General features: G+C 36.2%; 9 protein-coding genes and 2 long non-coding RNA genes across 18 annotated transcripts in view; 7 read left to right on the top strand and 4 right to left on the bottom strand.

Annotated features, from left to right (window-relative positions):
* Nucleotides 1–23,622: 23,622 nt before the first annotated feature.
* LOC115993794 lies at nt 23,623–27,671 on the bottom strand. Its single transcript, XR_004093082.1, has 3 exons — nt 27,558–27,671; nt 26,194–26,250; nt 23,623–24,254 (listed from the first exon to the last, which is right to left on the bottom strand). It is a non-coding gene; the product is annotated as an uncharacterized LOC115993794 (long non-coding RNA).
* Nucleotides 27,672–32,004: 4,333 nt separating this feature from the next.
* On the top strand, nt 32,005–35,249 carry LOC115995347 (ras-related protein Rab7-like). Its single transcript, XM_031119871.1, has 7 exons — nt 32,005–32,252; nt 32,414–32,440; nt 32,878–32,977; nt 33,092–33,238; nt 34,310–34,390; nt 34,470–34,621; nt 34,921–35,249. Exons 1-7 carry the CDS (start codon nt 32,194–32,196, stop codon nt 34,982–34,984), a joined length of 630 nt encoding a protein of 209 aa, XP_030975731.1. The 5' UTR covers nt 32,005–32,193; the 3' UTR covers nt 34,985–35,249.
* A 1,660-nt stretch (nt 35,250–36,909) lies between these two features.
* On the top strand, nt 36,910–37,581 carry LOC115950128. Its single transcript, XM_031067371.1, has one exon. The coding sequence runs from the start codon at nt 36,910–36,912 to the stop codon at nt 37,579–37,581; it is 672 nt and encodes a 223-aa protein (XP_030923231.1).
* A 3,227-nt stretch (nt 37,582–40,808) lies between these two features.
* Nucleotides 40,809–41,324, top strand: LOC115950127 (uncharacterized mitochondrial protein AtMg00310-like). The gene has a single exon (XM_031067370.1). It carries the CDS (start codon nt 40,809–40,811, stop codon nt 41,322–41,324), a length of 516 nt encoding a protein of 171 aa, XP_030923230.1.
* Nucleotides 41,325–44,131: 2,807 nt separating this feature from the next.
* On the top strand, nt 44,132–51,065 carry LOC115950971 (iron-sulfur assembly protein IscA, chloroplastic). Its single transcript, XM_031068258.1, has 3 exons — nt 44,132–44,363; nt 45,759–45,977; nt 50,801–51,065. The coding sequence occupies exons 1-3, from the start codon at nt 44,204–44,206 to the stop codon at nt 50,941–50,943; spliced, it is 522 nt and encodes a 173-aa protein (XP_030924118.1). The 5' UTR covers nt 44,132–44,203; the 3' UTR covers nt 50,944–51,065.
* An 868-nt stretch (nt 51,066–51,933) lies between these two features.
* Nucleotides 51,934–54,108, bottom strand: LOC115950852. Of its 3 annotated transcripts, none has more exons than XR_004083138.1 (4): nt 53,732–54,108; nt 53,152–53,208; nt 52,736–53,018; nt 51,934–52,370 (listed from the first exon to the last, which is right to left on the bottom strand). XR_004083138.1 is itself a non-coding variant. In XM_031068115.1 (4 exons), exons 1-4 carry the CDS (start codon nt 53,937–53,939, stop codon nt 52,358–52,360), a joined length of 375 nt encoding a protein of 124 aa, XP_030923975.1. In that variant the 5' UTR covers nt 53,940–54,104; the 3' UTR covers nt 51,934–52,357. The 3 variants fall into 3 exon arrangements, 2 of the variants coding, with proteins under 2 accessions (XP_030923975.1, XP_030923974.1); XM_031068115.1 differs by having other exon boundaries at nt 51,934–52,365; nt 52,736–52,837; nt 53,732–54,104; XM_031068114.1 differs by having other exon boundaries at nt 52,736–52,837; nt 53,732–54,095.
* A 10,622-nt stretch (nt 54,109–64,730) lies between these two features.
* On the top strand, nt 64,731–72,186 carry LOC115994989 (probable ATP synthase 24 kDa subunit, mitochondrial). Of its 2 annotated transcripts, none has more exons than XM_031119372.1 (7): nt 64,731–64,914; nt 66,091–66,184; nt 66,680–66,824; nt 68,337–68,447; nt 68,613–68,759; nt 70,910–71,032; nt 71,942–72,186. In XM_031119372.1, the coding sequence occupies exons 1-7, from the start codon at nt 64,876–64,878 to the stop codon at nt 72,003–72,005; spliced, it is 723 nt and encodes a 240-aa protein (XP_030975232.1). In that variant the 5' UTR covers nt 64,731–64,875; the 3' UTR covers nt 72,006–72,186. The 2 variants fall into 2 exon arrangements, with proteins under 2 accessions (XP_030975232.1, XP_030975231.1); XM_031119371.1 differs by having other exon boundaries at nt 64,736–64,914; nt 66,085–66,184.
* Nucleotides 72,187–77,602: 5,416 nt separating this feature from the next.
* On the bottom strand, nt 77,603–86,025 carry LOC115950556. 5 transcript variants are annotated; one of them, XR_004083071.1, is made up of 7 exons: nt 85,565–86,025; nt 84,120–84,259; nt 83,837–84,027; nt 83,482–83,637; nt 78,548–79,125; nt 78,320–78,469; nt 77,603–77,906 (listed from the first exon to the last, which is right to left on the bottom strand). It is a non-coding gene; the product is annotated as an uncharacterized LOC115950556 (long non-coding RNA). The 5 variants fall into 5 exon arrangements; XR_004083068.1 differs by having other exon boundaries at nt 78,320–79,125; XR_004083069.1 differs by having other exon boundaries at nt 78,320–79,067.
* Nucleotides 86,026–99,412: 13,387 nt separating this feature from the next.
* Nucleotides 99,413–100,390, top strand: LOC115950125. The gene has a single exon (XM_031067369.1). The coding sequence runs from the start codon at nt 99,413–99,415 to the stop codon at nt 100,388–100,390; it is 978 nt and encodes a 325-aa protein (XP_030923229.1).
* A 10,094-nt stretch (nt 100,391–110,484) lies between these two features.
* On the top strand, nt 110,485–125,962 carry LOC115994970 (nucleolar protein 10). Its single transcript, XM_031119331.1, has 16 exons — nt 110,485–110,829; nt 111,583–111,681; nt 111,824–111,915; nt 112,353–112,453; nt 115,823–115,913; nt 116,884–116,942; nt 117,075–117,195; nt 117,614–117,682; nt 118,603–118,655; nt 118,761–118,869; nt 120,758–120,928; nt 121,018–121,176; nt 123,369–123,461; nt 124,283–124,462; nt 124,905–125,119; nt 125,284–125,962. Exons 1-16 carry the CDS (start codon nt 110,697–110,699, stop codon nt 125,663–125,665), a joined length of 2,127 nt encoding a protein of 708 aa, XP_030975191.1. The 5' UTR covers nt 110,485–110,696; the 3' UTR covers nt 125,666–125,962.
* Nucleotides 125,963–129,873: 3,911 nt separating this feature from the next.
* The window catches only part of LOC115994712 (RNA cytidine acetyltransferase 1), a 17,098-nt gene continuing 16,509 nt past the window's right edge, over nt 129,874–130,462 (bottom strand). The window contains exon 26 of the mRNA XM_031118944.1: nt 129,874–130,418. Coding sequence (XP_030974804.1) covers nt 130,164–130,418 — 255 coding nt within the window. The 3' untranslated portion in view covers nt 129,874–130,163. The remainder of the gene's footprint in view (nt 130,419–130,462) is intronic.

Here is a 130,462-nt window from a genome sequence, read left to right as displayed (position 1 = left end):
CTCTATTACTAGAGCTATAATAGCAGTTCATTTGCCAAGATAAACATTTTTAACTTAAAATCTTTTTCTTTTCTATACTTTTTTTTGTTTGTTTGTCAGACTTGAAAATGACTCATATATAAAATACTGAGGGACAACAGGGCCCATGATATAGTAAGTGATAATAGCATAATATTCAGGGGGCAAAAAAAAAGTGACAATAAGACAATAATGATAAAAACCACATTAGCTACACACTTTCCAGCTCTCTCTCATTCCCTTTCTTTCTTTTCCATGTTTTTTGTCACACATTTTGTCTAGGCTTCACCAATGGTTATGGCCCATTCAGTGCACGAGCGAAAAGCTATAATTGACAGGATGTGTTGAAAAGGTAAGCTAATACTTCATATCCCAGTCCAGTCATTAAAATTAATTCATAGTATTATAATTTATAACATGAATCTATAGGATTTACAGTGTTAAAGGCAATTTGCAAAGCCAGCAAGATTCTTTTATGTCTTTAGGCTAGCTAGCAATAAAGACAATATTGCTTAAAACAATTTCATTCCCAAAAGCAATTAATGATAATTGGTGAGCGTGAAGAATGTGATCCAATTAACTAGTGCAGTATCTTAACAAATATTAGGTCTAGCTAGTAATCAATGGGAAATGACATATCTAATGCCCCCGCATAGGGTGGCCAGGATTTGAGTCCTAGAAAGAAGTGGCATGTACATATTGGGGTGCACCAAATCCTATGGATTGGGTTGGTGGTTACAAATCTGATGACAAAAGAAATAAAGTACTTATTATAACAAAGAAAAAGTAATAAAAAGAAAGCTGTTCCCATTTCTTTAGCTAACTCTTGTAAAAAGCTAGAGTCGGCAACAATTTTAGTAACATAATATGTGTGTTTGAGTGTGTGTATATATATACACACACATACATACACATAAAATTTGCTTGTATTACCAATCACATAAAGTTAATTTATATATGTATTATTAGTTATTAAAAATGATACTAATCATATTCATTATCATGATAATTTGTAAATTTTTTGTAATAAAATTTGAAGTAGCTTTAATGTTTTTCTTTAACAACTACTGATATGAGCTATTGTTGTTATCGATGCATGATAAAAAAATGTTGGAACATATAAAAGAGATATTGCTCCAATTACAAGCATTATAAAAATTTTAAAAAAAAAAAAAAATCATGAAGATGTTACATACCATTTCCCATCTGTCTTCTTTGATATTTTGGAGCGAGAATAGATTTGAAGAAGATTATTTTTCTCTGACTGTTTGTTGCTGATTCTAAAACCAAAAACAAAAAGACAAAACAATGTTTTTGTTCCTGTTCCTGTTCCAATAAAAAATTGTTTATTCAACTAAAACAAAAAAGATGTCCTCATGAGTCACGTGACAAGTAGACCGTTGTGTATTTATCATGGGTTGACGCCCTGTTGCCAAATTAATATACTTTTCCTTGATGATAAGGTTGATTAGTTTTGAGCTTTAATTTGCCACACAATTGAAATTGAAACGAAAGCCTTGGTTCCAGTCAAAAGGGGGCTGGAGGCAAAGGTCAATTAAATTAGGGTACAGTATGGATGACCATATGATGACAAATGAGGGAATTACTAGGAACTCCTATTGAGGCTGAGGGCTGAGGCGCACCCATTATTGTCTATCAAGTCATCAACCTTTTGATTAGGAGAAAATTGATGCGGGAAAGTGCAAGGAAATGCAATTGAGGACCGCGACCTTATCAATAACTTTCTCCTCTTATGTCTAGATTCAACCCCTTATCTGTTTTCATATTAGATTAATGTTAGAAAACTGGAAGGAAACTTCACTTGACAGCAATGATGCTTGACACTTGCATGTTCATTTCAACCCCCTCATTAAAGTCAAGAATTAAATATTTTACTTTTTCTTTTTTGCTAATAATAAATTTTCCGCATTTAGCCTTTTTAGATCATTGTGTTTAGTAACATTTCAAAGAAGAAGGTTCCACGTTCCCTCTTATAGTGTCTGGGACTCTGGGTACATGATTCAGAGTCCCGCACACAACTACGGAGTTCACACATACACTATGAAAGAAACAATGTATATATTCAATTCTTGAAATATCATTCCCCTTAAGATTACGAGAGGTAAACCTTAATAGTCTGTTTAAATTAAGGAGGATGGAAAGAGAGTAAAGTAGAGTTAGTTGGAAATTACAGCAATTCTTGAGATATCCTTCCCCTTAAGGTTACAAGAGGTAAACTTTAATGGCCTATTTAAATTGAAGAGGAATAAGGGGGAATAGAAATAAATAGAGTAAAGTTAGCTGAAAATTAGTTGTAATTTACAGCTAAGTGTGCATTTGCGTTAAGATAAAAAATAAAAATTATTTCACTATTCAATTTATTTATACTACTATTCATGGGCTCCACTGCATTTTTTGGCACTATTCATAGGTCTCACTGTACTATTTCAACTAACTTTTACCTTTATCTACAGTATTTTTAACAATAATTTTTCAATTTCAACAAAATAAGCAATATTTAAACGTACCCTAACTCTACTTTATTCTCCTCCCTCTTGCTCAATCCAAAAAAGCCTAAAGGAGACCGCCATCTCACCAATAGTGGCTAGAGAAACCAGTCACCATACACCTAATTTGTCCAAAAATATGGACAACTTAATTAGATTCCGCTATAGGTGAAATGGGAAATGTCAAGGAATGGGACATCAGTCTTTGGCTCTTTTCTCCCCAAGAGAACAAAATGACAAAATGCTTAGTCAGGAATGTCCTGTCCTAGGTTCACAAAGTAGAAAAATAAAATACACAACTAATTATTTTTTAATAGATTTTAACTCAGTTATTTATAAAATATCAAAATGGAACTCTACATTTTTTTAATTATTTCTGTGGGGCCCAAATGATTCATGGGCCAGGCCCATCTACCCGGGGAGAGTCCAAATGCCCAAGCCGAGGAAGGCTATGGCCCAAGCTAGACAAGATAGCCTAGGGATACCGCCGAGGGCAGTTCAGTCCTCGGCAGACCCAAAGTCCCCCCAGAAAGAAGGGTAAAAACGATATAGAACTGAAACTCGGAAGAAAGATCTAAAATATCCAGGGAAAGCTGCTTTTACTGCCATTTAATGCTCTGAACGTAACAGAGCCGCATTCTTTGGCTTTTACAATCACCCCCAACGACTTTGAGTATGAGATGATGGGACAAATATCAGCCTTGGAAATGTTGACCCTATACGTGGATGAAGGACAGTGAACATAGGCGAGTATAAAAGGAAAAATCAGTAACCTAAAGGAGGGGTTGGGAAAAATGGCCAAAAACCAGAGCCTCCCAGCCCACCTCCAGGAGAAAGACTCCAGGGGTGAAGGAAAACTTAAACTTGTACGAACACCACGAAAAACCCACCGCCTGTCGATCAAGGCCTAGCCTTCCAAACCCACGCTCTACAAATGATATTGTTAGGGCCTTTTCACGTGCGAACCCGACACTGTTACGGTCCGCCACGAATCGTGTCCTTACAATTGGCGCCGTCTGTGGGAAGGCTTGTGTGTTGGCATAGGCGATAGGTCGAAATAGTTCCTTTTTTTATTCCTAACAATTGGTTATAGAGTTTCAGCGTAAAGTTCCGTTAGAGGCTATGCTTCTTGATTAGGGGCTACGTTTGTCAACGTTAATCGCGCGAATAATTCTAGGGGCTTGGCCGAGGAGCTAACTCCCGTAAAACCAAGTTCCAGTGCCAAAGAAAACTAGGTTTTGGACAGAACCAGGGCATTGCATGGTCCACGGACTCAAGCCTATGGGGAAACCAACTACTTGGATGAGGAAAACTAGGTTTTGGACAGAACCAAGGCATTGCATGTTCCACGGACTCAAGCCTATAGGGAAACCAACTACTTGGATGTGGAAAACTAGGTTTTGGACAGAATCAGGGCATTGCATGGTCCACGGACTCAAGCCTATGGGGAAACCAACTACTTGGATGTAGAAAACTAGGTTTTGAACAGAACCGGGGCATTGCATGGTCCACGGACTCAAGCCTATGGGGAAACCAACTACTTGGATGAGGAAAACTAGGTTTTGGACAGAACCAAAGCATTGCATAGTCCTCGGACTCAAGCCTATGGGGAAACCAACTGCCTGGATGAGGAAAACTAGGTTTTAGACAGAACCAAGGCATTGCATGGTCCACGGACTCAAGCCTATGGGGAAACCAACTACTTGGATGTGGAAAACTAGGTTTTGGACAGAACCAGGGCATTGCATGGTCCACGGACTCAAGCTTATGGGGAAACCAACTACTTGGATGAGGAAAACTAGGTTTTGGACAGAACCAAGGCATTGCATAGTCCTCGGACTCAAGCCTATGGGTAAACCAACTACTTGGATGAGGAAAACTAGGTTTTGGACAGAACCAGGGCATTGCATGGTCCTCGGACTCAAGCCTATGGGGAAACCAACTACTTGGATGAGAGGAACTAGGTTTTGGACAGAACCAAGGCATTGCATAGTCCTCGGACTCAAGCCTATGGGGAAACCAACTACTTGGATGAGGAACCAACTATTTAAAAAAAAACTATGACACATAAACCTCAAAATCCATCAGAAGAAAACTCCTTGTTAACAGATGGGTTAATACCTTGATTGTACGGATTCCTCGGTCTACCCTCGGATCCCCAGTATCAAAGGGGTTGATGCGGTACGGTGCAATATATTACCCAAAAGCACAACCAAAGTCCCTCGCTACTCGGCTACCCTCTCGGACGAATTATTTAGAGTTTATCGTTCTCGGACACCGCTCTAGCATGCATCGCGCAGCACTCGGCGATTATCCCGGTTAGTTCCAAGAGTTTAATTTATTGAGGATTAACTTTGTTATGCTTGATAATATTTGTGAGTTTAAACTAGTAGGAATCTGTGTTAAGGCATTTTTCTGCCTGGAATATCATTAAGGGCAAGCTTACATTTAATATTCATGCATACAGTAGTTGTTACGGAGAAGAAAGATATGTATAGAGAAATAGACACATATTTTATTAAGACAAAAGAACAGTACAGTGTACAATGAAAAGCTGAAACAAAGCTTACATTAAAGCTAACTACGTAAGTAACGAAAAATACAAGAGAGTGAAGATAAAGCCGAGGAGGTAGCACAGAGGAGAAGTTGGCTACTGCCTCGAGACCTTATTCCTCCTCAATGCTTTTGCACGCCCATAACTCAGGCAGCAAAAGAACCCGACTTAAGCCTCACACCGCTGAGGGAAAGGTGCAGGGAGCCGGAAGTTGAGGAGCCTTCACCAAAAATTTGCCTGCAACAAGGCAGAGGCGCTGGGGGCGGAGAACCTTTCTTCTGACACACCAAAATTCTGGCATGAACAGAACCTGCTTCGGATTTTGACTAAAAAAGGGAGAAACACCATTTCCCCTCTGTCAAACTGGAATATTCTCTTGAATTCGTGCTTCCTTTGCCCGTACCTCACTATCTGGAGTCTCAGGAGGACACGGCGCCTTTGTGGCGGAGAGAGTTCCTTTGCCCCAATCCTCGCCTCAAACATGATGTACTAGGAGAGGAGACTGAAGGGTTTGTGCGAAAGTAAAGCAACTTTCTCTCCTATTTATTTAAAAGATAAGGTGGTGGCATTTAATTCACGCAGCGTCCCAAGGAACGCTACAGACAAAACGTCTCTGGCTCGATTTCCAATGCCGTCTGCAAACCTGAGATTAAAGGAGTCTCGCGAAGGCGCACCTCGAACACTGGGACGCCAAAAAGTACCGCGTGACCAAAGACTACAGAAATGCCTCTTAATTTGTGGGCTTAGTAAAATCGTGGCCCAGACCCGTTCTGCATGGGGGTCCACGAACTACGGCCCACGCCGAGGAATAACCGTTGCCGAGGACAACCTCCTGCTCGGCAACTTGTGAGATACTTGAGGAAAGGGATAAATTGAACCAAGGTCTTGTATGGTCCACAGACCCAAGCCAATGGGGGAACCAACTACTTGTAAAAAAAAAAAAAATTAAATTAATTAAGTTTCGAAAGATTGGCTACTTGATAAAAATGCCAGGTTACTTTAGCCACGGCTTAAACACCGTAAAAGGCTAAGGCCAACAAAAGTGTAAGGAAGGGGGTGGAATGCCCCAGTATTCAGTAGCCTAAGAGGGCTATTCATTTGGCGGGTGATATGTCCTCGGATGGTTATTTCTCACACGGCATCAAGCCTTCGGTTCTCTCCTCGGCTAGTTCCGGGTAAGTACTATTTCTTACGGGTCGGCCTTATTGTGCCAAGCACTTCTATTAAAGTTATGGCGACATCTTTTTATTATCAAGTATTTTGGTCTTAGTCGTCATTGATTTAGATGCTATATTATTGTGCCGAGCAGCGCTTGCAAATTTATAAAAACATAGAGACATAACATGCGAAATGAGATAAACAACAATTTTTATTAGTATGAAAAATTATTACAACGTACAAAAAGGGGCTTAAGCAAGCCTATACAAAAGGTGAGTTGCCGAAGCAACACTAACATCCGCAGTACAGATAAGTAAACGGTCGGGCGCCTTTTAAACTCGTCTTCAAAAGTCTCTCCAATCTCTGCCTCAATGTTGCTCATATTAAGAGAAGAACCTTCTTTGGAAAAAGATGAAGGAGAAGGAAATAGTAAGGAAGAAATCAATGAAGAAGATGGAGGAGATGAATGAAGAAGATGGAGGACATAAGTAAAGAAGGAGGAAAAGAAGAGAGAAGAGATGAAAAGAAAGAAAAATGAGTAAAAGAGGGAGAAGTGAAAGCACCAGGATGAATCTGGTGCTGGGAAGACTAAGAAAGGGAGACGGAGGATAGCACCAGTGAACGAAGAGAGGAAGAAGCAGAGACACTTAGTCCCTGCCTCGATCCTGACTCTCAACACACTGGAGCCATACTAGGTATGCTCATAGGAGAGCGGTTGGTACCGATGATGGGTGTTCTCGACTCAGTCACGCATAAAGTTTGACGTGATGAGTCCCTGCTTCGGATTTTGACTGAAAGAAGGGTGAGGTTAATTTTGAGTCTTTACCATCCCTGTCCCGATCGAGCCATAATGAGCTTTATTGGAACGTGGCGTTTATGGGAGGGGTATGGCTCCTGCATCACTCGTTGTTATGGTAAAGTATATCACGATTTAGTATATAAACCAGTGGGTAAAATGAACCCTAGGGGAGGCCAAGTATTTCAAATCTCAGAAGGATGAAAATGTATTCTTTACAAAAACAATAACCTCCTCCCGTCTTTCTTATACAGAGGGCGAAGCGGGGGGCATTTAATAGGTACAGATCTCCAAAGGAATCTGCAAACACGAACATGCCGGTTCCACTTCTCTACCTCATCAAAACAAACCGTCGAATTAAAGTAGTTCCGTAAATAGAGGTCATTAAAAGCGCGTTTTAAATACCCAAACGATAAGAACGCATCAAGAGTAAAGTCAAAAGACTGTCTTGTAGACCGGTGCATTTCTTGGGCAGATGAAGAGCCGCCAGCATTATTAATAGGCCGAATTGATTGGGCCGTAGGAAGAAGTTCGGCATCACCAAAACCCCCCTTTCCAACCAAGAGGTTGGACAGCCAGGTTTTGAGGGGCTATTGTGGGGCCCAAATGATTCATGGGCCAGACCCATCTACCCGAGGAGAGTCTAAAGGCCCAAGCTGAGGAAGGCTATGGCCCAAGCTAGACAAGATAGCCTAGGGATACCGCCGAGGGCAGTTCAGTCCTCGGCAGACCCAAAGTCCCCCCAGAAAGAAGGGTAAAAACGGTATAGAACTGAAACTCGGAAGAAATATCTAAAATATCCAGGGAAAACTGCTTTTACTGCCATTTAATGCTCTGAACCTGACAGAGCCGCATTCTTTGGCTTTTACAATCACCCCCAACGACTTTGAGTATGAGATGATGGGACAAATATCAGCCTTGGAAATGTTGACCCTATACGTGGATGAAGGACAGTGAACATAGGCGAGTATAAAAGGAAAAATCAGTAACCTAAAGGAGGAGTTGGGAAAAATGGCCAAAAACCAGAGCCTCCCAGCCCACCTCCAGGAGAAAGACTCCAGGGGTGAAGGAAAACTTAAACTTGTACGAACACCACGAAAAACCCACCGCCTGTCGATCAAGGCCTAGCCTTCCAAACCCATGCTTTACAAATGATATTGTTAGGGTCTTTTCACGTGCGAACCTGACACTGTTACGGTCCGCCACGAATCGTGTCCTTACAATTTCTTAATGTTTCATTTTGCTAAATTTAAATATGATAATATTTATGATTGAAAATGAGCGTTCTATAGTATTTGCAATAGAAATCGGAATATTAAGTATATATATAACAACTTTATAACACAAACTAGTAGGTTATTGAGCTTTTAGTCCTTGCTAGTCATTATTCATTGGCATAATTCACAAAATTTTAACAAAGCTTTGAAATCTAGATGTTGAACCATTTATATTCATAATGGTGAAGTTCCATTTTCAATTGTAGTTTTTCATAATTTATGAATTCTTGCATAAAAAACTTACTTACCCAAAAAAAAAAAAAAATATCATAAATTTAAAAAAAAATTCATGTGCTTCTTAAATTTCCTCTAATTAATAGAGTTGTCTTTTAATTACAGTCTCCTGGCAGTTCCATCCCTGATTAGAGTAAATTTCTGATTTCATTATGAAATATTCTCAAAAACACATTCAACACACTGTACCACACATGAATTATATGAACAACACAACTATCTTATCTTCTTCTTTTTATTTTTATTTTTTATAAAAATCTCAAGCGTTTTCACAACATTAAAATAGCTCTCACCTACCCTCTCTCTCTCTCTCTCTCTCTCTCTCTCATTGTAATTTTCTTTGCTTTCTTACCTTGTGTAAAAGTCTCAAGTAAGACCTTTAGTGACTGTTTGGAACATAGGGTTAATCTTTAATGAAGGTGAGGTTAAAGAATTAAGTTTTGCTACAACTTAAGTCTAGCGGCTTGTACTTATCATCATCTTTTTGTTGAATTTATCGCCTAGTTTTAGGATTTCAATCTTCCCTCCTTATTAATCTGTCCATTAAAAAAAAAAAAAAGCGCACATTGCTATTTCACAACTAACATCTTTGACCTCTCAGACTCGGTGTGTATTCTTGTTTTCCTTTCCCACCTTGTCTATATATACATATAGACTCTGATTAAAAGACATATGCCTCTTTTTTCCATAGATATCCTCCACCTTGATCCATTCCGCTTGCGCTGTTTTTTTTAGACATGTCAGACTAACATCCGACATGTCCAGCATCCAATTTTCCGCAATTTAAATCAAGTACATCATACTCTTTATTTATTTATTTATTTATATATATACATATAATTTGAAGAGTGACGTTAGAGATATTATATATTTTATTAAATTTTTTAAAATAATATGCAATTGCGTGTGTCACAAATCATAAATTAAAAAAAAAAAAAGCACTTCTAAACAAAAAAAAAAATGAATCATTAAAAATATTTAAACATTTATTAGTATTAATTAGTTTGTTGAAATTCATCAATCACATTTATTTCTACACTTTGTAATCATTTCATTTTATAGTAATCATTTACTAATTTTAGCATTTTCCATATTTGAAAACCAAAAGAAAATAAATTTCTAAAATGATACCAAAAATATAAAAATAAAAACCCATAAGGTATGACCAAGGCTAGTCCTAAGCCCTTTTCTATGATCCACAACTCGGGATAATATATATATATATATATATATATATAGAGAGAGAGAGAGAGAGAGAGAGAGAGAGAGAGAGAGAGAGAGAGAGAGTTACACCTGGTATAACTTAACAAGAATTACACCTTTTTTATACTGTAGATTTCTATTAGATCTAACAGTGATAGATCTCTACTTCTTATACCATTAATATAGAGTCATTAATGCTAGATTTTAGAGGATATCTTAGTATTAATGACTGTTTGTCATTTTTTTTTCTTCGGATAAACACACCTGTGAACCTGGATACTTTCATCAATATCTGGGATTCTAAGAAATAAAACACTATCTTAGGAGAAATTATAGGGTCCTCTGGTGGACCACGTCATCTGGTGGACCACGTCATCTGTCTACCATTCCACTTAAAGACTCCCACTTGTTTAAAATTGCTGAGTCAATAATCAATTTCTTTTTTAAAAAAAAATTCCAACTCAGCAATTTTAAACAGATGTGAGTCTTTTCGTGAAATTGTGGATCACGTCACTTGTCCACCATGTGAACCTTATAATTTCTCCTATCTTAGGATCAGATTTATCATTCTCTCCAAAATTAGGGATCAGTGTTTATCCTCAATTTATATTAAACACAAACCACGAATACTGAAATTAAAGGATCAGATTTTACTTTTGTCCCTATTAGTGCAAAACAACATAAATATATATATATATATATATATTTATATATATATATATATATATATATATAAATAAGTTCAAGATTCAACGCTGATGGCTATGCCCACAAATAATAAATAATAGTGTTTCCATCAATGTGACCCTCAATGGACGATAATCTAGAATGGCATGGATTCCTCTTTGAACTACCTACCAATAGCATCTGTGTTTTATTCATGTATGTGATTAAAGTGGGGAGAGATCCAAGGAACCCTTACCCACCCAAGTGAGAATTTAGCCACCTGGAAGAGATGGGGTGCGAGATGCACAGCACAATAATTATTTATTATGCAACTGAGAGAAACATTTTTTTTTTTTACATATATTGAAAATAGATTCTCAATTTATTCAAAAGTAAAATTTTTTGTGGGGGATCCAATTATTCTGGAACAGACTTCTAACTTCAAGTAGGCACTTTTGGTGAACTTGGTCAAAGCTAAGATCATACATGCGCAGCCTAGCTAGTGCTATTTTACAGATTGACTAAAGCATCTGAGAAGATGAAAAATGTCATTTGGTGACTACTGACAATTAATCAACTCATAGGTTGTGCGAAGTTCTGTCAGGTTATCTAAACATTTTTAGGTTGTACGTGTTATATATATTTCTACAACTTTAGGAAAAAATCAATTAATTTCACCAATTAGGAATCAAATTGTTACAAAGGCCAAACCCCAAAAACCCATGGATGTTATGGAAAGAAAACACGGAATGGACATGTATCGTCTTGGCCATAGAAAGAAAATGAATACAAGACATTATTTAATCAATTAAACTAAATAAAATTACTAATTTAGTATCGAATTATTGGGAAAAATTCAATTTAGTTCTTAAATTATTATTTGTGTTAATTTAGTGGCTCAATTTCCATATCAAGTCAATTTGATCCTTATTCAGTCAAATGACCGGGAAATGGATGAAAATTAGGACTAAATTGGCTTGATTTTAAAAATTGAAACTAAAATTGATAGATCAAATTGATATTTGCTTATTAATAATTCAATGATCAAATTAATAATTTCATCAAATTAATAATTTCAATTTTATTAATCTATATCTATATATATATTAATAAGAAAAGCTTAGAGAAAGTTTAATTAGAATTTGAAATTCAATTTTGCGTCATATGTCTAAATTTATGTGAATATCACACCATAATTATCTACTTAAGTTTGTGTCATGTGTCCACTTAAATTTTTTAATTTTTGTGCCAAGTGAGTTAATGAGTGCAAAATAATAAGAATCTGATATTAATTAATTAACTATAAAATTAAATAAATAAAAAAAAACCAATTACACATACTCAATAAAAAATTACCACACAATAAAATCACTACATGTTCTATCTTATTAAAAATTAGAAAAAAAAATCATATGTAGTATAAAATTTAGGTGAGAATTTTAATTAACAAAATAATTTGACTAATTATTTATATTTTATGATAAAAATTGTGTTTAATTTTAAATGTATTTATACGTATGCATTAACGCATGTGTTACATACTATTTTTAATAATTTGATTAATTATTTAAATTTTTATAATAAAAAAGTGTTTAATTTTAAATGTAACCGTGCGTTTGCATGGGGTTACATGCTAGTCTACATATATATAGCTAAAACTAAGAGAAAATCCAATTAAATTTCAAATTGGAATTCAATTAGATTTTAATTTTGCGTCATGTGTCTTATCTAATCTAAGCTTTTAAAGTTTTGTGCCAAATAAGTTAATTCAATGTAAAAATTGGATTTCAATTAGAGTTTAATTTTGTGTTACGTGTCCCATCTAATCTTAATTTTTTAAATTTTTGTGCCAAGTAAGTTAATACAGTGTAGAAAATTATGAGTCCAATATAAATAAACCTAGGTAATATATAGATATATATATATATATATATATATATGTATGTATGTATGTATGTATGTATGTATTTAAAACCAAAGCTTATAGAAAATTTGATTAGAAACAAAATTAGACTTTGCCTTTGTTAGCTTTTCATACAAATTAAATTGTTTAGATTTTTTTTTTTGAACTAATGAGTATATTTTTTATACTGTTTTTGTTTCTATTTAGATATTTTGTATACGAAGATTTTGAACATAACAAACTGTAATTGAGCTAAATGATCCCATACACCTATCCTCATTGAATTAGGAGATACTATTAAACCAATTTATTCTTTTTATTTTATGTTGTATTTAATAGAATTTCACGGATAGTGATAATGAATTGATATTGTATATGTGTCGTCCAATAGTGATTTTCAAAGTTATATACATAACTGTAAGGACACGATTCGTAACGAACCGTAACAGCGTTGGGTTTGCACGTAAAAAGACCCAAACAATATCATTTGTAGAGCGTGGGTTTGAAATGCTAGGCCTTGGTCACCAGGCGGTGGGTTTTTCGTGGAGTTCATACATGGTTCAGTTTTCTTCACCCCTGGAGTCTTTCTCTTGGAGGTGGACTGGGAGGCTCTGGTTTTTGGCCATTTTTCCCAGCAACTTCTTTAGATTACTTATTTTTCCTTTTATACTAGCCTGCGTTCACTGTCCTTTGTCCACGTATAGAGTCAACCTTTCTAAGATTGATACTTGTCCCATCAGCCCATACCCAAAGTCGTTGGAGGTGGTTGTAAAAGCCGAAGAATATGGCTCTGTCAGGTGCAGAGTATTGAATGGCAGTAAGGGCAGCTTTCCCTAGATATTTTAGATTTTCTTTCAAGTTTAGTCCTATACCGTTTTTGCCCCTCTTTCCGGTAGAACTTTGGGTCTGCCGAGATCTGAACTGTCATCGACTGTATCCCAAGGCTATCTTGTGCTTTATATTATCGGGCTTGGGCCATAGCCCTCCTCGACTTGGGCCTTTGGATTCCCCATGGGTAAATGGGTCTGGCCCATAAATTATTTGGGCCCCACAATAACAATAATGTAATGAGAAATTTGGCATAACCAATATCATTAAAATTGTAAGGAAAAATCATTTTAGTAACACCAAATGTCATGGTCAAACTAATCCCATATATTTAATAACCCAAACTAACATCAATAGAACCATTACAATTCATCATTTCTGTGCGTAAGCGTAGGTTACATACTAGTATATATTAATAGACAAAGTTTAAAGAAAATCAAATTAGAATTTCAAATTATAGTCCAATTTTATGCCAAGTGAATTATTGAGTATAAAAATCGAAAGATTTAAATCCAATTAAATTCTATAATTTAAACCGTATAATTGTGATTGTTTTTAATTGTACCCGTGTATTTGTATGGGATTCCAATTAAATTATAAATTGGATTTCAATTGGAATCTAATTTTATGTCACGTGACCATCTAATTTTTTTAATTTTTGTGGCAAATGAATTATTTGATACAAAAATTGAAAAGTTTAAATTCAATTAAATTCTAAATAATATATATATATATATATATTGTGGGGGCCAGATAATTAGAAAATATTGATAAAGCAGTATTAATGGGGCCTAAGGCCCTATCCGAGGACGTTAGACCATCCAAGGAGGCCCAAATAAGGCTATGAGGAGAATAAAATGAAGAGAGGAGTAGAGACAATGTGAGAGGGGTCCAACAAGCGTCCAAGGACAAAAGTCTTCTCGACAACATATGTCCAAGGTAAATCTGAGTGTCATATCATCACAGACTTACTTCGGAGTTACATCACAACTAAAGATGGGACATTGGACCAGGGATAAGAAAAGAAAGGTAAACAAATATCTTCAAAAGCTGCTACCTCCGCATTAAATGCCTCTCAACCAACTCTCTGACCGCATTAATGTGGAAGTGATGCCTGAACAGTGATCAAGCAACCTTACAGCTACTAGTTGATAGTTCTGAGAAGTGCTGGATGGGACAGGAAGGAATCCCCCAAATCAAACCTACACATGTGTGGTAAGGATGACACTAAGATTGTAATATATAACGTGGAAAAATGTACTGAAAGGGAGAGAGATTGGAACTCTGGTAGATTTTTATTTTCAAAAAACCATATGATACGAATTACTTAAGCTATTCCAAGGATAGGTTTTTCCAGTCTTACTTGTGTCAAACCGTTTTGAAACGTTAAATCTAATCGTGTTTCTTCTAGGATAGATCTAGTTCTCTAATCCACGCTCTACAAATTTATTGTTTGGGCCGTTAGTGTTTGAGCCCAATCCGGTTTTGGGACCAATCCAATTTTAGTCCTTACATAAATATATATATATATATATATATATATATATATATATATTTATATATATAATGAGAAACCATGTATAATTTGAACTATATAATTATGATTTTTTTAATTATACCCGTGCATTTGTAATTAATCATAAAAATTTTATTAATTTTAACTGTCGTTGTGCTGGCAAATGTTCACCAACTTGACATTTGGGTTAAAATGAGCAAGAGAAATGCATAGTCATAAGTATTTGAATTTTGAATGTGGAGCCAACACAACAAGCTTGTTAGTTATGATTAATGTTTATGAAATATGATACATAGTGTGAAACTTTGAATATCGTCAAATCAAGATCCTATAAATATAAATTTAGATATCATCTTAAACTTTACTCCGAATCTAGACAAAATTTTAAAATGTGTTTCACACTTTCACATGCAAAATTTTACTCTTTTTTTTTTTCAATTTTTTTTTTTTTTCTTGAGAGTGCCTTTACCGCAAGGGACACTTTATTTCAAATTAGTTCTCCCTATAACAGCATTCACATTGAGTTCAACAGATCATTTATCGTCAAACTTTAGTGAGTGTTGAGAATAAAAGAAATAATATAAATTGTAGAAAGAATAAACAGTATAAAGTATAAATTATATAGTTTATGTGTGTACTGTGCATCGGAGTACATAATGAGAATGCTCAAATTTATAGGTCTAAAAAAAATTTAAAAAGAAAAAATAATTAGGGCTAAGTAGTTGACTCAGGGGAGACAAAGAGATCCCTGATTGAGACTCAAATCAAGGACAATATTATTGTCCTTGATTTTAGTTCATCAAGGGTATGATGATAATACATATTACCAAATTTACTGCAAAAGAAAAAAAAAATATATATATATATATATATATATATATAAATATATATAGTCATAGGTATTAACATAATCCCTCGAACTTGAGGTGGCATGGAAGAGGTCACATGTATAATTCAATTGGAATCTAATTTTACGCCATATGACATCCATCTAATTTTTTTAATTTTTGTGCAAGTGAATTATTTGATACAAAAACTGAAAAGTCTAAATCTAATTAAATTTTAAATAATATAAATAATGAGAAATCATGTATAATTTGAACTGTATAATTGTGATTTTTTTAACTATACCCGTGCATTAGTAATTAATAATTTAAATTTTATTAATTTTAATAGTCGTTGTGCTGGCAAATGTTCACCAACTTGACATTTGGGTTAAAATGAGCAAGACAAATGCATAGTCATAAGCATTTGAATTTTGAATGTGGAGCCCAACGCATCAAGCTTGTTAGTTAAGATTAATGTTTATAAAATACGATATATAGTGTGAGACTATGAATATCGTCAAATCAAGATCCTGTAAATATAAATTTAGATATCATCTTAAACTTTACTCCAGATCTAGACAAAATTTTAAAATGTGTTTCACACTTTCACATGCAAAATTTTACTCTCTTTTTTTTCCAATTTTATTTTCTCTTGAGAATGCCTCTACCGCAAGGGACACTTTATTTCAAATTAGTTCTCCCTATAACAGCATTCACATTGAGCTCAACAACTCGTTTATAGTCAAACTTTAGTGAGTGTTGAGAATAAAAGAAACAATATAAATTGTAGAAAGAATAAACAGTATAAAGTATAAATTATATAGTTTATGTAGGTACTGTGCATCTGAGTACATAATGAGAATGCTTAAATTTATAGGGCTAAAAAAATTTTAAAAAGAAAAAAATAATTAGGGCTAAGTAGTTGGCTCAGGGGGAGACAAAAAGATCCCTGATTGAGACTCAAATCAAGGACAATACTTCTGCCCTTGATTTTAGTTCATCAAGGGTATGATACTAATACATATTACCAAATTTACTGCAAAAGAAAAAAAAAAAAAAAAATATATATATATATATATATATAGTCATAGGTATTAACATAATCCCTCGAACTTGAGGTGGCATGGAAGAGGTTACATGGAGTTTGGAAACAAAATCTTGGAGACAATTTGGCAATTGAGACCTAATGAACACACCAGCAAGTTGGTCTTCAGAGGAAACAAAGTGGAGGTGAAAACTGTCTTGCTAGAAATGATGGCGAATGAAGTGACAGTCGATTTTCATATGTTTGGTGCACTCGTAAAAAACATCATTGAAGGTAATATAAATGGTTCTATGATTGTTAAATTGAGAAGCACCCGTGTCAATCAAGACTCAAGAACCACTAAATCTAGAGAAGCTCAAATGTGTATTACAACAGACTTGGAATGCAAGATATCCAACTTAAAAAATCACTCCAAATCCCCTCAAACCACCCCCCAGGGACGGAATTAGGATTCGAAATCGAGGAGGACAAATATAATTTTCTTGAGGGGGATAAATATAATTTTTCTTGAGCTTATATTCTAAAATCTTAAATATATACCTACTATTTAATATTTTAAAAAAATTTGGAGGGCACAACCCCCTCAACTTGTACATGGTATTGTCCCAGCGGGCCCCTCCCCCACCCCCCCTCCCCCCCCCCCCCCCTTTAAAAACATAATGTTATTATTATTATTTTTAAATTAATGTTATTCTTAATTAGCCTTCCATTATCTAATTTATTCATTTTTGTGTTCAAACCATATCCATTCCTTTTAGAAAAGAGAGATTTTGTTAAGATTTAAGATTTTAAATGTTAGATGGTGCACAATTGTCACTTGGATTAGATCCTTTAAAACAAAGCCATTATGCCATATATAAAGTTGACGTGTCTCTTGTGGCTCTGAATCAATTTGCTTGAAATGTTTGACCCTTGGCTTTTGCTGCTAGTCTGGAAGACGTGGATATTGACTTGAAATTCTGTGTTCAGAAGGTGTAATCGTGTTTGTTGAGGACTTTCTAACACCAAAAAAAAACAAAAAAAAGTTTGTTAGTGCATTGATTTTTGTTGAAATATCTCGAACTTATAGACCTTCCTTGTTTTGTAATGCAGCTTTATGAGCATGCATTTCTACGTTAGAACTTTGCGGGCGAGAAGAGGGACAGTGAAAATTCTTCTCTCCTGATCATAGATCTTTCAAAAACATCATTTTTTTAAAAAAAGTTAATATAAATTATACCCTCTAATTTTGACATTTTTTCAACTATTTCCTCCAAATTTTTATTATTATTTTTTTTTAAATCGTTGACTTTAATATGTTTTCAATTTAAGTATTCTATTTAGTTTCGTCAAATCTTACCATTAATTTTAGTACTTATTTTACTTTCTAGCTATACGACTTCATTTAGTGGAATTAACAGTATGGATTGGATAGAGTTGGACGGAAAGAGTGCACTTAAGACAAATAGGAGTAAAAAGGAATGAAATTAAAAGGGAGAAAAATTTAAAGGACTTAATTAAAAATTGGTCAAATTGAAGTTAGAGGTGTAATATTTAATTTAACAAAAAAATGTCAACCATCAAATTAAGTTTTTTTTTTTTTTTTTTTGAGAAAGATCAAGTTAAGTAGAGAAAAAGAAATCTTTAGTCATATGAAAAATTTGTGCCTGTTAAGTTCAATTTGACTCGGTTTATATAGTAATTACATTACATGTTTGTTTTTTAGTAATGACATTACGTGACTGAGAGAGAGATAGAGAGAGAGAGTTCCACATAACTAATTATTAAGGTGAAGAAACTACGCTATAAAAGTGAGTTACTCAAGAATGATTGAACTATCTCAGTCTCACAGATTCCTCCTGCCTTTGACAATGTTTTTGTTTTAGATTCTTGTAGTCTCCCTTTGTGGTTCTTACTTATATTAGTAAATGTTATAATTGTCTCTTTAGTAAATGTTATTTGCTTTCTTTACTTGGAAACTTTGGTTAGCCCGATATGCTAGAATATTCAATAATACATCTTTATCTCAATCTCATATGGTTTATAAATCTATTCATTTAACAATTGAATTCTATTATCTTGCTTGTCCAGATAAATCTTTAAAAGTTGTTGTCCCTCATATTATTAAATGGCTTCCCCCTCTTGAACATTTTAAAATTAAATACAAATGGAAGTTCTTTAGATAATCCAAGAAAGGCATGTCCAAATGGTATTTTGCATAGTAGTTTAAGTTTGTGAATTTTTGGTTTCTCTTTGAACTTCGGCATAGCAACTAATAAAATGACTGAGATATGAGCGGTACGACAGGGTCTTATGTTAGCATGAGATATAAAGTTTAAATTTATCTCTCTTGAAACTGATTATACTACTGTCATCATTTGGCTAATTTTTAATGGTGTATTATCACCTAATGTTGTCTCTTTAATTTATGATTGCAGAAACCTTATGGCACGAGTATAAACCGCCCGTCTACCTCATATATACCGTGAAACTAATGGATGTGCAGATGCGATAGTAAAAAGGGGTTGCCAACAATAGAGTATTTTGGAAGTTTATGACACATGCCCAAATTTTTTTTATCCAGCTTTTGTTTGGAATATGAAGTAACTTGAAACTAGTAGACGGTGTCTTTTAGGGTGTTTTTGTTTGGAGGTGAAATAAGGTGGATGGAAAACTTTGGAAAGAAAATGGGAAGGAAAACTTGTTGCAGTGTGTTTGGTTGGGTGGGGAGGAAGGAAGGAAAATAAATGGTGGAACCCGGGTGTTTTTTTCTTGGACCTATCAAAAAGTTTTCTCTCTAAAATGGAGAGAAAACTAAAGGGGAAAATGGGGTTGTTTAATGGACAAAAATGCTCATGTCCAGTTACTTTTTGTGTGTGTGTGTGCGCGCGCATGCGTATGCTGGGCACGTTGCCTCTTTCTTCCTTTTTTTTTTTTCCTTTTTTTTTTCTTTTCTTTCTTGGACGTCCCTTTCTTTTTTCATTCTTTTCTTTTTTTAATTGTGTATTATCACCCAATGTTGTCTCTTTAATTTATGATTGTAGGAACCTTATGGCACGAGTATAAACCGTCTGTTTACTTCATATATACTGTGAAACTAATGGATGTGCGGATGCGATAGCAAAAAGGGGTTGCCAAAAACAAAGTATTTTGGAAGTTTATGACACATGCCCAAATTTTTTTTTATCCAGCTTTTGTTTGGAATATGAAGCAACTTGAAACTAGTAGACTGTGTCCTTTAAGGTGTTTTTGTTTGGAGGTGAAATAAGGTGGATGGAAAACTTATTGGAGTGTGTTTGGTTGGGTGCGGAGGAAGAAAAATAAATTGTAGAACCCAAGTGTTTTTTTCCTGGACCCATCAAAAAGTTTTCTCTCCAAAATGGAGAGAAAACTGAAGAGGAAAATGGGGTTGTTTAATGGACAAAAATGTCCATGTCCCAATTACTTTGTGTGTGTGTGTGCTCAGCACGTTACCTTTTTTTTTTTTTTTTTTTTTTTTTTTTTTTTTTTTTTTTTTTTTTCTGGGTTGTGGGTAAGATAGTTTTTTTTTTTAAAAAAAAAAAAAAAAAACTAGATATGATTTTTATTTTTTAATAAATTGGGTGATATTTTTTTTTTTTTTTGGTTGTTTGTCACTTCTTTGTTTTAATTGGCTATCATTTTTTAACAATGATGTATGAGTAAATTTATACAAACTCATTTTTTCCATCCCTCCACTTTTCTACTCCCAACCAAATAAAAATGAGAGAAATTAAAATATTTTTTATCCTCCCACTTTTCCATCCTCTCACCATTTTCTATCCTCTCACTTTTCCACTTCTCCAACTAAACGGACCCGTAGAGACTTATAAGCCTGTTATTGTATACTCTTTAATATCTAAATAATAGTCCCCTTTTATAATTTTTTTTTTTTTAATTTTTTCTTTAGGAATACCCATAAATTAGAGGAAAATGGGAGAAGAATAGAATCATAGGAAATAAAAATCTCGTAACATAATATAATATATATATTTTTTTTTCTGAAAAAGGAATTTGTATTCTTATCAAATATCAAATATCAAAAACTGTTGTCGATCCAAATAATGGTCTATGTTACAATTTACCACGTAGACACATCAACCCAAATATTCTTATATGGTAGCATTAGCGTTACTAAACTATAGTATTACGGCAAATAGTAACCGTAATAGATTAGATCCCTAATGAGGAATACAATAAGTTTGGACACATGAAAAAACTACAATAAGTAGAAGTATGCAATACTTCAATTTGTAAGGATTTGTATATGATTTAGATTGTGAAAGTGTTTATACGAGCCTGCGCAAAATCCCATGTAGAGGTAAGAATATAAAAAAGAGTAATGGTAGGAGTAAAACTTTTGACACAATTTTGCCACAACTTGTTCATATAATGAGTTGTGAGTAGTAGAGTTGTAAACTCATATGGATTCACTACTTTTATTTCACTGCTCATAACTTACCATGTAAGCAAGTTGTGACAAAAATTATATCAAAAGTTGTGCTGGGCTCTCGGTCTCAAAGTGCTTGTACTGGGTTCGACTGGGTGTGCTACCTAATTCGAGTCCTGCTACCTGCACTTTGAAAAGAATTTCCTGGGCCAGCGCTTTACCCTTTCGTGGGCCCACTCAGCGCAAACAGTGATTAGTCTCTGGTTGAAAGCCTTGAGGAAATACTGTGGGAAACCAAAAAAAAAAACTTACAATGGGAGATCTAATTAATGAAAAACAACATGCAGGGACAAATTTGATTTATGAATGTCTTGCTATCAATAATATTGGAAACATATATAAATGGGGGAAATTATACCGTATATTGTTTCACATCAGAATAAGTAACTCACAGATGAGACTCATTCGTATATATAAAAAGGGTTCGGTTAATGGGTGTTCTCAGAACATTTGTCAATAGATTATTTTAAGAAAATTTTAATATAACTTTTATGAAAAATATAAAAAATTGTTTAAAAAGTTATTTATTTTTTGCATTTTTCATAAAAAATTTATAAAAATAGTTCCTAAACACATCTGTGACTATTGCTCATATTAAAAAAAAAAGGAGTAATACAGTATAGATTTATAATACAGTAGATTCATATGTGAACTTTTTTTTTTTCTCTCTCAAAAAGAAATAATCTCGGTTCTCAATCTCACCACGTTGGGAGAAATTTTCCTTTAGGAACGTACGTATGACCAGTTGAACACCATTCTATAATTCTACTTCCTCCAGGTGAGTCAGAGTAGATTCATAATGCTGTAGATTCATAAGTGAACTTTTTTTTTTTTTTTTTTTTCTCTCTCAAAAAGAAATAATCTCGATTCTCAATCTCACCACGTTGGGAGAAATTTTCCTTTAGGAATGTACGTATGACCAGTTGAACACCATTCCACAATTCTACTTCCACCACGTGGAGACTGAGTGAGAGTCTCACTCACGTGGTGGAAGTAGAATTAGTCTCACTCACGTGGTGGAAGTAGAATTGTGAGACCCAACTTATACGCGGTATCTATAATTCTACGATTTTCGGCGTTCACATTAGTGGCCTCGTGTGTTGAAAATTTTCAACTTGAAATTCACATTAGTCTTAGAAAGGGAAGTCACAGTTTCACACTCACACATCGATACAAAACAGTTTCTGTCATAACCAAAAAAAAAAAACAGTTTCTGTCATCCAACATTAGAGAATATTTTTCAATCTTTCTGGTGTTGTATTATATTTATACATGAATTCCTCCTAGTCCTCGTCAATGCAAATAACCTATTGTACATTTAATGATTATGTGTGGCTTCTTAAAAATTAACAGCGGATTAAAAGTAAATAAAAAACTTTTTTTTTTTAGTTGGGAGGAGCAAATGACTATCCTCTTATTGGATTAACTTTCGTTCACCATATATATATATACTCCTCTCATTTCATACCCACCAAATAATTACATTGGTTCAACTCTCTCATTATTTATCAATTTTATTCAGTTGGCTTTGAAAAAGAAAAACAAAATCTTAGGTAAACTAAATCATGCATCCAAGCAGTGTTGCACCATCATCATCATGGCCTTGGTCCGCATGGATGGAATTCTGTTTGGGCCATAGCCCATTGGCCCGTTTTCTTGATTCTAACACAATAAGCAGAATGTCCTGGCCGTACATAAATATTGAACCTATTCTTTCGTCTTTTTCATAAGACAAAGTATTCCAAACATTTTAACCCATTGAAAAAACCGTCCATGCCATCCAATTGTCAACTTCAATGCAATTCATCGTTAAACTATCGTATACCTCTCCCATATTTCCATCTATGCCGACTAGACTGGGCTACAAGGATCAGTAGTCCCATTAGACATCCCATTAATTTTCTGGTGAACCATCCTAAGAGCATTTACATCAGTTCGGCTAAAATTATCTATCTATTTTACATACTTACTTTTCAACATCATCCACATCAGTCTATCTATTCTACAATCTATTTTATTTAAACTAGCTGTTAACCTGTGCAATGCACGGGAAAACTATTGAAAATAAGATTTTAAAAAGAAAATTTTATTAATTTTAGTTTATATCGAATATTTTTTATGGTAGTTTAAAATATTATTTCAAATCTTCATTTCATTTTATTTTTGTTGGAATAGCTTATATAATTAAATGAAATGCTTATAAATAAGAGATGACATTAATAATGTACTATATATAGTTAGTGATTATTCAAGATATCATTCAAATATGACAATTTTTTTTTTGTTTTTAAAAAAAGAACAATATTAATGCATTGAAACACAAAATACTATATTGTCCAATAGATATTACAACTTTTTTTTTTTTTTTTTGAAAATATAGATATTACAACTTTAAAACTAAAACATGAGTAATGATTTTTAATGGACTGGGGTAATAGCACAACTTTTAATAGATAAAAAAATGATTTAAAATTTTTTGGAGTAACACTATAGTAAAAATGCCGAAAGGAAGCAAGAAATTCCATTGAAAAATTCTACAAATACATTTGGTTTTTTTTTTTTTTCATTGAGCAAGTACATTACTGTTTAGTAGAGTCTTAATACATGGGGACGCTCCTCCATCCAATACATCATTGTCTAGCAAACCTAGCCAGTTCTTTGCTTCAAATGCTATCTTCTTTGTTGGTCTGTTTGTTCAAGGAAAGCCACAAGGGAAAAAAAATATTCCTAATAGAAGAACCAACTACCAAGTAGTGTACCCATCAAAAAATAAAATAAAAACTACCAGGTAGTCTAACATCATTAAGGATGTGGCCAATGCTCAAATTGGTAGGTCCAATTGACTTTACTTCATCTATTGGACTTTTAAATTCACATTCTACCTCTACTCCATGAAGCCCCAAATCCACAAAGGCCATGTACACCCTTCAATAGGCTATCTAGACTGATTATTTCTCTAAGCTTCCATATATTCCACAGCAAGTTTACAGGTTGTTTGCACCAAATCCACTACTAACTTCAGAGTTTCATCTACATGCCTTTGGTTTCGATTTGACATAATAGCCAACCTCCACCGCAACTAATACAATCAACTGGATTGGTTAAAACAATATATCAAATACTGGAAATATAAAAATACAAAACTTGGTATTATGTATATGATATCGTTGAAAGATTTAAATATCATTGCAGGCTTCCTGAATTCCACCCATCACAAAAGCCACTGCTTACATCAAATTGGACTTTGAAATCTTGATTTCCTTCATCCCTGAAACCTGGAAAATCAAATTTCTAGACTAATTGAAAATTTGTAAATATTTCCAACTATCATCTAACAATGAAATTATTATATCTTTTCAAGAACAAAAAGGAAAACAAAGACCAAACGTTCTATGTAGCAAATTTGAAACCTATCACCAAGAAAAAGAATTAAACCTATTGGAAATTCATTAATTGGTACCAATGCAAGTAATTAGTACGCTAAAAGGCTCATATTAATAACAAAAATAAATAAATAAATAAATAACCCATCTGAAATATAAGATCAAAGTTAAATCAAGGTGATTAAATACCGAAGCTTCCTCCCTCTAAGGCGAAACATTCAACCATAGCAACCCAAAACACCAAAAGTAGATCACCCATATGAACAATTGAAGTGGAGAGAAAGAGCAATATATAGAAAATAATAACAAAGTAAGTAGGTCTTCGATTGAAAGCAAATACTCAAAAACTAAACACAATAATTTTACGAAACATACTGTCCCTTTTCTATGACTTAATTTTGTCATGATATTTCCCTCCTTAAAATAGACAATATTCAATGTTGTCCACCATTCAAATTTGTGTAGTTTGACTAATTTAAATTTCAAAGTGCTATATCCAACCAAGAACCATAAATAAAAATTAGAGGGAGGAAGGCCAGTTTAAGTGCAGAAAAAAATAAAGTCCTCCCAAAAAATTCAAACTCATATCAATAGCAAGCATAACCTCCCAAAATTCTGGGCTCTTTTTTTTTAGCAAAAAAAATATCCATTTTCAATGCACTTCTCAAATGATTGGCTCAATCTAAAATACAAATATAATGTACAATAATAAGCTTATAAATTGAGGACAGCTCCCACTGTTCAATTCGAAGATTCAACTTAAATCAATCAATTGGTAGGACAACCCAAGAAAAATCAAAGAATTAACACTACTTGTTTTATGACTTTGAGGTAAGAAAATATATTGATGAGTAGATAATGTTGACGATGAGAGAATAAAACTTTATAGGAAAAAAATAATATGAATAAATTACTTGTGTATGCTTTGAAGCTACTACCATCTCTATCAAAATTTTGAGGAGAAAAATAGAATGAAATATATTAATAAAAATAATATATAAATTTTATTATTGATGCAACGATTTCTCTAATGTTAAAGTGAAAAAATAATATTCACTCTCACAACAACTCAAAACGTTTACTTAATATATTATATCATCCATACCATCCAGCCACCACTTCCATTCCGAGTGACATTTTGTGGTTGCCTATGTTTCCTGCCCAACACAAAATTCTGCTCCCCACCATTAAAGAAAACTTCACAACTTCGCAGATAATTCTTGTCACATTTAGAGATCTCAAACCAACCATTTTCATTGTAGAAACCAAAATACACACTCAGTAGTTCCACCACTATAAACTATACAACAAACTGAGCTATAGCAAATCTTGGTAACACAAAATCTCATAAAGGATTTAAAAGTATATTCCAAGAGGAAAAAAACAACAAATTTTTAATACAAATAGTTAGAGTCTACCTTTTAATTTGGAGTATGTAAATGTTTTCTCAAAGAATATAATCATATGAAACTTGAAAGCAAGTTCAAAGAATAGGTGCAGTACATAAAAGCCAGTCATTCATTTAAGTTGGAGAAAAAAAATCCATTCTGGTTCAATTGAAAAAGCATTAAAAAAAAAAATGACAGTCATGTTTTTACATCACACAAAAAATGATATTGAGAAATAAGGCCAACAAATACATCTCACCCTAATTAAATCAACAACACAGCATCACATTCCCTACTTATCTTCCTCCTTACCACTCTCCATGTATTATGACTTCTAGAACAACAATAAAAAATCACTTACAAATTTTATCAAACAGCTTGTGTACGTGTAAGAAAAACAACACTTAATGAAAAGAGAGAATTTTAAAAAGAAAAGAGAGTACCATGTTGCAGCAACACCAGCATCAATATAACCAAGGCCTATGCAAGCTTCTTTGTGCCTAAAAATTGAAAACATAACTCCAAATTAAAAGGTATTATGACACCTCATAAACAGGCAAGTTTGGTTATGAAGTCAAAAGATTAAAAATTTGTAATATGCCTTTTGATTTTGCATAATGAGAAAGGTATTCGTTAAAGCTTGCTATTTGTTAAGTCTCTCTCAACCCTCTCTCTGAATCTCTGCCTCAAATTTATAATATCTAATACCATGCCCATCTTGCATAATCATATATAAATGAGTTATATAACTCTCAAACAACTATACTAACCAACCCCGACCTTCAAAAAAAATTCCCACAGAATCCAAAATAGTGGCAACCCCAACATAACATTCCGTAGGCTATCATATAAGACAACCCAGAGATTATAATAATTTATAAAAAGGGAAAACCAATGTAAATGAAGACGACAATAACACTATATATCAAACCATAGCCTTTTGTAAATTCTTGTAGCTGAATTCTTTTAAACAGAAAACAAAAGACATATTACAAATGAATCTGAGAACAAACACCTGAGCATTCCAAACTTGTTCAAGAAATACCACAAATGAATTGGCAAAGAAGAATCAGAGAACAAACACCTGAGCATTCTATCAAACACATGTTCAGCAATCTCAAACAACTATACTAACCAACCCCAACCTTCAAAAAAAATTCCTACGGAATCCAAAATAGTGGCAGCCCCAACATAACATAACATTCCATAGGCTATCATATAATAAGACCTAGAGGTTATAATAATTTATAAAAAGGGAAAACCAATGTAAATGAAGACAATAGTAACACTATATATCAAACCAAAACAAACCCAAAATTGAAATCAAATAAAAGAATCCCAGGAAACAAAAATCCAATAAAACTTGCATAACCAAAAAAAGGGAAAAAGAAAATCCAAACAAATGTAAAATGAAGATGAGAAAAACACTATATATCAACTAAAACAAACCCAGAATTAAAACCAAATAGAAGAATCCCAAGAAACCAAAAATCCAATAAAAATTGCATACAAAAAAAGGGAAAAAGAAAATCTAATTACAAAAATTTCATGATTCTTCTTTGCCATAGATTTGACAACAAAGGAAGAAGAAGAAAATGTGGAAATCTGCAAAGAAAAAAAAAAAAAACTGAAATCCAGAGCAACCCACAACCATAAACCAACAAAATTCCATGAAAACAAAAACAAAAAAAACTTAAATCCAGAGTACCCACAACCACAAACTAACAAAATTCCATGAACAACTGAAGCGGATAGAGAGAGAGCAATATATAGAAATTAAGGAGAGTAAAAAACATGTTTTAATTACCTCAAGATAAAACATGATGGACTGGATTGAGCGATGATGGAGAGGCAAAGAGAAATCGATGCAGTGGCTGTGATCCATGGTGGCGGCGGCAGCGGTAGGATCTGAGTTTTGGGGTGCTTGTATACTTGTATTAGGGTTCTAAATTGATAATCTATATATATAATAAAACATTAAAAAGAATTTTTTTTTTTAAAGGTGACGTAAAAGCTGATGGAGGAGTTGTATTATTGTATACTGATGGGGAGTTAAATTAATAAATTCTAATATAATAAAACATTAAAAAGAATTTAAAAAAAGAAAAAGAAAATGTGACGTGGAAAATTGTGGAACTAGCAAAGGCTTCAGTTTTATATATATATATATATATAGATAATCAATTTTTTCACTTTTTTTTTTTAAAAAATTTCTCTCAACTACCTTTTTACCTTTTTGTATATAGATACACTCTCTCTCTCTCTCTCTCTCTCTCTCTCTACCTATTTCTGAACACTACTTTTTTGTTGCTCTCTCTCTATACCCATTTCTGAACACAAACCTCTGTTGACAATCCTTTACTCAGATCTCCTTCCCCTCTCGGTCTAATCTCCACCCTTTCTCAGTCAAATCTCCTCTACCTATGTTCGACCCTTTAGCTGCCTCAGGCATCATCTCTGCCACAAGCACCAACCCACAATGATAGATGCACATGCAAAGAATCATTCCAGTCAACCCACAAGCACTGATCTTCGCTGCCAACATCAAAACCCATTCCCGTTAACCCATAAGCACCGATCTCCGCCGCCAACACCGATCCACAAGCATCTAGACCCATTTCTGTCGACCCACGAACTTTGATCTAACACCACCAGCACCAATCCACCGATCCACAAGCAACCAACACCAGCACCGATCTGTCTCTTTGTTGGTTTGTCCATGTGGGTGTGTTTGTGTATCTCTGTATGGATGTGTTTGTGTGTAGGTGTGTTTGTGTGTATCTAAGGAAAAAGAAGATAGGGAGAGGAGAAGCCTGAGACTGAGTTCGTTGTGCATGGAGAAGAGAGAGAAAAAAAGGTGTAAAATGTGAAATTAATAAAATAATAGGATACACAACTATAGTAACCGTGCATATATGCACGGTTACTATAGCACATGTGTAAATATACACAGTTTTAGAAAGATTGATGTGGAAGATTTTTAAGGCAAAATGTGTAAAATTTGTTGTTTTTTGTATTTTGCAAAGTTTTACATCCATTGATGTGAATGGCAATGCTCTAAGTTGACCAATTACTAGGTTCATTAAGTTTATCTTAAAACCCATGTGGTAGTACTGTATAGGCCATATGGAGTTGATATTGGAGCTCGGTGTCGACCATGGAATATAATTCAATAAAGCCAACACAAATTCTTTTATGGAAAATTTACAAATTGACATATTAACTTTTAAAATACATAATACAAAATTAATTAAGAAATTTATTTATATTATATTATTGATTGTGGTGGGCCTTTTTGCAATTGCAGGCTGAACTGCCTCTTGCCACATTATGGCCCAATGGTTCTTGGTAGGAGAGTCAAAACTAGCTTGACTGCAACACAGCCTAAGCCAGCTTTTGTACAAGCTAGAGCTCATTTACTAAGACCTTAGACACATACCCATGGTAGAGGAAACTGTTACAAAAAAGTAATGGCAGGTAGGTGTAACATGACAATAATAAGGAGAATATGCTTACTGTTAGCTAGAAAACGGAAAATACTAAATCATGATTTTAATAAAGGAAGAAATAATGCAGCAATATTAAGATGATAACAATGAGGAAATGGAGATCACACTAATGCTTGATCAATAAAATAAAAGGGAGAATGGTCAGTTTGCCATGCTTAATTTCTTTACGGAGCTAAGTTCAGGAAGGGAACCACTCTTCAATATGGGAAATCTCACAAGAAAATCCTGCCACGGAAATTATCCACTTTGAGAGAATGGGCCTAAATGGCTTATCCTTAAATTCCTAAATTCTCACTAGAGAATAGGCTTTTAGAGGGAGAGAAAGGGAATAGCCTATTGGTGCATGCCCACTATCACGCTCTTGCTCACTTTCTCTATTTTTCTTTCTAAGTTTTCTGTTCTATCTGTCACTCCCTTTTCTTGCTTCCTTTTCTCTCTATTCTCTCTTGTTCCCCTCCCCTGTTGTTGTTCTTATTGTGCGCGGCTGAGTTCCCTCTTATACTGCCTGTCGTGACGGGTTTTTACTATTTTACCCCGTAACAACTTTTGTCCTAGCATGGGTGTCCTTTCCAGACCACCCACTAGTCTATCAGCTACCCAGCCATCACCACTTACCTGTGCTGACCATGCCACATCCAATTCCCAGACAAAAGAATCTCATTTTGTTTGCTTGCTCACCGTGGCATTCCCATCCGAATAAGAGTGGGAATTCTCTCTCACTATCTCTCATGGTATGCACCTAGTGAGTCCAACTCATATTTCCCTCTTTTGGGTGGTATGTCATCCCAGTAGGACATTTCTCCAAAAGAGTTTGAGCGGAAACCCCAGAATAGTCTTTTCCCTTCTCCCCATCGCCAAACCATACCCTCTCTTACCTCTGACCCACCTCTGACCCATGCTTTACCACTCTTGTATTGGCTGGATACAAGTTGGTGGTGCATGAGCTTTGTGCATGCTCCACTTCCATGTGTGTCCATGGCTTGTCTGTTGTTCATGCGTTTGCCATGACCTAAAGGCTCGTCTGCACATTTTGCTACTCGTTCTTAACCTCTTGTGGCGTGAATGAGTCTCTGAGCTTTCATTCTTTAAGTCTTACTTTTTTAATGGGTTGGGTCTTGCTTAATCGTGGGCCTTTCCTTCTCCAATCCATTCCTTACCCTCTTTTGCGGGTTGGTTAATACTTCTACCATGCCATCCTGATGTTCCTACCATGCTATTATTTAACTTGTGCTTGCTGGGCCTCTTTTGGGTCTGCTGTATGCTTTCCCTTTGTTCAATTCCAATAACCCAGCACTATCATTGGGCTTGTACTCATGCTGTTTTGGGCATCCTTGTCCCATTTTATTGCTTTCGGGCTTTCTTGGCTTATTTCATTCTTTTGGGTATTCTCGGCCCGTTTCATTTCCTTGGGCATCTCCGGCCCATTCCAATTCTTTATTCCCATGGGCTTTTGCTAATTCTTTTGGGCTTCCCCGGCTCATATTACCATATCCTTCACTTTCGGGGTTTATGGGCTTTTCCACCAATCCTTTAGTTACTTAGTTCCTTCCTTTGGGCTCTTTGGCCCATTCTTGCTTACTTTTCATTTCTCATAATGTCCATGGGTTTACCACTTCTTTCTCCGGACTCCTTTGGACCCGCTTGCTTTCTTTGATGCCCTTTTGCTATCTTTTAGGCCTATGATCCATTATTTTTGCCATTCGGGCTTAATGGTTTTCTTCTCAATTTACTAACTCTTCTTCTTTATTTCCTTCCCCTATTGTTAGGCTTTTTCTTGCTATTGGGCCCTCTCGCCAAAGTGAGCATCAACATTGATGTAACATAATTTATATTTATTATAATTACCATTATTTTTTTAAAAAAAATTATTCACTAATTCAAATCAATATTCCATTCTGTCGTACTAATCGACTTAATAAATGAAACTCGTCATTCACAAAAGAAAAAAGAATATTACTCATAGAGAATACTCGTCAAGATATGGACGAAAAAGATTTAGTCAGTCCATGATAGGCAACATGGGGTGCAACAGACTTCTAAAAATAAAAACACATTGTCTGAGCTTATTTAACTAAAAATGTACATATTGATAAGTACGATGTCGCAACTCGCAACGTGTACTTATAGATGTATAAATAAATTATGTTGGCCTACAAATTTTTTATTGACTAGAATTTTCTATTATACTAAACAACAAAAAATATGAAAAATAATTTCTACAAAACGTGTTGAGCATTAGGGTCACCACATTAGGCATGTTAATAAAAGCTTAATAGTAAATAGTTATTTTGTGGTTTCCATTGTTAATTATTCATGTTCTCTCTTTTTTCTCTTCTTTCATACTTCTCATGTATTTTAATAATGATATGATTATTAGTCATTTAGTTGATTACAATATTAATATAATAAGTGAAAAAAAAATCAAAAAAGAAATCTTCCAACCAATAGATAAATTGAAAACCAATTAAAATCTGTCCAATCTGTCAAGAAGTGCCAAGCATATTCAGAGCAAAAAATGTGGAAAGCACGACTGCACGAGTGTCCCTTTGCATTATGCAATTAGCTAGTCAACATGTGTTATTACACAAAAGAAAAAAAAACAAGCTTCGCTGGCGGGTAACGTTGGTTTTGGTTGGCAAAAAGTTTCACATGTCTCTCTCTACCTGCATGATTGAAGCATAGAGAAAAAAGCAAATCCCAGAACAGTGAAGAAGAAGAAGGATCAAGAACCAACTCAAAAAAGTCAAAGTCGAAAAATGACTATCCCTTTTCTTTGATATCATCATTATACCTGTGATCTTAGTTTCTTTTTAAAAACTTTCCCAACCTTTTGAAGACACATTTGCTTTATATCAAAGTTTGAGAGAGAAAATAAGCAGTTCACAACATTATTGTTTTCTCTGTTGTTTAGTCTTGGAAAGAAGTTTCAGTCTAATGGATGTGTCTACGAAAAAAAGAACCTTGCTAAAAGTTATGGTCCTTGGCGATAGTGGGTATGGTTCAAAAATCTTATTTTATTTCTTTTTATTATTTTTTTCCTCATTTTGTTTAGATGATTTGAGTACTTTTTCTTCGTTATATACTTGACATTATATTTAAGTTTCTCATTCTCCTTTTCTCCAAAGTCATGAATTTCTTTGTTGGTTATGTTCAGGGTGGGGAAGACATCTTTGATGAATCAGTATCCTTTACATAATAATAAGTGTTTTGAGTAATAGTTTACTTTTAGTCAGATTCTTCTACTAAATATTCATGCTCTAATGATGCTCTTCAACAACTTCTTTTTCCTTCTTCTTTTGTTCCTTTATGCAAATAAGCTATATATCATATCATCTTTCTCAACCAACTGATGTCTATTGAGACTGGAAGAATTGCATTTATAGCGCAGTATTTTGACTACGTGATGCTAATGGCAATAATAAGAGAAATCGTGTAAACTTGTATTACCATTTGACACTATACACGTAAGCTTAAATTAAATTTACCATTTTCTAAAAAAAATTTAAGCTTATGAGACAATCGGTAATTTATCAACATGCACACATGCCTTACATTTGAGTTTAATGCAATATTCAGAAACCATTGTCAGGCTGTGTGATTCATTAACTGCTTAATCAGATATGTTTATATGAAGTTCAATCCACACTATAAAGCTACAATTGGTGCTGACTTTGTCACAAAAGAACTACAAATTGATGACAAACAGGTCACTTTGCAGGTAGATGATTAATGCTTTCAAGAAAATTAGTCTTTTCCTTGACTTCTTTCCACTTTAACCAATGGTTTCTAGCAAGTTTTTCTAGCAAAATTGATTGAAGTAATTGTTTGGCAGATTTGGGACACTGCAGGACAGGAAAGGTTCCAAAGTCTAGGGGCTGCATTCTACAGAGGAGCAGAATGTTGTGTTCTTGTATTTGATGTAAACGCACACAAGTCATTTGAAGCAATGAACACTTGGCGTGAAGAGTTTCTCAAACAGGTGCGATGATGCATATTAAGAATGCATATTATGTTAATTAGTGGGCAATCACTTAAAAAGCTTTCTTCTAATCCTGAATATGCGCATATTTCAACTTAATAATTTCTATCCAATGAAGGCTGTGGTGACAAAAGTAGGATATTACAGGGTTTAATATACGTTGAATTTTCTGCTATTTTTTATGGGTAAATTTGGGGTATGTGCAATTAATGTCCTCAATTTTCAAGTGCTCTTTTTTGATTCTTCAAATTTTAATTGTGTAACAATATGGTCCCGCTGTAAATTTTCCATCCAATTTGGCTAATGTTGCTAATGGTTAGCTAACATGGATACCCAAAATTTGGATGGAAAGTTACACTTTTGAAATTTGAAAGACTAAAATTGGGGGAGCAAAATTGCGCATGCCCCAAATTGAGGGACGAAAAATGAAATCTACACTTTTTTTGGGAGGTACCAAGAATCTTGTATCCATAGATTGTACACGTTGGTAGTTCAAGTTAATTATTCTACCATGACTTTAGTATGTGAGAAGAGTGGTGACATTAGATCCTGCCAAATACTCAAGCTGATCATTGGCCACCTGGAAGTTAAATAAATCAAAACTTGGAGTTTAAAAGGGGAAATCTCTTTAAATTTTCCGTATTACGGAGCCAAAATTCTATCTCAATGAAAATATTTCATGGCTAATCTCTGCAACTTTGAAAAACATCAAGAACCCCTCAACTTTGAAGTATGCTAGTTTGTGTAAATATGGTAATGGGAAAGTATTATATTCTGTACCCTATCGAAACATGACAATGACTTGTATTTGCAACTTATAGTTCATACGAAATTTCTCTCTTAACTGCCTAGATTATAGTTATAGATGTCATCTTTAACCCCCCAAAAAAAAAAAAAAGGATTGCTTCATTGACTTCTGATGCAATTTTCTGCTACATCATGTGTGAAGAATCTAGATAATATGCAACCCAATGATTACATGTTGGAGTTATTCTATGTCTTGAGATCCATCACTTTTTATTGCTAGCATAGTTGATTGAATGATATGCACTGATCCTCATTTAACTCCAGGCAGATCCGGATGCACCCAATAACTTTCCCTTTATATTACTGGGAAATAAGATTGACATGGACGGTGGAAACAGCCGAGTGGTATGGACATTGATGCATCTCTAACACTAGTTAAGTTCTTTTTTTCTTGAGATATAACCTAAGGCAACCAGTGGTGCAGGTTTCAGAAAAGCAAGCTAAGGAATGGTGTGCTTTCAGAGGAAATATCCCTTACTTTGAGACCTCAGCAAAAGAGGGCTACAATGTAGATGAAGCATTTCTGTGTGTTGCAAAAACTGCACTGGCTAATGATCAAGGATGTGATCTGGAAAAGTAAGTACTACCCCGGGGGCAATCTTTTATTTTTTAAGCATTCTTCATTTTTTTCTCTTTGGTGTTACATAATAAGATACTTAGCTCTTTGCCTCTTTCATCCGTACCGAAACTTCAAACCAGCCTTCCTTACATGGCTTTTAATTACACATTCAGTTTATAGGGTTCAGATTTCATTTTTGTAAAACTTCTTTTGTTGCTTTTCTATTTTTCTTTTGTTTCTTTTGGATAATGTACAAAATTCCATTACTTCTTCAAGCTATTTTTCTCATGAGCTGCTTATATTGTATATGTTGCAGTTACTTCCAGGGTATCTCAGAATCTCTATCAGGCATTGAACAGAAGGGATTTTGTGCATGCTAAAGTTGTTTGCCAAGGATTGGATATATCTAATTCAAGCTTCTGGGGTTGTTATTATTCTTTTATTATTTTTGTTACTAATGACTATTTGGGGGAGGAGGTGTTTGATCCTTTTCATGTATTCTAGCATTCGTCGTTTATAATTGTAAGGTGTTCATTTTGTTACTTCAGAAAGAAATCAAGTTCTTGTAACATGAACCCTTCTAAAATCCAGAACTCAGTATACGTACAAATATCCTTGTCTGCAAGGTGTGAATTAATTCATTACAGCTAGCTTGGATGAAATATTGTTAATTTTTCTCTTGTTTTCCTAAATTTTCTTTATTTTTTAGTTCACTTAAAGATAATGTATATGCATTACACTTGGTTGGCATAATTGAAACATAAGACCTGTTAAACTCACCATCATAACTTATTGTTAGATTAGTTAAAAACTTTTTTTTAAAAAACTTTTGAGAGAGTTTCAACCTATAGCATCCGCTCCTGATGAGTAATGATAACTCTTTATCATCAAATCAAGACACCAATTAGTTTTTGATTTAAGCGAGGATTGAATCTTAGATTTCTTATTTAACCATCAGAGATTTTACTAGTTGAGCTAATTGGAACTCACGATTAGTTAAAAACTTCAAATGACCAGAGGACTCTTCTTTTTCTTCTTGGGCATGAATTTGTCAACTGAAAAGTACAATGGCTTGAAACAGTGGCTTTGTTTCTATTAATTGGAAGGTTTTGACTGATCTCATGGCCAAAATGGCAAAATATCCCTTTCAACCAAACTTTCCAACAAAATGTCCCTATTCTGAAACTATTTAGGGATATGGTCCTGTTTTAAACTTGATTTTCTAAAAATCGAGTTTCAATGAAAAACTCGATTCACCCAAAATTGAGTTATAGGCAAAAAAACTTGCAAAAATTTACACAGAACTTGAGTTCCATGTAAGTTTTTGCAAGTGACTCGATTTTGGACAAATCAAGTTTTTCATTGAAACTCAATTTTTAAAAAATCGAATTTCAAAATAAGGGTATATTTCTAAATAGTTTCAACATATTGGCTGAAAGAGGGTAAAACCCAATTTTGGCCCTGATCTCACTGATCAAATGCACATTAGAAGCAGGCTGAAACAAAGATTGGAAGGATTAGTATATGTACTATCCAATCCTATCTTTCTAGTTATGTTGTGGAGAAATATTTGTTAAAATGTCAATTTTATTAATCTCAAAATATGTAATCCTGAATCTAGATTCTAGGTCCAATATTATTTTAGATAATAATACAATATACTTTTGCTTTTTTAATAATAAAAAAGTAGTTCTACTTTACTTAGGAGTTAGGATACCTCTTCCGAGCAAAAAATTACTAATTCAAATTTTCTCAATCACTCACTTAAAAAGAGTAACAAAAAAAATATATTAATTAGTCAGTTGTTAGGTTCGTGATAGTGAACAGTTAACACGTCAATTTATTATAAAAACACATTCTCTGCCTTGAAAAATCTTTCTATTCTCATAGTAATAGCAGCCTCAAATAAATAAAATGGTAGGGGGACCACTCGAGCTCAACCACCAAAGTCTACGTTGAACGTGATATCTTTCCAGCCTTTCTGGAACAAAGTGACAAACAAATCTTGAACTTTCAACGGCCAAGATCTTCTGAGCATTTTCTTGCATCTTCCGCCTCAAATTATCACATGCACACGTAACTTTTAATTATACCAATATTGCACTGCTGGGACATTTTTTTATAAACTGGGACATTTTTTTTTTCTCCTCTCCTTAGAAGTTTTCCTTCTCGCTTAGGGTGAGCCGCCTTTCTTCACCACGTCTTTTTCTCGTGGTTTTTCTCTTTCTTCCTCCCTTCTCTTTTTTCTACACCTCACTGCTCTTTGAAGGTACTAGACCAAAAGGTTGAAATCTCGAACACTGAGATGGACTCCAAAGTTATTGATCATTTGCAACGGATTAATTTAACTTCAGAGGAAGACGAAGTTATTGTAGTAAGGCCAGACAGAAGGGATAAAACCCTAGAAGAGTGCTCTCTCAGCCTTCTTGGAAAATTCTTAGCACCCCGTCCATTAAACCTAAGAGCCGCCAAGAACCTCCTTCAATCAGTATGGAAGATGGGATCGAACCTCAAGATAATCGAGGTTGGCGACAATTTGCTTCAATTTAAGTTTGCATTGGAGAGCCAGGTATTGTGGGTCGTGAATAACGAACCTTGGAGCTTTGATAATCGGATCCTGGTACTGAAGCGATGGGAATGGGGCATGACGGCACGTTCAGTCACTTTCACCGACTTGCCTATTTGGGTACAGATCTGGGGTCTGCCTTTTGATCTCATCAATGCAGAGGCAGGCTTGGAGATTGGAAACAGTCTAGGTCAAGTTGTTGAAGTCGATTGTAAGGCACTTACCACGGACCAAGCATGCTTTGTCCGAGTCCATGTGGTGACTCCTTTGGACAAACCAATTCATAGAGGCAGCCTGATAGTCAATCCTAAGGGAGATAAGACCTGGATCGCGTTTCGATATGAGCGGTTGTGTGGTTTGTGTTTCAAGTGTGGTAAAATCGGTCATGAGGCCAAGGAATGCAATATCTAGGTTTGCGAGAGGGAAGAATTACCCTATAGGGATTGGCTGAAAGTTGGGTTCTGACGAAGAGCTCCGAGAAGTGGTGGTTTGACAGAAACTCGGACGAGGAATGACCCAACGAACACACCTTTTGCTCCGACTAGGGAGACCGGTGAGGATAGGGTCCCACCAAATAGCCACGAAGTCACTAGGGTTCCAGTGGACACTAACCAAGACTTAGTGTTGACCAAGGATAATGCTTCTTTTGGTAAGAATGATATCTCGGTGGATTTTTTGGCCATCACGCGATTTTCGCAAGAAAATAGGACTAAGCGAGATTCACAAGATCCCATTCCTAATATATTGAAAGTTGACATTACACCAAAGGAAACTAGCTCTATACTGGGGCTCGCAAACATGGGAGGAGTTATTAGTAAGATGATAGCTACGCATTGTGGCCTATTTAGTGTGCCTATTTCTTACATGCAACCAACTATAGACCCCATAGGATTGGATGGGATGATGCATGACAAAGGAACAGTGCAACCACGTACACAAAAGGTATCCCATGCAAAAGACATTAAGAAGGGTACGTCAAAAAAGTTTCTAAGGCCCATGACAAATTTCATGCACACTAATGACTTGAACCATGATAAGGTTGGCGTAAAAAGGGGAAGGTTAGAAACTGAATCTAGCACGGAGGTTGTAAGCACCAAGGAACCCAGAAAACGTCCTTCGTCTGAGGGACATGATTCGGACAAAATTGCATCAACAGTGAAGGCTAGTGGCCAGCCCTACTGAGCACAATGATCATGATAAGCTGGAATTGCCGAGAGCTTGGGAACCAACGTGCAGTGAATGCCCTTACCTTTTTGGTAAAGGAGAAAGTGCCTAATGTTTTGTTTCTCATTGAGACAAAGCAATCTGTTGAGGAGATGAAACACATTCAGAATGACCTTCACTACCCCTCCATGTTTCGAGTGAGGGCCGAAGTGGTGGACTAGCAATGCTCTGGACAGCTGAAATGAACTTACATATTCAAACCTACTCCCCTAACCATATTGATGCTCTTATTTTTGATAACAGTAACTCACCCTCAAGGTTGACTGGCTTCTATAAGTGACCTGAAAAGCATAGGCGGCACAAGACATGGCAGCTTTTACGCCACCTTTCTTCTAGATTCTCAGTCCCATGGTTATGTGTGGGGGATTACAATGAAATCTTGGTGTCTAAAGAAAAACAAGGTCGTATCCCAAAGCCCCTGCATCTTATGCTGGACTTTCAGGAAGCTTTATCTGACTATTCTTTGATTGATTTTGGCTTTCAGGAAAACATATACACATGGAGTAATGGGCGGGAGAGTGACAACTTTGTTCAAGCACGCTTAGATCGGGCTTGTGCCATGTTGGAATGGAGAGAACAGTTCCCACGTGCTAAAGTCACGCATCTACACTCTTCTTACTCTGATCATGTCCCAATTATGGTTAGCACTCACAACCCAAATACGTCTACAAGAAGGAAGAAAATCCCACATAGGTTTAAGGAAAAATGGGTGACCTACCCAACATGTGAAGACACCATCTGTGAGGCATGGGTGGGGTCAGTATGTGAGGGAAGCCCAATGTTTCAACTTTTTGAAAAGATTAAGCAATGCAGACAAGCTTTGGTGTGGTGGACTTGTACTACTTTTGGGAATGCTAAGGTGAGACTCCAAGAAAAGCACAAGCTTCTGGAAGAACTGGCCAACCAGAATAAGGCAGAGAACAATGAGGGCATTCGGGGTGTACGGGCTGATATAAACTCATTACTATACCATGAGGAGGTGGCGTGGAGACAATGGTTACGGTCCATTTGGCTTCCTGTGGGTGATAAGAACACCAAATTCTTTCATCAACGGGCCAGCCAACGGAGACGAAAAAATCACATTGCTGGGACCTTTAATGCCAATGATGAGTGGTGTACCATGGATGACGGAATTGCAGATGCAGCGAAACAGTACTTTAAAGCCTTATTTACTTCAGCTCAACCAACTAACATGGAGGCTGTTTTAGACCCAGTAAACAGACTAGTAACCCCAGACATGAACCACCAACTCTTACAACCCTACACATCGGAGGAAATAAAGCGAGCTTTGTTCCAAATGCACCCATCCAAGGTCGTCGGGCCCTAATAGCATGTCTCCATTATTTTTTCAAAAATATTGGCATATTGTAGGGAATGATGTGGTTAGAGCTGTTCTTTCTGTTTTGAACTTTGGCCACCTCCTACACAAGATGAACTATACCCACATTATTTTTATCCCCAAGGAGCCACAGTACATCTCAAATTATTGCCCCATCAGCTTAGGCAATGTGGTATCATGGTTATTTTCTAAAGTTTTGGCTAATCGTATTAAATTAATATTGTCTAATATTATTTCTGATGCTCAAAGTACCTTTGTTCCAAATCACTTAATCACTGATAATACCACTATAGCATTTGAGTTATTACACAAGATGAGAAATAAGAGGAAAGGGAAGAGAGGTCAAATGGTGGTGAAGTTGGACTTTAGCAAAGCCTACGATCGGGTTGAGTGGCTGTTTTTACGGAATATGATGACTAAACTTAGCTTTGATGATACCTGGATATGGCTGGCTATGGAAACGGTTTGCACCGCTTCTTACTCGATCCTCATCAATGGTGAGCCTCGTTGTTTGGTCAAACCCACTCGTGGAATCAAGCAAGGCAATCCCCTCTCGCCATATTTGTTCCTCCTGTGTGCTGAAGGCTTGTTCGCAATGCTTCGAAGGGATGAAGCGAATCAGTCTCTTAAAGGAGTTGTATCTTGTCAACACGGAGTGAACATTTCTCATTTGCTCTTTGCCGATGACAGCCTACTGTTTTGTCAAGCCACGATTCAAGAGTGCCAAGTGTTGTTCAACATTTTATCACAATATGAATCGGCCTCTAGACAAGCCATTAACCATCAGAAAATGTTGCTTTTCTTCAGTCGAAGCACCATACAAGACACGAGGGACTCAATAAAAAATTTGCTTGGAGCTAAAATCATAATGGATTGCAAGAAGTATTTAGGTTTGCTGATGGTTGGGGGTCGAACTAAGACAACCACCTTCAGGGAAATCCAAGCACGTGTTACTAAGAGAGTATTAGGGTGGAAGGAGAAATTCATCTCCAATGCCGATCGTGAAATACTTATAAAGTCGATTGCATAGTCTATACCGACTTACTCCATGAGCTTATTCAGGCTTCCAAAAGCAATGTGTGACGCCATCAACTCGACCTTGGCCAGATATTGGTGGGGACAGAAATACGATGAGAAAAAGTTCCATTGGATAAGTTGGCAGAAGTTGTGTACGAACAAGAATAAAGGAGGTATGGGGTTTCGAGACATCAACGCTTTTAACCTCGCAATGTTGGCTAAGCAAGCATGGCAACTAATTCATGGCACTCATTCTCTCTTTTATCGAGTGTACGAAGCCCGGTGTTTCCCCAGTAGCATGTTCTTAGAAGCCCCATTGGGCCATAATCCTTCATTCGTATGGCGGAGTCTTTTGTCTACTAAGGACGTGATCATTGATGGTTTGAAATGGAAAATAGGCGACGGTAAGCGTATTGGTGTCGCTATGCACAAGTGGTTGTCTCATAACCCTATCTTCAATGGTGAACCCAATCCTGAGTTGAAGGTTAATGACTTGATAGATGCTGATACAAGACAGTGGGATAGAGGCAAGGTTCATGCATTATTCATAGCCAGAACTTCATGCAATTCATAGCCAGAACTCGAAATGAGATTCTAGCCCTGCCCCTAAATGATACACAAGCTAAAGACTCTCTTATATGGATGGAGAATAAGTATAGGACCTTCTCAATCAAGACCACTTATCATGTTGCGCTCCAGTTGAAGCAACAAGTAATGGAGCACTCAAAGGCCTGGTCAAACAAGCCAACCCGGAAAAAACTCTGGACACTAAATGTACCCCCAAAAGTCAGAACCTTCATGTGGAGGGCATGCTCTAAAAACCTACCCACTCGGGACAATTTGTGCAAAAGGAAGGTTCACGTTACGGAGGTGTGTGGGTTGTGTCAACAAAAACCCAAAACAATTGGGCATATACTATGGGAGTGTCCCCTTGCCAAGAATGTGTGGGCCTTGGTTAAGGGAAAGATTCAAAAGTGGTCTAATGAGGCTCGCGACTTTTTCTTGCTGTTCGGTTTTATGGTGCAGAGCTTAGACCAATGGGATTTGAAACTCTGGGCAATAGTGGCATGGTCTATTTGGAATGCCTGAAATAAGGTCTACTTTGAGCAAAAACAAACTCACCCAAGGACTATTTTGAGTGGTGCAGAAGGTCTACTAAATGAATACCAAAAGCTGATGGCATCTCGAATTTAATTTTTTTATATATAGATGTCTTTTCTTAGCTACGTTGTTGTAGCTTTAGTCTATGGCCAACTGTTTGTAGCTGGCCTCGGACTTTACATGGCTTTTCTACTTTATGTGTATTCAGTTTGCTTAGATTAATAAAAGTTTTTGACCGTTATCAAAAAATAATAATTATATCAATATTTTCAAAATCTCATTGGCGATTACGTGTTTTATTTTGTATTCCTATTATAAGGAATATACTAAATTTCATGTCAATAGCACTCTCAATAAGATTTTTAAATTTTTATTTTTAATTACTGTCCTATACTTCCTGATGAACCTAAGTTTTATTCACAATCTAAAAATTAAACTAAATTTTTTTATAGATCTGATAATCATTGTTCCCTAGTATTTTTTAAGCATGACAGGTATTAGTTAGAAAAATATAAAGAAAAAAAAAAAAACATGATGGGTATTAATTATAAAGGATTAGAGTTCTTAAAGTATCTTCTCAAAAAAAAAGTTTTTTTTTGGTTAAAAAGATACTTTCATTAAAAGAAAAAAACAAACTAGCCAAAGTCGGCTAACAGAATAGAGCTGATGTCTGAATTAAGGAATATCCTCCATTCACATAGAAAGACCGCTAATATATCAAGCATGTCTAGCAAGCTTCCACCTCTGCCATAGAATGGGGAAGAGGAATATGTTCAGACATTGAAGCTAAAACCATCCCATGCGAATCATGAATCATGAAGTTCTTAAAACCCTAAATACTTATGGTTAAATTAATGATTCACATCTTGTTATAACATTATCATTCCCCTTCCTTTGTGTGTGGTTGTTTCTAAAAAAAAATTGACCAACCTTATTTTAATATAAATTTTAGATATAATGACATGCTAAACTGTATATCATTCATTTAAGGACAAAACTTAGGTAAATTTTCTTAATTAATTTAAAATATCTGGTTGCATTGAGTTTAATCATCCTAAAAAATATATAAATACTTGTGCTACATTACATAATACAATAATGTGTTTGAATTTAATTAGCGAAACTAATACAACACTTAAGAAATTATAAATAAGTTTTGTCTCTTGTTAATTATAAATCATTAGGAATTAGGGTTTTAAGCACTTCATAGGAGTGGTGTGGCCTCAACCTAATACATAATGTTAAATGCAAAAACTCACAATCTTCTTCATAAATTATTAAGGTGACCAATTGTGATTAATATTACATCTAGGAATAGCAATTAGGTTCGGCAAAGCCTACTCATAATTAAGTGTCCTATCCCCTCCTGCAAAGGGCATTATCTTGGCTTGTACTTACCTTATTCCTAATTTAAAATATGTAATAATACGAAGATTGATATTTAATAACGTAAACATAATTTTAACCCAACAGTAATGATAGTATAAAGCCAATCTTTAACACTAAGTCACTAATATAAATAAAATAAAGTTCACATCAAATTGTTTAGTAATACAATAATATAAAGTCCCCCACCTTCATCCCCATCCCCGTCCCATTAACTCTTCACAAGACAGGTATAGGTCCAGGTGAAACCACTATCCCTATTCACATCATTTTTATATAGATATCTAAGGCCAAAATTTTGATAAAATTGGTAAAGTGCAGTATTTTAGGTTTTTATTTTTTATTTATTATTTATTATTATTTAAAGTAAACGCAAGCTTGTATTGATCAATACGCAATATTATCTTTCTAAAAAAAAAAACTTGAAATAAATGATGTATTTAAATATAATTGAAAAACCTAATATTCTACAAATTTTAATACAACACAGATTATACTTGAGTTTTATTCTTTTTTTTATTATAGGATTTATCCTCATATTTAATCCTTAACTAATCACAAGTTAACATCATTCCACCTTGAATAGTTTTAAAAGTCATGTAAAAAAAAAGGTTTTAGAAGTCCAAAAAGAAGAAAAATATTTTGTATCAAATGATAATACATTATCCTTCTTAAAATCTAATAAAAATCTAATAAATTTAATGCATGTTTTTCAATTATTAATAAATTAAATTATTTTTTATTGACATATTTCATACTTATTAAATTTTAATGCGACATAATATCATTCAATACCGAATTCCTTCTCAAGTCTCAACAAATATTAGTCCAATTAAGTTGTGAAACTGCGTACGTAATGGCAGTCTTTAATATTATCGTAACCTTAAACAAATTTACATAACTTTCATTTACAAAATATAAGCACACACCAAAAAAATAAAAAATAAAACGTTTCGGTTCTCTCCAATGGCGTCCTCTGCAATCACGACTCGTTGCCCCTCTATTCTTCGTCTACCAACGCCACGCCCATCTTCAAGCTCAAGCTTTTCACCCCCAAACTCTGTTTCTTTTCGATTCAATCTCAGCCGTCCAAAACCCATTTCAATTCGAGCAGTTTCTTTTCCAGGTTCTCCTTCTTTTTTACTTTTACATACATGTGCTTTGAAATGATATGTGTTTTTCATTTTGTTCATTGATTTTTGCTTGTTATGTTATTTAAATCTGAAAAAGTATGTGATTTGTTTTTCTTTATTTTGCTTAGTTGGTATGATATTGCATGCTTCATAGATTGATTTAAATGTTTGCTCTTTGTTTTTTTTTTTTTTGATGGATAATATGGGGAAGTGTAGGCAAGTGAGCTTGTAATTGGATTTAGTTTGCTTGAAGCTGAAATGGGTTTTTAGAAAAATTGTGTAGAATATGTTAAAGTGTCCAACTTTCTAGGAATTCTTGCCCAATTAGGAGAAGAATCTTAATATCCCTTTATTGCTTGTTAATTTGTATGATAGCTTTTCGGCTCTCTTTCTAAATCTAACTTGAACTGCTATTTGGGTTCACCACAAAAAGTTAGATGGTAACACTAACAGGATTCCACAAGTTTTGGTGGTTATATTTGTGTCCTCAGGGAAGCATAAGTAAGAGAGCTTGTAATTGGAGTTAGTTTACTTGAAACTGAAATGGGTACTTACCAAATTGTGAAGAATATACTAAAAGTGTCCAACTTTCTAGGAGATGAATGTTAATCCTTTTATTGCTTGATAATTTGTATGATGGATTTTTGGTTTTCTTTTTCAAAATCTAACTTGAACCGCTATTTCGGTTTACCTCTATATGGTTTGGTGGTTCTATGTGTGCCATTGGGGAAGTCAGCTTGAGTTAGTTTGCTTCAAACTGAAATGGGTATTTAGCAAATTGTGTAGAATTTACTGCAATTGTCCCAACTTTTATAAGAATTCTTGCAAGTTAATTTTTATGATGTGTTTTTGGTTCTCTTTCTAAAATCTAACTTGAGCTGCTATTTGGGTTTACCACAAATAGATGCTTACTAATTTTGACAAGTTTTGGTGGTTATATGTACCATTTGTGTTAGATTTTCAGTTACATAGGAAGTTATCAATTTTAGGAGTGTGTTCATCACATGGCTAACAGTCTAAGGATGAATGACTCTTTATGATTCTTATTTGTGTAATAAATGGTACATATATGACACATTATACCCTAGCTTAGAAAAGAATTGCAGATATGTAAGAATATCACTTAACTTTTAGTTATATGACTTGTTTGAAATTCCTTGAGAAAGATTCATTTTGTACTTCATAGTACATATGCTCCATGTGGCTGTGTTAATTTCATCCTTCTCATTCAGTTAATTGGATTAAGAGTGTAAGCTGCATCCATCTTTCAGTTAATGAGATTCTCACATACTTGGGAAATCATCCAGCATTGTAATTAGAATTATTTTAAAGTTTAAATTGCTTAATGTATATTATTATAATCATAATAACTTCCTTCCGTGTTTTAGTTGCACCGACATCCGAGGGCATCGCACCTGCAGTTACTCTTACGGATAATGCACTGAAGCACTTGAATAAGATGAGGTCTGAGCGTAATGAAGATTTATGCTTGAGAATTGGTGTTAGACAAGGTGGATGCTCTGGCATGTCCTACACAATGGATTTCGAAAGTAGAGAAAATGCCCGACCAGATGACTCCATCATTGAATATAATGGCTTTGTGATCGGTAAGCCTTTTTTTTATCTTATTTTCTTGCTTATGTAATGATGTACAGTTTATACAATTTGAGCAATGATTTATATCATAGTACAGGAGGGTATCAATAGTGGTGTCACTGTGTCAGTCTGTGGAGATAACTTTTAGTAGATTGGTAGCCCATGCAAGGGAGGGTGTGCACCCAAAAACTGGCATGCTTTAAAATTTGAGTGATGCTGTGTTATGATCTACTTCCAAGATATTTGTTATGTGCTGCTTGAATTTTAATCTTGAAAGAGACTAAAATTTCACCTTATTTCTTGAGATTGATAAGGACTTCAAATTATAAATCTAAATGTAACAAAGCCATCAATTTTCTAAGGGTTTTTTTTTTTTTTTTCACCAGAGCTTGTTTAGTAATTAGTAAAATGAAGCCCTAAAGTATTCAATTCAGGAAAAAGACATTCTGTGAATGTATTCAAGGAATAGTTAGGTAAAATATAGATGTAGGCCTATATGGCTGATAAGTCATTAGGATATATATATATATATATATATATTACAATTAAAAGGTTTCTGGTTATATGTATATCGTTCTGTTAAATTAGGGGTATAGTGAATTTGGATATATCTTCTGATTTCAAAAAAAGGTAGGTTTAGGGCACTAATGTGGAAGGGAGGTTTAGAATGATAGGTGAAGGCTTTATTTGAGAGAAAGTAGAGGAAATTGATGAGAATGTAGAAGTAAAAATAGGGCAGAGAGGTTTATTGAATAGAGTCAATTTTAGAAGGATTTTTGTGTGATGAATAGGGTGATCAAATGGATTGCAACACAAGTAGAATTTACAATTAGTAGTAAGAGCCATGCTCCCACTAGAGTTATTATTGCATCTGCCTTTTGATCAAAGGTTTTACATCTTACATAATTAGTCATGTTATTTAACTTTTTTACAGGCAACAAAATGTTTGAATTATCACTAATCAATCTTCCAAAGACTTTTTATGGGTCCTATCATTTGCAAGTTTTATATGATCCCTTGTTATTCATATTTTAATTACTAACTTCAGCATCTTAGATGTTGCCAGTAATAACAACTTCAGGCAGAGTATTCTTTTTTTGATAAATAACTTCAGGCAGAGTATTCAAATACCTCTTTTTTTTTATTATTGGTAAGTTTACCCACGCATGTAGCGAATTTCAGACTCACAACTTTATTCTCACAATGGAACCGGAGAAAGTATACAGAAAAGACAGTTCTTTTTCTATTATATTAATATTTTCTATTCTATTAGTATCAGTTAGCAATCTCTGCATTTTCTTATAGGGGAAGGGGGTGCTGTTTGAGCTAGAGCTCATTGGCTCAAAAACCAATATTTACAAATAATCTTTAAGCTGGAGTGTAGAGAGAACATGATACCCATCATGTATTGGATGCCAAGGTCAAAGCACTGTCACGCCATAATAAAATTTGTTAATCAGAAGCAATCATAACTTCAGGGCAGAGTATGTCTTCCAATGCTAAATTTAAAATTGCCTTAAATTTGTATATTAAAAAATTTGTCACATCTTTCATCTCTAGTTCCATTTGTCACATCTCCCTTTGGGTGCTTCTTTTAAAGATAAGTCTATTTGAAATTCTATCTTGGAGAAGATGGAGCGAAGGCTAGCTGGTTGGAAGAGGTTGTATTTATCCAAGGGGGGTAAAGCTACCCTTATTAAGAGTACTCTTTCTAGCCTACCTACTTATTTTCTTTCTCTTTTCCCTATTCCAGCTAAGGTGGCTAAGAGGATAGAGAAGTTACAAAAGGATTTTCTTTGGTCTGGTATTGGGGATGATCGTAAAATTCACTTAGTGAATTGGTCTAAGGTTTGTAGGCCAGTGAAGAATGGTGGGTTAGGCATTTGGTGCTTGAAAAGGTTTAATAATGCCTTATTAGCCAAATGGCTGTGGCGTTATGGTTGGGAGAATGATGCCTTTTGGAGAAGGGTCATTGGGGCAAAGTATGGGAATGAGTGGGGTGGTTGGTGCACAAAATCTGTGTCGGGGGCTTATGGTGTTTGTTTGTGGAAGTGCATTAGAAGTGGCTAGTTGAAATTTTCCAAGTGCCTTCGATATGATGTGGGTGATGGTTCTCGTGTGAAGTTTTGGGATGATGTGTGGTGTAGGGATCGTCCTCTTAAGGAGGAGTTTCCAGATTTGTATAATATTAGTAGGACAAGAGAGGCTTCGGTCTCTGAGGTTAGGAGCTATGCTAATGAGAGAGTTACTTGGGACATTCAGTTTCGTCGCTTAGTGAATGACCAAGAGTCGCTTTCTTTGGTTTCGTTTTTGGTCCTAATTTATTCCACAAAGGTCCAGGGTGTTGGTGCTAACAAACTTTGTTGGAAGCCAAGCCTGCAGTCGAGGTTTTAAGGTGAGTGGGTATTATCATTCTCTATTCCCATCTACTGTCATTCCCTTCCCTTGGAAAATGGTGTGGCAATCGAAGGTTCCTCCTCGGGTTGCTTTTTTCTCTTGGACTGCGGCTTTAGGCAAGATTCTAACTATTGATAATCTTCGGAAGAGGCCCTTTGTTGTTCTTGAGTGGTGTTATATGTGCAAAGGGTGTGGGGAATCTGTAGATCATCTCCTCCTTCACTGTCCTATTGCATTTGAGATATGGAGTATGATCTTTTGTTTGTTTGGTATTTGTTGGGTGATGCTGCAAAGGGTAGCGGATTTGTTGGATTGCTGGTCTTGCAATTTCAGGCGGCATCGTAATATAGTTGTTTGGAGGATTGTGCCGCACTATTTGATATGGTGTATCTGGCTGGAACGGAATTTGAGAAGCTTTGAGGATTGTGAACGGTCCATTCTTGAGTTTAAGTCTTTTTTCTTTTCTACTCTTCTCGATTGGTGTTTGGTTTTACCTTTTCTTTCTTGTATTTCCCTTTCTGGGTTGCTTGAGCATTGTACTTTGATTTCTTGATGTTTTTGCCTTTTTAGTACATTTCCTATGTATGGGGCTGTGTTTTTTCAATATACTTTTAAGTTACTTATCAAAAAAAAAAAAATGTATGGTAGTTCAAGGTCAAACTACTAAGGCAACATGTCATAATGACATAGATGTGCTCTATTGAAATTACTATATTGGGAACTAGATCTTGCTTGGTATCTCTCTTAAGTATAACTTTGATGTTGTTAATTAGCCACCAAACTGCTAAACCTAATTCCTTCAAAAGTAATATCACAGGTGAGAACCCCTCCCCAGTCTCCACACGCCCCCCCCCCCCCCCCCCCACAAAACCAAAAAAAAAAAAACTTTCTTAGGAAGCTGGGAGCATGCTCTTTTTGTTTTAGCTGGCCTCATAGGTGCAATTCATGTTACCTGAATTAACAATTTCTGAAGAAAAACGAATACCTTCCAGTTTGTCTTAAAACTGTGTGTGTGGTATGTTAATAACTTTTAAGTGAGTCATGCTGATACGGATATTATGGGATGAATTGAAGGTCCATCTAACACAGATGACAAGCATTTTTTTTAATAATAATAATTTATTGGAAAAAAGACTAGTTACTACAATAGGGATGTTGCCTAAGTGTATGACAGTTTGTAGTTTCCCATTTATGCAAGTTTGCATTAATTTTATGTGTCTAGTGAGGGGGTGTATTTGTCCCATTATTTAACCATTTTTCATACTAATAAAAAAAAATGTTGTGTGTCTAGTGAAGGGGGGGTTGTATGTGCACTTTAGAAAAAATTCAGCATCTAACTAGATGTCAGTAATATGGTTGGAAATAATTGAAATGGTATACCTGAAAATACAATTCAAACAGTACAGTTAATCCGGAGGAAAGCATGAGACACAATTATAGGGGACAGATGAAAATGAAGTGAAAAAAGGGGCATTGATGCCAAGACCTCAATTATAGGGTTGATTCTGGATAAAAATTTGAGGGTTGGTAGCTGGGAGTAGAGAATACTTTTTATCTCTTTGGATTCTTTAATACATTTACCATTATCATTAGCAATGATAGTATTGTTCAATATGATAGAAGTCAGATCTAGTTGTCAATTATTGGGAGAATGATGTCCACACAATAAAGAATAATCAACTCAACTGAAGCTAGAGTGGTGCACTGGCGCTTAGGCAAGATGATCATCAATAGATGAAGCATGTATGGTGCTGTGATCTCTTGCAATTTGAAGATAATTGAAAAAAAAAAAAAAAAAAAAAAAAAAAAGAAGAAGAAGGAAAAGTCCAAAAGAAAGGCAAGATAATCATCTATACTTGAAGCATGTATGTGTTGTTTCAGATTTTGTAGTGATCTTTGATAATGATTTGGACAAGCACCACCATTATCACTGGCTATAAGTTTGGGATTGTATCCATTTCAATGCTAAGACACCTGGGAAAACACTAGTTTTAATGTCTTCCTATCATTTCATGCGGATGTGAGCAAACTGAGGTACCGTATGGGAGGTTTTTAAAAGATGTCATGATTAATAACTACGAATAATGTGGGTTGCCGACACTTAGTGCACCATTGATCTCTTCTGTAGTATTAGCATTGAAATTAATATGACAAACAATACAGCGCTCTTACTTTTCTCTGATTTCTGGAAGTCAGTGTGTTTTTCATGTAGAGGAAACTTGATACACCCTGAGTCGTGTATTGAGACAATCGTGCCATTCATCAATTTAAAGTTGCTGATGTCATTTGGTTAACTGATAACTGGCTATCCAAATACCAAATTTCTTTAAAAAAAATTTAATTCCAGAATGCCTCTGCATGCGCTACATAATGTGAATGTGATAGAGTCCAACACCTTAATCCTTCTAATGTTTTTTTTCTTTTCTTTTTTTGGCAGTTTGTGATCCAAAGAGCCTTCTTTTCATATTTGGGATGCAGTTAGACTACAGTGATGCTCTAATTGGCGGAGGCTTTGCCTTCAAGAACCCAAATGCAACGCAAACATGTGGTTGTGGTAAATCCTTTGCAGCAGAGATGTGAAATTATGTGTAAAACAGCTGTACGAGTAAATAGATCATATCAATAACTTTGAAATTGTGTATCAACTTTTTGCAATGGATTAATTTGCCAGTAATGTATAATAAAAGCATTTTCTCCCTCAAGCCTTCCAATTAGTTAATTTTTATATTCTAATGCATTTGATATTTCCATAAACTGCTGCCAATTTCTGGATTCACATCATATAGTTGCATCCTAACTAAACCACAATTTCGATATGCTTGCAAGGCTCTTTAACCTGGATAGTACTTTTTTGAAATCTGAATTTGTTTCTTCAACACAGCCTTAAAACACCACGATGTGGTGGTTATCATTTATTACTAAATTCTGCCCCCACCCTTGATGTAATCATTCATGCTCTATCATTTATAACTATTTTCAGTTCCATAAATTACATGTATATCTGCTAGTGGGATTTCAATTTCTTTATCTTTTATTCTGGAAAAAAAAAAACAATAGCAAAGTCTTACTGCCACTTCCTCGTCCTCAAGGAGGCTCCTAGTCCTAACATAAACTCATGCTCGCATGTTCGATTTGCTGCCTTCATTGGTCTTCATAGAGCATTTCTGAATCATCTCAATTTGCTTTTTAAATTGATGATGTTATATTAGTTTGAGTTTACATCATAACTAAGTTGTGCTGCACATCTTTGCGCAAGGCTGGGAGTATGTCAACCATTAACTTTTCTTGCCATACAACAATGCAAAGATCTGACCTTTGACCCCCACATAATATATGGTCCGGCTCCTTTGCAGAATAGATAGATAATTACATTGCAGGGAACCTGGTGCCACAAACACATCTAGCCATGTAAAAACTCTTCTCAGATCTTAAACACAAGTTTCACCATAACTGTTCGGACTCAATATATCTTCTGCTACTCTCCAGTCCACAACCCACCCTTGGAAGAACTTTGATAAAGCTATCCAATTCTTGCAAAAAAAAAAAAAAAACTTTTTTTTGGGGGGTGGGAGGGATGACTGAGAATTTTTAAGTCATTGTAGGAACCAAACTGAAATATCCGTTAACAAAGAAGCAGCAGCTTTGGCTGCCAACAAATCAACTGTACAGACCAATGTTAGAACTAAACATTATTGGACAAAACTTCCTAACTAAGAAATATTGCTAATCAAACTATGACATTAAGAAGCCAGGTTGTTTCAAAAAGCAACAAGTCTCGTGATCAGCATCGTCCTTGTACATTCTTACAAGAAGTCATTCTCACCGTAACATCAGTTGCAATTGACTTTGGAAGGCAAATCCTCACCGTTAATGCACCTAGCCTCTAGCAATCCATTGTTTACACACAGCCACTGTATCACATCCGAGAATAGCTTCGAACTTGTTGGTCTATAATATGGAGCAGCAACAGCACATGGTTGTTGCAGTTACTGTATTACTCTGCTGTCCTGAGCATTGAGTTTAAGCCAATTCAAAAACCAACATCATTGATCATTGTACAAACTTCATCTAAATTTTTTGATTGGACCAAATTTAGTTTTCTCATTTGATAAAATGTGGGTTGCAACAAAACCTACAAAATTATGTCTCAATTTGTTGTACTTGGAGGTCAAAGAACATTTTTGGTTGCTTGATTAGGGAGGTGGTTATAGATTCATCGAATTATCTTTTCAATGAATTTCCCACTATGGACTGAACACCAAATTTCCTTTCTTAAGTAACCATATTTGAAACAAAGTTAATCAAAAGATTGTGTTTCTCTTGTTTTGTTATTAATAAATGAAATTATAAAAACGGGAATGTAGCAACGTACCATCTTTCTGGTCGTCCTTCTTTTGCTTTTTAAACGATTCTGGAGGGCTATCCGTAGCAATCTTCTGATCACTTGTATATTTGTTGATATTTTCTTGCTTGGCTGCATGCAGGCCCAAGATTTTACAAAAACTGTAGGAGTTTTTTCTTTTTTCTCTTTTTGAGATGTATAAATATTACTCATATTATCATACATCTGTGAAGGTTGAACAAGTAACCAAAAATTCCAACCCTTATTCGAGAGTGTGGAAATGCCATTTGGTACAAAGACCAATGGTTTGTAACTATAAGATGGTTGCCAAGAAAAAAATAATGTTAAAAGAACAATAAGACATTACAAAATGCTAAAACTAGTGTCATAAAAATTAATAAACGTTTCAAAATAAACTTAATTTAAATCAAACTCTAACAACCTACCCTTTGGAATACGGTTCTCTTCTAGCAGTTGTGCCTTGGGCTGCTCTTTTGTCAAATCTGCATGTTAAGCCATATTAATTAGTAGTTGGGAAATCTATATTTAATATTTTGTTGGGAAAACTGATTGGTAGAGCAAAGAGAACTTTTCTTAATCCTTCTGCTGAAACTTGAAAGTACTCTATAATACAGCTATCCAAAAACAACTCTATTTGTGATCTTTTTATTCCTTGCTAGGATCTTTATAAAGAACTATACATGTTCAATAACTCAAAAATATAAGAATGAATTACAAGCCAAGACTTGTAACTCAGGGGGTGTTACTTTGTTCTTTTGTGGAAGAGAACCTAAGTTTGAATCCCTCCTCCCCCACTTGTTGTAAACAAATAAATAAGAACAATCTACAAAGTTTTAGTTTTTGGAACCCATATTAATGTATGATTTGGGAATTGACAAACAACAATAAAAGGCACCACAATAGCCAATAATATTTATTATATAAAGTAACTCAGTTTTTTAAAAAAAGTCTTAACAATCTACCATCTCTCCTACTGTTTTCTTGTCTAATAAGTAATAAGATTACCCTTTGGATTCTTTTTCTCTTCTGATAACTTTGGATTTGTATCTGATTGGTTGTTCACAGTCGATATCTTTGTAAGGTTGGGATTGTGTGGCTCTTCTGGTACATGGCTGGAGACTTTGCCTTCATTGCAATTAGTGCCCCGTTCGCTAACATCCTTTTGCTGCTGCTGTGGCTGCTTCTGCTGCTCCATTGGTGTCCGAATGGGCATTCTAGTAGTATGGTTGTCCTTTCTGCAGGTTGAATATTTATAAATCAAAGAAACTATGAAATTTTTTTCTAGCTCCTTTAATATTTATCTGAATAAATGGTGCTGCTTATGAAAATTGAAACAATACATGTAAGAATTAATAATAGGTCAAAGCACTCTAGAACTTTTTGCTAGGTTCTTCAAAGAAGAAGTGATTTCCTCTTCATAAGATTCTCAAAGAAAATTCCTTGATGAAAAAAGAAAAATAATGGCAATGGGCTTTATTCTATATCCTACCTGGAAAGGAATAAAGCTTAAAACATGGAAAGGTGATATATGCTAAATTGCTAATTAAGCTATATTTATCTATATCCTACCTGAAAATGAATAAAGCTTAAACCGTCCTTTCACTCCTTTGGTCTAGTCATGAAAAATCACATTCATTACAATAAAGATCATAATTCAGAATCTTACTTTCATTTAGCTTAGCTTCAAATTTCAGAACCTTCTTTCCTTTGGTCGACTCGTGAAACATGCCATGCATTACAAATTTACAAATAGATTTACAAATAGAACCTTACTTTCATTTTCAATATCCAATCCCACTTTCTATCCAATGATTTATAAAATTTAAGTCAAAAGATGCTTCGCGACATAAAGGATTCTATTCATTTACTTTTGAAGTGAAAAAAGGTTTATTTTAAGGTGAAGTTTTAATATTGTACTTAAATAAGGTTAAAACATGGTGCCCTGCTATTTAAGATCAGTTTACATTTCACCATAAAATGGACCATTACATTTTCAAAACAAATTCAAGGGATCCTTTTTCTTTGTTTACCATACAATCCATGAGATTCGTAATGAGTTAATGCAATGCCAAATGTAGCGTGAAGACATACCATTTTAACTAAATTCTAAATTCACTTCCACATTAGAAGGAAAAGTCTACTATCTCAAGCTTTTTTGAGGGTATGATGCCTCGACTAGTAACAAGGTTACACATAATAGTAACTTTGTCACATCTATTAGTAACTCATATCACATTGAATAGTATATAATTATACAATTTTTTAGTTTTTTTTTTTTAAATAAATTTATTTTCTCATGTTAAATTGTGATATGATCAAATAAGATAGTGTTTATGTTAAATCTGACGGTAAGTCTGCCATGTCATATAATAACTCATGTTTTAACTTTTAATATTTGTTTTTGTTCATTTTGGATAGGCAGAAACAAGGCCACACATATAATAAGATCCCCTAGTAAGTAGTAACTCATGTTTCATTGAACAATAATCTCATGATTGAATGAATCGAACCTCGAGTGATGAGTTATAGCACTTCATTTTAGCTTTACTCAATTAAGAAATTGAATTTGGACTTTTTGGATTGAGTGAAGGATAGTTCAATTATTTAACTTACAAATCGCATAAGTACACCATTACCGCTTGGAAAAAAGAGACTAAGGATCTTAAATTTTTTTTTTTTTTTTTTGGGTAGAACTAAGGATCTTAGTTGTACTATATATGATTTCTTTTATAAATTTGGCAGGAACTTAAAAATAAAAATAATAATAAACTATAAACATAAATTGGTACTCTCAAGCTTTGATTTTCTGTAGAAATGCGACTTGAAGAATAGCTTTAAGGATCACAAGTCACAACTATAGTATGGATAAGTATTCACAACATGAACAAAATTGATTTGCATATCTGTTAGGTTCAGCATATTGGAATAACAAGTTAACAGTAATGATTGCTGGAAGTATTGATGATGACAGTACTCTCTCTTCAATTATTGTTTAAGATATTAGCAGATAATTCACTGTTGATTTAGTTGTCTTTTGATGAAATTTGAGATATTATCTGTAACAACACAATGTAATTTTCTTACCTTAAAACATTCTTTCCATTTTTTTTTTTTTATGAATCATTCTCTTTTTATCTTTCCATGGGTTGGGATTAACATTTTTTTTTTTTTTTTTTTTTGAGAATCAGGGATTAACATTTCATTTAAAGTCAACACTTTTATTTATTTATTTATGAGATACATTTTTTTTCCTTAAAAAAAAAAAGAAAAAAAAAGAAAACAAAGAAGAAAAAAAAGGATAAGGAGCATTGAACCAAAGTTCTCTTCATGATAATATTACTAAACTACAAAGCTATTTAGAATTTGCCAAGGGAAGTGTCTCCAAAATAAGAAAAGCTAATGGTCATTTTTGTTACCAGATGCACACAATTAGATGCATACAAAAATAAACATTTCTCCCTCAAAAAAAAAAAAAAAAAAAAAAAAAAAAAACAGAGAGAGAGAAAGAAGAAGAAGAAAACTGTCTCTATCTCAAAAGGAAATGCTAATTAGAGAGGATCATGATTTGTTAAAATAATCACTAAGTACTAACCATAATAGACTTTGATGTTGAATTTCATTACCTTGTAGTTTTTTTTAGAAGATTATTACCTTTTGGTTATTTTAGGAATAAAATACAATTATATTACTGTGAGAGTGCTTTTTTTTTTTTAGCACACAGGCCCAAGGATCCTGGGCCAAATAGTTGTATTTTGATGGACTGGGCTTGGTTCACCGCAGCTAAATATGGGCTGATTACGAACCAAGTTGTGCGCAAGTCACATAAATCTCCTCAAGGCAAAAATGTGATTCCTCCTAAGCAATAAAATACCATTATAAGTGTTTTAGTATCATAAAAGGATCCTTTACTCTTACAAAACAAGTAAAATAGATGTTCATAATATTCACAATGAGAAAGAGATTGAAATAGAATATTTAAGGCTTATCTTTTATCGTATAAACATTTTAAAGAATTCCTTCACTTGGTACCCCGGGCGTACTGTCGTGGGATCCCGGGACGTACTGTCGTGGGATCCCGGGGCGTATTAGGCCTGTAAGAACCTAGAATCTCTGGTTCTCTGCACTATACAATCTTTCTCCATACTTGTTATGCAATGGAGTTTTGTCCTTTCCTTTTACCTCTATAGGTCCTACACAAGAACAATTATACAATGCACATATCTTCAAATAATTGTTAGTTTCTTAGATTAGGATATATATATATATATATATATTAATACATATACATATATGTAAATGAATTTCATGAGAATGATTCAACCACGAGGATCCTGGCCCCAATTCTCACAGACTTATGCTTTTGCACAAGACTTGTGGGATTTGGAACTCAAGTCTGAGTGGCTTTACTTGGGCAGGGACTCAGCTTTACAAGCAAGAATATATATATTAAGCAGCAAGAAGCAGTAAAGAAATATGCAAAATAATTGTTAGAAATTCTCAAATCAATATGAGATATTTCATTATTTTTCTTGATTGTGGATTACAAATGTGCTCACTAAGACGTGATACAAGGTTCAAATAAGCTCAAAAATTACAGACTTTGATGGCTATTCAAGCCTCTAAGACTTGCAAAGTTTGAATCCTTTTGAATCCAAGTATGTGCTATAGTGGCTGTTTCTGGGATACCGGGAGACATTCCTCTGTTTTTCTTAAATTTTACAGAGTTCTAATGACTCTGTTATGATATTCTTCCTACTGAAAATCTTCTCCCCTTCAACATGGGTTTTCTTTTCCTTTTATAATGTGTTTTCTAGGGCTCCATGGTACTAGTGATTTCTCTTTTTTGCCCCTTAGAGCTCGTGCTGTGACAGTTGCTCAAGGGCTGGTCTCTTCCCCTTTTTCTCATGGTTTTCATCTTTTAATACTGTTTCTCTAAAAGTCACTTGCTGACTTTCCATTCCGGGGCGTCCTAGCCTTCAATCTCTCTTCCTTCAAGATTTCTCACTTTTCAGACTCAGCTGCGTTTGTATTTCCTTGCTGTCATTATTCCCAAATAGTTGGAATCTTTTACTGCTGGGTTGAAAGTTCTCTTCCAGTTGCTTCTACGTATGATTTTCTCATTCTTGGTTCCTTGTGGTACAGCTCCTTTGTTCATGAATGTTTGCTCTATACTTTCTGATTCTTTGCTGCACCAGTGGGTACTTGAGAAGGACATCTCTGTTCTTCATTTCTTGTATTTCGTGGTACCTTTCTTGAGTTGTTTCAATCCTACAGCAGCTGTCCTACATTACCTGAGGATCTCGGGCCTTTGGCAGCCTTTGGGTATCCCGGCCCAGTTCTTTCACTGAATCTTGCTAGACTTTTTGATGACCTTTTTGCTGGAAATCTGAATATAAATTGGGCCTTAATGTTGATTCTTCTTGCTGCTTGAATTAGGCCTTCTTTACTTTTCATGGGATGGGCTTTCTTGTGAAATTTTGGCCTTCAACATTAGCCCCCCGAACTCGTGGGTTACCTGTAGCCTACGCGTGAGAAAATAAATTGTTTTTGGACACTTTTCTGGTTTGTAGAATCAATGTGTAGATCAAATAATTCTTTGAGGGAAACTCCAAAGGAATTGCTACACTTCCTTCATGGGATGTACTAACATGTTGCGAAAGATTAGAATTCACCTTCATATTAGTATTAGGCTGTAGATTGGTATTCAATAAATCAACTTTGTCAAACTATCAATAATATATGCAGATATATATGTATAACCAAATTATATTGGTATCGCATTTGATACTAAGAGTATATTTCTAGAACTAACGTTTTTTGCTAGCAATTCTAGGATATGCTTACAATCTACACTGGTATGTGCTACAGCTTGTACCCATAAACTTTTGCTTTTGACCATTTTCTTGGTCGTACTTGGAAACTTTTGCTCTCGGCCAATTTCTGGGCCATGTAATTAGAAAAATTGTTCTAGGCCAAGTCTTGGGCCAGGTACATGGAAAATTTGCTATTATCAAGTCCTAGGCCATGTTGCTTGGAAAAATCTATTTTGGTCAAGTCCTGGGCTAGGTACATGGAAAATTTGTCTTTTCCCAAGTCCTAGGCCATGCCACTTGGAAAATTTCTATTTTGCTCAAGTCCTGGGCTAGGTAAATGGAAAATTTGCTTTTTCCCAAGTCCTAGGCCATGCTACTTGGAAAATTTCTATTTTGTTCAAGTCCTGGGCTAGGTACATGGAAAATTTGCCTTTTCCCAAGTCCTAGGCCATGCCACTTGGAAAATTTGTGCTTTGCTCAAGTTCTGGGCTAGGTACATGGAAAATTTGCATTTTCCCAAGTCCTAGGCCATGCCACTTGGAAAATTTGTTCATGACCATTGAATTTTTCAATCTTCAGAAAAAAAGTTCCTTTGTAGCCCCTCATTTTCAAGTGGGCTTACTGAACTGGTTTCTTTTCTTTTCTTTAAAGGGATGAGAATTTGTTTTCTTCTCCGAGGATCTTCTAAAATATCCTTTCTTGGTTGTGAACAAATTCTTTATGTAAAGAATCTTCTTTTATGAGTCATCTAAGGTTGCTCTCAATGGTAGACTGATGGCCAGGAGCTCCACCAAGATGATTCTGTCATGGTGTTTTCTTCAAGTGGGGGATCTTCGTACGGGGATCCTGGAAGAGGATGACTTCCTCTAGGCATGCTCGTTGAAGGCTGTCTTCACAAACCTCATAGTCTGTTTCTTTACAAGGATCTCTACCGCTACTACTTTTTTAGAGATCTTCTCACTTAATAGGTATTTCTCTTCTTCGGGGAACTGGGTCAGTGAGTTTGTTACAGCTTAGCTCTTGATAGCTCTGGGATTCTTCAGACCTATGTTGTATTGGGAAATTAATATTAACCACCGGGCTACTCTTCAAGATTGCAGGAGTTGATTAAGGAGGGCTTTTATTGGATGAGAGCTTGTCACTAATAGGATTTGGTGGGATGAAAAGTAATGATTCAGTTGTTGAGATGCATAACTGCCATACACGCCTTTTCTATGTTGGGATACCTTCTTTCAATGTCCTTCAATGCTTTGTATGCTTGGGATCAAGATCCCAGGTACAACAATAGTGATTTTGCCATGGATAGTACCCATATGGTAGGCAAATGACTCATGATTTGTTGAAATTTTATGAAAGACATTTGGTTGCCCAACTCCCCATATGAAAATATTCCCCTTCTTCAACAGTTTGGATAGTCCACTAATGACCAAGGTTGGTCTTGGTGTGAATTTCCTAATGTAAGAAACTCTTTCTAAGAAGCTCTTTGAGTTCCTTGATCGTGGTATGCCTCTTCATGGTTGATATTGTTATTGCCTTAGTTGGATCTATGCGGAGATCGATGTTAGGCGAAGGAAATTTATCCTTTGGATGTGCCTTATTTAGTTTGAAGGAGTTCACGCCAATAAATCTTCATATTTTTTCAATAGCTCCACCAGTTGCTCTTTTTTTCTGTACTGACTGCTGATTAGGATGGGCCCTGGGTTCCTTGCGTTAGCTCCCAAGTTCACCTCTTCTAGTTTTTCCTTTGGTAGGATTTATGTCTTCCTTTTCATATCTGTAAGTTTCTCCAGGATCTTCGTAAACAGTATATTAGCCTTCCTCCTTCTTTCTTTTTCTGTCCAAGGGATCCCTCAAACCATGGGCATTGCTTCCTTCTTCTAGGATGGGAACCCCTCGGGATCCTGGAGATGGGAAATTCTGACTCATCGTATCCCTAGGTTCCTCCAAGATCTCTTCCTGGGCTATCATGTAAGATGGTGGTCCGAGATCCTCTTGTAGGCTACATTCAGGTCCCGCGTGCCTTCATAAGCAATATTCTGCTTTCCCTCCAGGTTTCTTCTTCTTCTGCGATAGGAACCCCCGGGATCCCAAATATGGGAGCTCCCTGGGATCCTAACAATGAGATATTCTTCAGCTGGAGCCGATTCATCATAAAGTATATTTTCCACAAAATTTACTTTGTGCTGGATGAAATGACTAAGATTGGCAGTGACTTTTGTGGTCTTCCCATTCAATCCCTCTTTCACGTACTAGTGATACATTGAGAGGATTAGGCAATAGTTGTGATGTCATGGTTGGCCTTTAGAGCTAGTTGTAAGTGTCTTCCAGTGGTCTCTGTATCTCCTCCAAATCTTGTTATTTCCATAGGTGAGCCCAATTATTGAGTTGTAAGAAATGATAGATGTATTGTATAATTGTTGAGCTTTCAATAATGTTGATTTTGCTACTAACTTGCAATATAGTGTTTCTATTGATTTTCTTCAAAATATATTTAAGGTCCACTGCATAATATGCTTTAGCCCCCAAGACATGAGGCGGTTGTTGAATCATGCTTGATCCACCTTCTCTTTATGCTATTATGGAACTTCTACCCATTTTCCGGATGCCTCCATTTTTTTTTTTTTCAACCATTTTACTTTGCTGGATTCGTGGAAATACTTCGCCTTTGCTGGAACTAACGATCTTTTAGGCTTTGTTGAAATTGAGGGTGTACTTAGCCTTACTGGAATTAAGGATCTCCTCAACTTTGTTGAAATCAAGGATCTCCCAAGCTTTACTTTCCTGGAGTTAAGGATCTCTTAAACTTTGCTGGAATTAAGGATGTACTCAGCCTTGCTGGAATAAAGGATCTCCTCAGTTTTGTTGGGATCAAGGATCTCTTCAACTTTGTTGGGATCAAGGATCTCCCAAGCTTTGCTTTCCTAGAGTCAAGGATCTCCTAAACTTTGCTGGAATTAAGGATGTGCTCAGCCTTGCTGGAATAAAGGATCTCCTCAGATTTGTTGGAACCAAGGATTTCTTAGGCTTTGTTGGGATCAAGGATCTCCCAGGCTTTGCTTTCCTGGAGTCAAGGGTCTCTTAGACTTTGCTGGAATTAAGAATGTACTCAGCCTTGCTGGAATAAATGATCTCCTCAGATTTGTTGGGATCACGGATCTCCCAGGCTTTGTTGGGATCAAGGATCTCCCAAGCTTTGCTTTCCTGGAGTCACGGATCTCCTCAGATTTGTTGGGACCAAGGATTTCTTAGGTTTTGCTGGGATCAAGGATCTCCAAGGCTTTACTGGGATCATGGAACTACTCCATTTTGCTAAACCCATGGGTGGAGCCAAGGAACTTGTCCATTTTGTTAACCTGCGCCATATGATATTATTATCAAGTTGCTGTAAAATTATTTAGCCCCACAACGTGAGGAAATTGTTTTGCTATGTAATTTACATTTCATCAAATCTCTTTGATTCACTTATTTCTCTTTCTTCTTTTTCTTTTTAAACAAATGAAACAACATCATGATTTTTTTTTTAAAAGAAAGAATACATTAGCCCCCAAATGTGGGGTCATTTCTCTATTATGTAGCTCATACAATCTTCATTTCATCAATATATTTTATTTGTTCACTTCTCCATTTTTCTTTAAAGCAATGAGACAATATTATAATTGTTTAAATATTACTACATGACCCCCTATTTTTCTTTTAAAACGCAGGGCAATGATCTATTATGTTCAAATGAGACAATATTATAATTGTTTAAATATTACTACATGACCCCCTGTTTTTTCTTTTAAAAAGCAGGGCAATGATCTATTATGTTCAAATTGTAAAGCAGAGAAAATAATAACGCATAAAACTTATCTTGTGTTGGGAAATTCCCCAAAATTCCATATAGAGTCTCTCGGTAGAACGTTCGTTGGAGGAACCCACACTTTTGGGATCTTGATGTTGAACGCACCAAGAGGAACTTTCCTTCCTCTAAGTGTTTCCTAGCTTTGGAGCCATGCTTGCGAAGGGACTGCTTTTTTCCCTCTCCTTTTTCCCAGTCCCCAGTGGAGTCGCCAAAATGTGAGGGTGCTTTTTTCTTTAACACACAGGCCCAAGGATCCTGGGCCAAATAGTTGTATTTTGGTGGACTGGGCTTGGTTCACCGCAGCTAAATATGGGCTGATTACGAACCAAGTTGTGCGCAAGTCACATAAATCTCCTCAAGGCAAAAATGCGATTCCTCCTAAGCAATAAAATACCATTATAAGTGTTTTAGTATCATAAAAGGATCCTTTACTCTTACAAAACAAGTAAAATAGATATTCATAATATTCACAATGAGAAAGAGATTGAAATAGAATATTTAAGACTTATCTTTTATCGTATAAACATTTTAAAGAATTCCTTCACTTGGTACCCCGGGCGTACTGTCGTGGGATCCCGGGGCGTATTAGGCCTGTAAGAACCTAGAATCTCTGGTTCTCTGCACTATACAATCTTTCTCCATACTTGTTATGCAATGGAGTTTTGTCCTTTCCTTTTACTTCTATAGGTCCTACACAAGAACAACTATACAATGCACATATCTTCAAATAATTGTTAGTTTCTTAGATTAATACATATACATATATGTAAATGAATTTCATGAGAATGATTCAACCACGAGGATCCTGGCCCCAATTCTCACAGACTTATGCTTTTGCACAAGACTTGTGGGATTTGGAACTCAAGTCTGAGTGGCTTTACTTGGACAGGGACTCAGCTTTACAAGCAAGAATATATATAATGAGCAGCAAGAAGCAGTAAAGAAATATGCAAAGTAATTGTTAGAAATTCTCAAATCAATATGAGATATTTCATTATTTTTCTTGATTGTGGATTACAAATGTGCTCACTAAGACGTGATACAATGTTCAAATAAGTTCAAAAATTACAGACTTTGATGGCTATTCAAGCCTCTAAGACTTGCAAAGTTTGAATCCTTTTGAATCCAAGTATGTGCTATAGTGGCTGTTTCTGGGATACCGGGAGACATTCCTCTGTTTTTCTTAAATTTTACAGAGTTCTAATGACTCTGTTATGATATTCTTCATACTGAAAATTTTCTCCTCTTCAACATAGGTTTTCTCTTCCTTTTATAGTGTGTTTTCTAGGGCTCCATGGTACTAGTGATTTCTCTCTTTTGCCCCTTAGAGCTCGTGCTGTGACAGTTGCTCAAGGGCTGGTCTCTTCCCCTTTTTCTCATGGTTTTCATCTTTTAATACTGTTTCTCTAAAAGTCACTTGCTGACTTTCCATTCCGAGGCGTCCTAGCCTTCAATCTCTCTTCCTTCAAGATTTCTCACTTTTCAGACTCAGCTGCGTTTGTATTTCCTTGCTGTCATTATTCCCAAATAGTTGGAATCTTTTACTGCTGGGTTGAAAGTTCTCTTCCAGTTGCTTCTACGTATGATTTTCTCATTCTTGGTTCCTTGTGGTACAGCTCCTTTGTTCATGAATGTTTGCTCTATACTTTCTGATTCTTTGTTGCACCAGTGGGTACTTGAGAAGGACATCTCTGTTCTTCATTTCTTGTATTTCGTGGTACCTTTCTTGAGTTGTCTCAATCCTACAGCAGCTGTCCTGCATTACCTGAGGATCCCGGGCCTCTGGCAGCCTCTGGGTATCCCGGCCCAATTCTTTCACTGAATCTTGCTGGACTTTTTGATGACCTTTTTGCTGGAAATCTGAATATAAATTGGGCCTTAATGTTGATTCTTCTTGCTGCTTGAATTGGGCCTTCTTTATTTTTCATGGGATGGGCTTTCTTGTGAAATTTTGGCCTTCAACAATTACTAATCTAGTAATTCTACTACTGATTTAGAAGGGACACTAAACTTATAATTAAAAAAAGTAAAATATTAGTTAATAATTTTTTTTAAATCATCACCTAAAAATTTAAATTAGATGACACAGGAAAAAAAAAAAAAAAAAAAAAACTCTCAACCAAATCTTCACCATAAAAATAAATCATCTCCAATTTCCCTCCCACTTCTTAGAAAAAAGAAAAAAAAAATCGTTTACATTATTAAGCAGTTTTTTTTTTTTTTTTTGGAGAAGAAGAAAACTATTAAGCAGTGAGGACCGTTGATATGGGATAGTTGAATATGAAGAAGATCAAACGGTGTTTATATAAGGAAAACCTACTCAGCTATCACACAGTAACATTTTGTTTTTTGGTTTTTTTTTTTTTTTTTCCACTCTCTCAGAGTCTCAACGCAACAAAGGCACAGCTCACACAAACACACCCTATCAACCAAAACAGCTCCAAACAAGAAGAAGCAGCTCAAAACGACGCCGCTGAGTGTCTACTCCGATCATGGCTTTCTCGTCCCGCCTTTTGTCCAAATCCAAACAGGTCTTGCTTTTCTCAAATCTTCGATTTTGTTGACCAAGCTTTTTTTTTTTTTTTTTTTTGAGTCTTGAATCTGTTTGGATACTCTGAAAATGCAAACTTTTTAGGGATGCCAAAGAGAATAGTGTATTAGATCTGCGAAATGATGAATTTTTGTTTCCGTTTCTTACTAACCAAACAGTGCGTTAGGGTTTCTTTGTTCGATGGATTATTATTGTGGATCTGTTGGGTGTGTAGAAGTTTAGGGTTTGGAGTGTAGGAAATGGTGGATTGTTAGGGTTTGAAAATTGTGTAAAAGCATGATTTTTTTTATTTTTTTTTATTTGATGTTTGTGTGTGTGTGTGTGTGTGTGTGAGTGGGCTTATCAGTGTTAGAAATTCTATATGTGTAGCAAATGGGTAAAATAATCGGCATGGCAACGATAGTGTGAAGGCAGAAATTGATATTTAGTTGGATTCATCCTTTTGTAAAAATATACATTGTGTGATGGGAAATGAAATGAATAAAAATGAAGGGTGGTTTGTGTCAATGTTTTTTAATCCAAAAACAATAACAGTAATGTAGGTGTAATAGTTGTAAAACGGTTATTGTGTGTGTGTTGTAGTTAGATAAGGTGGCGTGAGGAACTAAATTATGTTTATGTGACCTATTGTTTTGAAAAAAATTACCTATGTTTAGATGGAGAGAGAGAGTAAAGGAAAAGGGAATATGGAGGAAAATGTACTAAAGTTTAGTGCATTCTGGCTACCTTTCCGCCTCATTTCATCTAATTCCCATCTCCTACAGTTCTTAACATACATGTAAGATGATAATTAACTACAATGTAGCGTGTTTTGATGCAAGTTGACAATCCCCCCCCCCCCCCACTCCCCCAAACAAAATTCCCACATTCCATTCTCTTAGTTGGTGATGTTTTGTAAGATTTGGCTGCAGTTTTGAGTAAAATTAATTTGCTTCTTATCATGGAACTTAAATTGCACAAAGCTCCAATACTTTTAATTCTTTCTCTCACTCATGTCAATATATATATGTACATATATGAATGTGTGTATATATGTGCTATGTGTATATATATTTGCTTACTATTTTATAGGATTTGGTCCATGCAATGAGTTGACTTTATACTCTATTTTTATTCTTCTTGTTCTTTCTCACTTTTTCTTTTCTTTTAGATACAGTTTTGTGGTAGCCAAATCACCTTTCAACAAACACATGCTATTCCAGCCCGTTGCTTTGCCAAACAAGCTGATCGCCCTGTTCTAAAGGGAGATGGTAAGTGAATATGAAGGTTTCTTGTTGTTGCCATCAATTATTAGTGCTTTTAAATGCTTTTCATCACATGGCATGTAACTGCATGTGTGTATTTGCATAAACAGTCATGTGCCCAAATCATGTGTCTTATTTGTCAGTCCATGCTTATAACGTGCATATGTTAAGATTTCTAGGATTTTTGTTGTAAATTGTGAACACATGTATTCATGTATGTTAAAGATATCTCTATGATCACGCAGAATGGTTACTGTGGAAAGTTGAACTATGACATTAATATTCATAATCATTTCACGGCATCCACTGTTTGGGACCATTCTTTTGATGGATCTGTCAAATGTTGCTATGTATGATGATTGTCATCATATATTGATGTATTAATGATCCATTACTAATAGATTTTTGTTAAATTTTTGGTACGTGTTTTTTTATTTTATCAATGAATTCTTTGCCTGCACGAACTTTTAACTGACAAATGATTACATTTGAACCCAATAGAAATGTTGAAGGGCATCTTTCTTGAGGTTAAGAATAAATTTGAGGCAGCCATGGGGATACTTCGCAAGGAGAAAATCACTATTGACCCGGAAGATCCAGCTGCTGTTGCTCAGTATGCCAAGGTCATGAAGACAGTAAGAGAAAAGTAAGTATTTGTTTTCTTTTACCCTTCACCTTTTTTCACCTGTTTATGTGTATGCATGCATTAAATTTTATTTATTTGGTAATTAGTTTATGCAACTAGTGGATCTTTTGGGGGAAATGTTATTTGAGTCAAAGCTCATCAGCATGCATTCGTTAATTTTTCAAAATGTTTCTGTTGTGCAAATTTCAAGGGGGTATTTATATAATAGTGATATGTATGTATGTTGCTATTATGCATCTATTCATGCATCTTGTACTACTGCAAAATTGGAGGAAAAACATATGTAAGGAGTGGCAAGTAATGTAAAGGAAGCTGGTAGAAAAGGAACAAAACTACTTTTATATTTTGGGGGTTGGGGTAAACAATAGCACTGGGAAGGGTTATAAAAATTCCAATAAAAAAAGGGTGAAATCAATTTAAGAATGATGATAGGATGCATCTTAATTAGACTTAAAAGGTTTACTAATTATATATTAATATCTTTTTCCTAAGTATTCTTAATTCCCAACTCCAGAAGCATCTACAAAATGCTATCGTTAGTTGTGCTCATTTTTTACACACTCTTAGAATTTCATTTGAGACTTCACTCATGCTCAAGTTTTTTTTTTTCACAATTCAATTGTAAAAATAAAATCATGCAAAAGTTTGATGAGATCATAGGGATAAATCATTTTTCCCCATTCATCTGAGCCACTGTTGTTGGATAATCTGAACTGTTCCATATATTATAGGTAGCTTTGTTCTCTTGTATCCTCTTTCTGTGTGTATCTATTCCCCCCCTTTTTACTTCTTGTTCAGGAAAATATTGAACATGAATTAGAATATTGTGCCTTTTGATTGGGAATCCTTCATTTCACAGTTATCATTTGAATTGGCTCAAGATGGAACAGTTATGCATTGTTAAAAACTTATTGGTCCACGCTCTTGAAATTAAAACTTTTTTAACACACACACAGTGATAGTGCCAAGTCAAAAGTGAAAATTTGGATTTCATGATTGACATTAAATATGTTGATAAATTTGGGCATTCCTGGCTTGGCTGCACTTATGGAATATCACATGCATAATGATATTATATAATACATTAGATTGGCTCAAGATGGAACAGTTATGCATTGTTAAAAACTTATTGGTCCACGCTCTTGAAATTAAAACTTTTTAAACACACACACAGTGATAGTGCCAAGTCAAAAGTGAAAATTTGGATTTCATGATTGACATTAAATATGTTGATAAATTTGGGCATTCCTGGCTTGGCTTGGCTGCATTTATGGAATATCACATGCATAATGATATTATATAATACATTAGATTTGATTAATGATACTAGTAAGCATCCTGTTAATAGTGTGATTAACATCCTTCCTCAACTGCTTATATATCACTGTACAAGAAGTGAAGAATAAGTTTGTATCTGTTTGGTGGGTGAATCACTTTCATTTTTATGCACTTGGTGTAACCTTTATTAAGTATGATGAATTCGCCTATTCATTTCTGCTGTGCTTTCTGCAGGGCTGACTTGTTCTCAGAATCCCAAAGGATTCAGTTCACCATACAATCACGAACTCAAGATATTCCTGATGCACGATCATATCTGTTGACATTGAAGGAAATACGAATTAAGTATGTGATATTCTGTTATTCACCTTATTGCATCCTCTACTTTAGATATGACCAGTGTGGCTAATAAATTTTCCTGCTGAAAGCTATTTGTAGGATTCTAAATACCTTTATTTCTACATCACATGTTATTCATGCTTACATACATATATTTTTTTGTTGTTGCAGGAGGGGTCTCACAGATGAACTTGGTGCAGAGGCAATGATGTTTGATGCACTGGAAAAAGTTGAAAAAGAACTCAAAAAGCCCCTTATGAGGAATGACAAGAAAGGAATGGCTGTTCTTATGGCTGAGTTTGATAAAATCAATAAGAAGTAATTGCCATCTTAACCTATTTGAACTTCGTACCTTTTTTTATTTTTGGGGGAATATCAGTAACTTTTTAACTTGATCTATGGTGCATCTAAAGTTGTTCCACTTAGCTAGCTATAAAGTGTTTGCTAGGTGTACACAGGCTTTGTTGTGTTTTGTAGTAAGATCATCTTACTTTCCATTGGTCCTTAGGCTTATGTGGGCTCATCTGATCACTGATGTGTATATCAATGTACTTATATGTTCTTACTGTTTTTCACGGTTACATCATACGAATTATTAGTGCTCTGGTTCAAAGAGTTGGCATGTCTGTAGCAATTAAAGTAGTTCCTTCTGGGAGGGTATTTGTCTTTAATATATGATTTTTAGGAAAGGGAATGAAATTTCAAGATATAAAGCATTGTCGTACCGGCTAAATTAGTGTCTTACACAACATTTGAATTTTTCAATGGAGTGAAAATATAGGATTGGTTTTTGTATGCAACTCACTTTTTCATTTTTTATTTTTATTATTATTTTAAGAAAGCAATAAGAAGTCTTTCCTTTTGGATAGCTCAAAATAATTCTTTTGTTTCTTCATGCGACTCTGTTTGCTATTCTGAGAAAATTATATGATAAAAGAAATATATCGATGTGTGTGAACCCATGCACTTTTATTTCTATTCATCTTCACTGGTAAAAGGTTACAGGTTGATTAATGAAGTTGGAGTTTTCGTGTGAGATATAGCATTGCTTGCTTTATGTGATCACTTATTCAACACGTTTATCTGTTAAGGATGAGTTTAGTATGGTTCTATTATTCAGTTAAATTTTTTTGTTTGAATTAACTTCTTTCTCCTTTTAGGCTTTCTATGTGTTCCCTTTTACTTTACATGGTTGTGTGAATATTGAGGTGAATTGCTTATTCCTTTTTTGAAGTTTTTCACTCTTTGAATTATTAACACTAAGAGGTTTTGGCAAGATGGGTGGTATGGGGATCAACCCTTTCAATTGGCTTTTCCAAGGCTGTATGGTATTGCCATTGATAAGGAGGTTTCTGTTGAAGCTTCTTTGCTAAGGCAGGGGGCGGAGGAGAGAAGAACTTGGGATGTCCTTTTTATTAGAGATTTTAATGATTGGGAGATGGATGAAGGGCTGCATTTCCTTTGTATATTGGGAGCCAATACTCCTCCTATGGATGTTGGAGACCGGATGAGATGGAAATTGAAGCCTAATGGGGTTTTTGACATCCGGTCGTTTTATAACAAATTAAGGGATTCTCCCTCAACTGTCTTTCCTTGGAAAGCTATTTGGAGAGCAAAGGCCCCTAGGCGAGTTTCTTTTTTTGTTTGGTGTGTAGCTTGGAATAAGATCCTAACGGGAGATAACTTGAGATTAAGGATTGGTTTTTGTGGATTGGTGCATTATGTGTCGTCATTGTGGAAGGACAGTTGACCACTTACTTCTTCATTGTGAGATGGCTTATCGGTTATGGAGCTTTGTCTTTATAACTTTTGGCTTGTCTTGGGTTATTCCTAGATCAATTCCAGACTTGCTCTTTGGCTGGTGGAATTGGCTGGGGAAGCATTCGTCTCAGATTTGGAACTTAGTCCCATTGTGCATCCTTTGGTGTATTTGGAAGGAACGGAATCGGAGGACTTTTGAGGATTTGGATAGTTCCAGTGATCAGATGCTTGCTTCTTTTAGTGGAACTCTTTTTGATTGGTCTCGGGTGTGGGGACTCACGTCTGGTGATTCCCTCCCTTCTTTTCTTTGCTCGCTTTCTATTTTGTAATTTTTCTATTGTTTGGTTTTCATTTTTGTTTTTCTCTGTTTTCCTTTTCTTGTATTTTCTAGGTTTGCTCTATGTTCCTCATGCATAGAGTAGCCTTTCGTATATATATCATTCTTACTTATCAAAAAAAAATATTATTATTAACACTAGGATTGTTGAGGCCTACTGGTAGTTGATCTGGTTGATGACTTGTCTGAACTCTGGGCCATACGTCAGACTGGCTGTAGCATTTTCTGTTTTACCTACTGTATTTAATTATGAATGGTAGCAAATCTCAGATTTTAGTGATGGTATCTCTGGTACTTTTTTGTTGCTTCTCTAGTTGAGGTGTGATGTAGATTTCATTGCTTTTTTTTCTTCCTTCCCTAATCTTTCCAGGCTTGGAATTCGAAAGGAAGATTTGCCCAAGTATGAAGAACAGCTAGAACTCAAAATTGCCAAAGCACAGCTAGAGGAATTGAAGAAGGATACTCTTGAAGCAATGGAAACTCAAAAGAAGCGGTATGTTGATGCTTGCTGACAATCTTATTCTAATCACTTTTTTTCCTTGAAAGTCAATTTCTGGCAGACCATTCTGGGTCTCCTAGATGATTGGGAGATCAAAATTTCTGGGAATTCTTTGTGAGCCTTGACTCTTTGCTTCGGAGAAAATTCAATCTGATCCCTTTGTTGATTTTGATAAATAGCTATGAATATGGTTTTGTGCAAAAATGGATTTCAACTATTGAGACCACCAGGGTAGCACAATTGGCTACAGACCATGCCTCATGAAGAGAGGTCACTAGTTTGAATCTTTCATTCCTCCTCCCTCCCCTAGGGGCCAAAACTTATTGTTAAGATTTTTAACCATTGAAATATGTGCAAGGGTCTTTATGCCTTGGGTCTCTCAAGTCTCTTAGTGGGGGTGGGGGTTGGGGGGGAATAAGGGCCGAAAGTTGGCAATGCATTGATTTGATCCCGTTTTTAAGGAATGCATACAAAACAAACTAAATTTGTAAGTATAACTTCTTATATAGATTAGCATATATATTTGTTGGAAAAGAGATTGAGAGGAGCGGAGAGGATTCTTCTGATATAATGTAATGCTGACCATGTTGAAATTTAGTGAGTCTGGTGCTGATTGAGGTGGTTTCTATATGGGGATTAGTTTTTTTTTTTTTTTTTTTTTGAAATTGTTCAAATTCAGAGGCCAATGACAATTTGGAGGCCCCAGCTAAGTTGCAAAGTCTGTATTGGTCCATTATTTACATCCAGGGTGATAGGTTCTCAGTAGACCAATGTGGCCAAGTTAGATTAATAATATTACTGGAAGCCACATTCGTTATACTATTTGTCTGTTTAGTAGACATCTCTGCAGAATATTAACCTTAACTGATTTGAAATTAATACATGGTCTTGGTTTGATTTCAGGGAGGAATTCAAGGATGAGCAAATGGTTGATCCGAAGTCGTTGGATATCCGAAACTTTATCTAAGATTGAGATTTGCCTTGTACTTGTTTGTTTGGGGTTAAATAATTGTTTGGGCAGAGTGAAAACCCTCAATTTTTGTTTGGGAAATGGACATTGGAGAGTGAATCTCCATTTTTCTTTGTAACTCTTGTATACTTGGATATGGATATCTGGTCAATGAATTCAAAATAAGTTTGTGTAGTTATTACAAGATTGCAAATCTTTTACAAATCACAGGATTTGAGATCCAAAGGATTCAAATCCCATGATTTGTAATTACATTTTTTGTGAAGCTTTTATTTAGGAACTCTAGAAAGCATTTTTGAAATCTCTAGCAAAGTAACATATGGATAAATCGTTGCCTTAGTTATTCACTAATCCCATTATCGTAGGGTTTGAGCTTCATATAGAAATTCATGCTTTGAATCATATTCCCATACTAGCTGGTACACACTGGCGTTAAAGACCATAACAGTTACTTCCAGTTACTACTTTTGCTTTGCATATACAGTTCTAAATAGGTGTTCAAGCAACATTAATGGTACAAATCTCACATCTAGGGACTGTCTTTTAAGATTTTCATCACTAGTCTATATTTTTTATTAGGCTACAGGAAGCAATAGAGGGACTTATTTCAATTTCATTTCCACACAACATATATAAAATAGACTTCGTATGATAGAGCAGTAACGTTTGCAAGGGAACTGTGCATTTTTCAGGTCGAGTTTGAAGGTGAATGTAAGAATGCGATTTCTGCTATCAACAATTATTAAATAGTTGTCCACTCAATAGCATTTAAGACTTCAAGTTCATGAAGGGAGCCTACATCCACCCAAAAAAAAAGTCATGAAAGTGAAAGGGGGCCTTAGAGTTTGTCTTTGTTGCAGCAAGAGAGCTACTGATGCCTTATATTAAAAAAAAAAGGACATTCTCAATTGGTTTCAATCTTTTTAAAATGTTTGAGCTCTACGTGTTTGTTAAACTCACTAGCCGAGGAATAACCTTGTTACTCCAAGGGGACAAAACAACTCCTTTCTGTAAGAAGGGACAAAACAATTCTACTGAGCAAAGGATGTTGATGGCCAACTTCAGTTGCTACAAGAGAAACTCATTGTTTGTTGTTTCCTTATTTTTACTTAATTGGGTTAAGCTTTTAGTTTTATCTTTTTACCCTGTTCATCTTTCATTCATTAGAACTAGAATGAGAATAAAAATTGGCAATTGTCAAACCAAATCATTTAAATAATGCTTTATTGAATTGGTAAGAAAAAAATAAGATCATACTCTAAATTGATACTTTTCTGAATTCATTCGCCACTATAACTTTTGAGCTTGGAAATGCACCTAGGGATGAGAAAATGATAGTAGCATATGGAAGCATTAAAGTAAAAGAAATAAATGGACGTAGAGATGGGAGAATATACGAATGGTTGGGTAGAGAGTTATAGGTTCCACTTAATGGCTTCAGAATCATCCTTATAAGTTTTCACAAGTCACAACTAATTGAAATGCTATGAGACAGAACCCATAAGGTTAAAAGTACCTTCTTGATACACATTCTCTATTTAAATTCACCTTAACACAGAATGAGAATCCCAACTAACAAATTAAGAATCAATTATATAATAAGAAAATTGTTTCACATGATTTTACCTCTTCCACCAAAATTCAATCACAATCCCAATGCGTAACAAATTAACAAATTATTGAACCATTGTCAAATTGCAGAGATTGAACAATAATAAGGAATTGAAATTTAATAAACACACCATCCATATAATATGAGATATAATCTTCTCTAAATCACACATTCCGTTGTGAAAAATTATTACTAAGGAAAATTTAAAATTAAAAAAAAAAAAAAAAAAAAATTAGCCTAAGCTATACTAATAATAATAATAATAATAATAATGAGTTGAGGCATACAGATTTTCACCCATGAATGAAACTAGACTCTCCACGTAAGGTATAGCTTGTGAAGTTACGAAAGATTTAGGAAAATCTATAAGTGGGAGATTTTTAATAATTTCTTGAAAAATAATGTTATAAAAGACTATTGTCTGATTATCGTGACGAAGTAGGAGAAGAAGCTCTCCATTTTTTGCAAATCCAAGTGGCCTACTAATTCCTGAAATGGGTCCTACGTCAATTTGTTTGGTCAAAAGCTTAAACCCCCCAAGTCCAAGTGGAGGGGTCACCCGTATCTTAAAGACCGTCTTTTGATTATCATAAAAAATGAAAGCATGACAGTCATTAAAGACAGCAAAAGAAGGCAAATTGTAATATGTTGGCATCCTTGTAATTCGAAATACCTCCCGGCCCATATCAAAGCCTATGAATACCTCCCGGCTCATATCAAAGCCTATGATTACCTCATAATCCCTGTCCTTGATGGTACCGTGCCAATAATAAAATCCATTCAAGTATTTTTCATCAAAATTATTCTTGTAGATAATGTTCAAACAATCAAATTTGGGGTTGATTATTTGCCTCCAGGAATCAGTACTTAGGGTGTAAACATGAACAAAAGTGTTTTCTACCATTATGTGGTCCGCATGTCTCTTATAAGTGACAATTCTAACAACTTTGGAGTCATTAGAATTGTTATCATAACCAGATGTATAGTTGACATCAGTGTAGAAGAGATGGGGGTAGAGAGTAAGGGCACATGGAGGAAGTTGTTGGGTCCCAAATTATATTATCACAAATATTAGCAATCCAAACGGCAGTACCTTACTCTTTCCTTCCTCTTGCATTCCTCCCAAGCGAAAATCTATTTTCTCTCTCTTGATTTCATGCACTATTTTCCCTCTCCCCATAGAGAGGACCCTTGGGCCAAAACCATATAATTCTTTGTAACATTGTCTATTTATAAGAGTTTTTCGCTATTCCTTATTGAATTAGGAATACATTACCTCTTTAACAAGGAATCTACTTTCTCTTAAACTATGAATACATTACCTCTTTAATAAGGAATAGACTTCCTTCCAAACCAAGGAATAGTCTTTTCTTCTACAACAAGGAAACCCAAATTAATTTTTCTTTATTCAATTAGGAAACTTAATTGACTCTCCAAGTCACAATTGAAATTTGAGGCAATTTCTAGGATAAGGAACAACCTTATATTAACGGATTGCAGGATTCCATAAGAAAAAGCCTTTAAAGCTATCACCAAAGGAACTGCCAATGCAAATGATGCCATTAATGCAACCACGCATATTTGGTAGGAGTCTCATGCTCAGTAAACTTGGACTCGTTTGATCAGAACAACAACGGAGGCGGTGGTGCTTGGCAATGAAACAAGGGTTTTCAAAAAGACTATATACCATGACTTTTTCACGCACTTGAAACGTACAATAGATTTCACTGGAAGCCTCAATAGAATTTCTTCCAACAATTCATCCGCTAATTCTAAATTGGAACACTTCCTCCAACTCTCACTCTCCATGTTTCTTTCAACTCTCTCTCTCTGAACGCTGTCCCAGTCGTTGTAAAGTAATTTCAAAGCCCTAGGTCTTATATGTGTGTATATGTATATACACACACACTTATCCACTGCCCTCAAATCAAAATATATATACACAAAAGGAAGAAACCTCCCTCGATACTTCTTGGGCAAGCGTTTTTTTTTTTTCCGGGGGGGGGGGGGGGATATATAAGGAAAATAATCATAGAAATTAATACATTTTTTGTCCCAATATTTTGACGTGGCTAATAAAAAAAAATTTTTTTTTTTTTGAGGAAGAAAAAAAAAAAATTTTATTTGACATTTAAACAAAATAAATAAATAAATAAAACCTTAATACTTTATACTAATAGTAAGAGAAAAGGCTGGTCCGAGTCATGTAACTAATTGTTAAGTCAAATAGAAAAGGCATTTCATACCGATATAGAATACAAAAGGCTTTAGTTTTTGTTTTTGTATCGATTTTTTGAATTTATTTGTTGGTGTCGAGGGACATGCATGGACAAACACAAAAAACTACAAAGAGAACGACTCAACAAACATCTCCATTTATCGGTGCAAAAATTTCAAAATGTCTTATTAGTTTACATCAATTTTTATATTTTTTTAATTGCTGGTGATCTGTGTATTAAAATTTGAATTAGCGTGGTCCTGGCATTGGCTCTACAATTCCATTCCTCCACTCTCAAAATGATGGTAATTAATTCTCTCATCTCTTTTCCACATTTCCAATTGTTTTATTTTCTTTTCTTTTTTAAAATTTTCATTTATTTGATTGCACAATACAACTTTACCGAGACGAATTGATAGATCATGTCTAGAATCTCAGGCACAAATTGAAACTCAAGCAATGTTTTATGACAGCACTAGAAGTTTTTGGAGGTGGTGATTAAGAGAGACGAAAAAATTGGGGATGAGATTACAGAAAATGAGTTTTTTTGTTTTTGTTTTGATAGGTTTAGAGGTTGCCTTTCATTCATATATAAAGGTTTTTATGTTTTGCTCTTTAATTGATAAATGTTAATTCAAGAATTTTGACGAATCCTAAAACCTTGCTCCAAATCTTTAACTAAGACCGTTGGAAATAATTATTGTAACACATAAATACTCTCTTCAAATATATATAAAGCTTTAGAAAAAAAGTCACAATGCCATTCAACTAAAATGTGACAAACAAAAACTCTTTTCAAATAAGCTTTATTTTATTTTATCTGCCCCATTTAAATAGGATTTATTTTTATTTGCTCATTCGAATAATTGAACGATTTTTCCCCTTTGCAATTTCATTTGTCTTCATTCATAAAGGGTATTTGAACACGAGCAGAACGTATTGAACACGAGCAGAACGCGCTCATAGACAAGTATTTATTATTATTATTATTATTATTTGGATAAAAGAAACTAGTGTTAGTTAAAACATAAGTGATGTAAAACACAATGAAAATGTGATCATGAAAAAGAAATGGTGGGTCAATGGGTCTACAATCCCATTTGACCCTTTTGGACTAAGTTTACTACCACAACAATTTTTACAATTTTAGACACCTCATCTACGTAGCGATTTGTAAATGGTGAAAAAAAAATAGTAAATCTATATAGATCTACAATTCCAATATTCAAAAGTTGTCCACTTACTCACACTTTTGGTGATCGTACTTATAAAGTTTTAAGAAGAATCGTCCGTACAAAAGTTGTTTTTTGTTTTAAAAAAGGCTGACAGTTGTGCTTTCCCGTGCTAGCTCCAAATAGTAGGGATGGCAATTCGTGTTCACATGTCGGATTGAGGTGTGAGTATTATATTATATGAGTCAACCCGAACCCGACCTGTTTAGTAAACAGGTCAAAATTTCTCAACCCTAACACAACCTGTTTATTAAACAAATAACTCGACACGACACGTTTAACCCGTTTAATTAGTAGGTCACATTAGGATCGACACAAATAACCTGTTAATAACCTGTTTGATTATGACTTGAGCAACCTATTTAATTAAACTTAACCCGAATAACCTGCTATCAACTCCCATTTATCTAAATTTATAATTCAACCATAAATCAATTAATAAAAATTCAAATAATAACAATAGCAAATAATTCTTTCATTCCTTCAAAATAAAATTACTAGTCCAAAAGGTTCCAACCTCCATACGATCAAATTCAATAATATGTCAAAGTTCCATAATAAAAAACCAAGATTATTACATGGCATCCAAGTGCCATATCAAAAACTAAAAGACAAACCAAAATAATTACATGGCAGATCAATATTTCCATGATGGCAAAATCTAAGTCCAACCATCCAAGTGCCACATCAAAAAGGAAAGGACATCACTGATTAAGAAACTGGATTAGAAGAGATTGAGGGTCCCATTGAAGAGGTTTCTTCCATGTGCTCATCCTTATTGATATTCATGTTCATTATATCTTCAGTGAGCTCTTCCAATTGTGATTGTGCAAGTTCTACATCAAAAAATTTAATGAAACATTAAAAACTTATCATTCAGAACAGAATAACATTCATCTCAGCATAGAATAAGGCTATCAAGAAAACATCGAAGCAACAAACAAAATAAGAGCAAGACCTAGTTATTTTAAAATCAACAAAAAGAATACAAACAAGTCTACTATTGGTACTAAACAATCAACATGATAATGATTAACTGTTAATTGAAGTCCTCCACTCTCTCCATGTTCATAAAGAGTCTTCAGAAATAAAATCTACAATTACTGATAATGATTAACTGTTAACACAATAAACAAAATCTACAATAACTTAACTTTTACATCTTTACTACAATAATCTTAAATCGAAGAGTGATAAAGTAATAAATGTAAAATTTTCATGGCAACAAAAGAAAACTGCGAATTTATACCTTAGCTTTCCCAGCCTTTGTGCATTTGTGGTGAAAGGAATTGCTGCATTTTCAAGGACAGAGAGTCCACTGCACCAAACTTCAAGTTTTTATTTCTGAAGACTCTTTCCCAGCCTTTGTGCATAAAGAATACAAACTGATAATGATTAACTGTTAACACAATAAACAAAATCTACAATTACTGAAAATTTCATAAGAAAACAAAACAAAAATATATAACATGTATACCTTGCTAGGGGATTCGGTGGTTGAAAGCTGAAGAAAAATAACTGGTGAAGCTGTGAAGTCGTGAAGGAGAATAGAGAGTAGAGAGGGCAGCCCCGGTTTTGAGGGGAAGAGATATTAGAGGGGTTGGCTAGGGATTTGAAGGGAAGAGAGAGTAGAGGGTTAAGAGACACGAGGTGGCTAGGGTTTTGATTTTATAGTGTAGATTGTAGAATCTGTATCTGTAGGATCAGCTAGAGTTTTGAAGAGAAGAAGAAGAGTTGGAGGAGACAGAGTATTGACGGTTGATGAAAATGAAGAGACACAAGGTCCAGAGAGGCATGAGGTCTGGTTTTGAGCAGGAGAATAAACCATAGCTAAGCTTATATACCTAGGTTTTAAGGGTAAAATTGTAAAATTACCTTTATAAGCTAATCCGGTCAAACGAGTTCAATAGGTTGAACACGAACACGATCCGTTTAATAAACAGGTCAGCTGTGTCAACCTGAATTTGACCCGAACCCGTTTAGCCGCAACCCATGACCTGTTTATAAACAGGTTAGCCGTGTCGGGTTCGCGGGTCGTGTCGGATTTTGCCACCCCTACCAAATAAACAAATATATACTTGACAAGGCCAGATACATTTGGTAAAGTCTTCCCGATTTTGGTAAGTTAATGTATCAATCATCTTTTCCCACAGCAAATATGTATGCTCATATTGTTAAGAATCTCATAGTAGTCGTAGCTTAACTAATTTTATTAGTTTGATATTTTCATTGAAAATTTTTAAGATCCACATTTAAAAAATAAAAAATAAAAAAATAAAAAAACAACAACAACAACAACAACGTATGCTCATATTTCAGGGGCATAATAAAAAATGTGCTCAATCCAAAGAAAATATATTTTGACATTGCAGTCGTTCTTAGTCGACACTATTCATACAACTTTTTACCAAAATAAGTAATATGATTTTTTTTTTTTTTTTGATAGGATGATAATGTTAGTTAAAACACATGCAATGTAATTAAAAATATTTTGAGACATGAATCATAATGAAAATGCGATCAGGCAAAAGAAATATATATTTGACACTTTGTGGTCGTACTTAACTAGTACCCACTATTCTTTTTTTTTTTTTTTTAAGATGAGTGCCACTATTCAATTTAACTAGTGTTATGTCATTGCACAAGTGAATGGCATAACGCTAACTAAATTTGTAGGTCTCTCCTCACTCTCCAAAACCTTTACACTAATGATTATTAAAGAACACAAACCTTCACACTAATTAAATTTTTGTAATTAACCAAGCTTTAACCAACTTATTATAATATAAATAGGTCCAATACAGTGAAAATAAATTATAATAATACATTTCACAAAAAGTACTCCACGGAAAACGTGCCAAACAAGATATCTGCCATTGAGTACATATTCTGAATCTTCTTCTTCTTTGTTTTTTCTTCTTTCTGAGTACTTTTCTGAATCTTCTTCTTCAGTTCTATAATTACTCTCTTCCACCACCGCCACCCACAAAACCACCGCAAAACCCACAGTAAACCACCAACAACAAAAAGAATCCCCACCATTACTGCACCGTCATCAACTCCAGCCACCACTGCCGCCGCCAAACCCACCATCCCACCGCACACACCACCACCACCACCACTACCAGCAACCCACAAAAGCATCACCACCATCACCAAACCCACCTTAAACCACCAAAAAAAAAACCCATCACCAAACCCACCATTGCTACATTGTCATCAACCCCGGCCTGCAAAACCTACTCTCTCACGACGTAAGAAACCCATAGGCGGCGAAACATGCATGAACACAATTGCTTTTTACTTTGTAGAATTTTACCTAGCATGTTTTGTGCTTTAAATAGAAATGGTAGGTGCGTTGTCTGCAAGTATAGGCGGAAACAGATATGCGATGAAGTTTGTAGGTTCGGTGAAATTTTTCCTGAGAATGACACGAATTTCAAAACAATGGCAGATGTTTGGGATATAAATTGCGTGAAAAGACAAGTTTTTTCTGTGGAGGCCCACGAAAGACTGGAGTTGGTTTGCTCTTTGATGTTTGAAGTGAATCACAGATTAAGGGATCAGGTCCATGGTGTTCATGGCTATGTCCAACAGCTAGAGCAACAAGTGGCACAATTACAAGGTTGGCTTCAACTTGGGCCAAATCCCTACCCATTTCCACACTATCAGCCATTTCCGACCAAATCCTCTGCCTTTTGATGGTTGAAGGGCTGAGGCTGTGGGTCAATATCATCCACTGTTACATCTGCCTCTTCCTCCTCTACCTCTGCTATCTCTACTACCTCTACCTCTGTTATCTCTGCAGCCTCTGCCACTGTTGACTCAGCCTTCTCTGCCACTATTGCCTCAGCCTCCTCCACATCCTCTGCCTCTGCCACTGGATGGTTAAAGGGCTTGGGTTGCAGGCCATTGTCATCCACTGTTACATCTGCCTCTTCCTCCTCTGTTACCTCCAGTGGCAGAGGATGTGGAGGAGGTTGAGGCAACAGTGGCAGAGAAGGCCGAGATAACAGAGGTAGAGGTAGCAAAGATAACAGAGGTAGAGGAGGAAGAGGCAGATGTAACAATGAATGATATTGACACACAACCCCAGCCTTTCAACCATCAGAAGGCAGAGGCAGAGGATTTGGCCGTAAATGGCTGATAGTGTGGAAATGGGTAGGGATTTGGCCCAAGTTGAAGCCAACCTTGTAATTGTGCCACTTGTTGCTCTAGCTGTTGGACATAGCCATGAACACCATGGACCCAATCCCTTAATTTGTGATTCACTTCAAACATCAAAGAGCAAACCAACTCTGGCCTTTCGTGGGCCTCCACAGAGAGAACTTGTCTTTTCACGCAATTTATACCCCAAACATCCGCCATTGTTTTGAATTTTGTGTCATTCTCAGGAAAAATTTCACCGAACCTACAACCTTCATCGCATACCTGTTTCCGCCTGTACTTGCAAACAGCGCACCTAACCATTTCTATTTAAAGCACAAAACATGCTAGGTAAAATTCTACAAAGTAAGAAGCAACTGTGTTCATGCATGTTTCGCCGCTTGTGGGTTTCTTGCGTCATGAGAGAGTAGGTTTTGCGGGCTGAGGTTGATGATGATGTAGTAATGGTGGGTTTGGCGATAGGTTTTTTTTTTTTTTTTTTTGGTGGTTTAAGGTGGGTTTGGTGGTGGTGGTGATGATGCTTTTGTGGGTTGCTAGTGGTGGAGGTGTGTGTGGTGGTGGTGGTGGAGGTGTGTGGCGGGGTGTTGGGTTTGGCAGCGGCAATGGTGGTTGGGGTTGATGACAGTGCAGTAATGGTGGGTTTGGTGGTGGGGATTCTTTTTGTTGTTGGTGGTTTACGGTGGGTTTTGTGGTGGTTTTGTGGGTGGTGGTGGTGGTGGCAGCGGTGGTGTGTGTGGCAATGGTGGAAGATAGTAATTATAGAACTCAAGAAGAAGATTCAGAAGGATACTCAAAAAGAAGAAAAAACAAAAAACAAAGAAGAAGAAGATTCAGAATACATACTCAATGGCAAATATCTTGCTCGGCACATTTTCCGTGGAGTACTTTTTGTGCAATGTATTATTATAATTTATTTTCACTGTATTGGACCTATTTATATTATAATAAGTTGGTTAAAGCTTGGTTAATTACAAAAATTTAATCAGTGTGAAGGTTTGTATTCTTTAATAATCATTAGTGTAAAGGTTTTGGAGAGTGAGGAGAGACCTACAAATTTAGTTAGCGTTATGCCATCCACTGTTACATCTGCCTCTTCCTTCTCTGTTACCTCCCATGGCAGAGGCAGAGGATGTGGAGGAGGCTGAGGCAACAGTGGCAGAGAAGGCTGAGGTAGAGGAGGAAGAGGCAGATGTAACAGTGGATGACATTGACCCGCAGCTCCAGCCCTTCAACCATCCAAAGGCAGAGGCAGAGGAGGTGGAGGAGGCTGAGGCAACGGTGACAGAGGTGGTTGAGGTAACAGAGGTAGAGGAGGAAGAGGCAGATGTAATAGGGGATGACATTGACCCGCAGCTCCAACCCTTCAACCATCCAGAGCCAGAGCCAGAGGAGGTGGAGGAGGCTGAGGCAACAAAGCATCCGCCAGTATATTGGGACTTGGGAGTAGGTATCCCAGGGTACGTATTGTGGACTAAAATGAAGGTGACCCATTTGGAGGACAGATGATTTTGATTTCAATTTTAGCATTTAATTGGATATATTAACATTTTACCATTTTCTCTAGTAAAATTTGTATAAGTGGGCTAAGATGGTTGCTGACTTGCTGTGCTTATCATCTAGCATCTGGTGCTATGATGATCTGGTGTGATTGGGTTTGGGGGTGCTGTATTAGTTTTACTTTTGCAGGGGTGGTTTTTAGTTGTATATTTTGTCTATCATCTCAGCAGTTTTCATTCAGGAAATCATAAGACTTTGACCAAAAATCCTCAAACTATCACCGGAAATGAAATCCACCAGATTGTGGTGGTGGTAATTTCTGATTTCCATTAAACTACAATAGTACTCTTAGCATTATGAAATATATACAAGAGACTAGGAAATTCATGCTAGTTATAATTTCTGCTTTCCATTAAAGTACAATACCACTCTAGACTCTAGAGTATATACAAGAGACTAAGAAAATAATAAATTCATTTCCCATTAATTTTTTTTAAAAAAATTTTATAAGTAAATTTTCCAGTTAAAGATCTGAAACACAAAACAGAACTTGTTATGTAACACATGGATGCCAGATGAATGTCCACTTATCAAAAAAAAAAAAAAAAGATGCTAGATGAATGTCCACTTATCAAAAAAAAATGCCAGATGAATGTCCACTAGGAGATAATACAAAATCAGTTTCTCAAAAAAAAAAAAAAAAAAGGATAATACAAAATCACATAAGAGCATACAGTTTTAGTTTACCTTCTCACCACCACTCAACAGAGAAACCATTCTTTCAAGCATATCAGCTTAAAAATTACAACACCCAAGGAGTCCCTTTATGTCATCACTCCTCCAGTCCTCTGCAGCTTCTCCTACTGTCTCAAGCACTGTTTTATTCAAATCAAATGCCTCAGCCTAAAACAGAGGTAGGTCAGTGTCAGTCAGCACAAGCAATAAATTAGCAGAACATATAAAATGCCAAATATTTAAAAATTTATGTGAAGTACATGTATATGTTTGTAAAACCATTGGAGCTTAGAATTAAGCATGAAAAACTAGAAATGCCATGATCCTTGGATAAATCAGAGATACAACATTGTAGATACTAACACACCTGATTCTGCTCAAAATAGTTTGGTAGGACATTATGCTCCCCAAGCAAAACTTCCCCCCCTCTTGGCTTCTCTAAACCCATTATCATTTTCAGCAAAGTGCTCTTTCCACATCCATTTGAGCCATTTATGGCAATTTTTTCTCCCCTTTCAATTGTAAGATTTGCCTTGTTGAAGAGCACCAGCCACACAACTTATCAATTTCATAAAACATAAAAAATCAGAAATAGACAGTTCAATGTTTCTAGAACCCTCATACTAGTTTGATTAAGTATGTCAATTTACCTTATCACCAAAGCCAATTTGAAGTTATTAATTGTTACAACAGATCTTCCACCTCTTCCACGCTCAGGGAACCTAATTTTCATCTGTTTCCTTTGAAATGGCTTCTCTACTAAATCCTCTTCTTGAAGTCTCTCCAGCTTCTGTTGTCACCCAAAAGCAATCAGAGAGAGTTAGGAAGGAATTATAGTAGCCAGAAAATAGCATGAATGAATCATGTAATAGAAGCTAGATATTTATCTCAGTAATAACCAAATTTCCAAATGACTTCAAATAATCTCAAGTTATCATCACTAACAAGAGAAGTTTAGGCAACATTTTGAAGTAGAAAGTGCAGGTGAATAGAGATAAAAGAGTATCAAAAAAGATAAACAGAACAAAGTCTGAGCTTCGCCACCTATAATTTGCCTTGAAACCATAGGCATTGCCACCAAACAAAGGAGAAGCACATTCTCAACACAAAATTCTTATTCCAAATCATACTACCCTCACCGTTACAAGATCCCTAGTTTTATAGGGTTCAGGGATTAAATCAATATGGAAATGTTGAAGCAACATTGCCACACATCAAGCTTGCTTTGTAAAACAAGTCAAAACAAAATGGCAAGACTTTATTGCCAGTCAACAATTTCAACTAAGTATGGGGACACATTCCATGCATGCTTCCAGATTAATTTCAAATTCAAACACAAAATCTTAAAATATTTTGATGCTCCTTGCATCACATTTGTGTTAACTCATATTGAGCAATAATTTAATTGCAACACAGTGAAAAGCTTTATACAAAACATTTCATTTGACTGATGTACGTCTACTTGCTTGTATGTTCCAAAACTAAAAGATAATTTCAAGCAAATGCCATAAACTAAATATTTCTTAAAAATAGATGTTGGTAATTTTCTTAGAAATAATTCAAACTTTAAATCAGAAAGCATCATCACATGGTGTTCCTTAGCTGTTGTATTATAATCGCATTTTAGGAGACAGATTAAATAAAATATCTCCTGAACAAGTAGTGCTCCACAAATGCATTGTTTTTTAATTGATAATTACACACCAGGTGGGCCATGAACCCACAACCTCACTTTCCACCTTGCTTTTGCAAGGGGAGGAGGTCTCCTCAAATGCATTGTGATTTTTATATGCATAAGTGCACCATTTCAGTAACTGACAGTTATTCATCACTGCATCAGTCCTGTTAAAACTTGAAGAGATACTAAAGCACCAGGTTTGTGCAATGGTCTTTCTAGCATTGTTGATGTTGAGAATAAGTAAACATGTACTTCGTCACCTATATGTACAATGCCCCACAAATTGCTATCCTAAATAAATATCATTAGCTACTACTAACCAAAACAGGATATTTCATGTTTTTGTGATGAAGTGATGTATGTTAGTATTAGTTCTGCACGCCTAACTATTCACAAGCTCAGTAGATCAAAATGTACCTTTTCAGCAGAAGAGGCACGTCCGGGATTTGCTCCAGCACCTAACCTGTTTATTAAGTCTTTTGTTTGTTCAATTTCCTTTTGCTGCTTCTCCCATGCAGCACTTAGCTATCAATATTTTCTAGAATACAATAGATCACTGCAAGGATAAATCAATTAAGAAACTACGCCACTTTCCACCACAGACGCCGATGTCCACCATAAACGCCGTTGTCCACTGCTCCACACCCTCCTCCATGCCGATCTCCACAAACCCACACCCTTCTCCGTGCCGATCCACGCCGATCCAGACCCACCACAACGCCGATCCCCATAAGCCCAAACCCACCACCACGTCGATCTCCACAAACCCCACACCCTCCACGCCGATCTGAGTGAGATGGACCGAGATAGAGAAATCACAGAGAACAAAACAGAGAGTGGGGTGAGAGGAAGAGATGAGAGAAAAGAGAGAGAGAGAGAGAGAGAGAGAGAGAGAGTCGGGGGGTTTTTACACCTGCTCTAATGTATCAATCATCTTTTCTCACGGCATAGTACGGATTTTTTTTCAAAATAACTAAATCCCTCCAACAATTTCATTAGTTAACAAGGTTTCCAAACTATTTAAAAAACTAACAATTCGAGTGTGTTAGACTGGAGTTTACTGTAATAAATCGAGTTATTAGTTAGTAAGGTTTCCAAACTATTTAGGAAATTAACAATTCGAGTCTGTTAGACTAGAGTTTACTGTAGCAAATCGAGTCTAAAAAACTCGTTTTATGTGCTCATCAAAGCATGGAACTTGAGCCTATGAAGCTCTTTCCTTAAAGTGAAAGGAAGTCCGAGCTTCTTCGTCACTGAACCTTAACCCACCCAAACCCACAAGTCTGAGCTTCTTCTTCGTCATTAAAACCTCAACCCACCCAAACCCACACAGCGAAGAATACAAATCTAAGCTTCTTCTTCGTCACTGAAACCTCAACCCACCCAAACCCACATTGCAAGCTCCAGCAAAGAGGACAAGGAAGCACCACGCCGGCGTAGATGAACCAACACGCTGTTCCGAACACAATATCGCCAAGGCTCGCCGAGTCCGACTCTGAGTTCCGAGTCAACATCCGAACCGCAATCACGACATTGATCAGGAGGGTTTGTTGATTTCGTTATGGGTCTCTCTGGTTTTGCTTGGATTTGTTGGAGGAGAAGAGTTTTGATTGTTGGAGAAGAAGAGTTGTTCTTGCTAAGAGAGTACTGATTTCAATTTAAAGGAAATCGATTTCTACGGACTCGATTTCAATGACAGAAACTCCCTCTAACAGACTTGATTTGTTAGATTGCTAAATAGTTTCAAAACCTTGTTAACTAATGAAATTATTTGAGGGATTTGGTTATTTTTAAGAATCTCATAGTAGTCGTAGCTTAACTAATTTTATTAGTTTGATATTTTCATTGAAAAATTTTAAGATGCAAATCATCTCTCTATTGAATTAAAAAAAAAATGTCTGCTCATATTTCATGGGCATAATAAAAAATGTGCTCAATCCAAAGAAAATATACTTCAACACTTTGCAATCGTGCTTAGAGCATCCACACCAGCTCATGTAAACCTTTGCAAAATACAAAAAGCAACCATTTTTACACATTTTATCCCAAAAATCTTCCACATCAGTGCTTCTAAAATTGTGTAAAAATGTGTATATCTCTACACAAGCTACAATAATCGTGTAAATATACACGGTTACTGTAACTCGTCCATTTATTATTTTATTAATTTCCCATTTGCTCCTTTTTTTCTCTCTCTTCTCTGGCTCAACAAACTCAGTAACTTCTCATCTTCTTCTTTTTCCTCAGATGCACACAAACACACCCACACACAAACACATCCACACAGACAAATCAACACAGAGATACACTTGCTCAAAAAAAAAAAAAAAAAACACAGAGATACACAAACACACCCACACACAAACAAACCCAAATGGACAAACAACAAAGAGACAGATCGGTGCTTATCAGAACAATCGGTGCTTTACTGGAACGATCGGAGCTCGTGGGTCTTGCTTGATCGAAGCTCGTGGGTCTCGCCTGATCGAAGCTCGTGGGTATGGGTCTTGCCTGATCGAAGCTAGGGAGATACACTAACTGATCGATGCTTGTAGATCGGAGCTAGGGAGATCGGTGCTTGCCTGATCAGAGCTAGGGAGATCGGTGCTTGTGGATCGAAGCTAGGGAGATCGATGCTTGCCTGATTGGAGCTGTGGATCGGAGCTTGTAACCGAGATGGTGTGGATTTAGACTGAGAGGGAGAGTTGATTCAGAAATGGGTATAGAGGTAGAGAGATGGGTATAGAGAGAGAGCAACAAATCAGAAAAAATGGGTAGAGAGAAAGGGAGAGAGCATGCGTATGTATAGGGGGGTTAGTTGAGGGAAATAATAATAAAAAATTGAGAAAATTGATTATTTAAATAAAAGAGGTCATAGAATAGATGAACTGATGTGGGTGTTTTGTAAAAATAGAAAAAGTAGGTTTTTAGTGTAAAAATGGATGTGTAAAATACACGAACTGATGTGGTTGCTCTTAGATGACACTATTCATACAACTTTTTACCGAAATAAGTAATATGATAATGTTAGTTAAAATGCATACAATGTAATTAAAAATTTTGAGACATGAATCATAATGAAAATGTGGTCAAGCAAAAGAAATATATATTTGGCACTTTGTGGTCATACTTAACTAGTAGCCACTATTCAATAACAACCTTTTGCCAAAAACTGAATTATTAGCTAATGTTATGTCATTGCACAATTGAATGGCATAACACTAACAAAATTTGTAGGTCTCTCCTTGAAGAAAGCAAGAAAAGCTTCTGTGTATTAATGGCAGAAACAGAGAGAGAAAACATAGAGAAAGAGAAAGTGAAAAACTGAGAATTATATTGCAACACTAACTAAATAATACAAAGAGTAATGCTCTCTATATATATAGACTATAGAGCCAGAAATTTTTTAAAAAAAATCATCAAAATAGAGCCAGAAATAAGCTTAAAGCCTAATCTAACCAACTAACAATAATTTTGCAAAGATAGGAATCAGTTCCATTGAATTTACACATGATTAATGTACAATTTATAGGAAAAATCTCTGACTCTCATAGCTCTGAGCAACATGGGGAAAGGAAGAAGATGATCCCAAAGATATCTGCCCACACTAAAATGGTGTTGTGTTGCTCTACCTCCGGTATTTATCTTTTAACAAAAATGTCACTGTATTGGTTAATGATATACGGTGTCGTTTTGTGTAAAATTATGATCGTTGGAAAACTAGCTGTTATCTTCTGTTTCTTCTACAATTCTTCTATCATCCCCCCCCCCCCCCCCCCCACCAAAACCTTGGCATAATAGTGGACAAGATTTTGGAACTCAAATAATGAAAACGAAAAGAAGGCAAACTTTTAGTGAAGATATCAGCAAATTGATCATTAGTGGAGACACACTTGACTTGAAGATCACGGCAAAGGACACACTCTTGAACAAAATGATAATCAACCTCAATATGCTTTGTTCGAGCGTGGAAAACAAGATTAGAATCAATGGCCAATGCAGAGATGTTATCACACTAGAGCTTAGGGGAAGTGGAAAGAAAGATGCCCAAATCCTTTAGCAGTTGCCTAAGCTAGCACAACTCAACAATTGTGGAAGCAAAGGCTCAATATCAGAGTCAGTAAAGGATCTGGAAATCGTGGCTTGCTTCTTAACACTCCAAGTAATAGGGTTATAAACCAAATATACCAAGAACCCAGAGGTAGGCCTTCTGTCTATGGGATCTCCAGCCCAATCATAGTTTGAGAAAGTTAAGAGATGAAGAGGACTAAGCCTAAGATGAATGCCATAGTGTTGAGTACCATTACGATACCTCAAGATTCTCTTTGCAACAACAAGGTGGATGTCAGTTGGAAAGGACATAAATTGAAAAACTTAATGAACAGCAAAGCTAAGGTTAGACTTAGTAAAAGTGGGATAATGAAGAGAACCAACAAGGTTACGATAAAGATGAGAATCAGCTAGAAGTGTACCTTCATCTGGCACCAATCCAACATTGGGAATGGTCTCCAGCCCAGTCAATGTCAGAGAAAGCTGATAGAGTAAAGAGGACCAAGAGAGAAATACAAACCATGATGAAGAGTATCTCTGAGATATCGCAACACACATTTAGCAACTTCCAAATGAACAGAGGTAGGACAATGCATAAATTGACAAAGCTGAAGAACACTAAATGCAAGATCAGGCCATGTGAATGTCAAGGGTTGCAGAGCTCCCACAAGGTTGCGATATTCAATGGGATCAAAGAGAGTATGCCCATCATTAGGAACTAATCATGTAGAAGGGCAACAAGGTGTCTTGACAGGTTTAGCATTATGCATATTAAACTGATGAAGAATATCAGATGCATACTTGGGTTGGGTTAAAGTAAGACCATACTTGGTCCTTGTAATCTGAATACCAAGAAAATAATTCAAAATGTCCAAATCCTTAAGCTCAAAAGTAACTTTGAGAGTAAAGACAAGATTGGAAATCTGAGAATTGTCATTGCCAGTAATGATAATATTGTCCACATAAAGCAATAGGAAGATGATAGTGGCATGAGAGGCATATATGAAAAAAGAGGACTTAGTTTGAGAAGCATTGAAGCCTAAATGCAAAAGTTGAATGGTAAACCTGTTAAACCAAGCCCTGGGTGCCTACTTCAATCCATAAAGGGACTTATGGAGTTTACAAACATGATGAGGATAAGAAGAATCAACATACCCAGGAGGTTGCTACATATATACCTTCTCCTTAAGGTAGCCATGAAGGAAGGCATTTGAAACATTAAGTTGTCTCATAGACCAAGTAAAACTAAGAGCAATGGCCAACACATGTCTAATAGTGGCAGGTTTAACCACATGACTAAATGTCTCTTGGCAGTCTATGCCAAGTTGTTGATGGAATCTTAGCCACAAGTCTGGATTTATACCTCAAAATAGTACCATTACTGTTCCGCTTAAGCTTGAAAACCCATTTGCACCCAACAAAATTAACATGAGGTGGTGGAGGAACCAAAACCCATGTTTGTTGTCTTTACAAAGCTTGGGTTTAGAGATTCCATTCTTGGACCTAGTGGTCATAAAATGAGTATTGGTAGGTAGGATGGTGGTACTGGGTTCATATATGCAGTAGAAAGTGGTGCTACAGTAGGTAATGGTTCTCCAGGTGGTGTTGGGTTAAGTTCTACAAAAATGGCAAGGTCTGCAGTAGTGATAGGTGCTGCAGTAGTGATGGGTGTTGTAGTAGGGGATGGTTATGGAGTAGAAGGTCTATCTGTAGGAAGAAAAGAGAGGTATGTTGCAAGGATTATAGGTTCATTTTAAGACAAGTTGGAAGAGGGATATGGACCAAGAACAAAAGGAAGGTTTGTAGAGTGGAGAAAAAGCATATTAGACAACCAAGATGAAGAACACAAGGATGAAGTGGACTAAGGCAATTGTGAAGTAAGTGAAGAGAAAGGGAATTTAGACTCATTGAAAAGAACATGCCTAGAAGTATATTATTTTTGAGAAAGAAGATCAAAACACAGATAGCATTTGGAATGTGTAGAATAGCCAAGGAAAATGCATTCAGTAGTTCTAGGGTCAAGTTTGTTGCTGGTATATGGCCTAAGGTATAGGTAACAAGCACAACCAAATATCTTTAATTTAGAAAGATTAGGAGTATGATAATACAATTTCGACCATGGAGCCTAGAACTGCAATACAGTAGTAGGTAAAAGGTTGATAAGAAAAGAAGCAGTTTGAATAGCAAAGGACCACTAGGTAGAAGGGAGAGATGCTTATGAAAGTAGGGTAATAGTAGTTTCAATTAAGTGCCTGTGCTTCCTTTCTACAAGTCCATTCTGTTGAGGTGTGTATGGGCAAGATATTTGGTGTATAATACCATGATTAGCCAACAAAGATTCAAAAGATTTAGAAGGGTACTCACCCCCCCCCCCCACATCTAATTTCAAAATTTTTATTTTGGTATTGAACTGTGTCTCAACCATGGCTCTAAATTGAACAAATTTAGCATGAACTTCAGATTTGTTAGCAAGCAAACAGAGCCATGTAAATATGGTAAAATGATCAACAAAAGCAACATGGTATTTAAAGCCATTTACTAAATCTACAAGACCTGGACCCCATAGATCAGTATGACAAGTTCAAAGAGTGAATGAGCAACATAATCGGAAGTAAGAAAATGTAATTTTTGAGTCTTGCCATGACGACAATGTATACAAGAACGCTTATTTGCAGGAATGGTAAAACTAGGAAACAAGTAATGCTGAATTTGATGATAAGGATGACCTAATCTATTGTGCCAAAGCAGCTAGCTTGAATTGCTAGAAGCAACAAGATTGCAATTCTTATTAGGCAAAAGAAAATTTGTAGCTTGATTAGGATGGATTGGATAAACACCATTTTCACTCTTGCCCTAATAAAGCACCTTCCCCATGGCCAAAGCCTGGATTGAAAGGACATTCTCATCAAAATAACAAGAACAATGATTGTCATGACACAACTTATGAATAGAAGCAAGATTGGAAGCTATATTAGGAACTCTAATAACATTCTTAAGATTTATGCATGAATGTGAAGAAGGAAGTTGAAGTTTACCTATAAGTGTGATACGTAGGCTCTAACCATTACCAACATTAAGATGATCTTGGCCGATGGGTTAAAATAAATTGACCCCTTTTAATTAATTCAATTACCCAAATTAATTAATTTGGTCAAATTACATGCAAATCTTGGAGGCATCAAAACAAATCACCAAATAAACTAAATGCAACGGAAAATAAATTAACACGGTGATATGGGATTCCCCTAATCTGATATCTTCTTATTCTATTAATTATATTAGATAGCCAAATCAATTGCAATGTAATAATATCAATATATATTATAATTAACTATTTGGTGTATCCTAAAACGAAAGGAAAGAAAATCAGAAAAGATCCCCAATCCCATATCTTCTTCTATAAATTAATAGATTATATTAGATAGATTTCATATGATATAGGATTCCCCAATCCCATTTCTTCTTATTTGATCATATCTAAAAAAAATAAAAAAATCTTGAAATCAATGTGTAAAACCCTAAGCCCCTAGAACACTTAAACAAAGCCCTAAAATTCTTCTTTTTCTCTCATTGATAATAACCCTAAAACTCAAAACTTGCATCAGATTATTAATTAAATCTTCCCTTCTTAAAGAGTATATATAAGCAAAAAGTTGAAAATATAGAACGAGAGGAGTTGTGTTGTAATACTGACCTGAGTGAGAGACAAAGTGAGGGTTTTCTAACTGATGAAAGGAGCTCGTCTCCGATAAAGTGAGGGTCTGAAGGAGGAGAGTGTTTGAGTGAGAAGTCACCAATGACTCAATCTTATTTTCTCTATGGATAGAAGCCTGTTCCTGAATAGGTGGAAACCTTATATCAAATTTTTCTAAAGACAGAAACCTATTCTTGGTTCAATTCTAATCACCGAACAAGTGGAAACCTAACACTTATTTTCCCTAAGGACAGAAACCTGTTCCCGGTTCGATCTTAATCACCGAACAGGTGGAAACCTTATATCAAATTCTTCTAAGGACAAAAACCTGTTCTCGGTTCGATCTTAATCACCGAATAGGTGGAAACCTTATATGAAATTTTTTTGAGGACAGAAACTTGTTCCCGGTTCAATCTTAATCACCAAACAGGTGGAAACTTTATATCAAATTTTTCTGAGAACAGAAACCTGTTCCTGATTCGATCTTAATCACCGAACAGGTGGAAATCTTATATCAAATTTTTCTGAGGACAGAAACCTATTTCTGATTCGATCTTAATCACCAAACAGGTGGAAACTTTATATCAAAGTCTTCTAAGGAAAGAAACCTGTTCTCGGTTCGATCTTAATCACCGAATAGGTGGAAACCTTATATCAAATTTTTCTAAGGACAGAAACCTGTTCCCGATTCGATCTTAATCACCGAATAGGTTGAAATCCTATATCAAATTTTTCTGAGGATAGAAACCTATTCCCGGTTCGATCTTAATCACCAAACAGGTGGAAACCTTATATCAAATTCTTCTAAGGACAGAAACCTGTTATCGGTTCGATCTTAACCACCGAATAGGTGGGAACCTTACACTTATTTTCTCTAAGGGACGGAAGCCCGCACTTGGCTAGGTACTTGTCACTGAACAGGTGGAACCCTGGCATCTATTTTTGTTAAGTACACAAGCATGAGCTCGGTTCAATTCTAATTACCGAGTAGGTGCAAATTTAGTGTTTGTTTCTTCTAAGTACAAAAACCCATTTTTAGTCCGGTCCCTGTCGTCGAGCAGGCAAAGACATAGCATATCTTTTCTAAGGACAGAAGTGTAAGAGTAATCTTTATCACCGATCAAGGGCGAACTTTGATTTGGCTGCTCGATCATTACCAATGAAAGAGTGAAGTATAATAGATAATTTAACAACAAGGCAAAAATTATTTATAAATGTAATTAAACACAAAAAGTTAAATAGATGTCTCGTCACCATTTTAAGATGACTAATCAAACGAAATAAAATAAACGCAAATTGAAATTTAACCAGTGTTTTGTCACCACATCCCAGTGACTGAATGCAAAACCAAATAAAGGGAAAATAAATGACAAAAAAGGAAAATAATAACAATAGGGAAATACGGCACAGCAAACAGTTTCTTCAAACCTGAGCAGCTAAGTCGGCAGAATGAGACGAGGCGGCATCCTCGGTAGGCTAATCAGTGGGAAGTAGTTGTGCTTGGACATCCTTGGTAGGTTGGGTACCAGGCAGCACAACATTAAGGTTACTAGTGGCCTTGAGATCAACTAACTCCACATGTGTGTCAATCTCACGCACCAACTCCCTTATGCTGGGGGTGTTCTCTTCGCCGACTGCGTCGGGTTGACTCTAGGCAGGGGGAGGATGCGCCGAGAAGGAAATCTGCTCGGGATTCCTCAGCGGGGAATCGTTCGACACTCCCATAGCTTACAGGGCGGCCATCCATCCTTCCCCAAACCCATGCCACTAAGTTGGGTGGACAATAGGCTCCACAAAATTTTCAGCATTCGCAAAGCCCTCATTGTACCACTTTTCCTCACAAGCTTCAAAGGCCGCCTTGAGGTCAGCAATTTCATCAGCCTGAGCTCAGTTTAAGCTCTTTGTCTCGACCAATTTAAGCTCCACCCCCCTAGCTTCACATCCATCTCCATCAGCCTTTTCTCCGCCAATATCCTGGCTTTCTCGGATGCTTGAGCTTTCTTCTCGGTAGCTTCAGCAGCCTTGCTCTTATCCTTCGCTGTGGCAATGGCAACGTCTTTCAGAGCCTTCTCCCGTTCAGCATCCTCGACTGTCTCTTTTAACCTTTCATCAATGACATAAGCCAATTGCATGGCTTGATAACGCAACAATGACAAGTATAAAGAGAAAGGAAATACATGTGCATTTAAACAAAGAGGAAAAGGTAAGATATTGTACTACCGCTATGGTATGCCACTACAGCTAGTTGGCCAAGGACTCGTCAGTTCCGCCTGAGAAGAAGTGCACGTCCTTGGGCAGGAGGAGACCCCATGCTAAGCTCCAAGCGACTCTCCCCCCTTCCTCTTGCGAGTTAGTTGCCACTCACCTGGACGTACTCTCCTGCCGAGTTTTTGTTAAAGTCAAGAAGGCATGATATGAGCCGTACCCGTACATCCCTAACTTTAAGGTAATAGTTGGATTTAATGTTACCACACAAGCTGTACATAAAGTTTATGTCATGGTGGTCTAATTGTAACCCATAAATTTAGTTTAAGCAGCTAACACAACTCACTACTCGATAAAAATTTGGGGAAAGTTGGTTAAGACATAAGCCATAGAACCTAAGGGTACTGAGTGTAAGGGAATCTATGGGGAACCTAACCCCCCCCCCCCTTCTAAAATGGCCATTAGAGGGAAAAACACTACATGAGGGCATCGCTGAAGAGCGATGTCACTCTCATGGTAGTAAGCTATCTCTACATCCTTGGGAATATTGTAAGCCACCCTAAAACTAGGCAAAGTTGCTTTGGTATCAAGAAGGTGTGAATAACCCATTCCTAATACTAGAAAGAGGAAAAGAAATTGAAGAAAAGAAAGATGAAAAGTAGAAAACTTACTAGGGCTTGGTTGGAGGGTCTACGCACAGGTGGAGTATGCTCGGTAGAGAGAAATTTAAAGGAGTGGGGAAGCAAAAAGTAGTTTGAAGAAGCAAAAGGAACTATTTATAGGTTGGGAACATTTAATGAAATAAGGAGGCGGGAAAACCTCTCTGAATTCTTTTTGTAACCCCCACACGCATAGCCTTGGTTCACAAACTGTCAGGTTATGATTGCAAGTAGACATGACAGCCTGGCATAACGCTCCTTTTAAGAGGGCATTAATAGCCATCTTGTTCATTTGATAAACTGACGAATGGACTCCCTAAGGAATCTCCTACGCTAGTCAGATTGTCCTTGATTTGTTCCTGGAGGCTAGGCACAAATCAATGGGGAGCTATTGTACAGGGAATGGTCCTAGGCCTACTGAGCCTTGGGCCCAAGCCTCATAGTACAATGCGAGATCCTATCCCCGTTGGACCTTTGGTCTTAGTCCTAACGCACTTTAGGGCCCAAGCTGAGCCTGAGTGTCATGAGGAGTCTGTCTTGTCTTGAATGTACCAGAGGCAAGCACCAACCGATTAATTATAACTTGATTTGGAGTGTGCTTGTTCGGTGCAGGCTACGTTCTCGACAGCTTGGTATTGCCTTGGGGAATATCGCTACCAAGTAGTCTTTTGGAGGCTAGAACCAGTTCCGATGCCATTACCTCCATTCCCAACAAAGCATATTCTCATTAGGAATAATTAATTTGGACCACACCCATACGAGTGAGACCAGAAAGCAATCATAACGCCTCCACCCACCTCAGGCTATAAGTAAGAGATTGGAATGAGAAGAAAGGGTTGACAATGCTGAAGAGAAAATAGAAAGAAAGAGAGTGAACTGGTACAACCAGGGGAGAGAGCAACACAGAGAGGGAGTGCTACTCAGGGAGGAAATAGAGAGAATTTGTGGGGGTTAAGGGGTGTCGTTGGGTCACTCGACCAGGAACTACCCTCAGTAGGAAACACTAAGCTCCCTAATATAAGTAAATTGTGAGCCCCATTCCAAGCCCAGCCCATCAATTGGAATTTGGGTACGCACATTAATCATGTCAAACATCTATTAATGAGATGTTGCTTTATGCTTATGCATGTGGGACACGATGAAGTGAAAGATGACGTGAAAAAAGAAAAGCTGAAGGACCATAAATCTTTATGGTACTTGAGTTTTATAAACTTAAGTAACACATTATAAGGATCTTGAGTTTCACAAACTTGAGTTCCGCATGACATTTTTTTAATTAAAATAATCCAAGTCAGCGGGTGCCACTGGGACAGTTTTTATGGAACTCGAGTTTTTGAAACTCGAGTTACATGTCAAACTTGATTTTTAAAAACGTGGTAGATTACTAATTATTTCTCAAACAATGGTAGATCGCTAATTATTTCGCGTGAAATTTGGCTATTTTAGCCTATAATCTAGTCAAATGTTCTGAACAGTTTGATTTTTCTAGCAAAGTATATCCACTCAAGTCAAATGTGGAATGAAAGAGAAAAAAAAAGGCTCATAAAAATCCTTCAAGAGAAATTGGCCTTACATATAGGGGTTTCAGCATTTGATGAATCCATTCTTGAACAACTTTTTTATTGCAACACTTAGTACTAGGCTTTCATTCCAAACAACGAAATCTGCCTGCATTTCTTGGTTTTTTTAATTTGGTTTGGGCAAAACAATCACAAAATATGTGGTAATACTAGGTTGAAGAGGATCGAAAGTTAAGGGATTTTTACCTTTGATTGCATGGACTAAGACAAATTAATAGGAACGAAATAAGTAGCTTGGTCATTTAAAGAGGATGTTATGTAATTTACATTTTTTTTCCCTTGAAAGTTATATGAAAATTGCTCAATTACAGTGTTTACAACTTGCGTAAATCTTATGTTTGTATCACTAGAAAAGAAAGTTATTATTAGATTTTTTTTTTATACAAAATTGGTAGTTGGTGTATCCTAATTGAATGACGAACTTTATCATTCATAGTTCTAACTTCTAACCTTGTGTTAACAATGTTTCTAAAGAAGAATGTAATGCACACCCATGTAAAATATTTATGATGTGGGGTATGATTCTTATAAATCAAGTACTAGCATTTAGCTTAGAGCTTGAAGCTTTATTCATACAAGAATGGAGCTATATTAATGAGAGTTTCATATTAGTGTAAGTGAAGGGGTAAAAAATAGCATGACATTGGGCCTGACGGATCCGAGCCCATGGGACGGCAATAAGGAAGAGCCCAAGGCCTGGCATGACTTAAAATACTTGGGGCACGCGTTTGAAATCCGAGAGAATCCTAAAGGAAATCAGAATACTAGTGCAAGGATAATTCTAGAAGATACGCGCTTAATGAAAAACCCACTCTACAAGGAAATGTTTGCCCATCACGTTTGGGATTACTCAAGTAGAGTTCTATAAGGAAAAGACTTCTAGGTTAAGGAAGAGAGGCCAACCTCCTACTACTATAAAAGCCCTAATACCTTCACAAATCAAGGTACGCATAATTTACTCTCTCTAGCACTCTAGAGTTGAGAATAATTCTAACTTGACCTTCGGAGGGTATTTGGCCGACACCACACCGGTGCCCTCCGCGAGTCACTTCTTTCTTCTTGCAGGTTGTTAGTTTAAGCGAGCGTGGATCGTGTAGCTCACTGGTGATTTCACGGTCTCATTAGTTGACGCCGTCTGTGGGAAACGCGAAGAGTTTAGCTAGACTATCGCCTCCCGGACATAAGAGTCACATGGTACTCACTCGCTTGATGGCTACCACCAACAACGTTCAAGAAGATGAGCCACCAAGATCTACTGCATTAGAGAGACAGGTCCAGACTCTCATGGCAGCAGTAGAACGACTCACGAAGTAGAACCATGATCTGGAGGAGTAGCTACGCTAAAGGGATGCAGGACCTAACGTTTAGGAGGAAAACCAAGAGGGTAACAGTGCCGAACGAAGGGACCAGGAGAAGCCAGAGGGCAGCAACGCCCCAAGCCAACCAGAGCGGCAAAACATAAGCCTTCCGTCTCTCATGGATTTTGCCCCTCCGCCTTTTATCTCAGAGATGCAGGCGATGAAGGAGCAGATGGAGGTCATGATGAATGCCCTTAAGGGACGAGTATCCACTGATCTTGATGACCTAGTGAATAGAACCGACTCACCATTCACTACCTCCGTCAACTCATTCCCCTTGCCACCGAAATTTCGCATGCCCCACATTGAAAGCTACGCGGGGTTAAGGACCCCCTCGATCATCTCGAGACTTTCAAGACCCTAAGCACTTTCAAGGGGTACCAGACGAGATCATATGCAGGGCATTCCCGACGACGCTAAAGGGCCCTGTGAGGGTTTGGTTCAGTAGATTGACACCAAGCTCCATCAATACTTTTAAGGAGTTGAGTGCTCAGTTCACCTCGCACTTCATAGGCGGACATCGGTACAAAAGGTCCACCGCGTGCTTAATGAGCATCAAGTAACGAGAAGACGAGACACTGCGGGCCTACATAACTCGTTTCAACAAGGAAGCCCTTTCAATTGACAAAGCTGACGATAAGATACTCGTAGCTACATTTACTAGCAAACTACAGAAGGGTAAGTTCTTGTTTTCTTTATACAAGAATGACCCGAAGACCATGACGGACGTGCTCTACAGAGCTACCAAATACATGAATGCAAAAGATGCATTGTTAGCCCGCGAGGAAAAGCCTAAGAAGAGGGAGAGGGAGGAGGACACGCGACAAGATAGGGGGCGAAAGGCTGCTAGAACTAGAGATCAACGAGATGAAAAGCGCCCTAGACCTCCCTCTGGAAGGTTCACTAATTTCACCCCATTAACCGCCTCGATCGATCAAGTATTGATGCAGATTAAAGATGAAGGAGCATTGACGTTCCCTGGTAAATTAAAGGGAGATCCCAACAAAAGGCCAAGGGACAAGTATTGTCGCTTTCACCGAGACCATGGGCACAACACAACCAACTACTACGACCTAAAGCAGCAGATTGAGGTCCTTATTAGACAAGGGAAGCTACAGAGGTTCGTCAGTAGGGAAAGAACCGATCCACTGGAGGAGCAGGCCCCACGACAGGAGAACGAGCGCCCTAGACCACCTATAGGGGACACAAGAATGATCGTAGGGGGCATAACCGCAGTCGGATCTTCCAAAAAAGCCTGCAAAACCTACCTCAGGATGGTTCATAGCGTCCAACTTACGAGATCCATACCCAAGATGCCGCGAATAGATAACCCCATTATCGGATTTTCAGAGGATGACGCTCGGAGACTTCACCACCCTCATGATGACGCACTTGTGGTCAGCTTGCAAATAGGGGATTATAACATGCATCGGATCCTCGTCGACAACGGCAGCTCAGCAGACATCCTGTACTATCCAGCATTCCAGCAAATGAGAATTGACAGGGAACGGTTGACCCCAACGAATGCCCCACTCGTGGGATTTGGGGGAACGAAGGTGTTCCCCTTGGGCGCAATAACACTAGCTGTGACGGCAGGTGACTATCCTCAACAGATCACTAAGGAGGTAACTTTTCTCGTGGTCGACTGTTCGTCCGCCTACAATGCCATCCTCCGGCGACCCACTCTCAATTCCTAGAAGGCGGTGACTTTAACATACCACCTGATGATTAAATTCCCGACGGAGTATGGGGTGGGAGAACTGCAGGGAAATCAAATAGCAACGCGAGAATGCTATATTGCCATGTTAGAAATGGAAGATCAACAGCAAACGATGTGTATCGGAAAGCAGCGAGCATTAGCAGAGCCAGTTAAAGAGCTAGAAGAGGTGAGACTTGATGACACGCGACCCGAACGAATGACTAAAATTGGCACACTAGCCAGTTGGCCAGTGCGCCAAACGATCACGACTTTCCTCAGAGATAACCAAGACATCATTGCTTGGAGTCATCAAGACATGCCAGGAATCGACCCCTCAGTCATGGTCCACAAGTTAAATGTGTCGCCCTCATTCCCTCCAATCCGGCAAAAGAAAAGAGTCTTCACCCAGGAGCGGGACAAGGCCATAGCTGAGGAGGTTCGAAAATTACTGGAGGCAGGTTTCATCCGGGAAGTATACTACCCCGATTGGTTGGCAAACGTAGTTATGGTTAAAAAGGCCAACGGAAACTGGAGGATATGCGTAGATTTCACGGACCTCAACAAGGCTTGCCCTAAAAACAACTACCCGCTCCCACGGATAGATACCCTGATAGATTCAACTACAAAACACCAGCTCCTAAGCTTTATGGACGCTTTCTCCGGCTACAACCAGATCAGGATGGATGAATCTGATCAAGAGAAGACCTCCTTCGTGACAAGCCAGGGATTATTCTGCTACAAGGTGATGCCTTTCGGACTCAAAAATGCTGGAGCAACATACCAAAGGCTAATGAACAAGATGTTTGCACATCAGATCGGTAGGAACGTACAGGTTTATGTTGACGACATGTTGGTAAAAAGCCTGCATGAAGTTGATCACCTAAACAACCTCAGCGAGACATTCGATACGCTCCGATCATTCAACATGAAGCTGAATCCAAACAAGTGCACATTCGGAGTGACAGCTGGGAAGTTCTTGGGTTTCATGGTGTCTCAAAGAGGAATAGAGGTCAATCCAGAGAAGGTGCGGGCCATAATGGAGTTGGAACCACCAAGGTCGGTTAAGGAGGTCCAAAGTTTAAATGGAAAGATCGCAGCTTTAAATAGGTTCGTCTCGAGAGCGACGGACAGGTGTTTACCATTCTTCCACACTCTAAGGAAATCATTTGAGTCGACGGATGAATGCCAGACGACATTCAACGACTTAATCATCTCCATCGTTGCTCAGTCCGTCCATGCCAGGCGAGGAACTCTACCTATATTTAGCCATTTCACAAGCCGCAGTAAGCGTAGTTTTGGTGAGAGAGGAGTATGGATCCCAGAAACCAGTCTACTTTACCAGCCGAGCACTCCGAGGAGCAGAAGAGAGGTACCCTTAGATGGAGAAGTTGGCTTTCGCGTTGGTAATCGCCGCGCGAAGACTCAAGCCATACTTCCAAGCGCATACAATCGTTGTCTTAACGGACAAGCCATTGAGAAAAGCCATAAGTAGCCCAGAAGTAGCAGGAAGAATGGCTTTATGGGCAATAGAGCTGAGCGAGTTTGACATCCAATACCGCCCGCGGACGGCCATAAAAGGGCAGGTAGTAGCTGACTTCATCGCCGAGTTCACTCTCGGGGAAGGCCAGGTGGAGGAAGAGAAAGAACAATGGAATATCTATACAGACGGATCCTCAAATAGACGAGCCGGTGGAGTCGGGGTAGTGATCCAAACTCCACAGGGGGACAAGATACAATGTATGATCCGACTGGATTTCCCCACAACCAACAACGAGGCAGAGTATGAAGCCTTGGTGGTGGGGCTAGATCTTGCAAAGGCCGCGGGTGCAGAAAACATAATTGTCCACTGCGATTCATAAGTGGTAACAAGTCAGATCAATGGCGACTACGAGTGCAAGAACGATAGAATGAAGAGGTATTTAGAAGAAGTAAAATACCGAATCAACGACCTCGAAGTCGAATTCATTCAGATCCCAAGGGAGGAAAACGAATGGGCCGACCATCTAGCAAAAGCTGCGTCAGCCGAATTTATGCTAGTTCCCGAACAGGTATTATCATTCGTTCAAATCTCCTCACTTATCGATGACGGAACAAATATGCAGGTGGTAAACTCTGAGTGCAACTGGACTACGCCATTGATATCCTACCTAAAAACTGGGATGTTATCGGTCGAGAAGGGCGCCGCAAGAAAGCTAAAGGTCTAGGCATCACAGTTCGTGCTAACAAAGGACGTCTTATATAAAAGAGGTTTCTCTCGACCGTACCTGAGGTGTTTAGGCCAAGAGGAAGCAGATTACGTGATGAGAGAAGTACACGAGGGTATCTGCGAAAACCACTCGGGCGCACGATCACTCGTACACAAGTTGATCCGAGCAGGATACTACTGGCCTACAATGATGAAGGATGCACAAGCCTATGTCCAGTCCTGCGACAAATGCCAAAGGTTCAACAATTTCATCAGGCAGCCATTCGAAGAACTGACACCTATGACGGCACCCTGGCCGTTCGCACAATGGGGACTTGATATCATGGGCCCATTCCCGACGGCGATCCAACAGTTCATTTCCTGGTAGTAGGCATAGACTACTTCACTAAGTGAGTTGAGGCAGAAGCCTTAGCCACCATCACGGAGAAGAACATCTGAAGTTTTGTCTGGAGAAATATCATATGCAGGTACGGAATACCCAGAGTACTGGTCTTTGACAATGATAAGCAATTCGACAACAGCGCATTCAGAGACTTCTGCTCGGAGCTAGGGATCAAGAATCACTACTTGTCACCCACACACCCACAGGCAAATGGGCAAGTCGAAGTCACGAACCGGTCCTTGCTCAAGATAATCAAGACCCGGCTCGAAGGGGTAAAGGGTATCTGGCCGGACGAACTACCGAGCGTCCTATGGGCATACTGGACCATGGCAAGAACACCCACTAGAGAAACGCCATTTTGACTTGCATATGGAATAAAAGCTGTCATTCCCGCAGAAGTGGGGCTCACAAGCTATTGGGTGGAGAGCTACGACGAAGATAAGAACAAAGAGGCCATACGCCTCCAGCTGGACAAAATCAGAGCGGCAGCAGAGCAAAGGTTGGCGCGTTATCAAAATCTCATGGCAAAACACTACAACACCAAAGTGAGGCATAGGGACTTTCAGGTCAGTGATCTTGTACTACGGAAAGTAATGGGTGCCGCTAGAGATCCTTCACAAGGAAAACTCGGCCCCAACTGGGAAGGACCCTACAGGATCGCATCACGACAAAGGAAGGAGACCTACCACCTCGAGACAATGGACGGACAAAAGCTGCAGCACCCTTGGAACACGGAGCTTCTACGGAAATACTACCAATAGAGAGAATATGAACAAATCCCCAATTTCCTAGTTTATTTAATCTTTAGCTACAATTTACTAGTTTTTCTTCAACTATTCTTGCTACAATCTTTTTATGCCCTTTTAAACCCAAGGGGGCAGGCACTTTTTTCTACAAACGCATTTTTTAAAGAAGAATATTCAGATACAACTTTGATTTTCCACATGGATTTTTTATGAATGGATAGGCTACATAAAATCCACAAAGTGGACGGATCACCTAAAGGGTGAAAATAACTTAGTCCACAAAGTGGACGGATCATCCAAAGGGTGAAAATAATTTAAAATCCACAAAGTGGACAGATCAACTAAAAGGTGAAAATAATTTAAAGTCCACAAAGTGGACGAATCACCCAAAGGGTGAAAATAATTGAAAGTCCACAAAGTGAACGGATCACCTAAAGGGTGAAAATAATTTGAAAGTCCACAAAGTGGACGGATCACCTAAAAGGTGAAAATAATTTAAAATTCACAAAGTGGACGAATCACCTAAAAGGTAAAAATAATTTAAAGTCCACAAAGTGGACGGATCACCCAAAGGGTGAAAATATTTTACAGTCCACAAAGTGGACAGATCACCAAAAGGTGAAAATAATTTACAAAGTCCACAAAGTGGATGGATCTCCCAAAGTGCACGGTCCACAAAGTGGACGGATCACCAAAAGGTGAAAATAATTTACAAAGTCCACAAAGTGGACGAATCACGCATAGGCTGGAAATATTCATATTTCCGCAAAATAGACAGATAAAAGAGAGTCCATAAATACACGGGGTAAATAGACGGATACCAGATCGTCAATGCTGTTATACAAAAATTACAAGGACGGATATTTACTCAAACTTTTCCTCCTAAAGAGGAGGGATATTTACTCAAACTTCTCCTCCTAAAGAGGATGGATATTTATGCATCATTCAAAAAAATATATAAAGATTGATATATAGCAAGCATAAAATTTTAAGATAATACAATAATGACGGATAAAACCCTCAGAGGGTAATTGTTAAATACACAAAATGATGGACAGATCGTTCCCAAATACAACAAAAGTAATAAAATAATAATCTACATTTTTGGGTCGGCATCTTGGACATTTTTCGCTGGAACTGATTCCCCGTCACCCTGAACTGCATTCTCACCAAAAATGTCGTCTATGTTCTCTGAAGTGACGGGCAAAGCAGACGTCTGATCTTGGTCATTGACAGTTATCATCGACACATCCAGATTAGGGTAGGCTTTTTGAACTTGACGGAGCGCGTCATCAAAACCTTGAAGGAACGAGCCCTCCAGCTCGCCTAATAAGGCGTCTGAATCATGTATTCCCGGACCGTTGCCTCCTTAGCCTGACGGAGCATTTCCTTCAAGTCTTGGATTTCCTTTTCTTTGCTCTCCAGGGCCTTCCCCGCCTCATCCTTCTTCTGCTCAAGTTCTTTCCTCGCCTGCTCTAAAAGGTCAAACTTCTTCTCCATAGTGGACTTCCACTTGTGAAGTTGACCAAGCTCATCCTCCGTTTGCTCTGCCTTTGCTCGCACACGTTCTAGAGCTACCTCTTGGTTAAGATATCGATCCATTAAGCCCTTCATCATGACCAAGGACTGGAACAAACAAGTTAAAAAGTGTTAGACCAAAAAACTAAGTAGACGGACTTAAGGCGACGGAGAAAGATTACCTGAGCAACAGCAAAGAGACTCGTCTCCCCCATTGCCTCCGTCGAGTGATTGCCCAGATTCTCATAGTCCTCCGACGAGATAATAGATGAAAGCTTCTCCAAGGCAAATTTGGAGTTGTCACGGAGAAGAGAAGGAGGTTTCTCCTAGTTTGTGGACGGAGCCTTCATTAGGCCCTTGCCGGACCCGTGCTTTACTAGGGTGACGGTCTTTACACCCTCAGCCATCAATCCTACGACGGGTTCCAGAGAGACCTTTGGCTGCTTAAGAGGATGGTCAGATTTGGACGACGGTTTCCTCTTTATCGACGGAGTCGTCCCCTTAGGAACCACCTCGCCGGACTCCTTCTTCTTGACGGCCTGTGATTTTATCAGCGCCCTTCTCTTAGCATCGTCCATCTCTGTAAAACAGGACGAATGAAGTTATTTACATATAGTTGGAGCCATTTATAGTGAAAGTTGACGGACTTACATCTGTGGATTCTTTCGTCGTATCTAACAGCTTCAGTGGTTGGTTCAGGACCGTCACAATACCAATCGATGGTGTTCGGATTTACCAATTTCGCCTAAGTCCTTTCTTCCGGCTTGGTCTTCTGAAAAATCCTCACGAGAAAGCTAAATTCCTCAACACTAACTTGCGGGCGCCGTTTACCTGCAGAGAAAATGGACGGTTAGAAGAAGAATTATAACTGACGGTTATGAAAGGAATTACAAATTAGGACAGGTGCATACGAGATGAATGTAACACTCCCCAAGTTGTGTTGACGGGCATATACTCCGTCTCTCCTGGATGGCTCATCCATTTGTCGCCCTCTAGGAAGAAGTAACGACTCTTCCAGTCTCTATTTGAGTCAGGAGTTTCAAAGATGACCTTCAACAAGGGGCTCCTACTGGTAAAACTATACATTCCTCTTGACCTGTCTATTTCTTTTGGATGGTAGCAATGAAGGAATTCATGCACCGTCAGCCTCCTAGCGCCGTCTGTCATAACACTATAGAGAATCTCCATTGCTATGAAGACCCTCCAGGCATTTGGAGATATCTGGGTGACGAACAGACCCAAATAATTTAAAAGTTCTCTATGTAGGGTACTTAGCGGAAACCGAAGTCCTGCCTTCAGCATCTACTCATACACTCCGACACCTTCTACCTCGTCGTAGTAACACTTCTCCAATACATAGGGTAGACGGATTGGAATGTAGTCCGGAATTTGGAAGTTAGCCTTAAATGTGCTGAAGTGTTTCTCCTTAATGACGGATGTGAATTTATGCACCGTCCACTCTGGTAGCATGATGAACTCCCTAAGTCCATCAGAACCGATGACGGGTCCCAATGGTTGATCCTCGCCATCATCAGACGTTTCTTCTACTTCAACCATCTCCATATCCTTATTTGTTGAGGATGAGGAAGAGGCGGACGGACTCCTCTCTTCGTTGGGACTCTCTGGGTCTTTAGGATCGGACGGGTATACTTCCTCGTATTCCGCCCCATCACGAACTATCGACTGATTACTTGACGCACTAGACATGACCTACAATTGACGACAAAACCTAAGACTGACAGATCTGATAGTTACTGACGGGTGTGTAGGTCTAAGCAAAATGTAAGCACAAAATGCAAGACTTGAAAAAAATAATAATCATAAATACTCACCACTCTGAGTAACGGAAAGTCGACGGTTGTATAGTTGACGGGTACAGATGTTCAACGGAGTGCTCTGACAAGGTTGACGACGGCTCTCTGACAATATGATTTGGCTGAAAATTGTAGAAATGAGGGGAGAGAGGTGTGTTATATATATGAGAGATGCACGGAAGACGAAGCGACGCTTCGATCTTGTACAAAATCCAATGAAAAAGTGACACGTGGCGCGCCTCATAAATGCTTGACAACCTGTCAACATATGTTCGCAGTTCATGTCCCCTTGAAGAACCATAAACTTCAAGATTCTTCAACCGTTAACATAAACAATCTTCAACTGTCAACATAAACAATCTTCAACTGTCAGCATAAACAGTCTTGGACTGTTAACCCCAATTAAAATTTAAGCGTCACCCTACTAGTCCGACCACCTAAATCATGACGGACCATAGGGTGAAGGGGGCAACTGAAGGGGTAAAAAATAACATGACATTGGGCCTGACGGATCCGAGCCTATGGGCCGGCAATAAGGAAGAGCCCAGGGCCTGGCATGACTTAAAATACTTGGGGCACGCGTTTGAAATCCGAGAGAATCCTAAAGGAAATCAGAATACTAGTGCAAGGATAATTCTAGAAGATACGCGCTTAATGAAAAACCCACTCTACAAGGAAATGTTTGCCCATCACGTTTGGAATTGCTCAAGTAGAGTTCTATAAGGAAAAGACTTCTAGGTCAAGGAAGAGAGGCCAACCTCCTACTACTATAATAGCCCCAATACCCTCACAAATCAAGGTACGCATAATTTACCCTCTCTAGCACTCTAAAGTTGAGAATAATTATAACTTGACCTTTAGAAGGTATTTGGCCGACACCACACCGGTGCCCTTTGCGAGATCACTTATTTCTTCTTGCAGGTTGTTAGTTTAAACGAGCGTGGATCGTGTAGCTCACTGGCGATTTCACAGCCTCATCAGTAAGAAATGTAGGCATTTAAATGTTATGGGAGATTTTTTTTTTTTTTTGAGAAATAATTACAATATACTGCTAATCCCGTAACTCGAACTCTTTCCCCTTCTAGACCCCCAAGTACTTTGTACATGGGGAGGTGCCAATTCAGCTACAAGGCCTTTGATTACTCAGGGGATATTTGGTTTTTTTTTTTTTTTTTTCATCACTCATCACTCCTCACTCAATTTGCGTCACTCATCACTTAAAATACCCCAATTTCCTACACCCACCCATTTGGCACATATCACTCAGTTATGGATTCAACGAAAAACTCTAAAAAAAGGGAACCCGCACACTGACCCATGTCATTAGACTTTCCTCTCTTTTTTTCCCCTTACTCTCATCTTTCTTTGCCTCTCCCCTTTGTTGTTGTTCCTGCCTTTTTCTTTGTCTTTGTTGCTTGCGCTTTATTGCTTTTTTTCTTTTTTCTTTTTCTGGTGCTTGTGGTTACCTCTGTTGGTGCTTGGCTGAAAAGAAAGCACACAAAAACAAGATTAAGGTTTAGGCTAAAACAAAATCAATAAATGAGAAAATAAAAGCAAGAGAGAGGAAGCTCATGGTTATGATTGGTTCTTTGATTTTCTGCTGATTTTCTGGGGTTTTCGGTGAATGACGAGATTGGAGCTTTTTTTGTGTGTATGAACATGTTTGTGGGTTTGTGTGGATGAACATGTTTCTGCTATGTTCACTGGGTTTTCGATGAAATTGGCTTGTTTTTTCGTGTGTGGATGAACATGTTTGTGGGTTTGTGTGTTAGAGAAAAGATCGTGAGAAGTGAAGAAGGAAAGAAAGAAAAAGAAAAGAAAAGAACCCAAAAACCCAGTGAAAAGGAATGGAAAAAAAGAAAAAAGAAAAAAAAATGCAACCAAACCCAGAAACCCAATGTGAAAAGGAAAGAAAAGAAGGAAAAAAAAAAAAGAAAAAAAAAGGAAGATGAAGAGGACCAGACCAGACCCAATTTGAAAGGGAAAAGAAAAAGAAGAAGAAGAAGAAGCCCAGTGTGAAAGGAAAAAGAAGAGAAGAAGAAGAAGCCTAGTGTGAAAGGAAAAAGAAAAGAAGAAGAAGACCAAAACTCACTGAACCTAGTGAAGGAAAAAAAAAAGGTCAAAAGTTGTAGCTGACCTCTGACTAGTGGGTCCCTCAGTGTGTGTTTAATTACCAAAATGCCATTGGAAACTAAGTTTTGGAAATTGAAAACACCTAAAATGTGTTTTCAGTTTCCATAACTCATCACTCAAAAATCAGAGAATTGAGTGATGAAAACAAAAACTGGAAACAAAAACCAAACACACTTCTCGGCCGTGGGTCCCACCATTTTTGAGTTATGGGTGATGGAAACAGAGTTATGAGCGATAGAAATACAAAAACCAAACAGACCCTCAGTCTCTCACACGTCAATGATGCCTCTAATTCACCAACATCAATTATGAGATGTGATCCATGTAAGTTGTCATATCATCATCAGTTAGATGAATTAACTCAAAAGTTTGTGATAGCTTAGTAAACAAGTGCCCGTTTCTTATTATCATTTGAGTGAAGTAATGAATTGTGCAACAAACTCTCATTGCATTTTATTGCCAATATTGTTTACAAAGACATCATTTTTAAGACTTTTTAAAAATGCAAAGACATATTTCAATTGCATTAAATCCAACTCATGTTTTCATTGGCTTTTAAAAGCTAGAAACTAGGCCAAAATGGGGTTTTACCCCTTTCTCACAAACTTTTCAGCAAAATGCCCCATGTCTGAAATTATTTAGGGATATGCTCCTATTTTGAAACTTGATTTTTGGAAAATCAAGTAGCAAACTTGGACTTAGAAATTTAAAAAAAAAAAAAAATTTTTCTAGAACTCGAGTTCTACTTGAATATTTTCAAGGAACTCGAGTTCCACAATTTTTTTTTTTTAATTTTCAGTTCGCTATAAAATTTTCAAAACAGGAGCATTGTTCAAAAATCAAGTTTTAAAACAGGAGCATTTTCTTAAATAATTTCAGATAGGGAACATTTTGTTGGAAAGTTTTGGTGAGAGGGACAAATACCCATTTTGGTCCTAGAAACTATAGAATAACAATTTTTTGTTGTTGCATGTTTTCAATTTCCTTCACAAATTGAAATTTTAGAACAATTTATATATTTTTAAAATTTTTGATAACTTTTGGTTGCAAAACAAGTTTTATAATCTAAAAAATGGAAAACTGTTACCAAATCTGTTTTTTTCCCCTCTATATGTATATTCTCACCTTAAGTATTTAGGTTAGTGTGATGAAGTAAAAAAATAAAAAAAATAAAAAAATAAATAAAAATTTGAGGTCCTTTTGTAATTCTCTCTTTACATTGGGCTTTAATTTTAATTTTCTTTTAATTTTAATTTTTTCCTTTTCTACCTTTTGTTCTATGCCGTTTTTTTTTAGAAGATTGTTATATGCCGTTTCTGTTGCCGCCGCTCAACATTTTTCTTTAACCTGAAGTATAAAAAAAATACTACAACCCTTCGTTCATCCTTCTCTAAAACCCTCACACACACTCTCTCTGACTCTCTAACGTATTTTCTCTCTAAAACCTCTCTGTGTGAAAGTTCTCAGTTTGTTCACTCTCTGTTTATTGGTTAAGGAAAGCAAAAATGGCGTCCGAAGGAGGTAACCTGAAGTCGACCTCCATAAACGGTATGAAGGTGTATAGTTTGGCATCACAGAACCGCTCACACGCCTCTTGGCTTGACCCTAAGAAGCTTCGAGCTCTTCGCAAGGACAAAAGTAATCTCCTTCACTTTTTCTCTCTCTCTTTTTTGGCTTCCCTTTAATTATTTTGGGTTAATTTGATTTGGTGGGTATCTGAATTTATTCTTATATTTCAGAAAATTTGTGAAATTTAGACTCTTTGCCTTTTTGGGTTTTGAGAATTACTGCTTAATTTGCATTTTAAGTAATTTTTTTTCTTAAACCCTGAACCCTGGTGTCAATCTGTGAAATTGACTCTTTGCCTTTGTGGGTTTTGAGAATTACTGTGTAATTTGCATTTATTTTTGGGTTTTTTGTTTAAGTTGCCATGATTAAAAAAAAAAAAAAATGCTTGTAAAAGCAATATTATTGGGACAACTAGACAAGTTAGTTGTGAAACATTAGGAAAAGTTCAAAAATATTTTGACTCAGTGACACGCCTAACACCTAAAATTGCTTTATACTCTTTGAACTTGTAATGGGTTTATTTTTTATTTAATTTTTTAAAAATTTTAAAGTAGTGAAAGTTTTTTTTGTAAAAGAAAGAAGGGTGTAAGTTTTAAATTTTTGAGGACAATGATATTTAAAAAGGAACCAAATATGACTTCACATTGTGAATAACTGAATCACATATGCGGCAACATAGTGTTCATTTATATCGTTTTTGTATTTATTTATGTATGATTTACTTTGTATCTTGATCATGGAAATTTATCGCCCCATTGTTAGTACAATCAAAATGTTTATTGATGGCGTTGATGTTTTCTTTCTTTATCATTTATTTGTTAGATTACTCGCAAAGGGTGGACTTGATTCAGGATCTGAGGTTTGAAACTGCAACCACCAAGATTAAGGCAACTCCTGATGGGGAGTTTCTTATAGCGTCAGGTGCTTGAAAGCTCATTTTTATACTTATAATCTTGTATGAAGAGATAACATTCTTTTAAAAAACAAATAAGAAGGAATAGGTCCCAAAAAACAACAATTTTATGGTATGCACCAATCATTCTGATTCATCATTGAAATGTAGGTATATATCCACCACAGGTCAAAGTGTACGAGCTAAGCCAATTATCACTAAAGTTTGAGAGGCACTTGGATTCAGAGATAATTGATTTTCAGGTACTTTACATGCTTGCTAAAGACTATAATTCACCTAGAGATTCTGTTTTGTGAGGCATTGCCAAATATACTCATTCCAAAAAATGCAATGATATTTGGAATCTTTAATGATGGTTTGTTTCTAGGGGTGTAGATGAGGCAATCTTGTGCCCACATGCATGGTCCTTGATATGTAGAGTGCAATCTTTTTTCCAATGTTATTATATTACCCTTTTGAAATTCCTAAATAGTTTCAGTTCATGCTTGTTATACATTGTGATGGTGTGTTGACTTCAAGCAGGCTGGCCTAAGTGCTGACTCCTAGGGTAGCTATCCTTTATTTTCTCTCTCTTTAATTTTTGTTGTTGCATCATTCTGGTTTGTCTTGCATCACCTTTTTTCCCCCCAAGATTATTATGTAGAAATATTAGTGAATCAATGTTCTGTGGCTTATGTAGGTTCTGGATGAGGATTATTCGAAGCTTGCATTTTTATGCGCTGATCGCTCTGTTTATCTACATGCTAAATATGGAAAACATTATAGTTTGCGGATTCCAAGGTTTCACTTTTGTGCCTTTCAAACATTTTGCTCATGTATATGTGTTACATTCTTTATATGGTTTTTCTAATATATATATTATCGTACTTTAGATCGTTAAATTTAAGTGCTGTATTGAATATGTGATCAAAAAACTTATTTGAGTTTTCTAACTCATTGATTGTATTTCTTTAGTGTTACTACTCATGTTTCCAATACCTTCGCTATGATTATTTATTTATTTATTTATTTTTATGGGGCGGGGTAGATGAATGATTTATGTTTCATGTTATGGACTGGAATAAGGTTGGCTTTTCCATCATTAAATGATAATTAGAGGTGAAGAAACCCAGCACTTTAATCATGGCTGTTGTTATGATATGGAGGGGGACCTTTATGGAGGTATGGAGGTAGGTTATTGGCACAAAATATGGGGAAGCTTGGGGTCAATGGACTTTAAGATTGGATGGAAGGCCATATGGTTGTAGTTTTTGAAGATATAGGATCCGTTTGGATATAACTTATTTTCCTGAAAATTGAAAACTGAAAATTGAAAATACTGTAGCAAAATAATTTTTAAATGTGTGAATAGTGTTGTGGGACCCATTTAAATTTTTTTTTTTTCCTGAGTAAAGTGGTTGTGGATCTCATGAACAGTAACTTTGTCTCCCACACAGTGTATCACATGCATGAACAGTGCCAGTTACTGTTCATAAGTGCTAAAAAAAAAAAAGAAGAGCAAACGCACAAACGCAAACGCGAATCCAAACCCCACCATAATAGCACGGGTAGGAAGGGATTTTCAGGCTTTGTCATTTTGGTGGGTAGGGAATGGTGGAAGAATATGTTTTTGGCATGATGTGTGGAACCTTGTGCTGTAGGAATTGTTTCATGCCTTGTTTTTATTGGGGACAACATCACCATTTCCTAACTTGGCTTTGATGCCATAATAAATTACTAGTTCTCCAAAAGGATAAGCTATTACGAAAGGGTGAATTGTACGTTTGAGGATGTGGATAGTTCTGATGATTAGTTGCTTGCTTCTTTCAGTTTTTTTTTTTTTTTTTTTTTTTTTTTTTTTTTTTTTTTTTTTGATAGGTAATAAGACTTTTATTGAAAAAAATTGAATATCATGTTCATGATGGTGAACACTCTGAACAAGAAACAAATACAATATAATCAAGAACTAAAAGAAATCTTTCTCAAAAAAAAAAAAAAAAAAAAAAAAAAAAGAACTAAAAGAAAGAGAGACTAAGAATTTAGATAAAGAAATACAATTCCTACACCCCCAAATACGAGCCCAATGAAACAGAGTACCAAAGAGGAGAGATTCTAGATGATCTAATGTTCTCTACTTGTCTTCAAAAATGCGGGTATTGCGTTCCTGCTAAACTAACCACATTAAACATGCCGGGACCATATTCCAAATGGTTGAAAGATGCTTTCCAAACCAGTTTCTCTAGATAAAGAAAAAAGAGTTGACTGACCTTGGCATTACCCACTGGATCCCAAACACTGCAAAAGCTTCACACCATAAGGCATGAGAAAACTTACACTGAAGAAGAAGGTAATCTACTGATTCCCCATTACAACAACATAAACAACACCTATTAACCAAAGACTGACCTCTCTTAACAAGATTATCAATGGTGAGTATCCCATCATTAGCTGCTGTCCATAAGAAGAAAGACACCCGTTTAGGCACCTTTGCACACCAAATGCACTCTCAAGGAAATTCATCAGTGTTAAGACCAGATAACAACTTATAAAAAGAGCGTGCATCAAATACCCCAGATGTAGTCAATCTCTAGACCAGGTGATCATTCCCCTCACCCCTTGACATAGAGGAATAAATAAGTTCAAAAAAGGAATAAACAGTGTCTGTCTCCCAATCTTGAGGACCATGACGGAAAAGTAAATTCTGGCTCCTTTTGAAGTAGATACTACCAAGTTAGAGACCCATGCTTCTTTAGATAGAGAGCAAGCAAACATAGCAGGAAAGAGTTCCTTCAAAGGAATAGGCCCATTCCATGGATCATGCCAAAAACTAAGATGGCAACCCTCGCCTATATTATACAGAATCTGACTAAAGAACTTCTCTATTCCTTCCTTAATACTCCTCCACATCCCACACCCATGAGAACCTCTTACCCCTCTAGTGCACCAACCTCCTCCCGCCTCACCATATTTGGTTGCTATAACCTGACGCCATAATCTGTTACTTTCTTTCCCAAAACGCCACAACCACTTCCCAAGCAAGGCCTTGTTAAACAAACCCAATCCTCCGGATCCCCAAACCACTGTTCTCAACTAGCAAACAGACCTTATCCCAAGCAACTAAAGGACATTTAAAAACATCCTCTAAGGCCCCCCAAAGGAAATTCCTCTGAATCCTTTCTATTCTAGCTGCTACAGCCTGAGGGATAGTAAACAAAGATAAAAAAGTAGGTGGGAAGGCTTGAGAGAGTACTTTTTAACAAAGTAAGCCTACCACCTTTCGACAAATAAAGTTGTTTCCAGCCAGATAGCCTTTTCTCCATCTTTTCTATAATAAGATTCCATATTGAGGAATCCTTATAATGGGCCCCGGGAGGCATGCCCAAATATCTCATAGGTAGAGTACCCACCTTGCAACAAAGGGTACAAGCCAAGCATTCAAATTCCCAACATCACCAACAAGAACAATCTCACTCGGGCTTGGGGACTCACATATTGTGATTCCATCCTTTTGTTTGTTAGCTCTCTTCTTTTTTGTAATTAGTTTTCTATTTTTTTTTCCCTTTCCTCTTTTTGTACTTTTTGACTACTTTGTGCTTTTCATGCATATTGTAGTGTCTTAAATACACTTTTTCTTACCTATAAAAAAAAAAAAAAAAAATCACTAAACCAATAGTCTAACACTCTCCCTAAAGTGGGTATCCAAACTTACCCTTAATACGTGGGGCTCAACATGTGGTATTTTTAATTATTTAAATGGGAGGTAGAGTGGAGACAAGTTTTGACTTCAGGATCACTTGTTTTGATACCATGTTCAATTACTAGTTGTACCAAAAGGTTAAATTGTTAGGGAATGGTGAATTTAATCACTTAACACTATGCTGACAATAATATTATTTTACTTTACTTGTGTATCCCAATTATATTTTGTATCCTATTAAAATAGGTATATCAATATTGCCCTATGGTGTCATACCTGTATCCCATGTTTGTATTGATGCTTCTTAGTACTTCATATGAAATTCCCTAATTGTAGTTTTCTTACCTTGGATTATTTATACTGAAAGTTGCACTTGATACACGTACATTCCACTTTGTTTGACTTTGATTATGTGCAACAATCTTTTTTATTTTACCTCATGATTTGAACTTCTACATGTCTATGGATAACAGGATGGGGAGAGATATGGCGTATGATTGCTGGTCCTGTGACTTGCTTTGTGCTGCCTCTTCTCCGGATCTGTACAGAATTAATTTAGAACAGGTTATTATCTTAACCATATGTCATTATTTGTTTTGAATTGCTGGGTGAAATTTTTGTTGCCATTTTGTACCTTCTTTCCATTGTAGATGTTTGATAAAAATCAGATTCGTCTACTTCTGTTTTACAACAGATACGCAGTTGCAACAACAATGTTTGTGCACAATAATGCTTCACCAAGGGCCACTAGCTGCTAAATGTCTCACATTTGAGTATTTAGTGATCAAGCCTTTCAGCTCTTTAGATATATAAAAAGGCTCATCACTGTCATAGTCTAGGGTAACCCGTTCCTTAGGCAGATATGTATATTGTTCTCCATCGTGATGAAGTCAAGCTGATCTGAGTCTACGCACTTCACCATTAGGCTGGCTAGCTTCATCCTATCCAATTTACAAAATTAGAATTTGTTACAATTACTAATTATTGCATCTATATTAAAAAAAATGGGTCAAATGATCCATTTTTATGCATTTTGTTCTATTTTTTGGTGGAGAGACGGTGTGGGCTTCTTCTGTGAAGTATAGTTGAGCTCTTTTCTCTGTCTCTCTTCCTTTAATTTACCACTTATGCATTCATGTGTAGATCTATTGTGGCATTTCTATTCTTTTAGTTTGCCATAACCACTCTATTTGTGTCTTCAGTAACAAGTCTATGGTGTTTCATGTTTATAATCTGTCTAAGTTTTGGCAAATTAGAATGGAAGAATTCTTAAGAGTGGCAAAGTGATACCTTTCAAAACCATAGGGTGGAAAGTGACCATAGCACGAATAAAATATGATTTCTTTATTATTAATAATTCTGGCATATAATCCATGACTTGCTCTAAAAGTCATTGCATAGCCATTTGCTTCGACCAGTTCATAGAATCCACAATCACATGTAATTTCTTGTGAGTGAACTTACTTTTAAATGCTGAATTTGTATACCTGCTTTATCATCAGAGTTTGTCAGTAATTTTATGATGTGCTTTCAGGGACGATTCCTGTCCTCCCTTACTACACAATCACCAGCAATAAATGTGGTTTCTCGAAGGTTGTTGGTGAATCCTTTACACTTTTTATACTATTTTGGTCTTCTTCATTTATCAAAACTTTGTATTCATTAGTGTATGTTTCTCTACTTGCTCTTGTTTAAGTATGTGGGGGGTTTTGTTTACAATTTCAGCAAACTCCATGGGCTGGTTGCATGTGGTGGTGAGGATGGGGCAATAGAATGTTTTGACTTGAGAATGAGATCTTCAGTGGGTAGAATTGACGCTGTTGCACCCACTGGTGATATTGATCAGGTACTCTCCTACCTCTAATCCTTGGATGCAGAGATCAATTTATGTGAAATAGAAAATCTTTTCAACAAGATACAGTGAAGACTTGTCATGTCCTGAATGTACTAATGAAAATATGACCAAGGAATCAAACATCATGGACTCTGGCATGTTGCATTATATTTTAAAGATGAGTACCATGTCCTTAGTTTGGATGGTAGGTCCTTCTCAAAAATGCATTCACATTTATGAATGAAAATTTATTCCTCCTATGCATTTGGAAAATATAATAATGGGGTAATAAGAGAATATTATTTCTCTTTCTCCTGTTCAAGAGAGAGAGATCCACTCCTATGGGTGGATCTCCTATGTGGATGACATGATTACTCCCCCCCCCCTCTCTTCTGAAAACAGTCTCTTACCATATATGTTGGATTTCTAGGAGGTCACTTCATTGGAGTTTGATGGAGATGGGGGTTTCCAGTTGGCTGTAGGAAGTAGCAGAGGAAAGGTATGATATCTCTTTAGCTCTGTAAGATCTATTCAAATTAATTATTCATTTGATCAATTCACACTGTTTATTTCATTTGCCGTGTATCATCCTAAGTATCCTTTTAAGGAGAAAATAAAAAACTGCAGGGAAGGAAATGGAAATGAGATAGAGGTTTTTGGTCAAATTTTTAACTAGACTACAAGATGGGTTTTGGACTAATAACTAATATTGACCACTGGTGGGGGAAAATGTTGTGCCTTGAAATCATTCACACTTTGACCTACTTAAAAAAAAAAAAAAATATTCACACTTTGAACTACAAGTGGAGATTTGACCACTAGGTATGTAATGATTTAAAAGGTACATATCTTACAAGAGAGCTTGAGAGGAATGGTAATGCAATAGGTCAACTTTCTTACATTTGTTGCTATTATAAAATAAAAATGTCTATTGTGAAGAAGAGGTGATAAAAAAATAGCTGAACAGGCTAGTTTGGAGCACTGTTGAATGAAGATTGTACAGTGACCTGAGGATATTTTTCCCATTATTATTATGTGAAATTTAATCCAGGATTTAGGCTGAAATATGGAATGATTTTGAAAGATGTAGCTTAAGTTAGTTTGGGAAGATGTAATAAGGATATGGAGACCTATCCCAATTTGGTAAGGCTATGATGATTATGCTGAAAGGTCAGTGTCATCATTTTTTCTTCTCCTTCATTTCCTGAATGCTGCTGTTTATAGAATATTTCAGTGCAATATCCATTGTTGCAAGATTAAAACAGTTTTCTTTGTTGTTGGTACCTACGTTCACACTTCAATCATTTTTCAAATTGTTGTTCAATATGTGGTTTTATGCTTTGATATTAATTTCTCTTCATCTATCTGGTATCATCTCTTTTTTGAACTTCTGAATTTAATCTTCACATTTGAGTGCAGGTGCTAATCTATGACTTGCGTTCATCTTCTCCTGTACGAGTTAAGGATCACATGTGAGTCTAATTGCTCGTGTTGGTGGTTGTGTTTGTAAGAAAATGTGCTGAATATTTCTTTGCTTAGGACTAATTTCTTGCTAAAAAACTTTATTTGTTATGTAGGTATGGCAGTCCTATATTGGACATTAAGTGGCATCGTACTCTGAATTCTGAACACCCAAAGTTAATTACCACTGATAATCATGTTGTTAGGATATGGGATCCAGAAACGGTAAGCAAGTTTTTCATCTTAGAAAAGAAAAAGATCTTGTTCAAACTCAATTTCTTTGATCAATATTTAAGAATCTCCTTAATATTCAGTACCTTCATTTTTTATTGGTTATCTGTTGGAAGACGGAATGATTGTTTCCTGAGATATCAAATTTGAGTGATGATTAAACTGTTATACAGGACATAACTTGAAACTATTTCAGGGGTCAATATATATTTTTGTTGTTGATTCTGTTTCTATAAGAGTTGGATTTAAATTTAACTTTGATGCATGGTGTCCTGATATAAGGTTAGCTAATCCTAAGGTCTGCAATAAGAAGAGTGGATATAATGACTATTCTATTGGTCCAAGTTATTCTTTTGAGGTTGTTTTTAATCGTAGAGTTGATGTCGGTAATCTTCTATGCTGGTGGGAGTAGTACCTTTGTTTTGCTAATGCTTAATAAAACTGTGATTCTGACATGTTATATTTTGAGTTTACATAAATAACAAATATGGATGTTAGTCTTCCAACTTAGGTGGCATGGATGCACTTTTTGTGGGAAAATGTTGTTGGAAATTTGAACTTGGTAATGCAGAGATTCTAAGGGGGCTGCTATTTAGGCTTAAAAATGATTAAGGGAAATGAGAGTTGCTTAGAACAGTGAACAAGGTGTGACAAAACCTTCTTAAGAGAAATCCATCTCTTGAAAATAGCACTAGGCTAATCTATGTAATTGCATTCAAAACTAATCACAAAGTAACTATAATATGGTACTTATACTATTTGTTTGGCATTGGAGCCTTCTAGATGCTTTACAAGTGTCTAAATCCTATTGGTTAATTCTTAAGCAATCATCTAACTAATTATTTTTAAGAGGATTAGGATGCAACAACTTGAAATGCCCTGCATCAGTTGGAACATTTATTGACCAATTGTATGCAGCTAGATATAAAATCTGGACATTTAGAGTGGAAAGCCAATTTGTTTTGCTCAAATTGTGATTAGTATCTATGATGCTCTGGGTTGGAGGAAACACATTTATGGAGGTGTGTAGTAGCTTGAAGTATGGTGAGGGTTGGGGAGGATGGAGTACGAATCCTGTTTAAGGAACTCATGGTTGTGGTTTATGGAAGAAGATTGGGATGGGGTGGAATAGGTTCTGACGGGTACATTCACTTTGATGCAGGTAATGGTAGTTGGGTCTGGTTCTGTGGCATGGTAGTTGGTATGGAGGTTAGCCTTTAAGGGTGGCATTTTCAGTCTCGTATGACTGCTTATTAGCTAGATAAGCGTTAGTGGAATCCATATTGGTGAGTCAGAATAAGGGGGAAATGTGGAGATGGGATCGAGCTTTCACTGGGATTTTAATGATTGGGACTTGGACTTGGTAGCCTCTTCCGATGTCCCACATAGAGAAGGCTGTGACAAATTGTAGTGGAGGTTGAAAAGGAATGGAGAATTCGATGTTCATTCATTCTATGATGCCCTAAGGGGTCCATGTGCACTGGCCTTCCCTTGGAAGAGTATTTGGTGTGTTAAGCCCCCATTACAGGTCTCTTTCTTTGTCTAGACTGGGGCATGGGGAAGATCATCATGTGTGATAATCTCATTAGCAAGGTTATGTGCTAGTTGGGTGGTGTTGTATATGGTATACATTATTCTGGTTAGTAGAATATGTTTGAATTTTGGCTGGTACCATTTATACACCTTTATGTGTTATATTGCTTTATTGTGATGATTTTGGTGTGTTCTAACTGAATAATTTGGATATTACTAATAGGGAAGGCCTATCTTTTTCTATGCACAGTCCATATTGTCGGTTTTTAAGTAATTTTGTTGCTTTCCGGGAGAAGGCATGACCAGTATCCATATTGTCGGTTTTTAAGTAATTTTTTGTTGCTTTCAGGGAGAAGGCATGACCAGTATTGAACCAACGGCTGGAGCTATAAATGATATTTGCATATTCAATGGCAGTGGGTTGATGTTGTTAGCTCTAGACTGCAGCCAGATACCATCTTACTTCATACCTGCTCTGGGACCTGCTCCCAAGTGGTGTTCTAACCTGGAAAATCTAACGGTATGTTTTTGAATATAACCATTGCTTTAGGTCAGTCTCATTTGAGATCTTGGGTTATATTGTTAATATTTTCTGAGTTGTTCTTACAGGAAGAGCTAGAAGAGGGTGCACAAACAACCATATATGATAATTTCAAATTTTTGACAAAAGAAGAACTTGAGAGGTTGAATCTGACTAATCTGATTGGCACCAATCTTGTACGAGCCTACATGCATGGGTTTTTTATTGATTATCGGCTGTATAAAAAGGTAAAGCTTCCTCATTTCTATTACTAATTTTTCATTAAGGTTGTTATGTCCTATTTTCAGAAACAAAAATGGGACTTTCATTCATTTTTGTTTTTTGTTCACATGGTATCTTATATGTCTATTTGTCCAAAATGTTTTTATTAAAACAAATTTGAGTGTGTGAAGCAAATAAGGTTGAAGTTGTTAGAGTTGTTTCAAGAAATGAAAATTTTGTGTTTTATGGTTTCTTTTATGGGCTATAAGTTGTTTCTTAAAAATGTCTACTTAACTCGGTTTAAGGCTTTGATGATTTAACAATTTTGAGTTCTTTATTGAGAACTCATTAATTTTAAATTGTTTGTCAAGACCTGTGAAGAAAATGTCATGAGGCTTTTGATATCTCACTCAAGATTTTGCATATTAAAACTTTTTACTTCTGATCGAACGTCTTGTTGTACATCATAAATTCAACTTGTTTTTATCATTTATTAAATTGCTTTAGAACTTGATAATATGAATCACTTTTCTCTAAAACAAGATAATTATGCTTTATTCATGGTTTGATAATTTCCTAAGATAATGGAATTTTTGCTAACAAAATTTATGTGAGTAACAAATTAGGCCAATGGATCTCAATTATATTGTGTTTTTATATGACAATAAAAAAATACAATGCATTTGGAATTTAACTTTAAATTTAGACATGCTACAATTCTTTTTTTTGATACAAGATAGAAATTCTACTCTAATATAATCTAAGTGTATATGTATGTGAAGCTCCCTCTGGAGACTTGAACCCTGGTACTTGCCCCCCACACTCCACAAGCACTTATACTTGTAAAGTGACTACCACACTAAGGGTGTGCGGTGGTGACATGCTACAATTCTATTTACTTTAATTTCATCACTTTCTCTCTCAAAGCACCACTAATTTCTTTCTAAGCATGCTTACATGGTAGTGACTACATTGTATTTTTATGAGCAATGCAATGATGTGACACGACAATCTGATATATGTACCATGAGTCCATCACATCTTTATATATTACTATCTTCAGTGAAAGGCACAACATATATATATTTTTGTGATGAAAGGAAATATGGCGAGGGCCAAGTACACAGTATACTAGAAAACAAAAATTAACCAAAGATCTTTCATAGCATTTCCTTTATTATTCATTAGGCTACTTTGTGTCCATAATATGTGAACATGAAGTAGTCCTCTTAGATAAAACATCATTACATATTCTCTCTTTATTGTACTCTCCCAAAGTCATTTATTTAATCAATAGTTTCTGTTTATGTTGCTTTAAGCTTACATTTTGTAAGCTGTGTCTATCATAAACTCTTAAAAAGGTCATAGACAGTGCACAAAGCTCCGACTGTTGTGGGTCTTGGATAGGTGATTGGTAGGCAGCCTTATCCCCAATTTTTTTTGGAGAGGTTATTCCTGAATTCCAACCTGCGATTTGTCGCTTTTGGTGGAAGGCACTTGCCATTGCACCAAGGCTTGACCTCATCTTTCATAAACTCTTAATTGACATTTTAAATTTTGATGATTTTGAGTGGGAGGGAGATAATATTCTTTGAACGCTAATTGACACTGGGTATTATGTCCTGCGTATTGACATAGAACACCCATTCAGGTGTATCTATGGTATTATGATTTCAAATTAACTACAATCACTATTATAAAAGTTTACAAAGTTATTGATGCTTTTCATATTTTATTTGGGTTTTCATTGATTTTTCTAATTAGTTTTGATATTTAACATTGATTTCAAAATCTCTGTATTTTAAAACTTTGACATGATGATTGGTATTGATGTAATTAAAGTCTTGGTCCAGATCTATTTATATCTTGATGTTTAAAAGAAGAGGTTCCTATACCCCCTAAGAATAGGGTGGAGGGTTGTGAGTTCAAGACCCATAAGGTGCATATGTAACTTTCCAATGAAAAAAGAAGGAAACAAATATGTGTTGAAGACACAAGCCACTGAGCTCTGGCTCAAATGGCACTTGTCTTCCACTAAGAACACTGGGGGGTTATGGGGGGTTCAAGATCCAACTTACCAATTCCACACCCCCCCCCCCCTCTCCCAAAATATAGGAAAAGTTTCCTATGTTCAGTATAGTAACTGTGGTTATTAAATTGCAACTTTCTGGTTAATTGTCGTCTAACTTTGCTGTTTTAATGTTTTATACTTCTGCAGGCAAAATCATTGGTGGATCCTTTTGCATATGATGCTTACTTGGAACAGAAAAAGAATGAGAAATTGGAAAAAGAACGTGCATCTCGAATTACGGTCAGTTAATTTCATATAGTATGTAGTGATTTTTCTTAAACTGTATCTGCTCACACTTTGCTTACTATCTTTGATTTAGGAGGTTGAATTTTAATGTAGGTATTCTTCATATAATGTATATAGGCATAAATACATTATAATTGCATAGTTATACAGTTTTTCTTAAATGAATGCATTGGTGGATCTACTGTGGTGGTTTACTTACACCACTATCTCTTTTTTTCTTCTTTTAAAGTATCATCTCTTGTGACTATGATATCTTGTGGCCATAAATTGACATTGTAGATTATTTTCTTCAATATTGACTTTCTCCTGTGCTTAACCACTATAGTCTATAGCGTATGCCTGCTGTAGGCATGTGAAAGACTGGCCAATGACCATTGGACATAAGCATTTGCAATCCTTGGTTTTTGTGTCCTCAGTGCTCCATTTGATCTGGGAGTGAACATATGGGAAAAACGATAACTTGGTTTCAAACTTGCCAACATTATTTGCTTTGCTGATGCATGCTAGCAATCAAAGCAATATGACTCCTTAAATATCCTCTTTGTTTTTTCTAGAACTATTGCTTCAAGCTTGTTATATTGACTATAATTAATTATATCAATCAAAACTAAATATGTGTTTTAGTTTTTCAAGATCAGGGGTAAGACTCTCAGGGAGTAGGGGTGACATGGGCTCGGGTTTTGGGGATCTCGGTTGTTGTTAATGAGAATTTCATGGACATCGAGTTTATATGCAGTGCCATGTCATGTGACAGTAAACTGAATGGACTGATACTTAATACTCTTTTCGTTCTTGATTTCTTTCTGTTTCTGCAGATTCGGAAGAAACTACCCAAGGTTAACCGGCAGCTTGCAGCTCGTATTCTTGAAAATGGAGAAGCAGAAAATGAATATAAAGATGCTGATGTCGAGATTAAAAAAACATCCAAGAAAAAGAAAGGAATTAGCAGTGAAATATTCAAAGATGAGCGGTTTGCAGAAATGTTTAGAGATGAGGTATGATAATCTGATCATTTAGTATGGCTGTTTGTGGTTGTCCCTTCTTCTCTCTCTCTCTCTCTCTCTCTTTTATGAAGAATTTTCCATGTCATGCTTCACCAACTTATGTACAAAAAATGATTGACCTGTTAAAGGAGTATACTATGGATATATTATATAGGTACATCATGAAGCTCAGATTTAGATAATTTTGGAGTGGTTTTTATGATTTAGTGGAATGTCTCAGCATGCTTTTCAACATCTAACCCATTTAGGCTGTTGGGTGAAACAAAAGAAATATTAGCCTAGCCTGAAATTTATTGGTGAAATTGATTAGTTTAATTTTACTTGTCTCCGTATTTGTGTAATGTTAGGGCTACTTGTCTACCACTCTGTTTTTGGATGCTATGTGAAATGCTAGGCTGTTTCATTTTATATCTTTTCTTATTTTTGTATGCAGGAATTTGAAATCGATGAGTCCTCCCGTGAGTATCTGGCTTTACATCCAGTGGCTTCCACAAAGCAACCATCTTTAGTGGATGAACATTTTGATCCTGTCATGGAGGATGAAGATCTGAGTTTAAGTGATTCTGATGCCTCAGCAGCATCTCAGTCATCAGAAGGTGAACTTAGCGACGGAGATATTCATACAAAGAAGAAAGCACGAGTTCCAAGGTAAGGTTTTGCAGTCATTTTTTGCTTATGCCTCTTTTTATGGATGGTTGAATACATCCATCAGACTTGGTTTTTGTTATTTGCTAATTCTCACCCATATTGGACTGTTTTGGAGGGTTTTAATTTCTTGAGTAACTGGTGAACTTTTTTCTTGAAATTTGTAGACTGCATGAAGTTAAGGATGAGCGGCATGCAGAGGCATTCTGGAATGATGTTTCACTTGCAAAGGAGGACAAGCTTCCTATTGGAGAGAGAGTGGCAGCTCTCAAGCATGATCATCGGCCTTCTGGTATTCCAAGTGACATCAAGGTTGGGCCAGGTGGATCACGAGAGATTTCCTTCGTTTCCAGAAGTTCAGCCAAGTACAAGGAAGATGACGAGGACAGAGAACAGCATCGCGGGAAGAAAAGGGGGGTCCAATCATTGGGGCTTAAGCCGGATAGACCAAGATTTGGAGGCCAAGGAAGGGGAGGAAGAGGAAGAGGAGGAGGAGGGAATCGTGGCAGAGGTAGAAGAGGAAGAGGCAGAGGCAGAGGCAGTTGGTAAATGTGTCTTGAATTTATATATCTGTGAATGGTCTCTTAATTCACCTTATAGCATGATCTCGCTGGGTCCATCTGATTATGGTGATCAGAGTCATCAGACACAAGTTCAAGTTCATGACGTGAGCAGATCCGGTTAAGAGCTGCTTAGGTTTCCTAGTTAAATTATGAATGAGTATTTTTAATGTTATAGCAAAAATTTTCGTAATTCCCCCCTTTTTACCTTTGGGGGTGAGTATACGGAACTGCGATTTTGATTTTCCATATATATAATAGATATATTATTATTCTCAGGTCTCAAGTGAAAAAGAAAAATTGAAAAATGAGCCTTCTTATTGTGGTGGTATGAATTTGTGAGTTTGTTTGTTTTTGTACATGAGTTTGCCTAAGCATGAAGACTTAAACCCAGAATTGGTATTGTTTTAGTTTAGACTAGGGGTAATAATTATTTGGGAAAATTATACTCCCCTATTTTGAGATTTGAGGAAATGACAGTGCCACGCTAAGAAAACTAGTCGCTTACTTATGTAATGTGCAGTAAAGTTTTATATAAAGGTGATACAAATATACATATTGTGATCAATAAAAGAATTTCTCTCTTATCAAATGAAAAACAAAATAAATTTAATCAAGATCTTAAAATGTGAAGCATAAAAATATCCATTTGCATATAATATTTATTGATAGAATATTATACATGAGTTATGTTAGAAATATGATAAATTTTCTAAAATTCAAATTATCTCCCTAATATCAAAAATATAGAAAACATATCTAAAATATTTACAAGTCAGAAAAAAATTAGGCTAAAATGCAATTGGGCACTCTTTTAAGTTTTATGCTTTAACTTTATTTTCGCTCAATTGAGTTATCTATGTTTTAAATTTATTCAATTAAGATCTTTTGTCTAATTCCGTTAAAAAAAATTTGTTAACAGAAATAACGAAATACAATTTATTTTTATTAATTTTATAAACTGGTTTCAAGTGAGATTTTTTTTTTTCAAAATTTTTTTTATTAGTTAATTGCGTATTTAACGATAATTTTTTTAACGTAATTGGGTGGAAGATATGAATTAAATAAATTTGAAAATTCGAGGACTTAATTAAGTGAAAGTAAAGTTAGAGTCTTGAAATGAATTCTAGCCATACTTAGAGGGTGCAATTTGCATTTTAGCCAAAAAATTAAACTACTACTTTTAAGACCTAAATACAACAAATCCATGTGTAGGGGCTCAAAAACACACAAACTAAAAAGAACTAGTATGGTTCTTGATCTGCACAACTAATTTATGAAGAATGCAAGACAGAAATCCATAATGGGAGATTCAGATAAATGATTAAGGACAAAAGGAGTCGAATCATTGCTAGCAACTGGCATGAATGGTGCTCCCGAGGGAATTACCCAAAAAAAAAAAAAAAAGTTGAACTCTCCAAGAAAGCTCTTCTCATTTTCTCTCTCCTAGTTTTTCTCTCAATATTTCTAGATCCCCCTTCCCTATTGATCCTCTCCCCTATTTATAGCCCCTCTCCTCCTCCAACTGTTCTACTCTCTAACCAGATTTTTGGGGTTTGGCCTATCCTATCAGCATATATTTCTGCCATTTTGTGATCATTAGGGCAGGTTTTAGGGTCGTCCTCCCTACTCAGGCCAATCCAGCAATTAATGCGGCTAACATTAGGCGAGAAGGGTCTTAACTCTTAAATGTGGAGGTGATGGTTTCGTTGGGATTTGCGTTTTTCTTGCCTCATTCCCATGGTAATCCAATGAAGTGAGGCTACTTTGGTTAGACAGTATGGTGTTCCTCGTTAGGGTTGTGTCTCTCAGGAACGTGGGTCCACGAACGTCTCAGGCTCAATCCTCAGCTCGATCCTTTCAAACCCTGAGTTCCTTTAATTTCCCTTGGGCTTTAGGGCAGGTGTACTGCCATAGAAGGAGTGCCATAACTTGACCCCTTGATTCAAGCCAAAAAAAAAAAAGTCATCTTCTTTAATACCTAAAGATATATAGAATACATATCTCAAAATTTTATAAATAAAAGAACACAAAAAGGTGTACAAATTTTAAAACCAACTCCTTACAAAACTATGACTTAAAACATATATATTCCAAATTTTCTTGCCCTTCGTATCAAAAAGAAAAAAAGAAAAAAAGTATAAAACAATTTTAGATCCAAACCCAAAGCCCAACAAAACTGCGATTCAAAAGTAGTAAAAAAATCACATAAAAATCCAAAATTTCCCTTATAATATCCAAAACACAAAATTCCTATTTCAAAATTTTATAAATCGAAAAGAAAAAAATAAAAAATGAAAGAAATACTTTTCGGACCCAAAACCCAACAAAATCTTGATGAAAAAAAAAAAATCTTAGCTTTCTTCTTGTAATATCCCAAAAAAAAAATGCATCTATTTTTTTTAATAAAATATTCAAGACATACCCCTTGCAACATCGAAGATATGTTGCAATCGTGGATTATGATTCTCTTTACCAAACTTCAATCATGATTAATGAAAATATAATCGATTAAATTTAGAATGAAAAAAAAAAAAAAAAAAAATCGAACACCAAAAGACTTGCAATGACTTTTGCACAAGCAAAGAAAAATAGTTATTAGTTTTCCAAATTTTAGTTTTCAATTCTTAGTTTACAATTTCAAAGCTTTATTTGGAAAGTCGTAATTAAGTAACCGGAAAATAAAAAAGTTATGAAAGATGTATTTACAAAGATGTTGGAAACTTTTTTTTATTTATTTTTAAAAGTTTTAAATATTTCTTATAAAGAAAAAGTTTAGGTACAAAATTTGTTGTACTCTAAAACTATAACCTTACTCAATATCTTTTTATTAGAGGTGAATTTTGACAAATTCACAATTGGATTACATTTTCTTCTTATAACCTTCATGCTTGCAAAATTTTTGAAAAATTAAAGATCAATTACTATATCATCAATAAATTAGTTTAAATTGCAAGTTTCTGTTTCACATGTTTAATTGTTTGTTTGCTTTCACATGTTAGAATTAGGGCTTATCTTGTGTTTTATTGCTTTAATGCCATGAACATGCATTCACATACTCATGCATAATGCCATAGGTGCTGAGTTGCTACAAGGTAGGTAAATGTAAGTCATGCATTTGTGATATGATCTTTCTTTGATAATGAGTATGAACATGCTTGTTTGGATGAGTTTTTCCAACATATAGATGCAATCACATGTTGCTTAGATCTTCCTACGCTTATGTTTCTGTCATGATTTACTTGCTGCCTTGGATAAATAACATGGAGTTAGTGATGAAACATGCTTAGATATATGATTAAGGTTTGTGATGTGATGAATGCCTTGATGCCATGATTAGATGAATGTTAGGGTTTATGATGTGATGAGATGCATGATTAGATGTATGGTAGGCTTTGTTTGTTAGCATAATAGATGTATGGTTAGGGATGTTTGATGTCATATTGATTATTAGATGTATGCTAGTGTGTGTAAGTTAGATAACAATATTGAGTGTGTCTTTAATAGGGTTAAGACATAAGACACAATGATGGAAAACTAACCTTAGGGTTGGACGGTTTTAGGTGCCTAACACCTTCCCAAGACCATACTTTTAACTCCAAACTCAAATCTCTGGTAGTAATATCAAAAGGTCCTTCCTCGAAAGGACGCTATATATATGGTTCCTAGGTCATTGCAAAAACTAGGTGGCAACTTCTAAAAGCAAACAGCCCCTTGCGTCCACAAGACCATGAAAATGAACTAATTTGTGTTATGTTCACATATTTTATACCGAGAAATGAAAGTATGCCCAATTCTCTAACCTTCTACCACTAAATGATAATGCAACCATTATGACATGATGTGGGCAAGTATGCATACATGCATTTTATAGATGATTTAAAATTAAACCATGATAGAATATAGTTTTTTATTGCGCACTAAATATTCTCTCTACTTATATACCCAAAACAAAAACTATTCAACCAAATTACCTAAACCTAAATCATATTTAAAAAAAAAAAAAAAAAAAGCTAAATGCAAAATTAGAACGTCACTTGGCAGGACCTCATGCACTCTACATGATGTTCCTGCTTTTATAATAATAATAATAATAATAATAATATTGATATGAACAGTTCATACCCAAAAAAAAAAAAAATCCGCTCGTAAGCTAACGAGTCTCATTGAAACTAATTAATCATGAAAGAACTAACATCGGAAAAACTTAAAAAATAATTATTACAAAAAAAATGTAAATTACAATGTCAAAATTTTTCAAGTAAAATGAAACAGATTACAGTTTGTGGGCCTATGACTTTGCTCCTATGTCAAAGTTGAGCATGACCGTATACTAAATTGCTAACATACTACTACACTTGAAGAGATAAGTACAGCAATGATTTAATTGTTCATGATCATTAGTAAAAAGGGGTCCCTCTACAGCTGCCTCCATAGGCAGTCCATGACAATCTGCTTTCATCTTGATATTTCTCGAGTCAATATAGTTATGATTTCTTCTTTTTGTTTGATTTGGAACCATGATCATCCTTAATTCTCTTTTTCCCACTCTTATGACTTTCTTTCTGATGTCCATGCTTCTCAATTTTATTTCTACCGGATTTCACACTAACAAGACCACCCGACGGTACTTTACCTCCAATTTGCAAAGCATTCTCAAAATCAGCATCTCTGTCCACAATGGCATACTGTTGCAGTAACTCAGGATTCAATGAACCCTCCATCTTGGATTTCATCTCATCCTATTAATGGACCAAGTAAGTTTCAGCTCTTTCAGTAATTAGGG

This window comes from Quercus lobata, chromosome 6, assembly GCF_001633185.2.
Source record: "Quercus lobata isolate SW786 chromosome 6, ValleyOak3.0 Primary Assembly, whole genome shotgun sequence".
In the NCBI taxonomy this organism is placed as follows: Eukaryota; Viridiplantae; Streptophyta; class Magnoliopsida; order Fagales; family Fagaceae; genus Quercus; species Quercus lobata.
This window is presented reverse-complemented; position numbering and strand designations above follow the sequence as displayed.

Coding starts and splice junctions, on each gene's coding strand:
- LOC115995347 (XM_031119871.1), top strand. CDS start 32,194: ATGGATGTGTCTACGAAAAAAAGAACCTTGCTAAAAGTTATGGTCCTT. Junction 32,441..32,877: donor AAGACATCTTTGATGAATCA/GTATCCTTTACA, acceptor CTGCTTAATCAG/ATATGTTTATATGAAGTTCA. Junction 32,978..33,091: donor ACAAACAGGTCACTTTGCAG/GTAGATGATTAA, acceptor ATTGTTTGGCAG/ATTTGGGACACTGCAGGACA.
- LOC115950128 (XM_031067371.1), top strand. CDS start 36,910: ATGGACTCCAAAGTTATTGATCATTTGCAACGGATTAATTTAACTTCA.
- LOC115950127 (XM_031067370.1), top strand. CDS start 40,809: ATGTGTGACGCCATCAACTCGACCTTGGCCAGATATTGGTGGGGACAG.
- LOC115950971 (XM_031068258.1), top strand. CDS start 44,204: ATGGCGTCCTCTGCAATCACGACTCGTTGCCCCTCTATTCTTCGTCTA. Junction 44,364..45,758: donor TCGAGCAGTTTCTTTTCCAG/GTTCTCCTTCTT, acceptor TCCGTGTTTTAG/TTGCACCGACATCCGAGGGC. Junction 45,978..50,800: donor ATATAATGGCTTTGTGATCG/GTAAGCCTTTTT, acceptor TTTTTTTGGCAG/TTTGTGATCCAAAGAGCCTT.
- LOC115950852 (XM_031068114.1), bottom strand. CDS start 53,939: ATGCCCATTCGGACACCAATGGAGCAGCAGAAGCAGCCACAGCAGCAG. Junction 52,838..53,151: donor AGAGAACCGTATTCCAAAGG/GTAGGTTGTTAG, acceptor GCCTGCATGCAG/CCAAGCAAGAAAATATCAAC. Junction 52,371..52,735: donor GAAGGACGACCAGAAAGATG/GTACGTTGCTAC, acceptor CTCAATGCTCAG/GACAGCAGAGTAATACAGTA.
- LOC115994989 (XM_031119371.1), top strand. CDS start 64,876: ATGGCTTTCTCGTCCCGCCTTTTGTCCAAATCCAAACAG. Junction 66,185..66,679: donor CCCTGTTCTAAAGGGAGATG/GTAAGTGAATAT, acceptor TGAACCCAATAG/AAATGTTGAAGGGCATCTTT. Junction 68,448..68,612: donor TTGAAGGAAATACGAATTAA/GTATGTGATATT, acceptor TTGTTGTTGCAG/GAGGGGTCTCACAGATGAAC.
- LOC115950125 (XM_031067369.1), top strand. CDS start 99,413: ATGACGGACGTGCTCTACAGAGCTACCAAATACATGAATGCAAAAGAT.
- LOC115994970 (XM_031119331.1), top strand. CDS start 110,697: ATGGCGTCCGAAGGAGGTAACCTGAAGTCGACCTCCATAAACGGTATG. Junction 111,916..112,352: donor CAGAGATAATTGATTTTCAG/GTACTTTACATG, acceptor TGGCTTATGTAG/GTTCTGGATGAGGATTATTC. Junction 120,929..121,017: donor CTAACCTGGAAAATCTAACG/GTATGTTTTTGA, acceptor TTGTTCTTACAG/GAAGAGCTAGAAGAGGGTGC.